The sequence below is a fragment of the Bombina bombina genome, chromosome 1 (genome assembly GCF_027579735.1).
Source record: "Bombina bombina isolate aBomBom1 chromosome 1, aBomBom1.pri, whole genome shotgun sequence".
Taxonomy (NCBI): Eukaryota; Metazoa; Chordata; class Amphibia; order Anura; family Bombinatoridae; genus Bombina; species Bombina bombina.
The window spans coordinates 622,672,169-622,816,347 of NC_069499.1; positions in this window are offsets into that span (position 1 = coordinate 622,672,169).

The window sequence follows — 144,179 nt, forward strand, 5'->3', positions numbered from 1 at the left end:
GCCCCCTACACCGCCGCAACTAAATAAATGTATTAACCCCTAAACCACCGCTCCCGGACACCGCCGCAACTATAATAAATGTATTAACCCCTAAACCGCTGCTCAAGGACCCCGCCGCCACCTATATTAAACTTATTAACCCCTATCCTGCCCCCCCTACACCGCCGCAACCTTTAATAAATTTATTAACCCCTATCCTGCCCCCCCTACACCGCCGCAACCTATAATAAATTTATTAACCCCTATCCTGCCCCCCCTACACCGCCGCAACCTATAATAAATTTATAAACCCCTATCCTGCCCCCCTACACCACCGCAACTATAATAAATGTATTAACCCCTATCCTACCCCCCCTACACCGCTGCAACTATAATAAAATTATTAACCCCTAAACCTAAGTCTAACCCTAACACCCCCTAACTTAAATATTAATTAAATAAATCTAAATTTTTTAACTCTTATTAAGTAAATTAATCCTATTTAAAGCTAAATACTTACCTTTAAAATAAACCCTAATATAGCTACAATATAAATAATAATTATATTGTAGCTATCTTAGGATTTATTTTTATTTTACAGGTAACTTTGTATTTATTTTAGCTAGTTAGAATAGTTATTAAATAGTTATTAACTATTTAATAACTACCTAGCTAAAAGAAATACAAAATTACCTGTAAAATAAATCCTAACCTTAGTTACAATTAAACCTAACACTACACTATCATTAAATTAATTAAATAAATTAGCTACAAATAACTACCATTAAATACAATTAAATAAACTAAATAAAGTACAAAAAATAAAAAAAACTAAGTTACAAAAAATAAAAAAAATAAGTTACAAACATTTAAAAAATATTACAACAATTTTAAGCTACTTACACCTAATCTAAGCCCCCTAATAAAATAACAAATCCCCCCAAAATAAAAAATGCCCTACCCTATTCTACATTAAAAAGTTAACAGCTCAATTACCTTACCAGCCCTTAAAAGGGCCTTTTTGCGGGGCATGCCCCAAAGAAAACAGCTCTATTGCCTGTAAAATAAAAATACAACCCCCAACATTAAAACCCACCACCCACATACCCCTTCTCTAACCCATACCCCCCTTAAATAAACCTAACACTACCCCCCTGAAGATCATCCTACCTTTAGCCGTCTTCAGCCAGCCGACCACTGATGGAACCGAAGAGGAGATCCGGAGCGGCAGAAGTCATCATCCAAGGGGCGCTGAAGAAGTCTTCCATCCGATTGAAGTCATCATCCAGATGGCATCTTCAATCTTCATCCATCCGGAGCGGAGCGGAGCCATGTTCAGACGAGCCTATGCGGAGCCATCTTCTTCCACCGACGACTTAACGATGAATGACGGTTCATATAAGTGACGTCATCCAAGATGGCGTCCCTCGAATTCCGATTGGCTGATAGGATTCTATCAGCCAATCAGAATAAAGGTAGGAAAAATCTGATTGGCTGATCCAATCAGCCAATCAGATTGAATTTCAATCCGATTGGCTGATACAATCAGCCAATCAGATTGAGCTCGCATTCTATTGGCTGTCGCGATCAGCCAATAGAATGCAAGCTCAATCTGATTGGATCAGCCAATCAGATTTTTCCTACCTTTATTCTGATTGGCTGATAGAATCCTATCAGCCAATTGGAATTCGAGGGACGCCATCTTGGATGACGTCACTTAAAGGAACCGTCATTCATCGTTCAGTTGTCGGTGGAAGAAGATGACTCTGCGTAGGCTCGTCTGAACATGGCTCCGCTCCGGATGGATGAAGATTGAAGACGCCGCCTGGATGATGACTTCAATCGGATGGAAGACTTCTTCAGCGTCCCTTGGATGATGACTTCTGCTGCTCCGGATCTCTTCTTCGGTTCCATCGGTGGTCGGCTGGCTGAAGACGGCTAAAGGTAGGATGATCTTCAGGGGGGTAGTGTTAGGTTTATTTAAGGGGGTTTGGGTTAGAGTAGGGGTATGTAGGTGGTGGGTTTTAATGTTGGGGGGGTTTGTATTTTTATTTTACAGGCAAAAGAGCTGTTTTCTTTGGGGCATGCCCCGCAAAACGCCCTTTTAAGGGCTGGTAAGGTAATTGAGCTGTTAACTTTTTAATGTAGAATAGGGTAGGGCATTTTTTTATTTTGGGTGGATTTGTTATTTTGTTAGGGGGCTTAGATTAGGTGTAAGTAGCTTAAAATTGTTGTAATATTTTTGAAATGTTTGTAACTTATTTTTTTTATTTTTTGTAACTTAGCTTTTTTATTTTTTGTACTTTAGTTCGTTTATTTAATTGTATTTAATTGTAGTTATTTGTAGGTAATTTATTTAATTAATTTAATGATAGTGTAGTGTTAGGTTTAATTTTTACTTAGGTTAGGATTTATTTTACAGGTAATTTTGTATTTCTTTTAGCTAGGTAGTTATTAAATAGTTAATAACTATTTAATAACTATTCTAACTAGCTAAAATAAATACAAAGTTACCTGTAAAATAAATATAAATCCTAAAATAGCTACAATGTAATTATTAATAACATTGTAGCTATCTTAGGGTTTATTTTACAGGTAAGTATTTAGTTTTAAATAGGAATAATTAAGTATAAGTGTAGTGTTAGGTGTAATTGTAACTTAGATTAGTTTTTATTTTACAGGTTAATTTCTCTTTATTTTAACTAGGTAGCTATTAAATAGTAAATAACTATGTGTGGGGGAATAGGGGTTAATAACTTTATTATAGTGGCGGCTATGTTGGGAGCAGCAGATAAGGGGTTTATAACTTTATTTACTTTATTTAGGTGTTGGCGATGTCAGGACGGCAGATTAGGGTGTTTAGACTAGGGGTTTATATTAGGGTATTAGGTTTAAATGTAACTTTTGATCCCCATAGACATCAATGTGGTTATGTTACAGAGCTTTTCATTCCGCGCTTCAGGTGTTTTGTTTTTTAACACCTCCCTATTAATGTCTATGGGGAAAGCGCTCACCAGCATGTATTCTCAGCCCTTGGATTTTTTACAGTATGAAGCTTATCGTCACCATATCGCACGCACAAGGAGGCTTTTTAGAAACTTGAAATGGCAGCGCTATGGGGGTGAAATAACGCAACTTTTGTTGCATTCATTTTGCACCCTCTATAGCGAAAAACTTGTAATCTAGGTGATAGTTTTCCATAGAAAACACTGCAGTATTCATATTTTCATTTTAGGTGGTGGTTTCAACAGGCAAAAACAGCTATATCAATCAAATAATAATAATGACAATAGATTAAATTTAAATAGTGCAGATGAAGATGTGTGGGGGAAGCATTGTAGTTTAGTGATTATGACAACACCAAGGAATATGTCAATTGGAATGTCCCTGCCTCAATGGTAAGGACAACAGAACACAAGGGCATCTATTTATCAAGCCGTCAACCGCAAATACGCTGGAATTCTGCAGTGTATTTGTGGCGAGCCTGATTCCCCTTAGTTATCAAACCCTACAGACCTGCAAAAGTAGAATTTTGTGACGTAACATACGATCCATCGGACTCCGACACAGATCGATGCTTAACTCATTACAGATGTTCCAAACGCAAATTCGGCACAATCTGACTACTTTTGCTAGTTATCAATTTTCTACCAAAAACACTCACCACAAAACAGGCTCAGCGTACCTGGTTTTCAATCCGCCACCGCGGATGCCATAGGAATCAATGGGAGTCTGAAAGCAGCGAAAGCTCATGTTCGCTGCTGCCCGATATTCCATTGATTCCTATGGGAACGTTTACACCTAACACTCTAACATGTACCCCAAGTCTAAACACCCCTAATCTGCCGCCCCCTACACCATCGCCACCTACATTATGTTTATTAACCCCTAATCTGCCCCCCCTACACCACCGCCACCTGCATTATAATACCTACTATTATACTAATAGTTACATTGTAGCTATCTTAGGGTTTATTTTTATTTTACAGGCAACATTGTATTTACTTTAACTAGGTACACTAGTTATTAAATAGTTATTAAATATTTAATAACTTCCTAGTTAAAATAAATACAAATATACCTGTAAAATAAAACCTAACCTAAGTTACAATTAACCTAACACTACACTATAATTAAATAAATTCCCTAAACTAAATACAATTAAATAAAATTATCTAAAGTACAAAAAAACAAACAAACACTAAATTACAGAAAATAATAAACAAATTACAAGATTTTTAAACTAATTACACCTAATCTAATCCCCCTAACAAAATAAAAAAGCCAGCCCAAAATAAAAAAGCCCTACCCTACACTAAATTACATATAGCCCTTAAAAGGGTATTTTGCGGGGCATTGCCCCAAAGTAATCAGCTCTTTTACCTGTAAAAAAAAATGACAAAACCCCCCAACATTAAAACTCACCACCCACACAACCAACCCTACTCTAAAACCCACCCAATCCCCCCTTAAAAAAACCTAACACTAATCCCTTGCAGATCACCCTACCTTGAGAAGTCTTCACCCAACCTGGCCGAAGTCCTCAAAGAAGCTGGCAGAAGTGGTCATCCAGACATTCAGAAGTCTTCATCCGGACGGCATCTTCTATCTTCATCCATCCGGTGCGGAGAGGCTCCATCTTCAAGACATTCAACGCGGAGCATCCTCTTCTGACGACGTCTTCTTCAACAATGACGGTTCCTTTAAGTGACGTCATCCAAGATGGCGTCCTTTCAATTCGGATTGGCTTATAGAATTCTTTCAGCCAATCGGAATTAAGGTAGGAAAAATCCTATTGGCTGATTGAACTTCAATCCTATTGGCTGATTGCAACAGCCAATAGGATTTTTCCTACCTTAATTCCGATTGGCTGATAGAATTCTATCAGCCAATCGGAATTGAAGGGACGCCATCTTGGATGACATCATTTAAAGGAACCGTCATTGTTGAAGAAGAAGTCGTCAGAAGAGGATGCTCCACGTCGGATGTCTTGAAGATGGAGCCGCTCTTCGCCAGATGGATGAAGATAGAAGATGCCGTCCGGAGGAAGACTTCTGCTCATCTGTAGGACCACTTCTGCCCGTCTGGAGGACCACTTCTGGGGAATGGGTGGGTTTTAGAGTAGGTTTGGTTGTGTGGGTGGTGAGTTTTAATGTTGGAGGGGTTTGTAATTTGTTTTTACAGGTAAAATAGCTGATTCATTTGGGGTAATGCCCCGCAAAAGGACCTTTTAAGGGCTATTTGTAATTTAGTGTAGCTATTTGTAATTTAGTGTAGGGTAGGGCTTTTTTTATTTTAGGGGGCTTTTTTATTTTATTAGGGGGATTAGATTAGGTGTAATTAGTTTAAAAATCTTGTAATTTGTTTATTATTTTCTGTAATTTAGTGTTTTTTTTGTACTATTAGTTATATTGTAGCTATCTTAGGGTTCATTTTACAGGTAAGTATTTAGTTTTAAATAGGAATAATTTATTTAATGATAGTAATATTTATTTAGATGTATTTAAATTATATTTAAGTTAGGGGCTGTTAGGGTTAGACTTAGGTTTAGAGGTTAATAAATTTAATATAGTGGTGGCGACGTTGGGAGCAGCAGATTAGGGGTTAATAAATGTAGGTAGGTGCCGGCGGTGTAGGGGGGGCAGATTAGGGGTTAATAACTTTAAGTATAATATAGGTGGCAGCGGTGTAAGGGGGCAGATTAGGGGTTAATAAGTATAATGTAGGTGGCGGCGGTGTAGGGGGGGCAGATTAGGGGTTAATAAGTATAATGTAGTGGGCTTGGGGAGCGGCGGTTTAGGGGTTAAACACTTTATTTAGTTGCGGCATGGTCTGTGAGCAACAGATTAGGGGTTAATACATTTATTAGAGTTGCGTTGGGCTCCGGAAGCAGTGGTGTAGGGGGTAAACAGCATAGTATAGCATGGGTGTTTAGTGACAGGGTAACAATAAAGCTGTAAAAAGCCGAAGAGCAGCGAGATCGATGACTGTTAGTTAACAACAGTCCGCTGATCATCGCACCGTACTTGGTGCGTGGCTTTTTGACAGCTTTTTTTATAATTTTGGAGAACGTATTCAGGTCCACGGCAGCGATGTTAGGCGAGCGTATTGGTGCCGTTGAATGCAAGTAAGTTGACAGCTTGATAAATAGATGCAAGGTGTCTACAGTAGCTGCAGGTTCTTGTTTCTTAAAGATTAAAGAAGATAGATGTTTATGTCAGCATTGGATTAATGTGCCACATGATAACATCATCAGGACAATCCTTAAATCCTAACCAAATGCTGGATGTATTTATGGCGACACAGTTTGCCTTTATGTTAACACCAATCCTAAAACCCTCTTTGGGTGAAATAAATGTCTCTTTATTGTGACACCAAGTCAATGCTACATCCATGTCACTGCTAATGTGTGGATGAAAAAGGGTGTCTCAATGGCAGTGATGTCAGGAAAATAGAACAAATGTAACAGAGTGATAACGACATAAGCATAACACTAAATACTGCCAGTGCTGGCATGTGAAGTGGAGCAGTGTGTTTCAGTTTTGATGACACTAGAGCATCTTAACAGTGTCCAAGTCACTTCTACAAAGCACAGAAGTGAAATTAGAGTATATAATTGGATGCCAGAATGGAATCACTTGTCTAAAATAATCTACAAAATATTTCCCATCTGCTTTAATGTTTCTGTTAGACAATAACTTGAATTTATTGGTCAGCAGCATAACTTTCTAAGTAATCATTCATTTTGTTCTTTTTTTTTTTTTCTCTGAAACTGTTCAAACGGTCAAGTGTCTGTGTTTTTTCTGCTACTTTATCATCAAATCACCAGTACATATTTCAAAAGCAGTACGATATCTATAAAAATCATAATACTTCTATTGCATTGATGTCAAAAGATGAGTGTTTCCAGATTTGATTACGTATTTTTTGCACTATTCCAAAATCCTAATCTTGCCAGAAGCTTTTACTAGTTCTCTTTTGTTGCAAGTGATGCACTACAGACTATTGCTTATAGTGCAGTTTTTTTTAGCTTGCAGCTTTTAAGTAGCATTACTGAACAAAGAAGTTTGATGAAAAGGTTAATATATATCACTATGTACTTTTGTGGAGCTGCAATGTCTGCTCTGCAGCTCATTACCTTTAACAAATGAGAAAGAAAGTCTAAGGTGAGACAGATAGACTCCCAACAGGAGACAGAGAGACTCCCACCATGACATAGCAGTATGCCAAACTGCCGACACCCACAACATGAAACAGACAGACTCCAAAGAACATCAAAAAAAACATTCCTTATTTTAGATTGAAAATGATGCATATATTGATATATAATTATTATGAAATGCAATCATTCTAATTCAGAGATAAGATATTTCAAGTGGACAAGAATAGTAGCTAGGGTTTAAAGGGACAAGAATAGTAGCTAGAGTTTAAAGGGACAAGAATAGTAGCTAGAGTTTAAAGGGACAAGAATAGTAGCTAGAGTAGAATAGTAGCTAGAGTTTAAAGGGGCAAGAATAGTAGCTAGAGTTTAAAGGGACAAGAATAGTAGCTAGGGTTTAAAGGGACAAGAATAGTAGCTAGAGTTTAAAGGGACAAGAATAGTAGCTAGGGTTTAAAGGGACAAGAATAGTAGCTAGAGTTTAAAGGGACAAGAATAGTAGCTAGAGTTTAAAGGGACAATAATAGTAGCTAGAGTTTAAAGGGATATTCAACTCAAAAACTATCTTTTGTAATTCAAACAGAGCATACGATTTTTATTTAAAAATAAAGTTTCCAGTTGACTTCTATTATGACATTTGCTTCATTTCCATGGTATTCTGTTTTGAAGAGATACCTAGGAAGATGTCTGGAGCACTACATGGTAGGAAAATGTGCTCCAAACATGTTCACTCTCATGAGCTTACAACAATGCTTTTCAACAAAAGTTACCAAACAACTTTTTCATTGCAGGCTCTATCTAAATCATGAAAGCAAATGTTTGGTGTTTTGTTGCTCTTTAAGCTATAATCCACAGAACTTTATTCAATGCTTTAAAACTCTGCTTTCTTTGAAATGGGTAACTTAGGAGTCAAGGTAATTTCAAAGTGACACATCCCCCAAGCAAAGACATACAAGGAGTAAATATTTCAGCCAGCCAGGACACATTGCAACATCAGACTTTACAGTATGTTCTGTTATCATACGAGGGATCACACATGTCATCTCCTCATTCATCTAAAACACAAATTATTCCTGTCATATTACAATATCATGAATATTGCTGCTCTGTAAACATAGAGCTAGATTATGAGTGGTGCACTATAGCCTTTCAGTTGTGCGTAAGCAATAAGCGGTTTATCACGGGTGTTTGTGCTCGTCAGAAGTAGCGCGCATATTACAAGTTGAAACAAAGTGCTTTTGCTTAAGCGCAATTGATATTAGAGTACGTCAGGATAGCGCAGCATCAGAGCTCTGGTTAAAAGTTACACTCAAATAAAAAGTTGCACTAGATACATCAAAAATACATTAAAAACTACAGTTAACCTCTTAATAACACTAACTAATAAAAAATATTGAAAAAAAATATTGCATAACATTTTTTAGAGTGCTCAAACGGGTCTCATGTGTTAGGGGGAAAAAAAGGGCTACAAAGTGCTTTAACATAAAGATTCATATATATATATATGTCTAAATATATGTGTGTATGTATATATATATATATATATATATATATATATATATATATATATATATGTGTGTGTGTGTGTGTGTGTGTGTGTGAACATATGTATTTATGTATTTATATGTGTATATATGTATATATGTATTTACAGACACATATAAACATATAAATACATATGTATATATATATATATATATATATATATATATATATATATATATATATATATATATATATATATATATATATATATATATATATATATATATATATATATATATATATATATATATATAAAAGTGCATTGGAGTCCTTTGCAAGCAAGTGGCTGAAAACATGTAAAATAATATTATGCATATTTATTCATATTTAATAAAGTGTTTAACAATGTATTTACTGTAAATATTTTACATTCCAATGTTCTTCACATAGGGGAATTTGTTCTAACTATATAAATAGATATTTCTATACTTATCTGTATATAGCTATACCTATATATAATCATATATTTATATATCTATCTATATATTTAGAATAAATAAGAAAGGCACTCTCCGTATAATAGTAATATAACTTTACTTAGATGAACGTTTTCGGGGTTGCCCCCATCCTCAGACCTGAGGACGGGGGCAACCCCGAAAACATTTATCTAAGTAAAGTTATATTACTATTATACAGAGAGTGCCTTTCTTATTTATTCTGCATATCAATGGTTTAAATGCTCCCCGGAAGCTGAGGTGAAGCAGTGAGTGTGGGATCCCTTTGGAAGTTTATATATATATTTATATATATATTTACATTTATATATATATATATATATATATATATATATATATATATATATATATATATATATATATATATATATATATGTATATATAAAACAAAAAAAGTATCATATAATGCCAACATCCGAGACCTGTTGGTCAAAACCGATCCTGTTCTAGCATATCAAACTTTGCATTCAATCAATATCCGAGGCTGCTACAAGTGCCCTAATTGTACCACCTGCAATGGCTTAATAGCCCCGAAAAAATGTAATCACCCTCACAACAATAAGAAATACAGTATCCTACATTCTATCACATGCACTACGGAATTTGTAGTCTATATTCTGCTTTGCCCATGTGGGAAACATTATATCAGAAAGACACAGGGTACACTACGTGAATGTATGGCTAATCATAGATCGGCCATGCGGCAAGTCCTGGACAAGGGACACTCTGACCAACCTGTGGCTCGCCACTGGCTTGAAGCTAAACATCTTGTGGCGGCGGTGAAGGTGATACTAATTAACCACATCCCCAAGCCACTCAGAGGCGGGGATAGAAACAAGCTACTACTCAAACGGGAGGCGGAATGGATCCTGAGACTGGACACTGTTGTCCCAAAGGGACTGAACTCTATGCCCGATTTGGGAATTTTCTTTTGAGCTGTTTTGAGGCTAGAGTGGTATATAGGTAGCTGGAATTATACCCTGGGGTATTGTGGATGTTTGGCATCTGTAGATGTGGGACATGTGCATATATGCCCTGGATCCAGGGGCTGATTTGGATTTTATCGAACCAAGTGTGGCACCCCGGTTGGAGGATATATCCATTCCTTGCCATAATCCCTTATTATTACCTGGTAGCCTTCAATTATCACTTGATTCCCTAGTGGCGATGTTGTATATGATAAGAATGCATTGTGGTTTTTGATCCATTAAGTGCCCCTATAGTGGTCTTATTCAGGCTGGCTACATAACAGCTGTAAACGCCTTGCTCTTCACTATCTAAACAGGTTACCTTATTCTCATTTTATGCTAGAACTTGTTGACAATACATTCACATGTCTTTTTTCCATACTGACATGTGATTATGTATATTAGCAACAGTACCTCTTGTTTTGTTTCATAGTCTGTGGTTCAGTATATTTTTGTACATTAGTATGTTTCACTTTATATAACATAATCTAAATAGGTAATTGTCTGTCACATTCACAGCATTACAATACAGTTGTGCACATTAACAACTGACATTGTCTGTTACATTCACAGTATTACAATACAGTTGTGCATTTTAACAACTGACACTTTTTTTTCTATGTTCTTAAGTTTCATGTTCATATTCCTAGCATTAATCTGTTTTTACTATGTTTGATTAGGTAGGCTTTAGGCATTTTGGATTACACATTTTTTTATGCCTAGCCCCATTTTTTCACTTTTTTCTATTCATTCTTATTAGTTTCACTTGCATTTGTAAATATTCCTTTTTAACATACCACTGAGTACTATATTTTATTTTGCATTTTTTTCACTGCCTATAACTAGCTGTGTGACTAACATATACTGTATGCCCCACTTCGTTTTTGGCATCATGAGTTTGTTTTACATAGGGCTATGTTTCTTGCCCCACTACCTGTTTACACACAGTGATGCCACTTCCTGTTTCACAGATCAACAGTGACCCATTTTTTTGCTATATTACACTAGAGATGACAGGCACACTAACTCCAGAGGTATTCTAGTTATTCACATTACTGATTTGATGTCCTTATGTTTTGTACAAGTTAAAATAAGTTGTAACGCTGGACCAGAAGTGGGGAATCTTTCTACTTCCGGTTTGACGATTTTGAGCTGTGTATGTGTTTAATTGTTTGGTGCTTTTTTCACCAAGTTTAAAGGGCCAGTAAACCTAAAAAATAATGTTATATAATTCTGCACATAGTGCAGAATTATATAACATTATATTAGCAGCAGCTCAGACCCGCTCAGAAGAGCACAGAGAGCGGGTCTGAAAAATGGTCTTTTTTTATAAAATTTCACAGGGAATATTAGGTTTTATAAAGCTGCTGCTAATATAATGTTTTATAATTCTGCACTATGTGCAAAATTATATAACATTATTTTGTAGGTTTACTGGCCCTTTAAGGTATTGTGGGTTGTTTTGTAACACTATTTAAATGTGGTTTGTACACTTTAATGTCATTTTGAAGAAGGGGAAAATCTATCCCCGAAACGTCAATTATATGTGCTGTGTCTTCACTGTTTGTGTTGTGGATGTATTACTGGAGTGTAAGCACAGGTGGTTGACCCAGGAGGGCGGATTCAGCATATGCATCTATATATATATATATATATATATATATATATATATATATATATAATTATATATATATATATATATATATATATATCGTCTGGGGTTGCTGTGTTCCTTGTTCAGAGAGGAATTGCCTGGTATTTTGGCGCTAGACTGATCGTAATAGGCGGGATCAGACTGATAAACTACAGGAAAGTTCTTCTCTGTGAAAAGCATTATTGGGCTAAAAAGCTGCACCCAGGTGGTAAATCGCCATAGAACAGGCTAACAATGGTATTGAGCCAGCTGTTCGTTTCTTTGAGTGCACTTCTCTCTGTATGTATTTAGTCTCCCTATGGGAAAAAGGGGCAACCAGACTGGGACTCCTTGCTCAGTGTGCTTAGAGGAACATGGCTACACCTCAAAGACGAGGCCCAATGAAGGCCGAAACGATCGTCTGGGGTTGCTGTGTTCCTTGTTCAGAGAGGAATTGCCTGGTATTTCGGCGCTGGACTGACCGTAATAGGCGGGATCAGACTGATATACTACAGGAAAGTTCTTCTCTGTGAAAAGCATTATTGGGTTAAAAAGCTGCACCCAGGTGGTAAATCGCCATAGAACAGGCTAACAATGGTATTGAGCCAGTTGTTCGTTCCTGTGAGTGCACTTCTCTCTGTATGTATTTAGTCTCCCTATGGGAAAAAGGGGCAACCAGATGTGGACTCCTTGCTCAGTGTGCTTAGAGGAATATGGCTACACCTCACTGACGAGGCCCAATGAAGGCCGAAACGATCGTCTGGGGTTGCTGTGTTCCTTGTTCAGAGAGGAATCGCCTGGTATTTCGGCGCTGGACTGACCGTAATAGGCGGGATCAGACTGATATACTACAGGAAAGTTCTTCTCTGTGAAAAGCATTATTGGGCTAAAAAGCTGCACCCAGGTGGTAAATCGCCATAGAACAAGCTAACAATGGTATTGAGCCAGTTGTTCATTCCTGTGAGTGCACTTCTCTCTGTATGTATATATATATATACAGGTGGCCCTCGGTTTCAATTTGCGCCGTTTCAGAATAACGCCCTTTTTTTTTGCTATTGAAAAGCATTGACTGCTATTGAAAGCATTAGCACATGCATACATTAAAATAGCCAGTAGGTCGAGCTGTCCGCTTGTGTTGCAGCAAACACATGCAAAGAAAAGCAAGCCAGACATGATCAATGGATCAGCTTTCAAAGGAACAAGATCTAGCGGGCACTTTCCTTAGCTGCAGACTCAATGCAGAGAACTGTTTGCAGAAAAAGGCAAGTAAAAAAACATTTTTTGTTCATTAAACTTAGTTTGATGATGATACAGTCTGTTGTGTGATTAAACACAGGCAGGCTGAAATCAGTGTATAACCAGACCTGAGCAATGGAGCCATTTTTAAAGGAACAAGATCTAGCAGCCACTTTCATTATCTGCAGAAAAATGCAAGTAAAAAAACGTTTTTCTTCATTAAACTTAGTTTGATGATGATACAGTCTGTTGTGTGATTATTTTGTTTGTGTTAATTAAGCTTAGATTCATGATGATACAATCTGTGTTTGTGTGAATATTTTATTAGGTGCGGTTTAGCAAATGTGTTTGTTCATTAAACTTAGTTTGATGATGATACAATCTATTTTATTAGGTTAATAATGCTGTTTCACATTTAAAGTCTTCATTACAAAGCTTTAAAAATAATGTATTAGGTGTTACTTATGTCAATTTTGAGAGGGGCCTGGAACCGAACTCCCTCACTTCCCATTGACTTACATTATAAACTTGGTTTCAATTTACAATGGTTTCAATTTACAACTATTCCTTCTGGAACCTAACCCCGGCGTAAACTGAGGGCTACCTGTATATATATATATATATATATATATATATATATATAAATATATTTTTAAAACTATGTATTTATGAATAATTAAAACATATTCTTCTATGTGAAGAACATTTCGTATTGGATTAGCGTACTTGGGTTTTTTTGTTCTACTTTTCCCATTCCATTAAAGTTTATGGGAAATATGTTAATGAGGTCACAATATTCTTACATTGGATTTTTGCTGGCGTTAGCTTGTAATAAGCTCAGTACCCGACGCAAGCAAACAGCTGAAGTCCCTTTTAGCTTTTATAATGGATTTATAAGAAAATATAACTCCCTTTATTTTTAAGGTAACATGGATGTTTTAGAGAATGTTTTAAGAGTATTGACAATTTGGTCTATTCCACTGGTTTTTAAACCTGTCCTCAGGCTTCCCCAACAGGCCAGATATTCAGGGTTACCTTTGATGAGAGCTGGTAAAATAACCATCGGCTAGATTACGAGTCTTGAGTTATGAGCTGTGCGGTGCTAACGTGCAGTTTTCTCTCACCGCTCACTTACCTGCAGCGCTGGTATTACAGGTTTTTACAAACCCAGCGTTAAAAGGCAAGAAGTAAGCATAGAGCAAAATTGCGCTCCACACTGCACTCCAATACTAGCTGGTTGTACGTGCTCGTGCACGATTTCCCCATAGACATCAATGGGGAGAGCCGGCTGAGAAAAAGTCTAACACCTGCAAAAAAGCAGCGTAAATCTCAGTAACGCAGCCCCATTGATTCCTATGGGGAAACACATTTATGTTTACACCTAATACCCTAACATGAACCCCGAGTCTAAACACCCCTAATCTTACACTTATTAACCCCTAATCTGCCGCCCCCTACATCGTCGACACCTACATTATACTTATTAACCTCTAATCTGCCGCTCCGGACATCGTTGCCACCTACATTATATTTATTAACCCCTAATCTGCTGCCCCCAACATCGTCGACACCTACATTATATTTATTAACCCCTAATCTACTGCCCCTAACATCGCCGCAACCTACCTACATTTATTAACCCCTAATTTGCCGCCCCCAACATTACTGCCACTATTCTAAATATATTAACCCCCTAAACCTAAGTCTAACCCTAACACCCCCTAACTTAAATATATTTTAAATACATATAAATAAAATTCCTATCATTAACTAAATTATTCCTATTAAAAACTAAATACCTATAAAATATACCATAAGCTAGCTACAATATAACTAATAGTTACATTGTATCTAGCTTAGGGTTTATTTTTATTTTACAGGCAAGTTTGTATTTATTTTAACTAGGTAGAATAGTTACTAAATAGTTATTAACTATTTAATAACTACCTAGCTAAAATAAATACAAATTTACCTTTAAAATAAAACCTTACCTAAGTTACACTAACACCTAACATTGCACTACAATTAAATAACTTACCTAAATTAAATACAATTAAATAAATTAAATACAATTAGCTAAATTACAAAAACAAACAAACACTAAATTACAGAAAATAAAAAACAAATTACAATATATTTAAACTAATTACATCTAATCTAAGAGCCCTATCAAAATAAAAAAGCCCCCCAAAATAATAAAACCCCCTAGCCTAAATTAAACTATCAATAAAACTTAAAAGTGCCTTTTGCAGGGCATTGCCCCAAAGAAATCAGCTCTTTTACCTGTAAATAAAAAATACAAATACCCCCCAACAGTAAAACCCACCAAACACGCAACCAACCCCCCAAATAAAAGATTAACTAAAAAAAACCTAAGCTCCCCATTGCCCTGAAAAGGGCATTTGGATGGGCATTGCCCTTAAAAGGGCATTTTGCTATATTGCTGCCCAAAGCCCTAACCTAAAAATAAAACCCACCCAATATACCCTTAAAAAAATCCTAACACTAACCCCCGAAGATTCACTTACCGGGAGAAGTCTTCATCCAAGCGGCAAGATGGCCTCAACGAAGCCGTCAGAAGTGGTCCTCCAGACAGGCAGAAGTGGTCCTCCAGAAGGGCAGAAGTCTTCATCCAGACAGCCTCTTCTATCTTCATCCATCCGGAGCAGAGCGGCTCCATCTTCAAGACATCCTTCCGTACTACTTTGGGCAGATGGTTCCCGCACCCTTGGACTTTGCACCTTGCCGAGATTGAGTTCTGGCGGCTTGAGCGTACTACATTCCCCTTGCGGATAACGTCACCTTTCCAGGACGCAACATCGTTAGAGAGTCCGTCAGCTGCTGCGGCTGTGATTTCACTCCACCAGGCAATTCTCCTCTGAACAAGGAACATAACAACCCCAGATGATCATTTAGCCTTTTTTGGGCCTCATCAGTAAGGTGCAACCATATTCCTCTAAACACATTGGGCAAGGAGTCTATGTCTGGTTTCCCCCATCACCCTTAGGGAGACTTTCCCCAGGGTAATAATAAAAATTCAAACAGAAAGAAAACTATAAAAAAGGGAGAAGGCACCAACATAGCGTGATTCTGCAAATGTATGCTAGATATACAATTTTGAATCAGATACACTCACATGTATTCAAGCACTGTGATGTAATACAAACTAGGCAGACCGGATCCTCAGGTATTTATATCAGGACCAACTGCAAGGAGTTTGTTTCACTCCAAAGTATGCTCTATAAATATAAGAGACAATCCCTACATAGCATAATACTGTATAGATAAAAATATTTTGCTGATAGGTGTATTTAAAGTAGCAAGTAATCTATATTTGTATCAGCCTGAGGAAACAGTAACGTTACTGAGAAACGCGTCACTGTATTTTATCTATGTGTTTAATAAACACTTGTTTTTTAAGTATTCTAAAGTTACTTGCTATTTTTGATCCAACTTTTTTACTCACAACAACAATCCTATGTTGTGGTTGTTAATCACACCCTGAACTCTACGAGCAAGCTGAAAGATACACCATACACCTGGTTATACACCTGGTTCCACTTGATCATGGAGGAGAGTTTGCCGGACAGCTCAGAGGCTCTGGCCTGCCTAGTCTGCACTACATTACAGTGCTAGACCACAAGTGAGTATAATTTATCCACCTATCAGCAAAATATTTTTATCTATACAGTATTATGCTATGTGGGGATTGTCTCTTATATTTATAGAGCATACATCCGAGTAAAACACACTCCTTTGCAGTTGGTCCTGATATAAATACCCGAGGAGAGTTGACCGGACAACTCAGAGGATCCGGTCTGCCTAGTTTGCACTACATCACAGTGCTTGAATACCTGTGAGTGTATCATAATCTGATTCACAATTGTATATCTAGCATACATTTGCAGAATCACACTATGTTGATGCCTTCTCTCTTCTTTATAGATCTGTTTTGAAGTGGATGGCCATCACCCTGAGGAGAGCAGCCTATTAACACTGTGTGTTCTCTAACACACATTTCTATTGGACTTTTATGTAACAAATAATATATTTCTTTTTTAATTGTTTGCATTTGGAAGTATATCTATTTACGTATCTATATAGGTTCTATTTTATTTATGCATTTTTGTAATTTGTAGTTACACATTACATATCTACATATCATTTATTGCAATTCTGAGTAACAATCTATACCAAATATTTGTATCCCCAGTCATTGCAGATTGGCTAATCTTAAAGTGATAGCGCCCATATTTACACTTTACTGTGTTTAATTCTTCTCAAACAGAAAGTGAAGCAGTCTGCCAGGAATGAACAACCGCTCAGTGACTTGTTCTATGGTCTGGTTACCACCATGGAGTAGTTTCTTTTTGCACATTTGTGCTTTTCACAAAGGAAAACTTTCCTAAAGTACATCAGTCTGATCCCGCCTAACAAGGTCTGTCGAGCTCCGAAATATCAGTCAATTCTCCTCCTAAAATAAACTAATTAAAGCTGGATACCATAAAGAATATTTACAAAGGGAAAATGATATATCTATATGACACACAGTGTAACCTGCAAACAAAAAACACTGGTAGCTTTCTTTATTATTTTGTGGTTTGCAATATCTTTTTTTAAACCTGCACTGAGCAGTACCCCCAACTAACGCCAACATATTCAGCTATCGGCCAGAAATAAAGGGGGTGCTGCTAACAGTGAATTTTGTTTGCAGGCTCCACTGGCTGTCATATAGATATATATTTTTTCCTTTGAAAAATATTCTTTATGCAATGTTGCTTTAATTTGTTTATTTTAATAATAATAATTCCTTAAAGGACCATTAAACTTGACATGTAGCGATGTCGCGAACATAAAACTTTCGCAAATGTTCGAGAACGGGCGAACCGCCATAGACTTCAATAGGCAGGCGAATTTTAAAACCCATAGGGACTCTTTCTGGCCACAATAGTGATGGAAAAGTTGTTTCAAGGGGACTAACACCTGGACTGTGGCATGCCGGAGGGGGATCCATAGCAAAACTCCCATGGAAAATTACATAGTTGATGCAGAGTCTGATTTTAATCCATAAAGGGCATAAATCACCTAACATTCCTAAATTGTTTGGAACAACGTGCTTTAAAACATCAGGTATGATGTTGTATCGATCAGGTAGTGTAAGGGTTACGCCCGCTTCACAGTGACAGACCAAACTCCCCGTTTAACGCACCGCAAACAACCGCAAACAGTCAATTTGCACAACCGCAAACTCCCCATTTGCACAAGGTTGGATACCAAGCTAGCCATGTCCCGTTCCTTGTCCTCACTGATGTCATTGAAGGTCTCTTCCTCCACCCAGCCACGTACAACACCAAGGGTCCCCAAAAGGTGACAACAAGCCCCCTGGGACGCCTGCTGTGTTTCATCTTCCACCTCCTCAAAGCCACCTTCCTCCTCTGACTCCTCTTCTTCAGACTCCTCTCTCTGCATTGCCTCTCTCTGCATTATTATAAGGTGTGTTAAGTAGAACTATTCCTATCAGTTTAATCCCTGTTACGTCCCCTATCAGGAGACGTGTATATGGCATCGATTTTAGGAACCGGGAGATGGAAAAAGATGCTTGGTCGGATCTCCTACTTCAAATTTGGGGCACTGCGCTTGCAATCTAACGTTCCACCAGATAGGAGTGGTGTGTTAAGTAGTACTATTGCTATCAGTTTAATCCCTGTTATGTGCCTTTTTTTTGGTTTGGTTTTTGAAGCCACAGTGCAGCACCAGAGGACAGAAATATTAGGCATGTACACATGCCTGAAAAATTAGGTATTGTTGCAGCCGCTGCTGTAGCAGGGCCAGAAAAATTGATGTTTGTTTCCCAGGCAGAAAGTGCCCTAAAACATTGCGGCTTGAACCCTAGTTGGTGGCGGATAAGTCACGCAAGTGGGGTGGCCTGCCTCTGCCTGTCATTTTTTTTCTGATTAGTGGTACTATGCATGCAAGCTACTGTGACAACAGATATGAGTGGCATTGTGCACTGACAGGCCCTGAAACGCACACGTGTGAAGGAAACTGACTGCTATTATTTCACCGTCAAATTTCTAGGTTTTTTTTAATGTACACTACTGTTACACCAGATATGAGTTGCACTGGTGTGACACTGTGCCCTGGCAGGCCCTGAAACGCACACGCATGAAGGAAACTGACTGCTATTATTTCACAGTCAAATTTCTAGTTTTTTTTAACCAAGGCCATTTTTCAATTTCTTTCCCTTAAGGACCAGGGCTATTTTTACATTTCTGCTGTGTTTGTGTTTAGCTGTAATTTTCCTCTTACTCATTTACTGTACCCGCACATATTATATACCGTTTTTCTCGCCACTAAATGGACTGAAATCTAAAGATACCATTATTTTCATCATATCTTATCATTTATTATTAAAAATATTATAAAATATGAGGAAAAAATGGAAAAAAAACACACTTTCTAACTTTGACCCCCAAAATCTGTTACACATCTACAACCACCAAAAAATAACCATGCTAAACAGTTTCTAAATTTTGTCCTGAGTTTAGAAATACCCAATGTTAACATGTTCTTTGCTTTTTTTGCAAGTTATAGGGAAATAAATACAAGAAACACTTTGCTATTTCAAAACCACTTTTTTTCAAAATGAGCGCTAGTTACATTGGAACCCTGATATCTGTCAGGAATACCTGAATATCCCTTGACATGTATATATTTTTTTTTAGAAGACATCCCAAAGTATTGATCTAGGCCCATTTTGATATATATCACGCCACCATTTTCACCGCCAAATGCGATCAAATAAAAAAAAAAATTGTTCACTTTTTCACAAACTTTAGGTTTCTCACAGAAATTATTTACAAACAACTTATGCAATTATGGCATAAATGGTTGTAAATGCTTCTCTGGGATCCCCTTTGTTCAGAAATAGCAGACTTATATGGCTTTGGCATTGCTTAGAAGGCTGCTAAATGCCACTGCGCACCACACGTGTTTTATGCCCAGCAGTGAAGGGGTTAATTAGGAAGCATGTAGGGAGCTTGTAGAGTTAATTTTAGCTTAAGTGTAGTGTAGTAGACAACCCAAAGTATTGATCTAAGCCCATTTTGGTATATTTAATGCCACCATTTCACCGCCAAATGCGATCAAATTTTAAAAAAAACTTACATTTTTCGCAATTTTAGGTTTCTCACTGAAATTATTTACAAACAGCTTGTGCAATTATGGCACAAATGGTTGTAAATGCTTCTCTGGGATCCCCTTTGTTCAGAAATAGCAGACATATATGACTTTGGCGTTGCTTTCTGGTAATTAGAAGGCCGCTAAATGCTGCTGCGCATCACATGTGTATTATGGCTAGCAGTGAAGGGGTTAATTAGGTAGTTTGTAGGGAGCTTGCAGGGTTAATTTTAGCTTTAGTGCCTCCCACCTGACACATCAGACCCCCTGATCCCTCCGAAACAGCTCCCTTCCCTCCCCCACCCCACAATTGTCCCCGCCATCTTAAGTACTGGCAGAAAGTCTGCCAGTACTAAAATAAAAGGTTTTTAAATTTTTTAAATTTTTTTTAGCATCCCCCTTAGCCCCCAACCTCCCTGATCCCCCCCAAAACAGCTCTCTAACCCTCCCCATCTGCCTTATTGGCGGCCATCTTGGGTACTGGTAGCTGTCTGCCAGTACCCAGTTTGCAAAAAAAAGTAGTTTTTTCTGTTTTTATTTTTTTTTTCTGTAGTGTAGCTTCCCCACCCACAGACCAACACCCACCACCTGCCTGATCTTTTTTTTTTTTTTTATTCCTTTTTTTTAAAATTTTACACCAACTTTTTCTGTAGTGTAGCAGTTCCCACCCGCTCCCTCCCCGTGCACGCACCCGCCCTCCCGTGCACGCGCGCGTGTCCGTGCGTGCCCCCGGACATCCCCGCCCATGATCCCGCCCCCTCCACATAACTGATGGCCGCCACCCGCCTCCCACACAGGCTCCCACCCACCAACGATACCGACCATCGATGTCCGGTGCAGAGAGGGCCACAGAGTGGCTCTCTCTGCATTTGATGGCCAAGGGGTGTTATTGCAGGATGCCTCGATATCGAGGCATCACTGCAATAACCGGAAAGCCGCTGGAAGCGAGCAGGATCGCTTCCAGCCGCTTTAAACCCCTAATGTCGTACAGGGTACGTTGCTGGTCTTTTAAGACACGCGTGGTTAAGGGGTTAATGTACACTACTGTTACACCAGATATGAGTTGCACTGGTGTGACACTGTGCCCTGGCAGGCCCTGAAACGCACACATGTGAAGGAAACTGACTGCTATTATTTCACTGTCAAAAAAGTGTTGTTTTTTTTAAAATGTACACTACTGTTACACCAGATATGAGTTGCACTGGTGTGACACTGTGCCCTGGCAGGCACTGAAATGCACACGTGTGAAGGAAACTGACTGCTATTATTTCACAGTCAAAAAAGTGTTGTTTTTTTAAATGTACACTACTGTTACAACAGATATGAGTGGTGGCACTGGGCAAGTGGGCACAGTATACGCTGTTAGCCTGACACACACTCTGGCAGGCAGGCAACTGCAATTAGATTACACAGGAAAAAAAAAAAAAGCAGACTGATGTTCTAGCCCTAAAAAGGGCTTTTTTGGGTACTGTCCTTACAGCAGAGATCAGATGAGTCCTTCAGTACTGTAGTGGACACTGAATACACTAGACTAGCTATCGATTTCCCTATTAAATCAGCAGCAGCTACACTGTCCCTCCTCTCACTAAGAATGCAGCTTCCGAATGAATCTAAAATGGATGCTGTCCAGGAGGTGGGAGGGTCTGGGATGGAGGGTCTGCTGCTGTTTGGCTGGAATGTGTCTGCTGACTGTGAGGTACAGGGTCAAAGTTTACTCAATGATGACGAATAGGGGGCGGACCGAACATCGCATATGTTTGCCCGCCACGGCGAACGCGAACAAGCTATGTTCACCGCGAACTATTCGGGACATCACTATTGACATGTCAACAACATATAAAATGTTTCATTATTGCAAGTGAAACATTATTGCAATATACATTCATGATTTATTTTGCTGCCTTTTGCTGTAAAATACATCTAAAAATTGTACTTCTTTTACTTTTTCCCACATAGGTTTGGGTTAATACTTTTAGGCAATTTATGTGAGCTTTAGTTTACTTCACCCCCCCCCCCCCAAGATTCTCAGCAGTCATATGTTTGCAAAAGGTAGATTATAAGTTTTACATCAACAATCATGATAGGAGAATCATTATTTGCAATAGTAACAGAAGTAAATAAGGAGGTGTTCAAGATGGTATTTTTTATATCTGAATCATTAAAGAAACATGGTGTGTTGTATGTCCCTTTAATAAATGGAGCCCAATAAATGTAAAGCAATGCAGTATATCAGATAATGATTCTATAGCAAGACAACAAAACTCTTGTAATTAGGAGCTCCTAGGGTACAAGTGGAGCACAATCAATAATGCTCTATTGTGTATTACAAGTTGCTTGTTAAAATGTTTCATAAAAGCATTATAATACACCTGACACAAATGTAGGGTGCACTATACTTTCAATAGACCACACAATGCAGTAGCAGCATGCTCAGTGTGCTTGTACAAGTCGTTGGATACGTTTGCACTCAAGCATTATCCTTACTTATTTGACACGTTTGAATACCTGCATTTACTTTTATTGCTTGCTATTGTGCATAAAATGCTACAGAATTGACAGAAAAAGTCCCTACCTCATGGAATTTATGTTCTCAGCTTTAGTCATTCATGTTAAAAACCTCAATCCTGGGGGGGGCGGAGCTAGCTGGGAAAGAAAATGGACGCAACACTGCAGAGCTCCTAAATATCATATAATATAAGAGCTGGAATATAGCTATTAAAGAAGCAGATGGGTTAAATAATTGTTACTAGACCATCAGCAGATCCAAGATGAACTAGAACTTGCTTTATTACAACTTCCCCAGCATCCTACTAACGCCAGATTAATCCCTGAAAAGAAGGCAGCTCAAAGATGCCGGAAAACTAATCCTATGGCTCTAACCTGATCTCCATCTTCCTCAAGGTTTCTATTAGCCGCTAAATAATTACTCTTAAATCTCAAAGAAGGAGCACCATAGGCTGGAGCCGTGAACACATAGGAGCCTTAATTAAGAGCAGTAGTAATAAACGGCGCGAAAAACTACGCTGTTGTAAGTGACACCGTAAGCCCCAAGGAGGACAGAGGCCTATCCTAACGTGCTTGATTGCATTGAGGGACAGCACATAGATGGCACTTATCATTTCGCTATTAAGAGACCTGTCTGCCCGTTTAGACCAGCATCATGTGGGCTGTATTGATGCGCTACACGTTGGAGCCGACGCAGCAGTGGAGACTCTCTCTACAATGGCTTCACTCTATCCCAACTCTATTGCCTTAGCTGTCTGGGAAGGTGAAGCGGAGCCCCAGTATTATCCCCCAGCGGGAGGCACTTTATACTCTTGGAGCGCACAACGGAGGGAGTCTGTACCTGACGATGCACATATAGTGGAGATGGCGGTAGCCATTGAGAGTCCTCCCCTTGTCAGATTACTGAAATCATCAGCGCATACCGAAGCAGCTCTAGTGTTGGGGGATACAATGCCAACGAAGTATTTATGCAGTTCACTAAGCCGGGTTAATTTGTCCTCTGGCTCTTTATCACAGATCAAAGGAGCTCTCAGTCCCGGATGGTTCTGGTCATCTGCAGCCCTTCCTTTTTTGGCATGGGACCTGAAGGAGACCTGCCTCAAGCTCTTTGTGCGGTTATCCACATTTATAATCAGAACTGGTGTGGGGTAACTAGACTCTACCATTAAAGTAATATCTGCTCTATTCTAGGATATTGACTGCTTGTTAATAGCTCTCTTGAATGATGATCTTAAGATCGGATATACTGAGACTAACCTCCTTCATTACATTGTAGAATTTGTTTATCTTTGTGAGACTGTAACATAGCAAGATTAAATTAATCAGCATAGATTTATGCTGCAGAAATGTATTTTCTTGTTATCCAAGTTGCTCCTTGATAGATATATTTTCCTAGTTGCTATGGAACTGTTCCTTCCTACTTTACCCCTAGCACACTAATTGTGGGCCTATTGTTGGCTCCTTACTAAGAGTTCCCTCAGATTTACATGTCATGGGAGTGAAGTGGAGGGCCAATTTTATAGTATTTACATTAGTTATTGATAGTCCTGTAGAAGGTATACATGGCAGCTCACGTCCTCATCACTGTTTATAATTGATCTTAACATATTTCTCCTGAACTGGTTATAGTATTGCTTAATTTAGATCACACACATTGAAATTATATACTTAGCGGAGGGAACCACCCTTTGTTGTTTATTTATTTGGAGTTAGCTTTCATTCAGTCTAAAAGTTATTTCTTAGTGCATTATTTGACCTAACTTAATTTCCTGATAGATTCCCATACATATACTAGTTCAGTCTTATGCTTTTTTTTTTTTTTTTTTTAGTTCTGTCTTATGTAACCCCCTAACTTATACAATATAGGTCTCTAACTTTAACATGGCTACTGAATAGGGTTATTTCTATTTGCTTCACAGGTTAGATGTTTATTGCGTACCCCTAATTTATGGTTTCACTTATTATGCCTTGAAGAACAGATTCCTCTTATTGTCCACCTATGTACACATCTTAAACTAACCATCATAAGCATTTAGTCTCAAAGTTCTCAATTATAGTGCTGTTGTGTTGTGGAAGAATCGTACCTATTAAGTTGTAATGTATACCATGCTCTTATATTGCTGTGACATGCACTACATGACTGTTTAGCTTTATTTATTCACACTTTTAGATGCCAACTCTCAAAAATACCTAACATATACCCAAAACATATAATATATTGTATATGGTGTTCCCTTTACCCCAGGGGTCGCAGCATTTCATGCAGCGAATAGGGGGCTAATATTTTGTGCTGTATAAGACTATACATTTATACCATGTTTCATGAGGTATAGTACTTAAATAGAAATCCATAGTTTCCTTTTTCAAGCCGGTTCAATAAGCTTTCACCACAGTACTGTATTTAGTAGACTGCAGCACTTACGGGAGCATGTTACTGCCCTACTGGTATGGGTGTGGTGTCATGCTCCTCATCTCAGTGTTTATATGAAGAACAAGGTATGCCTACAAACATCACCCTCACATCTATTTGCAGCTCTTTAATATTTTTGTGACCAGTGGCCGAGGTAGCACAATATCTAATGAGTGAGGATGGAAGGAGTCAGGTTAGTTTATAAGTGTCATATACAGGACCAGCAAATACTAGTACACCACTTATCATCCTACAGACCAGTGACCTTTTTTTAGAGCTCCTACCTTAGTTGTTTTGTAATGCTTTTTACACTGACTAATACTGAACAATTTTTTTTTTTTCTCCGAAGGATAGATGTTACACCGGGGTTATTATTATATCTCCATTATTGTCTATGGGTCCTGTGTGCCCCTTTATTTGCACATAGTTGACTACTATATTTCAACTCAAACGTTCAGAGACCCAAAAGTGTTTCACAGCCTGGCACCCTGGCTGGCTCCGCTCTCCTCCCCCTCCCCCCCTTCATCTTATTTCAAGCGGCTCTCGCCCGCTGCATTCCCCTTCCCCCTAATCCTAAACAGCCAACCCCCCTTGCCTCTATATCTCTTAAATGAATATCCTAATATATGTTTTTCTACCGCAAGGCGGGTTCACTTTTCATTTTCATATTATGCAAAAATATAAAACCGAAGTCCCAATTTTGATAGTCCAAACTCCTGCTAATAATTTAAATGAATGGTCTTTATGTGCCCCTTCTGTTTTCCTTTACTGCCTAGTCGACCTCTTTACTTCTCCATGTTTCTAGCCAATTATGGCCTCCTCACTTGGTTAATTACCCTCATCATTTACCACTTTTTTAACTCCTAAAGGTATTTTGGGTTGACATAATTTGTATTGTTGACTTAGCAGTATTTTTTGTATTAGCTCTGTATGCTTTTTATTTGTCTTTATTTTTGGATGCATCCCCACTGTTATATTTGGTTACGACTTCAATAAAAATTGTCAAAAAAAAACAAAACTTCAATCCTATTAGTTGGTAATCCACACTCTTGGGTATCCAGGGGGGGGGGGGTGGCAAAGGGGGCATTGCAACCCCACTACTGGAATTTTTGTAAAAGTCAGGCACAGTTTTGCAAAAATAGAGCTAGATTAAAACTTAACCTTCAAATGTGCATCCAGGCTGGTCTAGGGTTGATTGCCTGATTTGCTGAGAGCTGCAAAGGTGTTTGTGAGTGCTGGCGAGTCCCCAGGGTGAGTTTTACAGTGACATAGGAGGTACACCCGAACCGATTTGAGAGGGCAGTCCATTTCCGTATGTTTTGTATGTGTCTATGGAAATTACAAAAGGCCTGTGTCACCTTATTGGTACCTCAGTGGGTTTGCTTGAATGCATGCATTGCGCTCCATTTATGAAGCTCTGATATAATATGTTCCTGTCTTTGGTGCTCAAGTGGGCACTCCTGTCATTGGCCCTCAAGTGGGCCCTCCAGTCTCGGCCTTAGAGAGGGTACAACTTCTGACCCAGCTATGGTGTGGGCATTACTGCTGGCTAATACTGTTTCCTGAGTCAGACTCTCCAGTTTCCTGTACAATAAACTTGCCTTGTGTCTGTTTTTTCAGTCATGCCTAAAAAGGGTAGTTCCACAAGGAATCATATTCTACTGTCTCCTTTAAGTGCACAAGATGGGACTAAGGGGTCAATTTATCAAAGTGTCAATCTCAGTGCATTCTCCGGCGTCAATACGCTCGCCAGACATTGCTGACGCGGATCTGAATATGATACCCTTATTTATCAAAAAATTGTCAAAACCGCGCGTGTCAAGTACAGTGCAAAGGGCATCGGACTGTTGTTAATTAACAGTCATCGATGTTGCAGTTATTCAGGTTTTTCCCAACTTTATTTATACCATTTCATTACTGTCCATGAACAAGCACATTTCTCTAAAGCTAATCTTTTATTTTTCAACGGTTAATGTCCAAGAAATAGCTACATTTATACCTCAACAAACAATATCTCATAGAAAGTTATTTTTATATTTATTTGTTATACAAAAAAATCTGTTATATGATACTTTCCACATAAATTAATGTGTATTTGTATTTTTAGAAGTCATGATATGATTTTATCTCATATTTTGTATTTTATAAATGATTTATTAATGTTAGAATTTGTACATATATCTATGTGTGTGTGTGTGTGATTTGTCAGAAATCTTTGCAAACATATTTACATGTCCATAAATTCCTTTGTTTTGTTCTAAACAATGTTGTCTTTCATATCTCTGTGTTTATTTATACCACTATAAGTCTATAGTGTAAATGTATTATTTTTCTGAGCAGGAAAAATTGCAAATATAACATGTAATCAGAGTATCATATGTATTTATTTGCAATCAATGGATATTTTAAGAGCTGGGCCAGTTTTCGCTCTGTACCTGCGTAACCCCTCCTGATTGCAATCTAGTTTTAAAAACCACCCTTTCACAGGTGTTATAAAATGGGCTGGCATATAAGATGACATTTCTTACTGAAAAAGAAATGTAAGAGAAGGAAGAAATATACTGAAAATAGCATGACAGTAAAGAGGTGATTTTAATTGCTGCTGTATCTGAATCATGATAGTTTAATGTTAAGTGGGCTATCCCTTTGAACTATCATTTTAAGATTATATTGAATCAAACATCAATTTGAAATTTAAAATCCTAGTCTAAAATAGTGTACTGTGTATCCTAATGTCAGTATCAATGTATATCTTTAATTCTAAATTCACGTATAAATGCTTTCAAAGTATAATACACAATGTAACAAGTGTCACTTACAAGTTCTGATGAGTGATCAATGACACAAGTATTGAGCAATTTGATTCATTAGTGATAGTTTAAAATGTATATTTGAATCAGATTGGCTGATGTCATAAATCATGTGATTATGTATATTGCAATCAAAAGTGGTTGAAAAGGGGGCGTGTCCGACCACCGAATAAGATGGCTGCTGTTAAGTAGTGCTCCACCTCGTTGTGGTTATAAACAACTGATTATTCTCTCTGAGACCTGCAGATCTGACTTTTTCTAGGGGATCTGAGATTGTCGCAACTCAGGGATCAGATCAATCTAACTCTCTCTGACCCACAAGAACATGCAGACCTAATCAGGGAAGGTGCGTTACAGAGGCCTTGGAGCGGCCTATACCTTTCCCAACCCCCCCTTTCATCGATCTAGCGTATCGAACCAGTCAGCCATCTGCGCTGAAGAAATTCCTCTCTCTGTTGCAAGCTACATTTGAGGGTGGATAACATCGCCTATGAACTTACAGCATGACAATGGAAGGCATACTAAGTGTGTTGGAGCAAATCTTGACAAACTTTGAAATTAGCTTTTGCGCCATGCTGCGAGAGACAGCTGTATCGCAGCTCTCTAACATCTGTACTGCCGAACTTGGATTGGAAACTCACACTCCCGATGATGGCCTCCAGCAAAGTCCGACCGTGTCACTACAAAGCGAGGGGAGGAAATCATTTCCAGACCGAGGTCTATGTGTCACGCACAGGGTGGTAGATAATCGAGGGCAATCGGAACTTACACAACAAGAGAGAGTAGGAACCGGGCTGAGCGCACTCTTGACAGGCACGGAGCTCCTACCTACTGCCCATATATTCATTTTGTTGAAGCGTGGCCTTGCCGCCCGTGCTTACATTATACTTTGTGAAGCAGCCCCCCCTAGGGACATTCTGAGACTGGCAATGGGATGCGGAGTGAAAGCTAACCATCAGATGCGATCCTGGAGATCCGGAATAGGGTGATGTACACTCTTGGCGATACCGGACTGATACAGGGCCAACCATTTCTGCATGACTCTCCTAGTGTTGCAATACGCAGCAGTTTATACTATGCCATGGACACCTTCGGCTGAACTTTAATTGTATTATATTTAATACCGGATCATATGACAGCCATTGTTAGGATATATATTGTTACACTTAACTAATGTTTCTGCCTATTCTCACTAATAAGTCCCTTGTCCCCTTGCACCCTAGTCTGTTTGTACAAAATTATGATAATCTATGGTTAGTTTATATACTATTGCTCTCTTGGTTTGATATATGGCTGATAGGGTTGGTAAATATAACATAATTGTTCATACAGAGCCGCACATAAGGTACACCTAAAAAAATGAGGTTTCATTGTTATAATATATTACAATTTAACATGCTGCTTATGCCTCTCCGAGCCATTATTGACTAGATATTAAACCCCTTAGAGTTAATTATAGGCTAAAGTGTATTTCCATACCAAATAATACTTGCTGGTCTCATTGTCTACATAGCTTTCACTATTTACAACCCTGTGCATTGCTTAGCCCTCATGACAGTTTCACAGTGCCCTTTTCAGAGCTTCCCATAATCTATGCTCACATCAGTATTCTCCATGTATTTGTACATGTTCATCACTCAGGTCCAAAAGTGACCACTGTAAATATTAATTACCCTCCTCTAATTTATGTGAATCTTTTTAGGCCCAAAAGAGGCTTATTGGACTAAGAGAGGAACTTGTTGTAGAAATATATAAAATGGAGGTTTTTGTTTTTCCCTTTTTTTCTTAATACTCAATATCTATAACACTGTATGGAGGATTACATTATGCTATGGATTAATGTCAACTTGTTATCTCTGACTTTGTTTCTTGCCAACTTTATGTATTATTCTTTACATATATTGTTTACAATTTATAACCTCAATAAAAATTTATTTATAAAAAAAAAAAAAAGTGGTTGAAAAATTCACTAGTGTGTGGGTTGTTTAGGAGTTTGCGTCATAATTGGTGCAAAAAGTGTTGAGTCAAAATTAGTGTGAAGTGGAGAGTGGGACTTGTATTACATGGCTTAAACATGGTGCACATAGATTTTTCACAAAAAATAAAAAGGAAGTTAGCTATATTATGTTGTGTATTTTATTTTGTCTCTATATCTATTAGTGTGACAAGTTTGGGGCAAAACTTTTCAACAAATTTGTAGAAATGTTGTCCATTTGCTTTGTAATGAGAGACAAATTTGTAGCATAATCCATAAGTAGTAATGTATTTTTAATTTTTATCCCTATATCTACTAGTGCACCAAATGGTATACAATTTTAATAGAGTTTCTAATTTACTTTTATTACGTAACATACTTCATTTTCTTGCAGCATCGAACATAAGCTTTCTGTGTTTTCGGATTCCCATTGAGTTCTATGGCATCCGCGATCTCAAGGGTGGCGGATTGAAAACTAGGTACGCTGTGTTGGAATACATGCAAGCGTACCTGTTAAATGTTCGATAAATTGGGAAAAGTGTCAAATAGAGTTGAATGTAAATTCAAAACATCTGTAATGACGCAAGCATCGATCTGCGCCAGATTAAACTTAACCTTCAAATTTGCATCCAGGCTGGTCTAGGGTTGATTGCCTGATTTGCTGAGAGCTGCAAAGGTGTTTGTGAGTGCTGGTGAGTCCCCAGGGTGAGTTTTACAGTGACATAGGAGGTACACCCGAACCGATTTGAGAGGGCAGTCCATTTCCGTATGTTTTGTATGTGTCTATGGAAATTACAAAAGGCCTGTGTCACCTTATTGGTACCTCAGTGGGTTTGCTTGAATGCATGCATTGCGCTCAATTTATGAAGCTCTGATATAATATGTTCCTGTCTTTGGTGCTCAAGTGGGCACTCCTGTCATTGGCCCTCGAGTGGGCCCTCCAGTCTCGGCCTTAGAGAGGGTACAACTTCTGACCCAGCTATGGTGTGGGCATTACTGCTGGCTAATACTGTTTCCTGAGTCCGACTCTCCAGTTTCCTGTACAATAAACTTGCCTTGTGTCTGTTTTTTCAGTCATGCCTAAAAAGGGTAGTTCCACAAGGAATCATATTCTACTGTCTCCTTTAAGTGCACAAGATGGGACTAAGGGGTCAATTTATCAAAATGTCAATCTCAGTGCATTCTCCGGCGTCAATACGCTCGCCAGACATTGCTGACGCGGATCTGAATATGATACCCTTATTTATCAAAAAATTGTCAAAACCGCACGTGTCAAGTACAGTGCAAAGGGCATCGGACTGTTGTTAACTAACAGTCATCGATGTTGCAGTTATTCAGGTTTTTCCCAACTTTATTTATACCATTTCATTACTGTTCATGAACAAGCACATTTCTCTAAAGCTAATCTTTTATTTTTCAACGGTTAATGTCCAAGAAATAGCTACATTTATACCTCAACAAACAATGTCTCATAGAAAGTTATTTTTATATTTATTTGTTATACAAAAAAATCTGTTATATGATACTTTCCACATAAATTAATGTGTATTTGTATTTCTAGAAGTCATGATATGCTTTTATCTCATATTTTGTATTTTATAAATGATTTATTAATGTTAGAATTTGTACATATATCTATGTGTGTGTGTGTGTGTGATTTGTCAGAAATCTTTTGCAAACATATTTACATGTCCATAAATTCCTTTGTTTTGTTCTAAACAATGTTGTCTTTCATATCTCTATGTTTATTTATACCACTATAAGTCTATAGTGTGAATGTATTATTTTTCTGAGCAGGAATAATTGCAAATATAACATGTAATCAGAGTATCATATGTATTTATTTGCAATCAATGGATATTTTAAGAGCTGGGCCAGTTTTCTCTCTGTACCTGCGTAACCCCTCCTGATTGCAATCTAGTTTTAAAAACCACCCTTTCACAGGTGTTATAAAATGGGCTGGCATATAAGATGACATTTCTTACTGAAAAAGAAATTTAAGAGAAGGAAGAAATACACTGAAAATAGCATGACAGTAAAGAGGTGATTTTAATTTCTGCTGTATCTGAATCATGATAGTTTAATGTTATGTGGGCTATCCCTTTGAGCTATCATTTTAAGATTATATTTAATCAAACATCAATTTGAAATTTAAAATCCTAGTATAAAATAGTGTACTGTGTATCCTAATGTCAGTATCAATGTATATCTTTAATTCTAAATTCACATATAAATGCTTTCAAAGTATAATACACAATGTAACAAGTGTCACTTACAAGTTCTGATGAGTGATCAATGACACAAGTATTGAGCAATTTGATTCATTAGTGATAGTTTAAAATGTATATTTGAATCAGATTGGCTGATGTCATAAATCATGTGATTATGTATATTCCAATCAAAAGGGGTTGAAAAATTCACTAGTGTGTGGGTTGTTTAGGAGTTTGTGTCATAATTGGTGCAAAAAGTGTTGAGTCAAAATTAGTGCGAAGTGGAGAGTGGGACTTGCATTACATGGCTTACACATGGTGCACATTGATTTTTCACGAAAAATAAAAAGGAAGTTAGCTATATTATGTTGTGTATTTTATTTTTTCTCTATATCTATTAGTGCGACAAGTTTGGGGCAAAACTTTTCAACAAATTTGTAGAAATAATATTGTCCATTTGCTTTGTAATGAGAGACAAATTTGTAGCATAATCCATAAGTAGTAATTTATTTTTAATTTTTATCCCTATATCTACTAGTGCACCAAATGTGGACCAATAATATTGTTTGATTTAGAAAGGGTATACAATTTTAATAGAGTTTCTAATTTACTTTTATTATGTAACATACTTCATTTTCTTGCAGCATCGAACATAAGCTTTCTGTGTTTTCGGATTCCCATTGAGTTCTATGGCATCTGCGACCTCAAGGGTGGCAGATTGAAAACTAAGTATGCTGTGTTGGAATACATGCAAGCGTACCTGTTAAATGTTTGATAAATTGGGAAAAGTGTCAAATAGAGTCAAATGTGAATTCCAAACATCTGTAATGACGCAAGCATCAATCTGCGCCAGATTGAGATCGCGGGATCTTATTTTACGCCACAAATTTCAACATTTGCCGATCTTGACGCTTTGATAACTACGAAGGATCAATCTCGCGACAAATGCGACGTGGATTTCAAGTGTATTTTCAGTTAACGCTTTGATAAATAGACCCCTAAGTCTGATTCCTCTACCCATTAGCTTCAAACCCCTGAAACTGTTCTGCTGAGTGTAACACAACTCACATTTGAGGTATGTTTAGCATCTATTCTATATACAAACTCTAGCTATTAGTAGATATCCTTGTCAAAATGTCCACATAAGTTGAATACAAAGTTGCACAGTAAATATGATTCACTACTTTCAAGTTAATATTCCTTACACATTTCTATGTTAATGAATCCTTCTTCATCAGGGGATTAAAAAAAGAACACTGAAAATTCTCAAGAAATCAAACATTTCATAAATTTGTTTATATAGAAAATTTCAATTCAAGACTAAATAAAAATAAGAATATCATTGAAGCACAAATATTTTTTAGCAAGAGCTGTAACAAAAAAAAACAAACAAGAGAAACAAAGCAACCAGAATACAGAGAGACAACTCTGATATTAGCTGCACAATGGGCAAGGAGGGGGCAAAAAGACACATAGAAAGTAATAGAGAGGATATTGAGGGGGAAAATGACTCCACTGTAAAAAGAAAAAGAGAAAAGTTGATTACAAACCAGAAGCAAGTATGAATTGTTCAATTCATCATCCAGACCACTTAAAGATGAAGATAATACAGTTTTGAATAAGGGACTTTTGCACCCAATAAGAGACTTTGGAGAAAAAAAAAAGATAGATTTAAATTAAATCAGGACGTGGTTATAAATAATCTGATAGATAAAGATTTGGAAACACTAAAAGAACTAGAGGCTTCCATAAAACATATGGGGGCCGAATTATCAAGCTCCAAATGGAGCTTGATGCCTCTTGTTTCCGGCGAGCCTTCAGGTTCGCCAGAAACAAAAGTTATGAAGTAGCGGTCTAAAGACCGTTGCTCCATAATTTGTCCACCTGCTCTGAGGAGATGGACAGAAATCAACCCGCTTAAATACGATTGGGTTAATTGACACCACCTGCTAGCGGCCGAGTGGCCACAAATCTGCAGGGGGCGGTATTGCACAAGCATTTCTGGTGAACTGCTTGTGCAATGATAAATGCTAACAGCGTATGCTGTCGGCATTGATTGATGTGCAGCGGACATGATACGCTACATTGTATCATATCCGCTCGCACTTTGATAAATATGCCCCATGGTCTTAATGATAAAGGTGAGGAGATAATTCAATCAAATGATACAGATTTTACTTTTGAACCCCTCTCAACCTTTTTTTTTCTATACAATCTAAGGGAAATTTCATCACAGTTTTTGGTAATATAGTATACGATTAAAATTAATAATTTTCTAGAAATAACAAAATTAAAAAGACAATCGAAAAGAAAAGATTGTATAAGATAGTGTTAAGAAAGATCAAACCATCATAATAGAGATTCCGAAGCGATTGGAGGGATTCCAGTTCAAAATAGCAATCAATACGTCAGTGAGGCTTATAGAGAAAAAATAACATATATAAAACTCCAGAGAAACCCAGCTGAACCATCTGTCAGAGATTATAAAAATTTGTTGGACAATGTTAAACATATACAAAAAATATCTTGGCATCAATACTCCAACTGTAGATATTTTTACCACATCCCGAAAATCAACAAAAACCTTACCAATCCTCCAGGTAGACCCAGGGGCAGAATTATTAAGGACTGAATGGCCCTGAATGTGCCTGTTTCCGCACGAGCCTTTAGGCTCGCTGGAAACAGGAGTTAAGAAGCAGCGGTCTTAAGACCGTTGCTCCTTAACTTCTAAAAAACTTTTTAAAAAACATAAACATTTTTTAATTGATAAATTAGGTAATCCATATCTAAATCCTGAAGATTTACAACATCCTCGTTCCACACAATAGCGTCCCTCTAAAAGGCTTGCACAATTTTTAGATTTTTATATTGGAGAACCTTTAGATAAACAATCTAGAAACAATTTATGTTTAGAATGTCCTTGTCCTGAACTCCCTCATAAATCATCAATCACCCCTGACATTGATGCCAATTTATTTAAATTTATTTCTTCTCCAAAAATGTAACATACGCCATGGTCCTGACAGATTCCTTAAATCATGTCAGGACAAACTCTTAGATTCCCTTGGTCCCATAGCAAAAAATTTTGAATTAGCTGAAGAAGCTATTACTGTTAATTCCTTGGTGGACCCTCTGGTCCTTAGAGAATGGATTCAAAGAACCATTTATTTAATTGGTAATGCCAACTCAATCTTGGCCACACAGAGACGCAGAATTAGATCCTAAACTAGCAGATTTTGCTCCCACTGAAATGGCTGAAGGATTATTATTTGGAGAATTGGGTCTTAAAGAATTGGGTAATTATGTGAACACCTTTAATAGCCCTAATAAAGTTGACTTCAACAAAGAAAATCTTTTATCCTCAAAACCGGGTTTTCGACACAGCCGGGAAAGGTAGAGGCCGTTTTCCCGGCCGAATGCCTTCCATCAACAGGTCTCACTAACACAACAGACCACAATTCTCAAACCCTGCACTCACTACTCAATGGCAATACAGACTCTACAGATCAAGACCTCGCTCAAAACCTTTCTCAGGTATTTATACTCAATCCACATTTCATTCTTTCTTTCCTACAAAAGATAGGTGGCAGACTTTCTCTTTTCTTATTATGACAGACCCATGGGTTCTTCAGACCATTGCAGGTATTCATATATCATTCATATACACTCCTGTCCAATCTCAAATTACTACTCCTATCCATTTTTCTAAATCAGACCTTCTTCTTCTAAACACAGAACTCCAAAATCTCTTAAACAAATCTGCCATAGAACCAGTCAATCCTTCCTCAATTTTTTTTTATCAGCAACATGTTTCTAGTAAAAATGAAGAACGGCCTTTTATGTCCTGTTATAAATTTAAGAAATCTAAATTTTGTTGTTTCCTACAATTATCTCAAACTAGAAGGAATTCACCTTCTAAGAGATTGTTTAAGAGACAACAATTGGTTGGTTGGTTCGATTGGATCTTACAGATGCTTATCTCACTATTCCCATTCATCACACTTTCAGGAAATTCCTTTGTTTCTTTTGGCAAAACCATTTATGGCATTTTTCTTGTTTACCCTTTGGCTCATCGTCTGCTCCCTTTGGCTCATCGTCTGCTCCCTGCGTATTTGCAAAAGTCTTAAAACCAGTAGCTACGTGGTTAAGATTAAGAGGGGTTATTATTAATTATTTATCTAGACAATATTTTAATTATGCATCAGAATCCTCAAATTTTAGCCAATCATCTTTCTACTTCTATTCTTCTTCTAAAGAACCTTGGTTTTGTTATAAACAAAGATAAATCCATCCTTTCTCCTACTCAAAATTTAACTTTTCTATGTTTTTCCATAGATACAATTTCTTCCACTCTCAGCCTTCCGAAAGACAAATTAAAGAATATAAAAAAGGAAATTTCTTATCTTCTAAAATTAAATTATTTTCCTATCAAGAATTTGGCTCGGATTGTTGGGCTACTTTTGTCCTTGATATTTCCTGCCCCTCTTCACTATCGTGTTCTTCAACGTCTAAAAATTTTCAGTTTAAACAAAGGCCTCAGTTATTCTCTCAAAATATCTCTATCTTCAGAAGCGAAGGAGGAACTCCTCTGGTGGTTATCCAACATAGATGCTTGGAATGGCAAGTAGTGATGTCGCGAACATAAAATTTTGCGTTTGCGAACCGCGAACACGAACTTCCGCAAAAGTTCGCGAACGGGCGAACCGGGCGAACCGCCATTGACTTCAATAGGCAGGCGAATTTTAAAACCCACAGGGACTCTTTCTGGCCACAATAGTGATGGAAAAGTTGTTTCAAGGGGACTAACACCTGGACTGTGGCATGCCAGAGGGGGATCCATGGCAAAACTATTAAACAAGATATGAGTGGTGGCACTGGGCAAGGGGGCACAGTATACGCTGTGAGCCTGACACAAAAAAGCAGACTGATGTTTAACAGTCCAAAAAGTTTTTTTTTTTTAAATGTACACTTACACTACTATTAAACAAGATATGAGTGGTGGCACTGGGCAAGTGGGCACAGTATACGCTGTGAGCCTGACACAAAAAAGCAGACTGAAGTTTCACAGTCAAAAAAAGTTTTTTTTTTTTTTAAATGTACACTTTCACTACTATTAAACAAGATATGAGTGGTGGCACTGGGCAAGTGGGCACAGTATACGCTGTGAGCCTGACACAAAAAAGCAGACTGATGTTTCACAGTCAAAAAAGTTTTTTGTTTTTTTTAATGTACACTTACACTACTATTAAACAAGATATGAGTGGTGCCATTGGGCAAGTGGGCACAGTATACGCTGTGAGCCTGACACAAAAAATCAGACTGATGTTTCACAGTCAAAAAAGTTTTTTTTTTTAAATGTACACTACTATTAAACAAGATATGAGTGGTGGCACTGGGCAAGTGGGCACAGTATACGCTGTGAGCCTGACACACACGCTGGCAGGCAGGCAACTGCAATTAGATTACACAAGCAGACTGATGTTTCACAGTCAAAAAAGTTTTTTGTTTTTTTTAATTTACACTACTGTTACACCAGATATGAGTGGTGGCACTGGGCAAGTGGGCACAGTATACACTGTGAGCCTGACACACACGCTCGCAGACAGGCAACTGCAATTAGATTAAACAAGCAGACTGATGTTTCACAGTCAAAAGTTTTTGTTTTTTAAATTTACACTACTGTTACACCAGATATGAGTGGTGGCACTGGGTAAGTGGGCACAGTATACGCCGTGAGCCTGGTACACACGCTGGAAGGCAGGCAACTGCAATTAGATTACACAAGCAGACTGATGTTTCACAGTCAAAAAAGTTGTTTTTTTTAAATTTACACTACTGTTACACCAGATATGAGTGGTGGCACTGGGCAAGTGGCCACAGTATACGCTGTGAGTCTGGCACACACGCTGGCAGGCAGACAACTGCAATTAGATTACACAGGAAAAAAAAATCAGCCCTAAAAAGGGCTTTTTGGGGTGCTGTCCGTACAGCAGAGATCAGATGAGTCCTTCAGGACTGTAGTGGACACTGAATACACTAGCCTAGCTATCGATTTCCCTATTAATCAGCAGCAGCTACACTGTCCCTCCTCTCCCTAAGTATGCAGCTTCCGAATGAATTTAAAATGGATGCTGTCCAGGAGGTAGGAGGGTCTGGGAGGGAGGGTCTACTGCTGATTGGCTGGAATGTGCCTGCTGACTGTGAGGTACAGGGTCAAAGTATTACTCAATGATGATGAATAGGGGGTGGATCAAACATCGCATATGTTCGCCCGCCGCGGCGAACGCGAACATACTATGTTCGCCGGGAACTATTCGCCGGCGAACTATTCGCGACATCACTAATGTCAAGGTGATTTTTGGAAATTCACCAGATCTGATAATAGAATCAGATGCCAGGAAGACTGGTTGGGGAGCCCGCTGTGAAAATTCTATAACCGGAGGGAATTGGTCCCCTTCAGAACAAAATTTCCACATCAATTGTCTGGAACTCATAGCAGGATCCTTTGCTATAAAACGTTAAAAAAATGTGCTATAAAATTCTTCTCCTATTACCATTCTTTTAAAAATGGACATCTCCACAGTCCGTTAAATCAATCGCTTAGGAGGTACCAAATCAAAACAACTTTCAGATTTAACCTCTTCAATTATTCATCAATGTCTCAATCTCAGTATTTCTATCCTCGCAAAATACATTCCCGGTTCATCAAATACCGCGCAGATAGGGGTTCTCGTTATCTCAGAGATTCAAGCGATTGGAAACTCCTCGGGAAGTTTTTTCTTCAGATTCAATCCTTAAGAGGTCCATTTCTTATAGACCTGTTTGCATCTCGCTTGAATTTCAAGATAAAACCATTTTTCAGTTGGTGTCCAGATCTTAGATGCCTTAGCTATAGATGCTTTTCTCCAAACTTTGCCCCTTCTAGGAGCTTATGCTTTTCCTCCTTTTTCCATGATTTTCAGGACCATAACTTATGTTCGCAAACATGTCAACTCTATCCAACTCCTCTTTGGCCATCCCAACCTTGGTACCCGTCCCTCGTAGAGATGTCTTCTTTATCTCCCCTCCTTCTCCCTCCCCATCCTCTCCTTCTCTCAGATCATCTAGGGAACCCTCATCCTCTGATTTACTAGAACTCCCTTCGACTAGTTGCTTGGACAATTTCCGGGGATCTTGGTCTTGCAAAGGCCTTTCTTCTAGAGCTAGTTTTCTCCTCAGAGATTCTTGGGCCCCAGGTACCAGAAAAAATTATGTTTTCGCATGGTCCAGATGGGATGGCTGGTGCTCTCAAAGGAATTTGGATCCCTTTTCAGCTCTTTTGACTTTGAATTATTTATCTTTTCTTTTTGATCAAGGATTAGCCTATCGATCCATTAATATTGGTAGTAGATCAGCCATTTCTGCAGGTCATTTTTCAATTTCTGATATCCCTATTGGACGTCATTTTCAAATTTGTAGACTTTTAAAAGCTTTCCGTCTTAATAGACCTCCCATCCCTAAACATCTCGAATTCTGGGATGTTAATCTTATTTTTTCCCTTTTTAATTTTTGGCCTTCTAATGAATCGCTTTCCTTAAAACAACTTTCTTTTAAACGTACTACTCTTCTTTGTCGCCTCTCTTGTAAAAGAATCTCTGACGTCAAAGCGATTGATTTCAATTCTAAAATCTTTTCTCCTCAAGGTATTGTGTTTAACATTATTCATAGAACAAAAACTACTATTTCTACTATTTTATACCCTTACTTTTACGAGCAACCTAAGTTATGTGTGGTTCTTTGTTTCAAAGACTATGAGTTAAGAACTTCTCATTTTAGATCTTCTTCTAATCAACTTTTATTATCTTTCATTCCACCTCATAAACATATTTCTTCCATAACTATAGCTAGATGGGTTAGATGTACTATGTCTGAAGCTGGAGTAGATAATAGTTTTACTTCTCATTCTATTAGAGGAGCATCTGCCTCTAAAGCTTTCTTTAAATCATGTTCCTTACAAGATATTTTAAATGCAGCTGATTGGTCTTCAGATTCTACTTTCAGACAATTTTATTTTAAACCTATTTATTCTATTCCTCATAGTCTTATTAATTCATTTTCTTTTGCTTTAAACTAGCGAAATATGAGTCTCTGGTCTTGTAATAAAATTCTGATTATCCTAACTTTAGTGTAGATATAATCAAATTGGTTTCTTTGTTTTACCTACATGTTTCTTTGTTTGGTGAACTTTATGTTTATTTTTCGCATCAATTCAGAAAGAGGACAGTTTGGGTCATACTAGTCATTATTTGGATATGTTAATGACTCTGATTGGTCTTTTTTGTCACTGTCCACTCAAAATGTTATCTCATTGGTCTCCATTTTTCTGGCAGTTTGTTCTCTGTTTTATTTTTAAATGTTTTATGATGTTTTAACTTTACTTTTAAATTCTGTCCTGAGCAGTAAATTGAAGGATTATGCAAACTATTAGTCTCTGTGTCTTTAAAAAAATCTAGATTATATCTACACTAAAGTTAGGATAATCGGAATTACTGTAGAACTTCATATTCAGCTTATGTGGGTGTTTTCACAAGAATACCTACTAGCAGTGAGAATTTGTCTATTGAATATATATTAAAAATACCTTATATTTTTTAGGATTGTTAAACTAGTTGTATGCATGATTCTGTACAATTAAAAAGTATCACACAATCGCATTCTTTCTTTTTGTCTGTCACCTTCTCTGAATCTTAAGGGAACAGTTGAAGACTACCAAAATACAAGACAAGAATGTTTGGAGTGTTAATAATCAGGATTGCACATGACTCTTACCTCATAGGATTGATGAATTTAACAGTAAGTAAGAAACCTGAGGTTAGGAAGGATAGGACTGTGATGTATGCAGTGTGCACTTCTGATCCTCAGAACTGGAAACCCCACAATTGTTCAGAGTTAAATTGCAAGCAAAGGCATCAAAATAAGTAAGCATTTTATATTTCAAATCTCAAATTCTTTTATGTCCCTTTTCTGCCAGACTTCAAACTTGCCAAAAAAGACTCAATACCCCAATAGGGTCTTTTTCAAACAATAGTGAGACCCCAAAATATAAACTCTGAATTTTTAAATTATGCAACTTACATAGACTGTACATACTTTTTATTCTTAAACAGTGGTTAGAGGTGAATATAGATAGATACAAATATATACATATATACATATACACACAAACAAATTAATGGGGTGATTATGTCTTCTATATTAAGGCCCCCTTGTCATGGTGTAAAGTCCTTGGGGTCTAATTATCAAGCTCAGAATGGAGCTTGATGCCCCTGTTTCTGCGCGAGCCTTCAGGCTGCGGTCTTCAATCCTACACCATCGGGCTGATTGACACCCCCTGCTAGCGGCCGATTGGACGCGAATCTGCAGGGGGTGGCATTGGACAAGCAGTTCACCAGATCTGCTTGTGCAATGATAAAGGCAGACAACGTATGCTGTTGGCATTTAACGTTGTGTGGCGGACATGATACGCTACATCGTATCATGTCCGTCCGCACTTTAGTAAATCGGCCCCCTTGCACCAACATCAATACAGCCTAAGGGGCATATATATTAAGCTCAGTAAGGAGCTTGATGCCCCTTGTTTCCGGCGAGCCAGAAACAGAAGTTATGAAGCAGCGGTTCAAATGCTGTCAGCATTTATTGATGTGCAGAGGACATGATACGCTACTTTGTATCATGTCCGCCCGCACATTGATAAATATGCCCCTTCAACTCAATATGGATGGAAAAAAAAAAATCAGCCATATTGTTTAAGTTCTCCATCAAAACACCCAATTTCCCCCTCTCCATTTCAGTGGAACTTTCTGAATACCCATATATTTAAAACTATTGCCATTACTTTCATGATATCCCTTAACATGCTTATATAATGGGAATCTTCATTTTTCCACTTAATCTAGAATAAGTGGTCTCTTATCGAATTGTTTAACATGAGAGAAGTTTGAACTGTATACTATAGTCCACAACCACATTCAATTAAGTAAATTATACCCTTTTCCCCTGGGCATCTTATTATGGCCTCCATCAAAATCTATCAAGAGCTATGTTTTGGGCAGTTTTCGTCCATAAAAGGCTCGATTCAGCGCAATCACAATTTCGTCTGATTCTCACACTAGCAAATAGGTTTCCACGGCTCAAAAAAAAGCCCTATTTGCACTATGGTGCCAAAAACCTATATTTTTAGCTTACTTTCAACTACTTTTGGAGCCAAGTTTTGGCTTATTAAATTCTGCACCTTGAGGCTCTTGATAAGGTCTTTGAAAGGGCTTTGTAAGGGCTTTTCAAGCACCTGTTAGAATGTTTCACTGTTATTTCCAAACAGTCTTTTACTGAAATTGCCACTGGAGACATTCTACAGGTTTGTTAACACACCTGGTATCAATTTATTAAAGCTCCAATCACCCCTATTGGAGAGAATGTATACAGTCAACAGGGTACACATTTGCATATGTATAGGGACATATACATATGTAAATGTGATGACAATGGGGCTGATTTAACAATGTCTGGGGGACATAATATGCTGCAGCGTATCATGTCCACCAGACATCGCTGAATGTGGTGAACTGCTTGTGCAATGCCGCCCCCTGCAGATTTGTGGCCAATCGGTCACTAGCAGTTGGTGTCAATACGATCGGGTTTAGAGTCAGGCAGGAAAGGGTCTAATGCTCACTTTCAAGCCGCGATTTTTCCATACCGCAGATCCTCTTACGCCAATTGCACATCCTATCTTTTCAATGGGATCTTCCGAACGCCGGTATTTAGAGTCTTGGCTGAAGTGAGCATTAGACCCTCTACCGACAAGACTCCAGCCGCAGAAAAAAGTCAGTAGTTAAGAGCTTTCTGGGCTAACGCCGGTTTATAAAGCTCTTAACTACTGTGCTTAACGTCGCCGCTACCTAACTACACTTATTAACCCCTAATCTGTCGACCGGACCTCGCCGCTACTCTAATAAATGTATTAACCCCTAAACCGCTGCACTCCCGCCTCACAAACACTATAATAAATATTATTAACCCCTAATCTGCCCTCCCTAACATCGCCGCTACTATAATAAATGTATTAACCCCTAAAGCTAAGTCTAACCCTAACACCCCCCTAAGTTAAATATAATTTTATTCTAACGAAATAAATTAAATATTATTAACTAAAGTCTTCCTATTTAAAACTAAATACTTACCTGTAAAATAAACCCTAATATAGCTACAATATAACGAATAATTATATTGTAGCTATTTTAGGATTTATATTTATTTTACAGGCAACTTTGTATTTATGTTAACTAGGTACAATAGCTATTAAATAGTTATTAACTATTTAATAGCTAAAATAGTTAAAATAATTACAAAATTACCTGTAAAATAAATCCTAACCTAAGTTACAATTAAACCTAACACTACACTATCAATAAATTAATTAAATAAATTAACTACAAGTACCTACAATTACTTACAATTAAATCAACTAAACTAAATTACTAAAAAAAAAAAACACTAATTTACAAAAAATAAAAAAAGATTACAAGAATTTTAAGCTAATTACACCTACTCTAAGCCCCCTAATAAAATAACAAAGCCCCCCAAAATAAAAAAATTCCCTACCCTAATCTAAATTAAAAAAGTTAACAGCTCTAAAGGGCTTTTTGCGTGGGCATGCCCCAAAGAAATCAGCTCTTTTGACTGTAAAAAAACCCACAATACCACCCCGAACATTACAACCCACCACCCACATACCCCTACTCTAACCTAAACCCCCTTAAATAAACCTAACACTACCCCCCTGAAGATCTCCCTACCTTGAGTCGTGTTCACCCAGCCGGGCACCGATGGACCAAAAGAGGACATCCGGAGCGGCAGAAGTCTTCATCCTATCCGGGCAGAAGAGGACATCCGGACCGGTAGACATCTTCATCCAAGCGGCATCTTCTATCTTCATCCATCCGACGAGGAGCGGCTCCATCTTCAAGACCTCTGGCGCGGAACATCCTCTTCCTTCCGACGACTACCGACGAATGAAGGTTCCTTTAAGTGACGTCATCCAAGATGGCATCCCTCGAATTCCGATTGGCAGATTGAGCTCGCATTCTATTGGCTGTTCCGATCAGCCAATAGAATGCAAGCTCAATCTGATTGGCTGATTGGATCAGCCAATCCGATTGAACTTGAATCTGATTGACTGATTCAATCAGCCAATCAGATTTTTCCTACCTTAATTCCGATTGGCTGATAGAATCCTATCAGCCAATCGGAATTCGAGGGACGTCATCTTGGATGACGTCACTTAAAGGAACCTTCATTCGTCGGTAGTCGTCGGAAGGAAGAGGATGTTCCGTGCCGGAGGTCTTGAAGATGGAGCCGCTCCTCGTCGGATGGATGAAGATAGAAGATGCCGCTTGGATGAAGATGTCTGCCGGTCCGGATGTCCTCTTCTGCCCGGATAGGATGAAGACTTCTGCCGCTCCGGATGTCCTCTTTTGGTGAATCGGTGCCCAGCTGGGTGAACACGACTCAAGGTAGGGAGATCTTCAGGGGGGTAGTGTTAGGTTTATTTAAGGGGGGTTTGGATTAGAGTAGGGGTATGTGGGTGGTGGGTTGTAATGTTGGGGGTGGTATTGTGTTTTTTTTTACAGGCAAAAGAGCTGATTTCTTTGGGGCATGCCCCGCAAAAAGCCCTTTTGAGGGCTGGTAATAGAGCTGTTAACTTTTTAAATTTAGATTAGGGTAGGGAAATTTTTTTATTTTGGGGGGCTTTGTAATTTTATTAGGGGGCTTAGAGTAGGTGTAATTAGCTTAAAATTCTTGCAATCTTTTTTTATTTTTTGTAATTTAGTGTTTTTTTTTTTTTGGTAATTAATTTAGTTGATTTAATTGTAGGTACTTGTAGTTAATTTATTTAATTTATTTATTGATAGTGTAGTGTTAGGTTTAATTGTAACTTAGGTTAGGATTTATTTTACAGGTAATTTAGTCATTATTTTAACTAGGTAGCTATTAAATAGTTAATAACTATATAATAGCTATTGTACCTAGTTAAAATAAATACAAAGTTGCCTGTAAAATAAATATAAATCCTAAATTAGATACAATATAATTATTCGTTATATTGTAGCTATATTAGGGTTTATTTTACAGGTAAGTATTTAGTTTTAAATAGGAAGACTTTAGTTAATAAGAGTTATTTCATTAGATTAAAATTATATTTAACTTAGGGGGTGTTAGGGTTAGGGTTAGACTTAGCTTTAGGGGTTAATACATTTATTATAGTAACGACGAGGTCCAGTCGGCAGATTAGGGGTTAATACTTGAAGTTAGGTGGCAGCGATATTAGGGAGGGCAGATTAGGAGTTACAATTTATTATAGGGTTTGCGAGGTGGGAGTGCGGCGGTTTAGGGGTTAATACATTTATTAGAGTAGCGGCGAGGTCCGGTCGGCAGAATAGGGGTTAATAAGTGTAGGTAAGGTAGCGGCGACGTGGGGGGGGGCAGATTAGGTGTTAATAAATATAATATAGGGGTCGGTGGTGTTAGGGGCAGCAGATTAGGGGTTCATAGGGATAATGTAGGTTGCGGTGGAAGATTAGGAGTTAATAATATAATGCAGGTGTCAGCGATAGCGGGGGCGGCAGATTAAAGGTTAATAAGTGTAAGGTTAGGGGTGTTTAGACTCGGGGTTCATGTTAGGGTGTTCGGTGCAGACTTAGAAAGTGTTTCCCCATAGGAAACAATGGGGCTGCGTTAGGAGCTGAACGCTGCATTTTTGCAGGTGTTAGGTTTTTTTTCAGCCCAAACTGCCCCATTGTTTCCTATGGGGGAATCGTGCACAAGCACGTTTTTCCAGCTAGCTACTACCGTAAGCAACGCTGGTATTGAGAGTTGAAGTGGCGGTAAATATGCCTGTATGCTCCCTTTTTGGAGCCTAATGCAGCCCTTCAGAGAACTCTCAATACCAGCGTTGTTTAGAAGCAGCGCTAGAAAAAAAAGACGAGTAACTAACGCACCCCTTTGGCCGCAAAACTCTAAATCTAGGTGTAAGTGTTTTACCCATTTGTTGTGGTTAAACACATATACCTAGATTACGAGTTTTGCGTTGCGGCTTTTAACGCTGAAAAATGGCAATTTCAGCGTAAAAACAGAAACGCACTATTGGGAGTTGTGTCAGTATAGCTATACCGCAAGCATTTTAGCCTGTAACGCAACGTCAATCCTGCACTCAAAAAAATGACGTTTTTGCGTGGGATTTCCATAGCGCCGGTATTACAGGTTGTGCGGTGAGGCTAAAATGCTTGCATTACAGCCTATACTGACACGATCCATACTGCCATCTGAGAACAGTAATTATAAATTTTGTGTAACAAAAATTTTTCACAAAACTCATAACTAAACTGTTACAGAATACACTAACATCCAAATATTGACAGAAAAGGAAGGCAGCAATAAAGTGGAGTTCAATTATTTATTGAGCACGCCAAAAAAGCAACGTTTCGGGAGTCAACCTCCATTAATACTTGCATGATTATAAGAGAGGTTGACTCCCGAAACATTGGTTTTTTGGCGTGCTCAATAAATAATTGAACTCCACTTTATTGCTGCCTTCCTTTTCTGTCAATATTTGAATATTCGTGAGTCCTTGTGATGACCTAGGTTGGCGTGCAGTGGCCTGCTGTGCTGGACTGTTATCACTTTTACAAAGTACACTAACACCCATAAACTACCTATTAACCCCTAAACTGCCACCCTCCTGCATCGCAAACACTATATTAAACCTATTAACCCCTAATCTGCCGTCCACCCACATTGTCAACACTATTTAAATATATTAATCCCTATTCCCCCGCACCCTGACATCGCCGCCACTATATAAAGTTATTTACTCCTAAACCTCCGGACTCCCACATCTCCGCCACTAAATAAACCTATTAACCCCTAAACCCCTGAAGCGCAGAATGAAAAGCTCTGTAACGCAACCCCATTGATGTCTATGGGGAAAAAAGTTACGTTTAAACCTAACACCCTAACATAAACCCCAAGTCTAAACACCCTAATCTGCCGCCCGCACATCGCCAACACCTAAATAAAGTTATTAACCCCTAATCTGCCATTCCCGACATTGCTGTCACTAATAAAAGTTATTAACCCCTATTCCGCCGCTCCCCGACATTGCAACCACTAAATAAAGTTATTAACCCCTAAACCTCCGGCCTCCCACATCTCTACCACTAAATAAACCTATTACCCCTAAACCGCCGCCCCCCACATCTCAAAATACTAAATAAAAAAATTAACCCCTAAACCTAACACCTCCCTAATTTTAAATTAAAATTACAATATAACTCTATTTAAATAAATAAAAACGTACCTGTGAAATAAAAATAAACCTAACAATAAACTATAAATTAACCTAACATAACTAATCTAATAAAATAAAAAAATACTACTAATTTAAATATCTCCAGACAAAAAAAGAAATCCAGCGAACTCGGGCTTCAAACCAAGGGTGAGTTTATTGAAAACATAGACTCGATAAATTCCAACATAGTAAGAACCAAAAAAGTACATTTAAATGAGTGGGGTAAAAATAATAATAATGAGCTAGGTAAATGCGCTGTGACCTTCGGCTACCAGTCGGTCTTACGCGTTTCGGCTGAAAGATGTAGCCTTAATCATAGACCTTAAAGTGTAGCCTGTGTTATGCCTTATAAACCCATTATGGTAATAGCTAAGGAAAAACAGCTGGGGTCAAAGCGCAATTAATCAATTAGTGTTATCTACAGACTGATCGGAGGACACTTCCCTTCATTTGAATATGTTATACCTAATTTCTGTTTTATATTATATATATAGATAAACTTACTGCAAAAAATACATATAAACCTAATTGAATAGCAGTACTCTTTTTCTTGTGAAGTTCATCAAACAGAAGAACATATAATTCTCAAATGTTAGAGTTACTACTGGCAAATGGGCACTCTCCACGATAGCTCAGATGACAAAGTATTTTAAACATAGTGGTGTTCATAACATGAATATGTATATATGCAAACATATATATATATAAGCACTTTAGACTATAGTGCTCATTAATCAATGACTGCTTTCTTCATGTAAATGAGCTCGCCCTGGAATGGTTTAAAGGGCAAAATATTTTGAACCTTGCCACAATAATAACTTAAATTAAATTTAGTTCTACATCACTATATCAACAATTAGTTATGAGATTGTTATTTGTTCAGAAGCAACATGATATCAGTAACTAAGTCTAAACGTTATTCAACACCATTATATATAGACCTTAGAATGACATTACTCGTTTTCCATACATGAATATATGTGTTAATCCCAACTATTCACTATCCTTTACTGCCACTTTATGTGTCACTGTACCCTACTTCCAGAAGTTAATGATGTCTCCTGCTATATTAAATCCTTTTGGACGTCTGGTCTGGAGTGTAAAGATCCAGAATGCCTCTCTGTAGAGAACTCGTTGCATTCTATCACCTCCTCTAGGTTTAGGGGGGATTGTTTCTATTATTTGCCATTTAAAACTATTTACTGACTTATTGTGTTCATATATAAAATGATGCACTAAATCTGAAACGTCTCTTTCCTTGTCAATATTGTTTAAATGTTCCCTAATGCGTGTACGTGCCTCTCTAGAGGAGCACCCTACATATTGTTTCTTACATGCTATACACTCCACCAGATAAATTACATGGCAAGTTCGACAATTAGTGCAAGAGTCCATTAGGTATACTCTTTGTGTACTTCGAGATTGAAATTTGTCAGTTATTGTTGTGTGACTACAAGCTATACAATTGGAAAAGTGGCATTTATAATGCCCTTTTACCTGTAACCAGCTGCTTGCTGTCGATGATGGTTTCTTTATCATACTTGGGGCTACCAAATTTCCAATTGTACGTCCCTTCTTAGAGATATAATTGAGACCTTCCCTAGTAACGTCTCTAAGACTGTCCTCCCCTGTCAGAACAGGGAGGTGTTTGCCAATTATGTCACAGATTGCCTTAAATTGAGGGCTATAGGTAGTAATAAAATTGGGTTTATTGCTATTAAACCTATTTAGTGATTCATAACGATTTTTTTGAAATATTTCCCTTCTATCTAGTCTATCTACTTCTAAGAAGGCCCTTTTTATTACTCTCATTTTGTAGCCTCTTTCTAAGAGTTGCTGTTTCAAAATATCTGACTCTACATGAAAATCATGGTCTGTGGTACAGTTGCGTTTTAGTCTTATAAACTGTCCTTTAGCCACCCCAAACCCTGTATGTTTGGGGTGGCACGAACGTGCATGCAATATAGTATTCGAAGTAATTGGTTTCCTGTATAGTGTTGTTGTTATTTTTTGTGTAGATGCATCTCCCATAAGATAAACATCAAGGTAGGCTATCTTATCTGTGTCTGACATATGAGTGAATTTTAAATTAACCTCATTGTTATTTAGGTATTGGACAAATCCCTTCATTTCCTCTGTGGATCCTAACCACACAAACAAAAGATCATCTATATATCGCTTGTATGATCTAATAAGATGCTTGTATGGATTAGTATCTCCAAAGACGTGGGACCGCTCCCACCAGCCCATATATAGATTGGCATAGGCTGGGGCAAATTTAGCACCCATGGCGGTCCCACGTCTTTGGAGATAATAAGAATTGTCAAATTTAAAGTAGTTATGGACCAATAAAAAATCCAAACAAATTAAAATATATTCTTTTAAACCAGTATCATAATTACTATAATGATCAAGGGAAAATCTAATTGCTTTCAAACCTAGGTGATGAGGTATGCAGGAATATAATCCTACAACATCAACTGTTAGCCACGAGCATTCATTGCTCCATGTGAGCTTGTCTAGTCCTGTCAACAGGTGTGTTGTATCCTTGAGGTAGGAGGGCAGCTGCTGGACGATGGGCTGCAAAAGAGATTCCAACCAGCCTGACATACTCTCAAAAAGAGATCCTATCCCAGATATAATGGGTCTTCCTTTCACCTCCTCCAAGGACTTATGTACCTTGGGGAGGTGATGGAAGATAGGTATAACTGGTGTTTTTACGTTTAGATAGTCAAATGTATTTTGATCAATGATACCCCCATGCAGTCCATCGTCCAGTAACTCCAGGAATTGTAATTTAAAGGCATTAGTGGGATCACCAGAGAGAGGTAAGTATACTTCTGGATCTTTTATCTGTCTTTCAGCTTCCTTTATATAGTCTACTTTATTTAATACCACAATGCTGCCTCCCTTATCGGCAGATCTAATGACTATGTCATCTCTTTTGGTTAGTGATTCAATGGCTAATTTTTGGCCTCTTGTCAAATTAGGGGTGGTCGCATTGTGGCATTTTGAGAGGGAAATCAAATCCTCCTCTACTCTCCTATGGAAAGCTTCCAGAAATGGACCTCTGTCCCTAGTAGGATAGAATATAGATTTTGGTTTGAAACCTGTGTGTTCCATTTTCAGAAATTCATTCTGAATATTTGATTCATAGTTAAGTTCTTGGAGGGAAAAATAGTCACATGCCTCCTTGAAATCTACTATGTTAATAATAGGCTCTATGTGATCTTTATCCCTCCAAATTTCATGATCTCCAACAGGAGATTCCTCTGGGGGTGTCTTACCCCAGAAGAATTTCCTGAGTGTGAGATCCCTAATTAAGCGGTTTACATCAGTTATTGTTTCAAACAAGTTGAACGTTGTACTAGGGACAAAGTTCAGACCCAGACTCAATACTGAGGTTTCATCTTCTGTTAATGTGGAATTAGAAAGATTAATTATTTTTAAATGCGATACTTGTTGTACCGTCCCCTGCCTCTTCGTCCTCTTTGACCTCTTCCTATGTTTTTTCCTCTTTCTCCTCCCCCCTCTGTTTCCATCCCTACCTGTCCTAAAGGGCCCTGAGCTGCTTACGTGCTATTTTTAAGACATGATTTAATCTGTACTTCTGACACTGGAATGTCACTCCTATCTACATTGAGGAATTCCCTGCGTCTACTATCCGTACTTTCATTGTTCCTGTCTCTTTGGCTCGCATTTCTAGTAATTCTAGGTTCCGTTCTAGACTGCTGTGAGTCTGTTTTATTACGAGTTAATTTGCTATTATGTGTTGGTTTTGGCATTGTTTCTTCCTCATCTGAAGGTTCACTAGAACCACTCCTACCTGAATATTCTGATGCCTCATTTTCTGAGGCTTCAGAGTCTGAAAATGTAACTCTCTTATCTGTTTCTGTTTGTTTCTTTTTGTCATGGCTGTTACCCCATCTTTTTTTATATCTCCTGGTTTTAACTACTGAGTTCCAAACATAAACTTTATTATTTATATAGTCATCATTATCTCGATTGAACTTTCTAAGTTTGAAGTTATCAAGTTCTACCCTAAATTTGTCAACACTTTCTTTTAGTAGTTTGTCAAGATCATTATATTTGGGGTGATCTATAAACTCATTAAGTTGTGTTTGGACATTAATCAAGTCCTCCCTGATTTTTATCAGTTGTTTATCTTTATGTTTGACTATTAGACCCATTAAAGTTATTGAGCAATTAGTAAGGGCTGTATTCCATTCAGAGATAAATTCACTGTCATCAACCTGAAACGTGGGAAACTTATTCAGGCGTAAGCCTCTTGGAACTAACTCCAGTAATAAATATTTTTCAAGGGCCCTTTTATCCCACCAAGTCCGATATTCCTTGATAAGTGTCCTTTCCATTAACAAAAAAATGTCACTTATATCCAGTGTCTCATATTGCCTGATAAATGTGTCTTCCAATGTGAGTCTGTTAGTATCCAAGTCATTCAATGACTGTAGTGAAAAAAAGCTCATTTTTACCCCCTCAGTCAGTGTTGGAATAATGAGAATCTATGTGTGTTGTAATTTGCTGTTTGGTTCTTGAACAACACTTCCTCTTGTCAAATGTTAATACAGCTCAGGATAGTGTGTAAAGGTCGAAACCACGCTGGGGATGAAAAAGCACAAATTTGCAAGCACAGTCCCAAGAGTATTCCCCTGCTAGTGGTCTCAAGGCCTATTAAACCGATCCAATGATTTGGTCAACACAGTCTTTTCATATTATATTTATGACTGTCTTTTTTCTTTCGAACGGTGCGTACCTTCCATATACTAAAACAACTGTAGCTGTACAATATGTAAGTTTTTATCTCTTACCAACTCGCAGTGAATCTGGATCCAGGCCAGCCTGCTTGTAAATCAGCTTAATTTCCAGTTGTAGTTTAGTCCGGATAGATACGCTTCTCCTCTCGGTGCTCAGATACTTCCCAGACCACTTCCGGGACGCCACTCCATGCGGCTCTGTGCACTCCTGTTTAGACGCCTTGACGCTTAGCCGTTCCTTGCTGCGTGTCCACTGCCTATGACGTTGACGCTGTACGGCCTCTCTCCGGCCAATCACCATCCGCCCCAGAGCTCAAGCCGGAAGATACTGACGAATACTTCCAGACAAAAAAAGAAATCCAGCGAACTCGGGCTTCAAACCAAGGGTGAGTTTATTGAAAACATAGACTCGATAAATTCCAACATAGTAAGAACCAAAAAAGTACATTTAAATGAGTGGGGTAAAAATAATAATAATGAGCTAGGTAAATGCGCTGTGACCTTCGGCTACCAGTCGGTCTTACGCGTTTCGGCTGAAAGATGTAGCCTTAATCATAGACCTTAAAGTGTAGCCTGTGTTATGCCTTATAAACCCATTATGGTAATAGCTAAGGAAAAACAGCTGGGGTCAAAGCGCAATTAATCAATTAGTGTTATCTACAGACTGATCGGAGGACACTTCCCTTCATTTGAATATGTTATACCTAATTTCTGTTTTATATTATATATATAGATAAACTTACTGCAAAAAATACATATAAACCTAATTGAATAGCAGTACTCTTTTTCTTGTGAAGTTCATCAAACAGAAGAACATATAATTCTCAAATGTTAGAGTTACTACTGGCAAATGGGCACTCTCCACGATAGCTCAGATGACAAAGTATTTTAAACATAGTGGTGTTCATAACATGAATATGTATATATGCAAACATATATATATATAAGCACTTTAGACTATAGTGCTCATTAATCAATGACTGCTTTCTTCATGTAAATGAGCTCGCCCTGGAATGGTTTAAAGGGCAAAATATTTTGAACCTTGCCACAATAATAACTTAAATTAAATTTAGTTCTACATCACTATATCAACAATTAGTTATGAGATTGTTATTTGTTCAGAAGCAACATGATATCAGTAACTAAGTCTAAACGTTATTCAACACCATTATATATAGACCTTAGAATGACATTACTCGTTTTCCATACATGAATATATGTGTTAATCCCAACTATTCACTATCCTTTACTGCCACTTTATGTGTCACTGTACCCTACTTCCAGAAGTTAATGATGTCTCCTGCTATATTAAATCCTTTTGGACGTCTGGTCTGGAGTGTAAAGATCCAGAATGCCTCTCTGTAGAGAACTCGTTGCATTCTATCACCTCCTCTAGGTTTAGGGGGGATTGTTTCTATTATTTGCCATTTAAAACTATTTACTGACTTATTGTGTTCATATATAAAATGATGCACTAAATCTGAAACGTCTCTTTCCTTGTCAATATTGTTTAAATGTTCCCTAATGCGTGTACGTGCCTCTCTAGAGGAGCACCCTACATATTGTTTCTTACATGCTATACACTCCACCAGATAAATTACATGGCAAGTTCGACAATTAGTGCAAGAGTCCATTAGGTATACTCTTTGTGTACTTCGAGATTGAAATTTGTCAGTTATTGTTGTGTGACTACAAGCTATACAATTGGAAAAGTGGCATTTATAATGCCCTTTTACCTGTAACCAGCTGCTTGCTGTCGATGATGGTTTCTTTATCATACTTGGGGCTACCAAATTTCCAATTGTACGTCCCTTCTTAGAGATATAATTGAGACCTTCCCTAGTAACGTCTCTAAGACTGTCCTCCCCTGTCAGAACAGGGAGGTGTTTGCCAATTATGTCACAGATTGCCTTAAATTGAGGGCTATAGGTAGTAATAAAATTGGGTTTATTGCTATTAAACCTATTTAGTGATTCATAACGATTTACAAATTTTAAAAAACCTAACACTAAGAAAAAAAATTAAAAATCTAAATTGCAACTAAAAAAAAAAATAAATCCTACGAAAAATTTAAAAAAATCTAACGGCTAGATTATGAGTCATGCGTTAGCCTTAAAAAGCAGCATTGAGTGGTCCCAATGCTGCTTTTTAACGTCCGCTGGTATTAAGAGTCTAGCAGGAGAGGGTCTACCGCTCACTTTTTTTCAGCGATTTTAGCTTACCGCAAAAATCCTATCTTTTTAATGGGATTTTCCTAACGCCGGTATTACTATCGCTAGAAAAAGTGAGCGGTAGACCCTCTCCTGGCAAGACTCCTACCGCATTTAAAAGTCAGTAGTTAAGAGTTTTATGGGCTAAAGCCGGAACATAAAGCTCTTAACTAAAGTGCTAAAATGTACACTAATACCCATAAACTACCTATTAACCCCTAAACCGAGGGCCCCCCCACATCGGAAACATTTAACTAAAATGTCTAACCCCTAATCTGCCAACCGGACATCGCCGCCACTTTAATAAATTTATTAACCCCTAAACCGCCGGACTCCCGCCTCGCAAACACTAGTTACATTTTATTAACCCCCTAATCTGCCGTCCCTAACATCGCTGACACCTACCTACATTTATTAACCACTAATCTGCTTCCCACAACATCGCCACTACTATAGTAAATGTATTAACCCCTAAACCTAAGTCTAACCCTAACACCCCCCTAACTTAAATATAATTTAAATAAATCTAAATAAATTTACTATTATTAAATAAATTATTTGTATTTAAAACTAAATACTTACTTATATATAAACCCTAAGATAGCTACAATATAACTAATAGTTACATTTGTATCTATCTCAGGATTTATTTTTATTTTACAGGCAAGTTTGTATTTATTTTAACTAGGTAGAATAGTTATTAAATAGTTATTAACTATTTAATAGCTACCTAGTTAAAATAAGTACAAATTTACCTGTAAAAAAACCTAACCTAAGTTACAATTACACCTAACACTACACTATAATTAAATTAATTACCTAAACTACCTACAATTACATACAATTGAATTAAATTAACTAAAGAAAAAAAAAAACACTAAATTACAGAAAATAAAAAAGAAATTACAAATTTTTAAACTAATTACACCTAATCTAATCCCCCTAATAAAATAAAAAAGCCACCCAAAATAAAAAAATTCTCTACCCTATACTAATTTACAAATAGCCCTTAAAAGGGCCTTTTGCGGGGCATTGCCCCAAAGTAATCAGCTCTTTTACCTGTAAAAAAAAATACAATACCCCCCCAACTTTAAAACCCACCACCCACACACCCAACCCTACTCTAAAACCCACCAAATCCCCCCTTAAAAAAACCTAACACTACCCCCTTAAAGATCACCCTACCTTGAGCCGTCTTCATCCAGCCGGGCACAAATGGATGTCCAGAGGGGCAGAAGTCTTCATCCGATCCGGCCAGAAGAGGACATCCAGACCGGCAGAAGGCTTTGTCCAGGCGGCATCTTCTTCCATCTGGAGCGGAGCGGGTCCATCTTGAAGACATCCGACGCGGAGCATCCTCTTCCATTCGACGGCGACTGAAGAATGAAGGTTCCTTTAAGTGACGTCATCCAAGATGGAGTCTCTTCAATTCCGATTGGCTGATAGAATCCTATCAGCCAATCAGAATTAAGGTAGGAAAAATCCTATTGGCTGATGCAATCAGCCAATAGGATTGGATTTCAATCCTATTGGCTGATCCAATCAGCCAATAGGATTGAGCTTGCATTCTATTTGGCTGATTGGAACAGCCAATAGAATGCAAGATCAATCCTATTGGCTGATTGCATCATCTTGGATGACGTCACTTAAAGGAACCTTCATTCTTCAGTCGCCATCGGATGGAAGAGGATGCTCCGCATCGGATGTCTTCAAGATGGACCCGCTCCGCTCTGGATGGAAGAAGATAGAAGATGCCGCCTATAGGGTAGGAAATTTTATTATTTTGGGGTGCTTTTTTATTGTATTAGGGGGATTAGATTAGGTGTAATTAGTTTAAAAAAAAAAATATTATTTTTTTATTTTCTGTAATTTAGTGTTTGTTTGTTTTCGTACTTTAGTTTATTTAATTTAATTGTAATTAATTGTAGTTAGTTTAGGTAATTAATTTAATGATAGTGTAGTGTTAGGTGTTATATTGTAGCTATCTTAGGGTTTATTTTACAGGTATTTAGTTTTAAATAGGATTAATTTATTTAATTGTAGTAATTTTATTTCATTTTATTTAAATTATATTTAAGTTAGGGGGGGTGTTAGACTTAGGTTTAGACTTAGGTCTAGGAGTTAATACATTTAATATAGTAGCAGTGATGTTGGGGGCCGCAGATTAGAGGTTAATAAATGTAGGTAGGTGTCGGCGATGTTAGGGACGGCAGATTAGGGGTTAATAAAATTTAACTAGTGTTTGCGAGGCATGAGTGTGGCGGTTTAGGGGTTAATATATTTATTACAGTGGCGGCGATGTCCTGTCGGCAGATTAGGGGTTAAAAACTTTAAGTGTTTCCGACGTGGCGGGGGGGGGGCTCGGTTTAGGGGTTAATAGGTAGTTTATGGGTGTTAGTGTACTTTTTAGCACTTTAGTTAAGAGTTTTATGTTACGGCATTAGCCCATAAAACTCTTAACTACTGACTTTTAAATGCGTTAGGAGTCTTGACAGGAGATGGTCTACCGCTCACTTCTTCCAAGACTTGTAATACCAGCGTTAGGAAAATCCCATTGAAAAGATAGGATACGCAATTTACGTAAGGGGATTTGCGGGAAGCTCGAGTCGCGGAAGAAAAGTGAGCGGTACACCTGTACCTGCCAGACTCGTAATACCAGCTGGCGTTAAAAAGCAGCGTTGGGACCTCTCAACGCTGCTTTTTAAGGCTAACGCAAGACTCGTAATCTAGCAGAGGGTGGGGTCTAATGTAGAGTTTTGGGAGGGGCCTATCTTTAATCCCATTACCCACCTCTGCCAAGGCACCTGCAGGTTGTCCAGTATTTGTGGAGTATAGCTGGCAACCCTATGTACCATGGATTTGTAATACTAGATTGCATGCTAATCCTAGTATGGTCTAAAGATATTGATAGCACGCCGTGCGCAATTAATACTGCTCCACATGTAATCTGGGCCTTTATGAGGCATTTGATTTAGTCTTTAATGTCCCTTTAATCTCTCCCAGAGTGTTCCAGGAAACCATTCTACATGCTTCGATGTCTGAGCATCTTGTCAGATTGATATTTTGGTGCAATTAAAATGCATCACAACTCGTACATAGCTTTATATCAAATATTTCTGCACAAAACTATTTTTTTTTTTTACTTTTGGAAACCAATCAAATTGTTTCACTTGCTTTAAATTAGAGTTTGGCAATATCCCACAGCTCCCTCCTTTATAAATATATAATAGATATGAAGTGTGTTTACTAGTGACTCATTTTACAAACAAAACAGGTCTCCAAGACCTGAATGATGAGTGTGGGGGGGGGGAGTTCTTAGCAGAGACCTATTTTTTTTTACCAGAGTTCAATGGGGACAAGTGCGTTGTTTACAGAATGATTTGACGTTAGGTATATTCAGTTTCAACAAAAGCACTTTATTTACTCAAATAAGTTTTATTTGGAGTTCTCGCTTATTTGTTCTTAGAGAAAATAGGGTTGACTTTTTTTTTCTTTGGCTTTCCAAATTCCCAAATTCATCTGTTTTAGATTTAATAGCTTGATGATAAATTGACAATTTTGGGCACATAATAAACCATAAAATGGACATCCCTATTTTTCACACAAAGAAACGTGCACTATACGTGCACGTTTTCTTTACTAATTCAGAACAGTTCAACACATTATGTTTAGCAAAGACTTTATAAAAAACAGAGGGAACGCAAGATATCAGACTATCAAAAAAAATAATAATTAAAGGGTCATTATAGTGCATGTGATATGGTTGCATTAAGCTCCATACCGCACAAAATACAAGGGCTGCTTTGACATGCTCGTGCATGCTTTCCCCCATAGACATCAATAGGGAGAGAGTGTTAGAAAAAAAACTAACACCTGCGATCGCGGAATAAAAAATTTACATTACGTTTTAACCTAAAACCCTAACATAAACCCTAAGTCTAAACACCCCTAATCTGCCGCCCCTGACATCACCAACATCTAAATAAAGTTATTAACCCCTAATCTGCCGCTCCCACCATCGCCAACACTAATAAAAGCTATTAACCCCTAATCCGCCACTCCCCGACATTGCCGCCACTATAATAAAGTTATAAACCACTAAACCTCTGGCCTCCCACATCTCTGCCACTAAATAAACCTATTAACCCCTAAACCGCCGGCCCCCACATTGCAAAACACTAAATTAACTATTAACCCCAAAACCTAACACCCCCCTAACTTTAAATTAAAATTAGAATATAACTATCTTTAAATAAATAAAAACTTACCTGTGAAATAAAAATAAACCTATCAATAAACTATAAATTAACGTAACATAACTAATCTAATAAAATAGAAAATACTACCAATTAAAATATCTAAATTACAAATTTAAAAAAACCTAACACTAAGAAAAAAATTAAAAAATCTAAATTACGACTAAAAAAACCCAAATCCTACGAAAAACTTAAAAAATCGAAGTTTACCAAAAATTATTAACACTAAAAACCCCGAAAAATAAAAAACACTAAGATTACAAAAAATAAACGGAATTATCAAAAATAAAAACAATTACACCTAATCTAACAGCCCTATAAAAAAAATAAAAAAGCCCCCCAAAATAAAAACACAATAAACCACAATAAACCACAATAAAAGGGCCTTTTGTAGGGCATTGACCTAAAGATATCAGCTCTTTTACCTGTAAAAAATACAAAGTCCCCCCAACAGTAAAACCCACCACCCAACCAACCCCCCAAAACAAAAAACCTAACTTTAAAAAAAACCTAAGCTACCCATTGCCCCTAAAGGGGCATTTGTATGGGCATTGCCCTTAAAGGGGCATTTAGCTATTTTGCATTGCCCTTAAAAGGGCATTTAGCTCTTTTTCAAAGTCCAAAGCCCTAAGCCCTAATCTAAAAAAAAAAAACACCCCAAAAAAACCCAAAAAAACCTATCACTAACCCCTGAAGATCTACTCACGGTTTCTGAAGTCCATCTCCATCCAGACGGGGAGGTCTTCATCCATCCCGGGGGCTCTTCTATCTTCATCCCGGTGGCACGGAGCGGAGCCATCCTGGAAGCCGAAGACATCCTGTGTGGAGCATCCTCTTCATACGGTCGTCACCGTACACTGAAGTTGAATGCAAGGTAGCTGTTTCAAAATCGCATACTTTGCATTCCTATTGACTGATTTGATTCTTCAAATTCAAATCAGCCAGTAGGATGAGAGCTACTAAAATCCTATTGGATGTTCAAAACAGTCAATAGGATGAGAACTACTGAAATCCTATTGGCTGATTTGAACAGCCAATAGGATTTCAGTAGCTCTCATCCTATTGGCTGTTTTGAACAGCCAATAGGATTTCAGAAGCTCTCATCCTATTGGCTGATTTGAATTTGAAGAATCAAATCAGCCAATAGGAATGCAAGGTACGCCATTTTGAAATGGCTACCTTGCATTCAACTTCAGTGTGCAGTGGCGACTGTATGAAGAGGACGCTCTGCCCAGGATGTCTTCCAGGATGGCTCTGCTCTGCACCACCGGGATTAATATAGAATACGCCCCTGGGATGTATGAAGACCTCACCGTCTGGATGAAGACCTCACTGCCTGGATGGAGATGGGTGTCCGGGCTTCAGAAACCGTGAGTAGATCTTCTGGGGTTAGTGTTAGGTTTTTTTTATTTATTTTTTTACATTAGGGCTTTGGGCTTTGAAAAAGAGTTAAATGCCCTTTTAAGGGCAATGCAAAAGATCTAAATGACCTTTTAAGGGCAATGTCCATACAAATGCACTCTTAGCCACAATGGGTAGCTTAGGTTTTTTTAGAGTTAGCTTTTTTTATTTTGGGGGTTGGTTAGTGGGTTTTACTGTTGGGGGTATTTTTTACAGGTAAAAGAGCTGATTTATTTAGGGCAATACCCTACAAAAGGCCCTTTTAAGGACTATTGGTAGTTTATTGTAGGCTAGGGGGTGTTTTTATTTTGGGGGGCTTTTATATTTTTATAGGGCTATTAGATTAGGTGTAATTATTCTTATTTTTTATAATTTCGTTTCTTTTTTTGTAATCTTAGTGTTTTTTATTTTTATGATTTTACTGCTAATTATTTTTGGTAAACTTACGGCTAGATAACGAGTTTTTGTCGGTAAGGCTGTGCAATCAGCCAATAGGATTGAGCTTGCATTCTATTGGCTGTTCCAATCAGCTAATAGAATGCAAGCTCAATTCTATTGGCTGATTGCATCAGCCAATAGGATTTTTCCTACCTTTATTCCGATTGGCTGATAGAATCCTATCAGCCAATCAGAATTCAAGGGACACCATCTTGAATGACGTCATTTAAAGGAACCTTCTTACGTCGGGAGTCGTCAGAAGAAGAGGATGCTCCGTGTCAGCTGGCTTCAAGATGGACGCGCTCCGCTCCGGATTGATGAAGATAGAAGATGCCACCTGGATGAAGCCTTCTGCCCGTTTAGAGGTCCTCTTCTGCCCGGATTGGATGAAGGCTTCTGCCCCTCTGGAGGACCACTTGTGCTCAGCTGGGTGAAGATGGCTCAAGGTAGGGTGATCTTCAAGGGGTTAGTGTTAGGTTTTATTAAGGGGGGATTGGGTGGGTTTTAGAGTAGGGTTGGGTGTGTGGGTGGTGGGTGGGTTTTAATGTTGGGGGTATTGTATTTTTTTTACAGGTAAAAGAGCTGATTACTTTGGGGCAATGCCCCGCAAAAAGCCCTTTTAAGGGCTATTTGTAATTTAGTATAGGGTAGGGAATTTTATTATTTTGGGGGGCTTTTTTATTTTATTAGGGGGATTAGATTAGGTGTAATTAGTTTAAAAAAAAATTAATTATTTTTTTTATTTTCTGTAATTTACTTTGTTTTTTTCTTGTACTTTAGTTTATTTAATTTAATTGTAATTAATTGTAGTTAGTTTAGGTAATTAATTTAATGATAGTGTAGTGTTAGGTGTAATTGTAATTTAGGTTAGGATTTATTTTACAGGTGAATTTGTACTTATTTTAACTAGGTAGTTATTAAATAGTTAATAACTATTTAATAACTATTCTACCTAGTTAAAATAAATACAAAGTTGCCTGTAAAATAAAAATAAACCCTAAGCTAGATACAATGTAATTATTAGTTATATTGTAGCTATCTTATGGTTTATTTTACAGGTATTTAGTTTTAAAAAGGATTACTGTAATTTATTTAATTGTAGTAATTTTATTTTGTTTTATTTAAATTATATTTAAGTTAGGGGGGTGTTAGACTTAGGTTTAGACTTAGGTTTAGGGGTTAATAAATGTTATATCGTAGCGGCGACGATGGGGGCGGCAGATTAGGGGTTAATAAATGTAGGTAGGTTGTGGCGACATTGGGGGGGGCAGATTAGGGGTTAATAAATAGTATGTAGGTGTCGGCGATGTTGGGGGCTGCAGATTAGGGGTTCATAGGGATAATGTAGGTGGCAACGGTGTCTGGAGCGGCAGATTAGGGGTTAAAAATATAATGCAGGTGTCGGCGATGTCGGGGGCGGCAGATTAGGGGTTAGTAAGTGTAAGATTAGGGGTGTTTAGTCTCGGGGTTCATGTTAGGGTGTTAGGTGTAGACATAAATTTTATTTCCCCATAGGAATCAATGGGGCTGCGTTAGAAGCTGAACACTGCTTTTTTGCAGGTGTTAGGGTTTTTTTTAGCTGAATCTGCCCCATTGTTTCCTATGGGGAAATCGTGCATGAGCACGTTTTACCTTCTTACCACTACCGTAAGCAACGCTGGTTATTGAGGTGAGATGTGGAGCTAAATTTTGCTCCACGCTCACCTTTTTTGCGGATAACGCCAGGTTTAAAAAAACCTGTAATACCAGCGTTGTCTTCAGTGATCGGTGAAAAAAAATGCTCGCTAGCAACGCTCCCCTGTTACCGCAAAACTTGGAATCTCGGTGACTATATTTATTTTTCACAAGTGAGCAGTGATTGTATCCCCTTAGCTGCCAGTAGCATACAAATAAAAAAATGTATCTCTTAAACTGACAATAAAATGCACCACAATAATTCAACGCACCCTAGAATGCTAATACCAGAATCAGCAGAAATCTTACCCAAGTGGCTGCACATGACACACACAGAGCACCGTTTTGACACCCTAAAACTGCCAGTAAATCAGAAGGAAAGTGATTGTTTTCACTTCTTTCTACACAATGCTTTTAATGCATATAGACCTTTAAACTTTAGCTGTCACTCAAGGTCCTTAAAAAAATAGACATAAGTGTCCAGTATTTTTGCATAGATAGTTTGCATTTTGTGATTCCCGTTAGAGGAAAATGTTATGTTTTCTTGTTTACAGAGGAGACATTTACAATAAATATGTAAGGCAATAAAAATACATATTTGTTTACTTTTTTTAATGTGCAAAAATATAATAGATACATGCTTTTATCATTTAAAACAGTGATAGACAATTGGTGGCCCATGTCGTAGTTTTTGTGGAAAAAGCCGAACTTAAAATTTCTGCTTTTGGGATACCATAATTGAAAAAACATTCTGGAGGGAATAACAGTAAACCAAGGGAACCCTGGAAAATGAAGGGAATATATTAATTGTTTGTTTAACTATGTGGCCCTTAAAGAGACAAACTTTTATTATTCAGATAGGGCATGTAATTTTACTTTTTTTTCCCAATTTACTTCTATCACCAATTTTGCTTTGTTCTCTTGGTATTCTTAGTTGAAAGCTAAATCTAGGAGGTTCATATGCTAATTTCTAAGCCCTTGAAGGCCGCCTCTTAGAGCAGGGCATTTTGACAGTTTTTCACCACTAGAGGGTGTTAGTTCATGTGTTTCATATAGATAACACTGTGATCACACACGTGGAGTTCCTATGAGCCAGCACTGATTGGCTACAATGCAAGTCTGTCAAAAGAACTGAAATAAGGGACAGTTTGCAGAGGCTTAGATACAAGATAATCACAGAGTTAAAAAGTGTATTAATATAACTGTGTTGGTTATGCAAAACTAGGGAATGGGTAATGTAAGGTGTATAATCCCACGGGGGGGTGTCAGCGCAGGCCAAAGCCTGGGGCCTAGTGTACCACCTGAGGCATATGTAGATTATCTGATAAGGGCCCCTTAGAATGACTCAGACCACGCAGCATTATGATCGAAAGCCAATTCTGTTTATTGCACAGTGCAAGCCTTTCTTATAGTGACATACAGGGTTAAGGGGATGACACGTTAGGACCGCGTCATCTTACACAGTTATACAGAGCAATTTACAAGGAAAAACTGGAACATGAGTTTCTCATAACAATATTTACAGAGTCATAACAAACTACCATCTGCAGAGACAACCGAGTGTCTGAAGCCTCTTGTTTACATTATCTTATTCTATCTTACTTCTAGGCATTAGGCCAGGGTACATTGGCAAGGCCGAATAGCTAAAGAAACTCATAACATGCATATAATTCTCACTGCATAATACCCCAGTATAATAAAGTTTATTCATTACAAAATGGCTGCGAGGAACAAGATGGCTGTGAAGAACAAGATGGCTGCCATCAGGTTCATATTACCCCTAACATACCATCCTTTTATTCTAACAGAATAACATAAAAATAGACAGGCATAGAAAATTACTAAAGCCTTATATTATGGTAACAGAACTCTATAAGAATACTAAAGAGAAAAATATTTGCATGTCGTGATATACTTTTATAGGCTAATTGTCACTGCATATAGGTACAGTCCCTCCAATACCTTCCATCTATCTTCCAGCCTTCCCAAAACTACCGGTCTACCGGCACAGAGACCCAACCAGCCCCCATCTACCCCCAAACAACGCTGCATCTTCTATCTCTCCACCTGCATTGCTAGCACCCCCAATATGTCCAATAGTTCCTTTTCCACAGTAAAGCATGACATAGCAACAGCACAACTGTCTCTAGGTGGCCTCTGATCACTTTAAGAACAGTCTTTGTCCATTTGAGAGCGCTGCACCTTGACACTTTGCTATAATACAGTTCTCCAACAGTTCATTTGCAGTAGGGGTGCTTATCCACGATTCTTCCGCAGGGAGATACTGGAAATCTGATGGTTTGTTCATGGGGTAGACAAGGCAACCAGTGGATACCCATGGCAAGCAGACACTTGAGTCACAGGGAGTCTAGGAAGCAAACAGAAACAGTACAGGATGAGTACACACCAGAATACAATCACAATTATGTCCAAATAAAATGTCACTTTCATCCTATGTCATTTAAAATCAAACAAAACATTGTTGATATATAATACATTGACATTTCTCAGAGAATAATTTACAACTTCTCTATACACTTTTAAATGATACTTCATGAATACTACGCAAGTGAAAACCTGTCAGACTTCCTCAAGGGCCTGAATGTTTATGCTAAAACTTATGCTAAGGCCTGCCCTGTAGTAAGAATGGAAAAAAGAAAACAGTCAATGAACATAAATTAATTTCTTTACAATATCACTTTGAACTTCTAAAAAATAAAAGGACCTTGTGTTGCTTTATTCTGGATGGCTGCTATCTATAATGCTTATAATTCTCCAACCATGATCCTAATATTCAACAATCTCATCTGATATAAACACTACTAGTTTACTAATTATTTTATGCAACCTAAATTCTCTCACACTCCTATATGAGGAAAGCATACAAACAGAACATCATTTAAAACTACAAGCTCTTTTAAAGGTAAACACATCTTTATGGTAAGAATTACTCTCTTTGAAAAACATCAGGAATGACCAAATTCACTTTGCAGATACCATACTAATTAATAAAAGGGAAAAATACATTTGCTTTCATAAACTATAATTATGCTATTCCCTGAACAAACATTTCTCTGTATATTTACTATAAACTTCTAGCTTAGACGTGTCCTCCTTATGTTCTAAAGGGTGAAGGGTCTAAAATATTATTCTATGTTGCAGCATTTTCCTTAAACCTATTTTCTATACTCAGTGGGCCATTCAATAGAGTACAATACTGCGAAGTTCACAGTTACACTTATCTAAAGGGTTACTTTGTTACGCACATAAACTACCATGTGCACTAATACCAATGAAGCATATGATTTCTTAGACCAAATATGATCAATAAAAATAAAACAAATACAAGAAAATACAAAACAAGCAATATAAGGAATGGAGTTAAAACAATACTCCCCTAATTTAATTGGTTGATCCTGTAACAGCATAACAGGACTTCCATATCGAGCGGTAAGGCACAGTCCAGAGAAGGATAGTCTTTATGTCCTGAAGACACACATCAGAGAAAACAGTCATGGATTACCCAGAGTCCAGTTCTGGGGCTGGTACCAGCATGCAAAGCAAAGAATGGATCCAAAGATAGTTCAGTAACTTTTTTTTTTACTGCAGTATGATGGTTAAAACAAGCTTGACAAAAGGTCTTTCATCTTTATCTTTTCTTTCTTTAAAGGTTTACTTGCTTTCAATCTTTAATCTTTTGAAGAGTGCACTTATGGAATTTTGCCTGTACAGATTTTACCTAAATATGGAAACTCAAAAATAATTCAGTTAGTGTGTTTCAATCTCTGAAGACAGCATACTCTCATCCTGCAAATACAAATATACTGTTAAGAACCACATAGAAAAATAAAACATTTTAGGCATCTGAAATTAACACAATAACATTGTACGAGGAGATTCAAAACGTTTTAGGTTCACCTCCTAAAAATAATCTCCTCCATTACATAAAGATATTCATCAATACTCATCAATACTTCCCCCATGTTTGCGTAAAACATCTCATGTGACACGCAAACACAAGATAACAAGAAACTAAACGATAAATCATGCACTCCACTCATGCAGAGACAATTCTCAATAGCAAGCAAAATGAAATACACTTCACAATTCAATATGCTGTCCACAAAAGAGAAAAACATAACAAACAATGAAAACCAATCGTTCTTGTCTTACACAAAACGAAACATTAGCTGCTGACACAAATTTCAAACAACCACAATTAACTTAGAATGCAACACATATTCTGACATTCGCTGAAATGCAACACACTCAGAACATGACAAACAATTAAAAACATCCACTATGTACAAAACTTTAATATCACACAAAGAAAGCAATCACAGCAGATGCCCAAGAAACTTAAGTTGCAGATTGCACAAATAAAATTGCTCTTATTTGGGAAAGATCAGATAACCACAGTAGCAACTGTTAAAGGGACATTCTAGGATAAATGAAAATTCATTACTCAGATAGGACTTTTAATTTTAACCAACCTTCCTAGATTAAACCAAACATAGGTAGGCTTATATGCTAATTTTTTTAAAACCTTTGAGGACTGCCTCTTATCACAGGCTGTATAAATCTCATTACAACACCAAGAGACAAAATACACGTAAGCCATATAAATAAAACCAAAACTGTGAACAGATAAATTAGCTAGTTATATAAATGCAGTAGAATCAGATAAAATGTGCATCATTTGTTTTAGGGGTGTTTAATTCTAGACACCTTATAGACCACGGCTTAACTGTTAAGCAGCAATCAAAGTCATTGCAATAATAGTGGTAGACTATTTAATAACCAAATAACTATATATATTTTAAAGTGTCACTGAAATCACTTCATTAAATAATATCTCATTTATTTATTGAACGCAGTGGGGGTTATTTTAAATAACAAAGAGTTATATCTGTGAGATACAGTTTGACAGCCACAGAAATAAAATTATCATTTTTTAAGCTATATTCTATGACAGAATATAATATAAATACTTGTTTCTTTGTAGTGAGCAATTTATAGTTATCATTTTTTATAACATAGAACACCAGTACTGCCGCTTTAAATGTACAGTGCAAATTGTTCTCTCTGTAACAAAGCCAAACACAAGAGAGAAACTTCTTTTCTTTTTTTTTTTTTTTTAAGGAAAACCAAAACATGCACAGTGTTATCAGTCTTTCTCAAGGATAGTGAGGCAAGCTCAAAGTTTCATTTTTACTTAAAGGAGAAACACTGTTTACTACTCCTTAAAATGAGAGTAAAAATTAGATTACATTTCTTGGAATTATTCTATATGCTCATGTTGTAATTTTGTGACTAAGTTTTTACTTTTATCTCATTTGAGTGCGGCCAGTGTTTGCTAAAAATGAGATTACTTAACTGTTTAATTTTTCAAATTTATCTTTAGTGAGTTAAGGAGATTTTTTCCATTATGGTATCTCATAAATATATATTTTGTCCAGAAAAGAGAAACCATTTAATCACTCTTATCAACTATAAAACTGTTGTATAACTTCCATATGCATGTCAACCTCATAACATCAAGAGGGCTGTGAGATCCCTCATTTCAATTTGGAGTTCTTTTGAGTATATATGAATTTATATTTGTTTGATAAGGAGCCTGAGTTTCAGCCCTGCCACATTTTTACAATAAATCCTCCAGATAACATAAAATGAGAAATATTATGTTGTCTTCAGTTCAATAAATTGATGTAAAAGCCCCTAATAAGCTTACACTGGATTGTAAAAATGTTTCAACGTTAATCATAAACAAGTGCTTGGAAATGGATGTTATGTTTGGTTGTGGCAAATACACCTGTGTCCCCACAACTACTGAGTAATTCATGGGAATACACTTTTGGTGAGCAATAGAAAATGCCAAGCCAGAAAATCCATGTGGTTTATTAGACTTAGCTAAACCATTTTCAAATCAGTATGCACATTTTTTTCAACATTATATAAAATTCATAAAGAGGTTGCATTTTTTTACTCATTGGCCTCTTGTAGTAAAACATTTTATTGATTATCATTATTTATTTTACTAATACATAAAACATCACTGTATATTATATGTAGTTCAATGAACTGCCAAACATACCATTGCTATATTTTGCTTTATGTACTAGCTCAGTAGTATAGATAGATTCCAAATAATTCACCACCAGAAAAGATTCAATTTATTTCTTATACAAAACCTAGTATATGAAAAAAAATGTCCATAGCTTTCAATATGATATGATTTTAGAATCATAAACATCTTTACACATGATTAATCCCAATTTTAGTAACATTGCTAGGTCCATTAAAGGTACAATCATACAAACAATGCTACTAGCATTCCAAAAAGACCTAAGGCTTGAGCTCATAAAAAAACATAATTGCCAGGTCTCATAACAGTGCCATTGACATCTCACCAGGAGCCCGATTTCAAGCTTATTTTACTGAGCATTATATTGTAAAGTAAGTGTCTTGCCTTCACATAAAGTATATTAGTGAACTTGCCTTAATGAGATACACAGATCCAAGGTAAAAGTTGCCTTTAAAGCAAATCATGAGGGACCTCGAAATACTTGCAATGCATCTTAAAGAATCTCGCCAGACAAGAGAGCTTTAGAGACTCTGGCCCCAGATGAGCTTAATTTATTTGATAATGTATAAATAATATATGCAATTTTATATGAATATAGAGATGATAGATAGATAAATAAATATATAGATAGAAGCAATATATGGCCAAATCTATGTGGACACCTGATCATCAAAAAAATATGAACTTGTTGGACATTGCATTCCAAAACCATGGGTATTAATATGGACTTGTCCCCTCCATTGCAGCTATAACAGCTGCCACTCTTTTGGAAAGACTGTCTACAATATTTTTGGGTGTGTCTGTGGGATATTGTACCCATTCAGCCAAAAGAAAATTTGTGAGGTCAGGCACTGATGTTAAATTAGAAAGTCTGTCTCCCAATTCATCCCAAAAGCTATTCAGTTGGGTTGAGGTCAGGCCTCTGTGCAAGCCACTTGAGCTCCTTCACACCAAACTTGTCAAACTTTGTCTTCATGAAACTCACTTTGTGCACAGTGGCAATGTCATGCTAGAGCATGAAAGGTGTTTCTCCAAACTGTTGCCAAAAGGTTAGAATGTCTTTGCATCCTGTAGAATTAAGATAACCACTTCACTGAAAATAAAGGACCTTGCCCAAACCCTGAAAAACAGCCCAAGACTATTAACCATCTTCTAAAAAAACTTTACTATGCATTTGTTAGGTAGCGTTCTCTTGTCAAACCCAGATTCTTCCATCAGGCTGCCAGATAGTGAAGCCAGAGAACAACTCCAGAGTACAGTAGCTGCATACTTTACACAAGTCCAGCCATGTTGAAGTGAGGCTTGAGTACAGCTTCTAGGCCATAGAAATCCATTTCATGAAGCTCCTAATACACTGATTGCTTAAAAACAATTCTGACAGTTATCCTATCCATTCATAATTCTTAATAATTCTTAATAATCAGATTAATTCTTAATCTGATTACTCATTCAGCATTGTTATTTTTATTTTACAAACAAATGAGGAGATTTCTATGAAAGTAATAAGAAGGTGATTATCAAGAGAAAAAAATAACTATTGCTGCTGGACAAGTAATTTTAAGATTCATTTAGTTTTTAGGCACTGGTGGGTTCCTGTGTGATGAGGGAAGTAGATTTAGATAAAAGTGATTTAAAAATGGGGGAAACATGAGGGTCTATATTTAGAGGGAGGTGTTTTTGAAGAGCGGGGGGGGGGTATGCATATTTCGTTTATCAATTTGGGGATTAGGTATGCCAGTTTTAGTGGGGAAAATCACATAGATGAGTTAGACATGGTGGGAAGTTATAGGTTATAGATGGAGGGAGTAGGGCAGGAAGATTGTTTAGATGGTTGTGAGTGGAGGAGATTGTGCTTAGGATAATAGTAGCTGTAGCAGTCAACAATAATCTTTATTTGTTTAGAGGGTCACATTAGGGTTAATAATAGATAAAGGACTTGGTCACTAATAGAACTAAATGGCAATGTGGCAGATTTGAAGGCAATTGAACAACAGCTAAAAGCAGTTGTATAAATACTTGTAGGAGTTGCTCCCAGCAATGAATCAGTGAGAGCATTGACACGTCAAAGAAAGTAATAAATGACACTATTATTTGGTATCTGCTTAAGTTCCTTATCTTTTGAGTTGCTCAAGTGTGATGGTTGACTCACTATTAATAATTGAAGTGCTTTGGCTCTGTTGCTATCAATAGCACGTTGCATAGAACCATGCTCAATTATTTTATCCCTTTTGTCAGTTAATAATATAGACACTGAGGATTTAACATCTTTATGCTTGTAGAACATAAGCTTGAGTATCCTCTGAAATGTTTCCAGAGTTATTGAGGCAAAATAAAAATCTTAAATCATACAAATTTTAAACATAATGCTATTAATAATCAGCCATATGATATAAAGAGGGCTGTGTGACACAGGAAAAAAGGAAGGAACTACATTACCCTTTTTGTCACAAGTTTACCAATTGGTATACCTTCAGTTGACATGGTGGTACACTCTTTTATCAAATAAATATTTTGGCACTCTGGATAATCATAAAACATCAGTCGGAATCTTCCTGAACTATTTTGTATATGCCTCAAAAGTATGATTAAGATAAGATAATGCAAATCATAAAGTGTAAGTGAAAATACATTTTTTACTAATAATAGTGCACCAATAATAAAAATCATAGGGACATGAAATCAACAGTAATAAAATAATAATCTGGAACCTATGCTACATTAGAGCAATGCAACCAGTGTGATCATTAGCAAACCTACGCCTAGATTACGAGTTTTGTCGGTAATGGTGTGCGGTGCTAACGAGCAGTTTATGATCACCGCTCACCTATAAACAACGCTGGTATTACGGGTTTTTACAAACCCGGCTTTAGCCGCAGAAAAGTGAGCGGAGAGCAAAATTTTGCTCCACATCTCACCTCAATACCAGCGCTGCTTACGGTAGCGGTGAGCTAGCAAAACGTGATCGTGCACTATTTCCCCATAGGAATCAATGGGGGAGAGCCAGCTGAAAAAAAACCTAACACCTGCAAAAAAGCAGCGTAAAGCTCCTAACGCAGCCCCATTGATTCCTAAGGGGAAACACATTTTATGTCTACACCTAACGCCCTAACATGAACCCCGAGTCTAAACACCCCTAATCTTACTCTTATTAACACCTAATCTGCCGCCCCCGACATTGCGACACCTGCATTATATTATTAACCCCTAATCTTCCGCTCCGGACACCGCCACCACCTACATTATACTTATTAACCCCTAATCTGCTGCCCGCAACATCACCGACACCTACATTATATTTATTAACCCCTAATCTGCCACCCCAATGTCGCCGCAACCTTCCTACACTTATTAACCCCTAATCTGCCGTCCCCAACGTCGCTGCCACTATATTAAAGTTATTAACCCCTAAATCTAAGTCTAACCCTAACCCTAACACCCCCCTAACTTAAATATAATTTAAATAAATCTAAATAAAATAACTACAATTAACTAAATTATTCCTATTTAAAACTAAATACTTAACTATAAAATAAACCCTAAGCTAGCTACAATATAACTACAGTAATAGTTACATTGTAGGTAGCTTAGGATTTATTTTTATTTTACAGGCAACTTTGTATTTATTTTAACTAGGTAGAATAGTTATTAAATAGTTATCAACTATTTAATAACTACCTAGTTAAAATAAAGACAATTTTACCTGTAAAATAAAACCTAAAACAAGTTACAATTACATCTAACACTACACTATAATTAAATTAATTCCCTAAATTAATTACAATTAAATACAATTAAATACAATTATCTAAAGTACGAAAAAAACCCCACTAAATTACAGAAAATAATAAAATAATTACAAGTTTTTTAAACTAATTACACCTAATCTAATCCCCCTAATAAAATAAAAAAGCCCCCCAAAATAATAAAAATCCCTACCCTATACTAAATTACAAATTGTCCTTAAAAGGGCCTTTTGTGTGGCATTGCCCCAAAGTAATCAGCTCTTTTACCTGTAAAAAAAAGTACAATACCCCCTACATTAAAACCCACCCAATCCCCCCTTAATAAAACATAACACTAACCCGTTGAAGTTCACCCTACCTTGAGAAGTCTTCACCCAACCGGGCTGAAGTCCTCAAAGAAGCCAGCAGAAGTGGTCCTCCAGACGGGCAAAAGTCTTCATCTAAGCCGGGCAGAAGAGGTCCTCCAGACGGGCAGAAGTCACATTCCATTGGCTGTTCCAATCAGCCAATAGGATTGAAGTTCAATCCTATTGGCTGATTGCATCAGCCAATAGGATTTTTTCTACTTTAATTCCGATTGGCTGATAGAATTCTATCAGCCAATCGGAATTGAAGGGACGCCATCTTAGATGATGTCATTTAAAGGAACTTTCATTCAGTCATCGGATGAAGAATGAAGAGGATGCTCCGTGTCGGATGTCTTGAAAATGGAGCCACTCCACGCCGGATGGATGAAGATAGAAGATGCCGCCTGGATGAAGACTTTTGCCCGTCTGGAGGACCTCTTCTGGCTGGCTTTGATGAAGACTTCTGCCCATCTGGAGGACCACTTCGCCCAGCTTCGTTGAGGACTTCGGCCCGGTTGGGTGAAAACTTCTCAAGGTAGGGTGATCTTCAAGGGGTTAGTGTTAGGTTTTATTAAGGGGGGATTGGGTGGGTTTTAGAGTAGGGTTGGGTGTGTGGGTGGTGGGTTTTAATGTTGGGGGGTATTGTATTTTTTTTTACAGGTAAAAGAGCTGATTACTTTGGGGCAATGCCCCGCAAAAGGCCCTTTTAAGGGCTATTTGTAATTTAGTATAGGGTAGGGATTTTTATTATTGTGGGGGGGCTTTTTTATTTTATTAGGGGGACTAGATTAGGTGTAATTAGTTTAAAAAACTTGTAATTATTTTTATTATTTTCTGTAATTTAGTGTTTGTTTTTAGATAATTGTATTTAATTGTATTTAATTGTAGTTAATTTAGGGAATTAATTTAATTATAGTGTAGTGTTAGATGTAATTGTAACTTAGGTTAGGTTTTATTTTACAGGTAAATTTGTCTTTATTTTAACTAGGTAGCTATTAAATAGTTAATAACTATTTAATAACTATTCTACCTAGTTAAAATAAATACAAAGTTGCCTGTAAAATAAAAATAAATCCTAAACTAGCTACAATGTAACTATTAGTTATATTGTAGCTAGCTTAGGGTTTATTTTACAGGTAAGTATTTAGTTTTAAATAGGAATCATTTAGTTAATTGTAGTTATTTTATTTAGATTTATTTAAATTATATTTAAGTTAGGGGGTGTTAGGGTTAGGGTTAGACTTAGATTTAGGGGTTAATAACTTTAATATAGTGGTGGCAAAATTTGGGGCGGCAGATTAGGGGTTAATAAATGTAGGTAGGTGTTGGCGATTTTAGGGATGGCAGATTAGGGGTTAATACAATTTAACTAGTGTTTGCGATGCGGGAGTGCAGCGGTTTAGGGGTCAATATATTTATTATAGTGGCGGCGATTTCCGGTTCGGCAGATTAGCAGTTAATTATTTTTTTTAGTATTTGCGATGTGGGGGGGCCTCGGTTTAGGGGTTAATAGGTAATTTATTGGTGTTAGTGAACTTTTTAGCACTTTAGTTAAGAGTCTTATGCTATGGCGTTAGCCCATAAAACTCTTAACTACTGACTTTAAAATGCGGTACCAGGCTTGACAGGAGAGGGTGTACCACTCACTTTTTGGAAGACTTGTAATCCCTGCGTTATGCAAATCTCATTGAAAAAATAGGATACGCAATTGACGTAAGTGGATTTGCGGTATTTTGGCCGAAAAAGTGAGCGGTACACCTGTACCTGCAAGATTCGTTATACCAGCGGGCTTTAAAAAGCAGGCCTCTCAACGCTGCTTTTTAAGACTAACGCAAGACTCATAATCTAGCAGCTATTTTCTAATAAAAGGTAATACAACAATAGTTACCAGTCTCATATATTCATATTATGCAAAGCCAACTATTGATAAAGTATTTGCTACATTTTCATAAAAATAGTAGTTTGAAGAAACAAAATGTTAGAATTAAACCCTTGGTTTAAAATAAATGTATATAGAATTCTATATTATGTGTACCTGCACTATAAATTTTTTTTTGCAGTAATCAGAATAAATTCCAATATGAGATTTGAATAGCTATTATACATTTTAGCTATACCAAATAAAGTACTAGATTACAAGTGGAGTGCAATATTGAGCTTACGCGAGCTCGATATTTGACCTTCACTCAGTAATAGCAGTGCATGTAAATTTGCACTTGTATTTCAAGTGCTGTGCAATGTGAACACAACCTCGGATTCGCATTGCCAGGAAGCCAAGCGCTCATGAAAGCACTCTTCCATAGGCTACAATGGAGCTTCAATTTCATGCCGTCAAACACGGCAAACCTCCTGGCACAGCACAGGGGGCAAATCATGCAGAGTTGGGCAACAATAAATAAATATATATGTATATGCTTATATACATATATATTTATGTGTTTATATGTGTACTAGTCCTAAAGTCTGTGTAAACGGTTTAAAATACCCATCCACTTGGATCCCCTCCCTCCTTCCCCTTCCTTGTCACTACCAACCTTTTTTCTGCAGTGCAGCAGTCCCCGCGGTACTCTCTGGCCCCGCTCCGGCCCCTGCCCGCTATCGAACCCCCCCTCCCTCTATGCTGTCTGATCCTCACAGCCTTTTGAAGTCTTGCACAGTCTCGTGCACAGTCACTAACTGATCCTTCCTTAAGGACTGGTATGTTTGTCTCATGCTGAAGTCTTTACTGGTCATGACTGCATCGGCCAAACATACCTTGCCTTATATTATATAGGATATACATGTATTAACATATAAATATATATGTATATAAGCATATACATATATATTTATAGAGAAAACACAGTTCCCCATTGACATCCAAATTTGATTTAAATGTGTTTAGCAACAATATTTCTATCAGTGTCAGGTGCTCCCTGTCACATTTAATCTCACCCCACCAGACAGTTTCATTATATTTTATGGAAGTCCTATAGCAACTCACTAAGACTTCCAGATTCACCCACTTTTCTTATAGAATTAAGAAAGGGATGCCGATTTGAGAGCTGGCATTCACATTTTTTGCCGTGCTGATGAGGCCCTAGATACAGCTCTCCTAGAACACTTTATTTTGTCCTATAAACAATAGGTTGTATTTTTTTTTAGGGGAAATGAACTGGTGCATAAGCAGTTAACAATTTTCACATAATAAATTGAATAGTTAATATGATACAGCCTTTGCACTTGTATTTCAAGTGCTGTGCAATGTGAACACAACCTCGGATTCGCATTGCCAGGAAGCCAAGCGCTCATGAAAGCACTCTTCCATAGGCTACAATGGAGCCTCAATTTCATGCCGTCAAACACGGCAAACCTCCTGGCACAGCACAGGGGGCAAATCATGCAGAGTTGGGCAACAATAAATAAATATATATGTATATGCTTATATACATATATATTTATGTGTTTATATGTGTACTAGTCCTAAAGTCTGTGTAAACGGTTTAAAATACCCATCCACTTGGATCCCCTCCCTCCTTCCCCTTCCTTGTCACTACCAACCTTTTTTTCTGCAGTGCAGCAGTCCCCGCGGTACTCTCTGGCCCCGCTCCGGCCCCTGCCCGCTATCGAACCCCCCCTCCCTCTATGCTGTCTGATCCTCACAGCCTTTTGAAGTCTTGCACAGTCTCGTGCACAGTCACTAACTGATCCTTCCTTAAGGACTGGTATGTTTGTCTCATGCTGAAGTCTTTACTGGTCATGACTGCATCGGCCAAACATACCTTGCCTTATATTATATAGGATATACATGTATTAACATATAAATATATATGTATATAAGCATATACATATATATTTATAGAGAAAACACAGTTCCCCATTGACATCCAAATTTGATTTAAATGTGTTTAGCAACAATATTTCTATCAGTGTCAGGTGCTCCCTGTCACATTTAATCTCACCCCACCAGACAGTTTCATTATATTTTATGGAAGTCCTATAGCAACTCACTAAGACTTCCAGATTCACCCACTTTTCTTATAGAATTAAGAAAGGGATGCCGATTTGAGAGCTGGCATTCACATTTTTTGCCGTGCTGATGAGGCCCTAGATACAGCTCTCCTAGAACACTTTATTTTGTCCTATAAACAATAGGTTGTATTTTTTTTTAGGGGAAATGAACTGGTGCATAAGCAGTTAACAATTTTCACATAATAAATTGAATAGTTAATATGATACAGCCAAGGATGTCTTTTGGCCTAGGAGAACTAGGCTTCAGCCTAGGGTTTTAGAATTTATGGGAGGCAGCACCTTTGGAGGGGCACTTCAATGACATGATGCCTTATCACTTAAAATTCTCTCTAAATGTATAACTTATTTAATTATAAATAAAAAAACATAGGGGGATATTTTTTAAAGGTCTGGCAGACCTTATCTGACAGCGCGGATCAGGTCAGCCAGACATCGCTGAATGCGGAGAGTAATACGCTCTCTGTATTCAGCATTGCACCAGCAGGGAGGTGTCAATCAACCCGATCGTGCTCGATCGGGTTGATTTTCGGCAATGTGTGTCCGCCTGCTCAGAGCAGGCGTACAGGGTTATGGAGCAGCGGTCATTAGACCGCTGTTTCATAACTGCTGTTTATGGCGAGCCTGCAGGCTCGACAGAAACACGGGCCCTCAAGCACCATCCGAGGCTTGATAAATGGGCCCCATAGTATAAGTCTCCCCTCAGTTTTTGGTGCATCTTTTTAAACACAAAGGGGTAGATTTACTAAATGTAGAGCAGACATGATTTGTATAGAGAATCATGTCCACTCTACATCGCTAAATGCAGACAATATATGCTGTCCGCATTTATCATTGCACAAGCATTTCTAGTGAAATGCTTGTGCAATGCCACCCCTGTTCACTGGCGGCCAATTGCCCGCTAGCAGGGACTGTCAATCATCTGATCCTATCAGATTGGGATGATTTCAATCAGCCACCTAAATGGTGTCAACCCGCGGTTTGGATAAACTAAGAGACCCATGGGTGCCCCCTAGTAACCCTAGCCATCAGCCACCAGCCGGACCTAAAATTTAACCTTGTGCAGCTGTATTCTTTCTAGGCCAATGGCTGTATTCTTTCTAGGGTAAGTGGGAGTTGGGATTCAGTGGGTGGACCAATGCTTACTGTCTCACATCACACTACAAAGTGGGGTAGGTCAAAAAGCAGTGATACTGCCAGTTGACAGAATGGCATATGTTGACATACAGCACTACATTGAACCCTACTGTCCCATTCCATCTCACTGTTGCACTTTCTTCACTTCCTTTTCCCACAGTCTGCACCATCACATTCAACACTGGTGTCCTCGTATTTACTGCTGAAGGGCGGTAGGGATCAGTGCTCCCTCTAAGGCCAGATTTTGTGAGAGGCCCAGCAGTGAAACAATTAATAAGGAAACTATTCCCTGCTTTGTGCATTGTAAAGTTTTTGCTAACTGCAGGGTGTGGTTCACTAATTAACTCTTTCACTGCTGGGCCACTGACAAAAATTTGGCCTTAGAGAGAACACTGGTAGGGATTCTGGAGGCTTTACTGCAGCCCCTGTTGTGGACTGCCTGTGCAGTCCCTTCATAAGTCGTTTAACAGCTTGGTGAATGGCTTGTGCCGTCAATGAGTATAATAACATAATTTATGCTTACCTAATAAATTCTGTTCTTTCTTGATGGTAAGAGTCCACAAAGTTTACTTCCTGGCCACCAGGAGGCAAAAGATATCCCACAACAAAACTTTAAGTATCCCTCCTACTTCCCTCTATCTCTGAGCATTGCTAATAGATTAGGTGTAATTTGTTTTTATTTTTGATACTGTGTTTTTTTTTTGTAACTTAGTGTTTGTTTGTTTTTGTAACTTAGTGGGTTTTTATTTGCAATTTAGTCATTTTTAAAAGTAGATTTAAATAATTTGAGTAGGGTTAGGGTTTCTTAATATGTAATATAGTTAATTTAATTGCTAGTTTAATGTAATTTTAGTATAATAGTTAGGGTAGGTTAATTAATAGTTTAATATAGTTTATTTTAATTCTAAAGGTAAGTTTTAATTTATTATAAAATAGGGATGTTGTAATTTTAAAGTAAAGTTAGCGGGTTGTTAGGTTTAGGGGTTAATTGCTTAATTTAGTTTATGACGATGTGGGGGGCTGGCGGTTTAGGGGTTAATAGGTTTAGTTAATGGTAGTGATGTGCGAGGCCAGAGGATTTAGGGGTTAATACGTTTATTTAGGTGGCGGCGGGGTCTGGGAGCAGCGGAATAGGGGTTAATACATTTATTTAGTGGTGGCTGGTCCAGGAGGCTTTGATAAATATCCCCCCCAAAACTGGATCAAAATCATATAATTTCAGTTTCTGGGGCCCTTAGAAACAGATGTAAAACATATCGGACTAGATTACAAGTGACGCTGTATTTGGTTGGGTTTTTTTGGCGTTAGGGAAAAGACGACTAGCATTAAGCTTTTTGCACTTGTCGGGTTCCGCTCGTATTACAAGTTGCAAAAAAAATTATTTTGCGCTAGCAATAACCCAAAAAGAGCAAAAATCCTAACCTGAGTTTTCACGTGCGCCTACATGTATTTCCCTATAGAAACTAATGGAGACAAAAAAAATTGAAAGAAAACTTTTGCTCCTCACTTGTAATCTAGCCCTTTGTACATTACTTCTTCCTTACAACCGAGAACAAAGAACACATGCTTTTATGTTATATTGTAGTAATAGTTAGCCACATCTTCTGACACATGTGTTTTACTGATTAATTACTTGTAATCACTTAATTATAATGTAATGAATAATGATAAAGTGCAGCATAATATTTTTTTGGTAACATAAACTATCATTTAAGTTGAAGCTAGTATTTCTTTTTACGAAATATATACCAAAATGATAATAATACATTCTTCTTATTGGTGTTCTTATGTGAGCACAACCTAGGATTAAATGTCTTTTTTTCTACCTATTTTCAGGATCAGACTCTTGACATGTACCCAAGCCTAGCACAGCATTTGCCAACTTTGCGTGCTTTGGTTAGGGTTCACTTATGGGGAATATTCTTGGGTAGTCTTGATAATGGTTAACTGTCAGTGTGGGGTTTTTGGTAATTGTGGCTAGTTTGAACACAGGGTGAGGTCTTTAGATGTTTACAATTAGAGCTGGAGTTAGTATGGGAGCAATGTTAGGTTCAAATTAATGTGGATATTGCTGTTAATATTGTCATGTGGCAGCTCTTGGCTATTGTAAACTTAGGAGGCAGAATGAGGACAGCTTGGATTCTTTTGAGAGCAATAGGGCAGGTTGCAGGTTTATTTGCAGTGTAGGGGACACATATTTCATAGGCTATAACACTGGTATCTATTTAATATAGTTAATAATTAAAGGACATGAAATTCAAAATTAAATTCTCATGATATATAAAAAACATGACGTTTTAAAAAACATATGAGTATATGATTATGTAATTGATGGCTGTGACATGATACAGGGAAACAGTTAAATGAACGTTGAAATTTGTCACAAAACCCTCCAAAACTAATGCTCTTTTAAAACTTAAAGTAAGTGTTATTGCATAGTCTTTTTGTTGTTGACTATGCAATTCTGTTGTTTTTAATATTCCTTCAACGTAACAAATGAGGTCAATAACTCTATGTTGACTGTTCTTGGCGGCAAGGCATCATGTAGTCATTAATATTTAGTGACCCGCAAACAGAAGTTTGATTACGATCCAGTCACTAAAGTGAAGTAACTACAAAAAACAGTACCACTACTATTTTTGTGAAGAAGTTCCATTTTGTTTATTTGCATGGCCCCAGGCATACTCACATTTATCCACGTGTTATTTTCTCTGTTATCTTTCTTTTGTGATTTCTTTCCTTCTCTTGCAATTTCATCACTCTGATATTTCAGTCATCCACAGTGGCTGTCTATACGGTTTTACTTCGTTCACACTTAAAATGATTTTGGGTCATAGGTTTAGAAAGGAATCTATTGAAATAATTAATATAGTATTTATTCCAATCATTGAAGCTCTGCTGCATTATATGTTTAAGCCCATTAATCATGCATCTATGCACAAATTAAGATCTGTATACAAGTCTTATAGAATTGATAAACACAACACATTTCTCAGACTTTAAAAATGCAGTCATTTTAAGTGATTTGTTTGTTTTTGAGAGATCTGAGCATTTACAAGAAAAAAATGTCATGTCTCTTGAGTATCATTGAATGTTCTTTTTAAAACCAACTATTTTATCCTCCCAACAACATAAGCTTCCAAATTTTACTTTTGTGTCCTAGAAAACCTTAAATATTTATATTTTTTTGGTTGAGTAATACGTCACCACTAATGATTGATTGAATGATATTATTTTTCTAAAATAAAGGAAAAGATTTTATACTATTGCATTCATCCTGAATAATTCAATGGATAGTAGACAACCTTTTATGCCATCATTAAGTGTAAATATCCAATGAGGAGCATGATGTCCCTAATATAAAGACTATGGGGCATATTTATCAAGCTTCGTATGGAAGGCTTGCCGGAAACAGATGTTATGAAGCAGTGGGCTAAAGACTGCTGCTCCATAACTTGCCCGCCTGTTCTGAGGCGGCGAATAGAAATCAACCCTGCTAGCGGACGATTGGCCGAGAATCTGCAGGGGGCGGAATTGCACCAGCAGTTCTTGTAAACTGCTGGTGCAATTCCGCCCCCTGCAGATTCGCGGCAGCGTATGCTGTCTGCATTTATCGATGTGCGGCCATGTCTGCTCGCATCATAGTAAATTGGCCCCTATATGGCTGCACTCTTAATCAGGCACAGTCCTGGAGGGCATACATATTGGATACCAAAATACTTTATTTTAAAAATAAAATTATTTTGTTAGAATTAGTTTATTAAATGCTGAATATGAAGTAAGATAATCAAGTAACTCTGAAAAACCCTGTATTTGAAGATGAGTAGACTTAAAGGGACAGTCTAGTCCAAAATAAACTGTCATGATTCAGATAGGGCATCACCAATTATGCTTTGTTCTCTTAGTTAAAAGCTAAACCTATGAGGTTCATATGCTAATTTCTTAGAACTTGAAGGCCACCTCTTATATGAATACATTTTGACAGTTTTTCACCACTAGAGAGTTTTAGTTCATGTGTGTCATATAGATAACATTGTGCTCACACATGTGGAGTTACCTAGGAGCAGTGTTCCCTCTAAGGCCAGTTTTGTGTGCAGCCCAGCAGTGAAACAGTTAACAAGAGAACCATACCTTGCCATCTGCATTGTGTAGTGTTTGCTAATTGCAGGGTGTGGTTACCTAATTAACTGTTTCACTGCTGGGCCGCACACAAAACTGGCCTTAGAGGGAACACTGCCTAGGAGTCAGCACTGATTGGATAAAATGCAAGTCTGTCAAAAAAAACTCAAATAAGGGGGCAGTCTGCAAAGGCTTAGATACAAATTAACCACAGAGGTAAAAAGGGTATTAATATAACTGTGTTGGTTATGCAAAACTGGGAAATGGGTAATAAAGGGATTATCTACAGTATTTTTTAAAACAGTAAAAATTCTGGTATAGACTGTCCCTTTAAGCTGACTTGTAATAACAGCCACAGTAGTTGATTCAGAAAAATGTGTGGTGCAGGTATTGTATGAATTAGCTATGATACATATAGGGCTAGATTACAAGTGAGGCACAAATGGTTTTACGCTAGCGTAATTGTGTTTTTGCAAGCCATTTTCATTATATATTTCTCTTTCAGACCACTACATGTGATGATCTGCACCTTATAACAATTGCTTGGGACTTTCTTTCAAAAGAGTTTGTTTGTATACCAAATTGTTTTAAATTTATTTAAAAAGGTTTATATAGTATACAACTCTTCAAATACAGCCCTCCTCGCTGATAGTGCCGGTGAGTGGCGATGTTGGTGGACTTTTGCAGAAGCCGCAATTCCTATTATTTCCTATGGGAGACACAGTGCCACTTGTCGGCACTTTGCGGTTTAGCCCTCTTTTTTGGAATATAACGACAACCTGGAACACCCAAACAGGCAGTTTCTCATTTGTCTGTCAATGGTTTGAATATCGGGGTCATAGGACCAGACTTCCATTAGGTTTTAATTTAGAGGCAGATATTATTAATTTTTGCTAAGATAATTCTTAATATAAAGTGAATAACTTTAAACCAATGATGGTCTTTTGTGAGTGCACATAAAGGGCCAGATTTATCATTGAATCTGGCTGCAGGCTCGCATGAGCCAAATTGCAGACAAGAATTAAGAAGAAGCAGTCATCAGACCACTGCTTCTTAACCCACTTTGCCACATGTGCAATGATAAATGCAGGGAGGTAATGCTGGGTGGGCAGGGGCACAGATGTATGCCCCTGTCTGCCGGACTTTGATAAATCTTGCTCAAAGTGAAGAGACCCAGGTTGATGCAGCGGTTTATGATTAAGACAGTCTACCTAAGACGCATAAGACCATTACGGTCACTGGTCTACTCTGTTGATTTTACTGATGCCTGCTGCATTTTCACTTGGCAAATTAAAGAAAAGATTTAACTTTTGATCGATGCCCTATTTTAATTTGGACTGTGTTATGTATCTGAGACTAGCTGTGTCTCACATAGTATATAAAAGACAAAACAAAGGGGCGCCTCATGTGTGGTATCATCAAATAAGCACAAAGCCACAGAAAAATGCCAAATGGGTACTCACAAGGCTCTGGAGCACACCTATGTGCCTGTTGGGACAGGCTGCAGATTTTATCAGGTGTGACAGCTCACCCACAGAGGATATCAGTCATGCACTGTAGTAGAAAGATAAAACACAGGAAAAGCACCAAATTGTGCAGATCACAAAGGATATGGTGTTTGACTTAGCAGAAAGGAAAATTGGGTACTCACCTGCTAGATGAGCACACTTATGTGCTAGTAGGAGCAAGCTGGCATATTATGGTAAGGTGTGTCAGCTCACCAAGGGACTTTTTCTTAGGATGCAATATCCAAAAGTGGCAGACTTCTGTGTGTTAGGTTCCACTCCAAGCAGGTGCAGGCTTTCTAATTTACTCCTATTATCAATTTTTCTTTGTTCTCTTGCTATCTTTATTTTAAAAGCAACAATGTAAAGCTTAGAAGTCGGCCCATTTTTGGTTCAGCACCTCAGTTGGGCTTGCTGATTTGTGGCTAAATGTAGCAACCAAGCAGCAAGCACTATCCAGGGTGCTGAAGCAAAAATGGGCCAGCTCCTTAGCTTAGATTCCTGCTTTTTCAAATTAACGCCTAGATGTAGAGTTCTGCGTTAGCCGTCAAAACCAGCGTTAAGGGCTCCTAACGCTGGTTTTCGCCGCCCACTGGTATTTAGAGTCAGTCAGGAAAGGGTCTAACGCTCACTTTCCAGCCGTGACTTTTCCATACCGCAGATCCCCTTACACCAATTGCGTATCCTATCTTTTCAATGGGATCTTCCTAACGCCGGTATTTAGAGTTTTGGCTGAAGTGAGCGTTAGAACTCTAATGACAAAACTCCATCCGCAGAAAAAAGTCAGGAGTTAAGAGCTTTATGGGCTAATGCCGGTTCATAAAGCTCTTAACTACTGTGCTCTAAAGTACACTAACACCCATAAACTACCTATGTACCCCTAAACCGAGGTCCCCCCACATCGCCACCACTCTAATAAAATTTTTTAACCCCTAACCTGCCGACCACACACTGCCGCCACCTACATTATCCCTATGTACCCCAATTCTTCTGCCCCTAATATCGCCGACACCTACATAATATTTATTAACCCCTAATCTGCCCCTCCCAACATCGCCGCTACCTACCTACACTTATTAACCCCTAATCTGCTGACCGGACCTCGCCGCCACTATAATAAATGGACCTCACCGCCACTATAATAAATTGGCTGTTCCGATCAGCCAATAGAATGCAAGCTCAATCTGATTGGCTGATTGGATCAGCCAATCGGATTGAACTTGAATCTGATTGGCTGATTCAATCAGCCAATCAGATTTTTCCTCCCTTAATTCTGATTGGCTGATAGAATCCTATCAGCCAATCGGAATTCGAGGGACGCCATCTTGGGTGACTTCATTTAAAGGAACCTTCATTCGTCGAAGATGCCGCCTGGATGAAGATGTCAGCCGGTCCGGATGTCCTCTTCTGCCCGGATAGGATGAAGACTTCGGACCCTCTGGAGGAGCTCTTCTGCCCACATAGGATGAAGACTTTGGACCCTCTTCTGGACGGATCGGTGATACCCGGCTGGGTGAAGATAAGGTAGGAAGATCTTCAGGGGCTTAGTGTTAGGTTTTTTAAGGGGGGTTTGGGTGGGTTAGATTAGGGGTATGTGGGTGGTGGGTTGTAATGTTGGAGGGGGGTATTGTATATTTTTTTTACAGGCAAAAGAGCTGTTTTCTTTGGGGCATGCCCCGCAAAAGGCCTTTTTAAGGGCTGGTAAGGTAATAGAGCTGTTAACTTTTTATTTTAGAATAGGGTAGGGCATTTTTTTATTTTGGGGGCTTTGTTATTTTTTTAGGGGGCTTAGAGTAGGTGTAATTAGTTTAAAATTCTTGTAATCTTTTTTTATTTTTTGTAATTTAGTGTTTGTTTGTTTTTTAATTTAGTTTAGTTGATTTAATTGTAGGTAATTTTAGGTAGTTTAGTTAATTTATTTATTGATAGTGTAGTGTTAAGTTTAATTTTAACTTAGGTTAGTATTTATTTTACAGGTAATTTTGTAATTATTTTAACTAGGTAGCTATGAAATAGTTAATAACTATTTAATAGCTATTGTAGCTAGTTAAAATAAATACAAAGTTGCCTGTAAAATAAATATAAATCCTAAAATAGCTACAATATAATTATTTGTTATATTGTAGCTATATTAGGGTTTATTTTACAGGTATTTAGCTTTAAATAGGAATAATTTATTTAATAAGAGTTAATTTATTTCGATAAAAATTATATTTAACTTTGGGGGGGTGTTAGTGTTAGACTTAGCTTTAGGGGTTAATACATTTATTAGAGTAGCGGCGAGGTCCAGTCGGCAGATTAGGGGTTAATACTTGAAGTTAGGTGTGAAAGATGTTAGGGAGGGCAGATTAGGGGTTAATACTATTTATTATAGGGTTTGCGAGGTGGGAGTGCGGCGGTTTAGGGGTTAATACATTTATTATAGTGGCGGCGAGGTCCGGACGGCAGATTAGGGGTTAATAAGTGTAGGTAAGGTAGCGGCAACGTTGGGGGGGGCAGATTAGGGGTTAATAATTATAATGTAGGTGTCAGCGACGTTGGGGGCAGCAGATTAGGGGTTCATAGGGATAACGTAGGTTGCGGCGGTGTCCAGAGCGGCAGATTAGGGGTTAATAATATAATGCAGGGGTCAGCGATAGTGGGGGCAGCAGATTAGGGGTTAATAAGTGTAAGGTTAGGGGTGTTTAGACTCGGGGTTCATGTTAGGGTGTTAGGTGCATACTTAGAAACTGATTCCCCATAGGAAACAATGGGGCTGCGTTAGGAGCTGAATGCTGTTTTTTTTTTCAGCTCAAACTGCCCCATTGTTTCCTATGGAGAAATCATGCACAAGCACGTTTTTCAAGCTGGCCGCTACCGTAAGCAACGCTGGTATTTAGAGTGTAAGTGGCGGTAAATTATGCTCTACGCTCCCTTTTTGGAGCCTAACGCAGCCCTTCAGAGAACTCTATATACCAGCAGTTTTTAAAAGGTGCGGGGGAAAAAAAACACGTGTAGCTAACGCACCCCTTTGGCCGCAAAACTCTAAATCTAGCCGTAAGATAGCAAAAGAACAAATAAAAATTGATAAGAGGAATAAATTAGAAAGTTGCTTAAAATTGCATGCTCTATCCGAATCATGAAATAAAATATTTGGGCTTACTATCCCTTTAAGTCTGTTTAAAATGATACATCTAAATATATCAAGGTAGGAGAGCTACAAAAAATAGGCAAAGGTGTTCAGGGTATAGAAAATATATTGGTATCTGAAAAATTATATGTAAACAAAAAAACATAAAATAATGACAATGACAATATATGCTCATATATCAGTACATAATTATCACAGTGAGTGATCAAAAACACTGCATTAGTATATAAACAGCAACACATTATAGTGTGATTAAGTAAAAAATAAATTAATTTGTTTTAAAATCTGGTTGATGTCCATCTAAGTTACATTAATCAACAAACACAATCCATTTTAACTAATAACACACAAATTATTGTATTCTTATTATAAAAAACTTAATATATAATTCAAATATTTACAGTATAGGTTGGAAAAAGTATGTGAAACCCTTGGCTAGTGACTTAAACAAAAGCTAATAAGATTTGGAAGTTGGCAAACCTGATGCCCAATTAATAAAACAAGATTGTAGATGTGGGTTAGAGCTTCTTTGACTTATAAAAAGCACTCAAACATTTTGAGTTTGCTATTCACAAAATGTATCTGTTAATGTGAACCATGCTTACCAAAAAAAGAGCTCTCAGAAGACCTGCGATCAATAATTGTTGCATTGCATAAAGCTAGAAAGGGTTACAAAGTTAACTCAAAGAGCTTTGACTACTAGACAAATAATCTATAAATGGAGATGATTTAGTAATGTGGCTATTCTCCCAAAAAGTGGTCTTCCAGTCAAGATGACTGAATGAGCACATCGCACAATTCTCAATGAAGTAAAAAGAACCATAGAGTGACAGCTAGAGAACTTAAAGAAATCATTGGAACAGGTTAACATTTCTATTCATGAGTCTACTACATGGAAAACATTAAACAGGCATGGTGTAGGTGGCAGGACACAACAAAGAAAGATGCTGCTTTTCCAAAAAAAGCTGCACACCTGAAGTTTACCATGACCACCTTGACACCCTACAACACTACTGAGAAAATGTTTTGTGTACTGTTAAGTACGGTAGAGGGAGCTGTTTTGCTGCTTCTGGCCCGGACCACCTGCCATCATTGAGGGAAAAATGAATTCCCAAATTTATAAAGATACTCTACAGGATATTATCAGGGTTGCTGTGCACCAGCTGAAGCTCAGTAGAAGTTGGATGATGCAGCAGGAAAATGATCCTAAACATCAAAGTAAATCCACTAAAGAATGGCTTAAAAATGAAAATTCACCTTTTGTTCACAAATAGGCACATGTTTTTCACAATTTTACTCGTAATTATATAATATAGAAAAGACTATAGGACATACATCAGCTACCTCCTCAGACATTTGAGCGTTCTTAGACATCCTGAAAGTGCCAACTCTCCTAGATAACACCAGGTGACTACTTAATATCCTTACCGAATCTACCAGACTTAACAAACCTTACTCCGTCATCTCACTAGACGCTGAGAAAACGTTCAATCGAGTCCGCTGGAGTTACCTATGGGAAGTCCTTAAAACCTTTGGATTCCCAGGGGAAACTCTAATAGCGATTCAAGCATTATACTCTACTCCCACAGTGACAGTCAAAGGTTTAAGGTATCATTCACCCCCATTCTCAATCTCCAATGGAACTAGACAAGGCTGTCCCCTCTCACCCCTGTTGTTTGCTTTAGCAATTGAATCCCAGCAGACAAAATTAGATCGGACAAACAAATAGATGGAATTTCTCTACATGGTACAAATCATAAAATAGCACTTTTTGCTGACGATGTCACAATTTTCTCGTCAGACCAAATGTCCTCATTTCTCAGACTTAAGGATAATATTAACTCCTTTGGTAATATGTCCTTCTATAAATTTAATTTATCCAAAACTGAAATTTTAACATAGGGGAAACCCCCAAAAGATAGTCCTGCTCCTAAAATCACAACATAAAATAAGTTTGGTTAATTACTTTGTCACGCACCTAGGAGTTAAGATCTCATATATACATAACATATCACAGATAATCAAAGACAACTTCCTCCCCCTGTTGTCCAAGTTACGTACCCTAAAGGAGAGGTGGGACTACACACACATTTCCTGGATAGGGAGACTAACAGCCCTCAAAATGTATTTCTTAACTAAAATAACATACTTTTTCAGATGCCTCCTAATTAGGATCCCCAGCCATCTGCTCCACCAATTACAAAGTGAATTTACTAAATACATATGGCAACAAAAATCGCCCAGAGTTGCTCATAAAATCCTGCAGAGCCCTCTTCACTGAGGAGGGATAGCCTCCCCCTCTATTTTCCGTTATTATGAAGTTATTTAGCAGGCCTCTTTACCGCACCATACCCACCAACCAGACCTAATTTGGATTCCCCCCACTCTCGACAAACCCTAAACATTACTAACCCCATAATTTGTGAATGCCTCATGATCTGGGATAAAATTAGACATTACCCTCACATAGCCCCACACCCCTCCCTGATCACCTCTCTTGCAGGCCTACCAATGGGTCTCCCTGAGTCTCACCCCCAAAAATGGGTGCAATTGGGGGTAAAGTCGGTATCAGACCTCTGGACCTCCCCTGAACAACCACGTTTCTGCACACTGGTGGGAATAAAAGATGACACCCCATTTTCTCAATATATGAAATTTGAATACACTAGACTGAAAAGTCTTCTCACCAGTTGGGGCTTCAAACCCAAACTGTCCTGTCTGCACACACTATGGGAAACCATATGGCAACAGGGCAATATGGCGGCAGTGTAGGGGGGACAGATTAGGGGTGTTTAGACTCGGGGTACATGTTAGGGTGTTAGGTGTAAACAGCTCCCATAGGAATCAATGGGATGTCGGGCAGCAGCGAACATGAACTTTCGCTATGGTCAGACTCCCATTGATTCCGATGGGATCCGCCACCTCCAGGGTGGCGGATTGAAAACCAGGTACGCTGGGCCGGATAAGTGCCGAGCGTACCTGCTAGTTTTTTGATAACTAGCAAAAGTAGTCAGATTGTGCCGAACTTGTGTTCGGAACATCTGGAGTGACGTAAGAATCGATCTTTGTCAGACTGAGTCCGGCGGATCGAAGCTTACCTCACTAAATTCTACTTTTGCCAGTGTGTAGGGCTTGATAACTAAGGCGAATCAGCCTCGCCACAAATATGTTGCGGAATTCCAGCGTATTTGAGGTTGACGGCTTGATAACTAGAGGCCTTAGTCTTGTCCAGACAAAGTATTTCTGTGAAATTTATTGAGACTATGATTCAGGCTCGTAAGCCTGTTACTTGCAAGATTTATTATAAGGTATGGCATAAATACATTCATTGGTGCGGATCTAGGGATTTTTCTTGGAGTCAGGTGAGAATTCCCTGTATTCTGTCCATTCTTCAGGAGGGCCTGGAGAAGGATTTATCAGTCAGTACCCTAAAGGGTCAGATTTCGGTTCTGTCGATTCTTCTGCAGAAGCGTCTGGCAATTTTCCCAGATGTTCAATCTTTTGTCCAGGCTTTGGTTAGAATCAGGTCTGTGTTTAGGTCAATTGCTCCTTTTTGGAGTCTTAATCTGGTTCTTAAAGTTCTGCAGCAGGCTCCATTTGAGCCTATGCACCCTTATTTTTAAGACAGCTTTTTTTCATTTTTATAAACCTCTCGCACCTCTATACCCTTTGTGTCTTCTTCTCTTTCTTCGGCCAAATGACTGGGGATTGTGGGTAATGGGAGGATACTTGAAGCTTTGCTGGGGTGTTCTTTGCCTCAACCTGGTGGAATTCTCACTAGTAAATGAATTGATTCATGGACTCTCCATGCCAGGAAAGAGTTTATCAGAGGAAAGAATTTATCAGGTAAGTATAAATTATGTCCATACTGATAAATCCAATAATAAAAAAAATGGATAAATAATCTGCCATATCTTTCTGTCTTATTTAATTTTTGAAAGCAAATCTCTACTATCAATTTTTGTAACCTCTTTAAAGGTCTGTTATATCACATTAACCGGTATTTTATTAACCATTTTTTTTTTTTTTAAATCTGCATATGATTTTAAAAAGATTTTTAGGTTTCATTTTAAACTAAAAAATACCACTTTCAATATACCAAAACGTGTATGTCTGGAATGAAAACTCTTACTAGGTAATGCTATTATCTGCTATTGGTTTTCAATAGAGATTAGTCTGTACTTTACCTTCACTCCCACTTAGTTACACATACAAATATTAAATCAGTTTATAATCAGTACATATGTGAAGCTTAAGCCAATATCATTCAAATTAAAAAAAAAAAACAACCATAAATCTGACACATTCTTCACACATGCTAAGCCCTTCCAAATAAAATTCAGATTGTCTATGTATCTCTTGTACATGACAACTATATCTGAAAAAAGGTTTTTCTGTCCAAAAATGTGGGACAGCTCCCACCAACTCATGAAAAGGATGGCACAGGAAGGGTCAAAAACTGCCCCCACTGCTGATCCCCGTCTTTGAAAGTAGAAACATTCATAATTAAGGATAATTAAAAATTGTAGCAATCTTAAGACAAAACTTATGCAGTAATGTGTGCTTGTTATAATTACTGAGAACTTATTGAATTATGGTTATTCTTTTACTGTGTGGAATACTTGAGTATAATGTAACTACATCAATTGTTAGGCACTTACAAATTCTCCCTCCAATGAACTAGGTCCAATTCAGAGAGAAGTTGTTTTGCATCTCACGCTTACTTAACTCGATTTTGGCTTTTTGCACTCTTCAGATACTGCAGTATTACAAGTTAAGAGTATGCGGCTAGATTACTGGTTGTGTGTTAGGGTTAAAAAGCAGCGTTGAGAGGTCCCAACGCTGCTTTTTAATGCCCGCTGGTATTACGAGTCTTGAAATGATAGGCTCACCGCTCACTTTTTGGCCAGACTCGGAAATACCACAAATCCACTTACGTCAATTGCGTATCCCATATTTTCAATGGGACTTGCATAACGCCGGTATTACGAGTCTGACAAAAAGTGAGCGGTACACCCTCTCCTGTCAAGACTGGTACCGCATTTTAAAGTCAGTAGTTAAGAGTTTTACACTACAACATCGTAGCATAAAACTCTTAACTAAAGTGCTAAAAAGTACACTAACACCCATAAACTACCTATTAACCCCTAAACCGAGCACCCCCCACATCGCAAACACTAAAATAAAAATTTTAACCCCTAATCTGTTGAACCGGACATTGCCGCCAACATAATAAATATATTAACCCCTAAACCGCCGTACTCCCGTATCGCAAACACTAGTTAAATATTATTAACCCCTAATCTGCCAGCCCTAACATCGCCGACACCTACCTACATTTATTAACCCCTAATCTGCCGACCTGCCACTATATTAAATGTATTAACCCCTAAATCTAAGTCTAACCCTAACCCTCATTAACTTAAATATAATTTAAATAAATCTAAATAAAATTACTATAATTAGCTAAATTTGTATTTAAAACTAAATACCTATAAAATAAACCCTAAAATAGCTACAATATAACTAATAGTTACATTGTAGCTATCTTATGGTTTATTTTTATTTTACAGGCAAGTTTGTATTTATTTTAACTAGGTACAATAGTTATTAAATAGTTATTAACTATTTAATAACTACCTAGTTAAAATAAAGACAAATTTACCTGTAAAATAAAATCTAACCTAAGTTACAATTACACCTAACACTACACTATAATTAAATTAATTACCTAAACTAAATACAATTAATTACAAAAAATATCTAAAGTACGAAAAAAAACCCACTAAATTACAGAAAATAATAAAATAATCACAAGAATTTTAAACTAATTACACCTACTCTAATCCCCCTAACAAAATAAAAAAGCCCCCCAAAATAAAAAAAGCCCTACCATACTAAATTACAAATAGCCCTTAAAAGGGCCTTTTGCGGGGCATTTCCCCAAAGTAATCAGCTCTTTTACCTGTAAAAAAAAAAGTACAATCCCCCCCAACATTAAAACCCACCACCCACACAACCAACCCTACTCTAAAACCCACCCAATCCCCCCTTGAAAAAACCTAACACTAACCCCTTGAAGATCACCCTACCGTGATCGGCGATGTTAGGGCTGGCAGATTAGGGGTTAATAATATTTAACTAGTATTTGCAATGCAGGAGTGTGGCGGTTTAGGGGTTAATATATTTATTATAGTGGCGGCGATGTCTGGTTCGGCAGATTAGGGGTTAAAAAATTTATTTTAATGTTTGCGATGTGGGGGGGGGCCCGGTTTAGGGGTTAATAGCTAGTTTATGGGTGTTAGTGTACTTTTTAGCAATTTAGTTAAGAGTTTTATACTACGCGTTGTAGTGTAAAACTCTTAACTACTGACTTTTAAATGCGGTACCAGGCTTGACAGGAGAGGTTCTACCGCTCACTTTCGGTCAGACTCATAATACCGGCACTATGCATGTCTCATTGAAAATATAGGATACGCAATTGACGTTGATTTGCGGTATTTCCGAGTCTGGCCAAAAAAGTGAGCGGTACACCTGTACCTGCAAGACTTGTAATACCAGCGGGCATTAAAAAGCAGCGTTGGGACCGGCCAACGCTGCTTTTTACCCTAAAGCAAAACTCGTAATCTAGGCCTATGTGTTTTGTGCAACTTTATAGTTTCGCAAAACAGTTAACCAGAGCTCTGAAGTTGTGGTAATGATTGCAGCGCAAATTATTATTGAGCTCACGGGATCACGTTTACTTTCAACTTGTAATAAGAGCGGTAAGCCAGATGAGCGCAAAACTTTGCGATATACCACATATCACTCTGGCACAAATGTTTGTGTTTCACTCGTAATCTAGCCCTAAGTGTCGTACACTGCTCTGTAAGGGTGACTCTACGGCTTGTGCACTCACAGCTGTGCTCTGCCAAAACAAATGCAGAACATTGCATCTTCTATCTAAGGATCTTGCTTGAGTTTGAGCAGGAAAACTCAAGCAGAACAAAGAATGAGTCAATGGCAATTTTAAAAGATGGTGCTTTGCAGGTTTTATCTTTTAAGGTGCAATGTTAAATTAATATGCTAATCTCTAATTGTTCCAATTGTTTTATATCCCTTTAATGCCAGAATCTTAGAACACCTCAAGAAACAAGGGTGATCTTCTTTAACAAAGGGAGCTAGTTCACTAAGACAACTTTTTGTGGATGGTGAATTAAAACAGGGGGATTAGGGTTGTCAACTTTTTTGAACTAACTAAGGGAGAATTAACCAATTCAGGGTCAGATTACAAGTTGAGCAATATTTAACGTCCCAGCTTGCACGCTAACTCCTGTAGAAGAAAGCTGTTTGCATGCATTGAAAGTAAACTTTTTGCATGAACACTAACCTGACGCGTGCAAAAAGCCAAGCTTAGAATATTGCGTGTTAAGCATTCCTCGATAGAGGTCAATGGAGCAAGAAAAGTGTGAAAAAACAAACCCCCTATTCGTGTGCAAACCTGATCGCATATTCTCAAGTTTGTTAACCCAACATGAAAATAAGAATATTTCACATTTAAATGTTTTTCACGTAGCAGAATATGTTCTATTTATTTGTAAATACATACTTCTACATATATCTGATGGTATTTTGGTTCAATACATATCTATACCTATATATCTATTAGAGATGTGCACTACATTTTGAACAAATGCACATTTGTAACAAAGGTATAGATAAATTAAGATATATGAAGAAATATATATTTATTAATATTTAGAACATATTCTGCTATGGTCAGAACATTGGAATGTAAAATGTTTACAGTAGCTACAGTTAAACACTTTATTAAAAATTAATATAGCATAAATATGCTTTTTCATGTTTTCATCTATTTGACTGCAAAGGGCTCCAATGTACTTATACAGTATATATGTCTATATATGTGTACATATGTATTTATGTGTTTATATGTTTATGTATGTGTGTAATACTCATATAAATACATAAATAGTGATGTCGCAAACTTAAAATTTTCCGTTCGCGAACAGCGAACGCAAACTTTCGCAAATGTTCACGAACGGGCGAACCGGGCGAACCGCCACAGACTTTAATAGGCAGGCGAATTTTAAAACCCACAGGGACTCTTTCTGGCCACAATAGTGATGGAAAAGTTGTTTCAAGGGTACTAACACCTGGACTGTGGCATGCCAGAATGGGATCCATGGCAAAACTCCCACATAAAATTACATAGTTGATGCAGAGTCTGGTTTTAATCCATAAAGGGCATAAATCACCTAACATTCCTAAATTGTTTGGAATAACGTGCTTTAAAACATCAGGTATGATGTTGTATCGATCAGGTAGTGTAAGAGTTACGCCCGCTTCACAGTGACAGACCAAACTCCCTGTTTAACGCACCACAAACAACCGCAAACAGTCCATTTGCACAACAGCAAACTCCCCATTTGCACAAGGTTGGATACCAAGCTAGCCATGTCCCGTTCCTTGTCCTCACTGATGTCATTGAAGGTCTCTTCCTCCACCCAGCCACGTACAACACCAAGGGTCCCCGAACGGTGACAACATGCCCACTGGGACACCTGCTGTGTTTGGTCTTCCACCTCCTCAAAGCATCCTTCCTCCTCTGACTCGTCTTCTTCAGACTCCTCTCTCTGGGTTGCCTCTCTCTGCATTATTATAAGGTGTGTTAAGTAGTACTATTCCTATCAGTTTAATCCCTGCGGTGTCCCCTATCAGGGGTCGTGTATATGGCATGGATTTTAGGAACCGGGAGATGGAAAAAGATGCTTGGTCGGTCCTCTTACTTCAAATTTGGGGCACTGCACGTGCAATCTACTGTGCCACCAGATATGAGTGGTGTGTTAAGTAGTACTATTCTTATCAGTTTAATTCCTGTTACGTCCTCTATCAGGGGACGTGTATATGGCATAGATTTTAGGAACCGGGAGATGGAAAAAGATGCTTGGTCGGTCTGGCCACGAGATAGATAAATTTGATAGATAGATAGATAGATAGATACATAGGTTAGATAGATAGATAGATCAATAGATGCAATAGATACATTTGATAGATACGATAAATAGATAGATAGATTTGATAGATAAATAGATAGATTTGATAGATAGATAATTTCCCAGACAGAGAATTACAAGACGTGCGGTCTGAGACCCATGGTAAGGTTACTTCCTTTTGCGCAATCGAGTACAGGTTGGGGTTTGCCTTTTGTGCAAAGAAATTTCGGCCAGGTACCTTCCACTGCGGTGTCCCCTATCAGGGGACGTGTATATTGCATGGATTTTAGGAACCTGGAGATGGAAAAAGATGCTTGGTCGGTCCTCCTACTTCAAATTTAGGGCACTGCGCTTGCAATCGTGGCCGGACTTTTAGCCGATGGACATTTGGCAGACGGACATTTGGCCAACGGACATTTGGCCGAAACACAAGTGGCTGTCAGATAACAGTCCAGCCACAAGATAGATAGATTTGATCGATAGATAGATACATAGATTAGAAAGATAGATCAATAGATGCAATAGATACATTTGATAGATACGATAGATAGATTTGATAGATAAATAGATAGATTTGATAGATAGATAATTTCCCAGACAGAGAATTACAAGACGTGCGGTCTGTGACCCATGGTAAGATTCCCTGAGGCAGTTGCGGCGCCAGGGAACGTGTATATGGCATGGATTTTAGGAACCGGGAGATGGAAAAAGATGCTTGGTCGGTCCTCCTACTTCAAATTTGGGGCACTGCGCGTGAAATCTAATGTGCCACCAGATAGGAGTGGTGTGTTAAGTAATACTATTCCTATCACTTTAATCCCTGTTACGTGCCTTTTTTTTGGTTTGGTTTTTGAAGCCACAGTGCAGCACCAGAGGCCAGAAAAATTTGGCATGTACACATGCCTGAAAAATTAGGTATTGTTGCAGGCGCTGCTGTAGCAGCGGCCAGAAAAATTGATGTTTGTTTCCCAGGCAGAAAGTGCCCTAAAACATTGCGGCTTGAACCCTAGTTGGTGGCAGATAAGTCACGCAAGTCATCCGGCAATCGAAGATAAAATACAGGACCGTGTGGACCATTTTTAGCCCAAGGCAGCTCATCTCATCAGGCCTTTTGTACTTGAATGTATCGCCCAATGTCAGTCCCTTCAGGATCCATCCCTCATTCATCTTAATAAAGGTGAGGTAATCTAGACTTTTTTGACCTAGGTGACTTCTCTTCTCAGTGACAATACCTCCTGCCGCACTGAAGGTCCTTTCTGACAGGACCTTCAGTGCGGCAGGCCACTGAAGCGGGGCAGGCCAGAAGTTCTATCGCAAATTGGGATAGCTCAGGCCACAGATCAAGCCTGCACACCCAGTAGTCAAGGGGTTCATCGCTCCTCAGAGTGTCAAGATCTGCAGTTAAGACGATGTAGTCTGCTACCTGTCGGTCGAGTCGTTCTCTGAGGGTGGACCCCAAAGGGCTGTGGCGATGCATAGGAGTTAAAAAGCTCTGCATGTCCTCCATCAACAACACGTCTGTAAAGCGTGCTGTCCTTGCTGGCGTGGGCGTGGGAGTCAGAGGATTACTTTCACCTCTTCCCCTGTTAGATTCCTGTTGTGCTGTGACATCGCCCTTATACGCTGTGTAAAGCATACTTTTTAATTTATTTTGGAACTGCTGCATCCTTTCCGACTTGTGTTAATTCGGTAACATTTCAGGCACTTTATGCTTATACCGGGGGTCTAGTAGCGTGGACACCCAGTACAGGTGATTCTCCTTCAGCTTTTTTATACAAGGGTCACTCAAAAGGCACGACAGCATGAAAGACCCCATTTGTACAAGGTTGGATGCTGAGCTACTCATGTCCCGTTCCTTGTCCTCAGTGATCTCACTGAAGGTATCGTCTTCCCCCCAGCCATGTACAACACCACGGGTACCAGATAGGTGACAACGAGCACCCTGGGGTGCCTGTTGTGGTTGGTCTTCCTCCTCCTCCTCAAAGCCACATTCCTCCTCTGACTCCTCTTCCTCACAATCCTCTTCCAGCGTTGCCGCTGGTCCAGCAAGCGATGCTGATTAGGCTGTTTCTGGTGGTGATGGTGACCACAACTCTTCCTCTTCACGCTCATCTACGGCCTGATCCAGCACTCTTCGCAGGGCACGCTCCAGGAAGAAAACAAATGGTATGATGTCGCTGATGGTGCCTTCGGTGCGACTGACTAGGTTTGTCACCTCCTCAAAAGGACGCATGAGCCTACAGGCATTGCGCATGAGCGTCCAGTAACGTGGCAAAAAAAATTCCCAGCTCCGCAAAAGCTGTCCTAGCACCCCGGTCATACAAATACTCGTTAACAGCTTTTTCTTGTTGGAGCAGGCGGTTGAACATTAGGAGTGTTGAATTCCAACGTGTCGGGCTGTCGCAAATCAAGCGCTTCACTGGCATGCTGGATATCGGAAAAGTGTGCCATGGCAGTGTAGGAACGCCTCAAATGGCCACACACCTTCCTGGCCTGCTTCAGGACATCCTGTAAGCCGGGTACTTATGCACTAAGTGTTGTACGATCAGATTACACACATGTGCCATGCACAGCACATGTGTCAACTTGCCAAATTTCAATGCCACCACCAAATTACTTCCCTTGTCAGAAACCACTTTGCCGATCTCCAGTTGGTGCGGAGTCAGCCACTGATCCACCTGTGCGTTCAGGGCAGACAGGAGTGCTGGTCCGGTGTGACTCTCTGCTTTCAGGCAAGTCAACCCCAAGACGGCGTGACACTGCCGTATCCGGGATGTGGAATAGTACCTGCGGAGCTGGGGGGGTGCCGTTGATGTGGAGCAAGACGCAGCAGCAGAAGAGGACTCAGCCGAGGAGGTTATGGAAGAGGATGGAGTAGGAGGAGTAGAGGAGGTGGCAGCAGGCCTGCCTGCAAGTCGTGGCGGTGTCACCAACTCCTCCTCTTCAGAGCCACGCATTCCATTCTTGGTAGCCGTCAGCAGGTTTACCCAATGCACAGTGTAGGTGATATAACTGCCCTTACCATGCTTTGCAGACCAGCTATCAGTGGTCATATGGACCCTTGCCCCAAAACTGTGTGCCAGACATGCCATTACTTCCTTTCACACAATCGAGTACAGGTTGGGGATTGCCTTTTGTGCAAAGAAATTTTGGCCGGATACCTTCCACTGTGGTGTCCCAATAGCTACAAATTTTTTGAACGCCTCAGACTCCACCAGCTTGTATGGTAAAAGCTGGCGGGCTAAGAGTTCAGACAAGCCAGCTGTCAGACGCCGGGCAAGGGGGTGACTTTGTGACATTGGCTTCTTACGCTCAAACATGTCCTTGACAGACACCTGACTGTGGGCAGATGAGCAGGAACTGCTCCGGAAGAGAGACGGAGTGGCGGATGTTTGAGAGGGGGCAAGGAGGACAGCAGTGGTTGACGTGGCTGAAGATGCTGGACCAGGAGGAAGATGGCGGCTTTGAGTTTGTGTTCTGCTTCTACTCATGTGTTGATCCCATAGGTGTTTGTGATGTGCGATCATGTGCCTTCGCAAAGCAGTTGTACCTAGGTGGGTGTTGGACTTCCCACGACTCAGTTTCTTTTGGCACAGGTTGCAAATGGCATCGCTGTTGTCAGAGGCAGACACACAAAAAGAATTACACACTGCTGAGCTCTGCGAGGACGGCATTCTGGTGGTGGCAATAGCATGCGTTGATTGGCGTGCTGTCTGGCTGACCCCGGGTGCCGATGCATGCTGTCTGACTGTGCCACTAGCTCCTTGCGACAACCTCCCCCTGCTTCCAACTCGTCTCCTCCTCCTCCTCTCTGTCTCCCCATCTGAACTTTCCCCCTGTTCTTCTTCTCTTCTAGCGGGCACCCACGTGACATCCACGGATGCATCGTCATCATCAACTGCTTCACTTATATCTGACAAATCAACAAAGGAAGCAGCAGCGGGTACAACATGATCATCATCACACCGTACGTCCATGTCTGTAATGCTGCCTGACTGAAACATATCACTGTTATCTACATCCTCTGTCAATGATGGTTGCGCATCACTCATTTCTTCCAACTGTGTAAAAAACTCCTCTGACAGATCAAGTAAAGCGGCTGTGGTGCGAGTGGTAACTTGAGAGGTGCCCGAAGATAAGCTGGAGGAGGATGGTGCGTCAAGGTTCGGAGCGGAAGCTATAGAAGAATGGTTGTCATGTGTTAAAAAGACCACTATTTCCGTAGAATTTTTCAAGTTCATGGGACGTGGCCTCTGAACACTGGGCATTATTCTAGGGCCAAAGGGAATCACAGCACCACGACCACGATGGCACCTGTGGGGCGGCCTTCCTCTGCCTGTCATTTTTTTTTAAAGGTACACTTACACTACTTTTAAACAAGATATGAGTGGTGGCACTGGACAAGTGGGCCCAGGATAAGTTGTGAGCCTGAAACAAGAAATCAAACTGATGTTTCACAGTCCAAAAAGTTTTTGTTTTTAAATGTACACTTACACTACTATTAAACAAGATATGAGTGGTGGCACTGGGCAAGTGGGAACAGTATACGCTGTGAGCCTGACACAAAAAAGCAGGCTGATGTTTCACAGTCCAAAAAGTTTTTTTTTTGTTTTTAAATGTACACTTACACTACTATTAAACAAGATATGAGTGGTGGCACTGGGCAAGTGGGCACAGTATACGCTGTGAGCCTGACACAAAAAAGCAGACTGATGTTTCACAGTCCAAAAAGTTTTTTTTTTTTTTAAATGTACACTTACACTACTATTAAACAAGATATGAGTGGTGGCACTGGGCAAGTGGACACAGTATACGCTGTGAGTCTGACACAAAAAAGCAGACTGATGTTTCACAGTCCAAAAAGTTTTTATTTTTTTAAATGTACACTTACACTACTATTAAACAAGATATGAGTGGTGGCACTGGGCAAGTGGGCACTGTATACGCTGTGAGCCTGACACAAAAAAGCAGACTGATGTTTCACAGTCCAAAAAGTTTTTATTTTTTTAAATGTACACTTACACTACTATTAAACAAGATATGAGTGGTGGCACTGGGCAAGTGGGCCCAGTATAAGCTGTGAGCCTGACACAAAAAAGCAAACTGATGTTTCACAGTCCAAAAAGTTTTTATTTTTTTAAATGTACACTTACACTACTATTAAACAAGATATGAGTGGTGGCACTGGGCAAGTGGGTACAGTATACGCTGTGAGCCTGACACAAAAAAGCAGACTGATGTTTCACAGTCCAAAAAGTTTTAATTTTTTTAAATGTACACTTACACTACTATTAAACAAGATATGAGTGGTGGCACTGGGCAAGTGGGCCCAGTATAAGCTGTGAGCCTGACACAAAAAAGCAGACTGATGTTTCACAGTCCAAAAAGTTTTTATTTTTTTAAATGTACACTTACACTACTATTAAACAAGATATGAGTGGTGGCATTGGGCAAGTGGGCACAGTATACGCTGTGAGTCTGACACAAAAAAAGCAGACTGATGCTTCACAGTCCAAAAAGTTTTTATTTTTTTAAATGTACACTTACACTACTATTAAACAAGATATGAGTGGTGGCACTGGGCAAGTGGGCCCAGTATAAGCTGTGAGCCTGACACAAAAAATCAGACTGATGTTTCACAGTCCAAAAAGTTTTTTTTGTTTTTAAATGTACACTTACACTACTATTAAACAAGATATGAGTGATGGCACTGCACAAGTGGGCCCAATATAAGCTGTGAGCCTGACACAAAAAAGCAGACTGATGTTTCACAATCCAAACAGTTTTTATTTTTTTAAATGTACACTTACACTACTATTAAACAAGATATGAGTGGTGGCACTGGGCAAGTGGGCACAGTATACGCTGTGAGCCTGACACAAAAAGCAGACTGATGTTTCACAGTCCAAAAAGATTTATTTTTTTAAATGTACACTTACACTACTATTAAACAAGATATGAGTGGTGGCACTGGGCAAGTGGGCCAAGTATAAGCTGTGAGCTTGAAACAAAAAAGCAGACTGATGTTTCACAGTCCAAAAAGTTTTTGTTTTTTTTAAATGTACACTTACACTACTATTAAACATGATATGAGTGGTGGCACTGGGCAAGTGGGCACAGTATACGCTGTGAGCCTGACACAAAAAAGCAGACTGATGTTTCACAGTCCAAAAGTTTTTTGTTTTTAAATTTACACTACTGTTGCACCAGATATGAGTGGTGGCACTTGGCAAGTGGGCACAGTATACGCTGTGAGCCTGGCACACACGCTGGCAGGCAGGCAAATGCAATTAGATTACACAAGCAGACTGATGTTTCACAGTCAAAAAAGTTTTTTTTTTTATTTACACTACTGTTACACCAGATATGAGTGGGGGCACTGGGCAAGTGGGAACAGTATACGCTGAGAGCCTGGCACACACGCTGGCAGACAGGCAACTGTAATTAGATTACACTAGCTGACTGATGTTTCACAGTCGAAAAAGTTTTTTTTTTTTTAATTTACACTACTGTTACACCAGATCTCAGTGGTGGCACTGGGCAAGTGGGCCTGACACACCCGCTGGCAGGCAGGCAACTGCAATTAGATTACACTAGCAGACTGATGTTTCACAGTCAAAAAAGTTTTTTTTTTAAATTTACACTACTGTTACACCAGATATGAGTTGTGGCTTTGGGCAAGTAGGCCTGGCACACATGCTGGCAGGCAGGCAACTGCAATTAGATTACACAAGCAGACTGATGTTTCAAAGGCAATTTTTTTTTTTTTTTTAAATTTACACTGCTGTTACACCAGATATGAGTGGTGGCACTGGGCAAGTGGGCACAGTATAGGCTTTGAGTCTGGCACAAAAAAGCAGACTGATGTTTCACAGTCCAAAAAGTTTTTATTTTTTTAAATGTACACTTACACTACTATTAAACAAGATATGAGTGGTGGCACTGAGCAAGTGGGCCCAGTATAAGCTGTGAGCCTGAAACAAAAAAGCAGACTGATGTTTCACTGTCCAAAAAGTTTTTTTTGTTTTTAAATGTTCACTTACACTACTATAAATACTAAATTTACACTACTGTTACACCAGATATAAGTGGTGGCACTGGGCAAGTGGGACTGGCACACACGCTGGCAGGCAGGAAACTGCAATTAGATTACACAAGCAGACTGATGTTTCACAGTCAATTTTTTTTTTTTAAATTTACACTACTGTTACACCAGATATGAGTGGTGGCACTGGGCAATTGGGCCTGGCACACATGCTGACAGGCAACTGCAATACTAGCCGACTGATGTTTCACAGTCCAAAAATTTTTTTGTTTTTAAATTTACACTACTGTTACACCAGATATGAGTGGTGGCACTGGTCAAGTGGGCATAGTATACGCTGTGAGCCTGGCACACACGCTGGCAGGCAGGCAAATGCAATTAGATTACACTAGCTGACTGATGTTTCACAGTCGAAAAAGTTTTTTTTTTTAATTTGCACTACTGTTACACCAGAAATGAGTGGTGGCACTGGGAAAGTGGGCCTGGCACACACGCTGGCAGGCAGGCAACTGCAATTAGATTACACTAGCAGACTGATGTTTCACAGTCAAAAAAGTTTTTTTTCTTAAATTTACACTACTGTAACACGAGATATGAGTGGTGGCACTGGGCAAGTGGGTCTGGCACACACGCTGGCAGGCAGGCAGGCAACTGCAATTAGATTACACAAGCAGACTGATGTTTCACAGTCAAAAAAGCTTTTTTTTTAATTTACACTACTGTTACACCAGATATGAGTTGTGGCACTGGGCAAGTGGGCACAGTATACGATGAGAGCCTGACACAAAAAAGCAGACTGATGTTTCACAGTGCAAAAAGTTTTTTTTTTTTTAAATGTACACTTACACTACTATTAAACAAGATATGAGTGGTGGCACTGGGCAAGTGGGCCCAGTATAAGCTGTGAGCCTGAAACAAAAAAGCAGACTGATGTTTCACAGTCAAAAAAGTTTTTTTTGTTTTTAAATGTACACTTACACTACTATTAAACAAGATATGAGTGGTGGCACTGGGCAAGTGGGCCCATTATAAGCTGTGAGCCTGACACCAAAAAGCAGACTGATGTTTCACAGTCCAAAAAGTTTTTTGTGTTTTTAAATGTACACTTACACTACTATTAAACAAGATATGAGTGGTGGCACTGGACAAGTGGGCACAGTATACGCTGTGAGGCTGACACAAAAAAGCAGACTGATGTTTCACAGTCCAAAAAGTTTTATTTTTTTTTAAATGTACACTTACACTACTATTAAACAAGATATGAGTGGTGGCACTGGGCAAGTGGGCACAGTATATGCTGTGAGCCTGATACAAAGCACACTGATGTTTCACAGTCCAAAAAGGTTTTTTTTGTTTTTAAATGTACACTTACACTACTATAAATACTAAATTTACACTACTGTTACACCAAATATGAGTGGTGGCACTGGGCAAGTGGGTCTGGCACACACACTGGCAGGCAGGCAACTGCAATTAGATTATACAAGCAAACTGATGTTTCACAGTCAAAAAAGTTTTTTTTTTTTTAATTTACACTACTGTTACACCAGATATGAGTGGTGTGGCACTGGGCAAGTGGGCCTGGCACACAATCTGGCAGGCAGGCAACTGCAATTAGATTACAGAAGCAGACTGATGTTTCAAAGTCAAAAAAGTTTTTTTTTTTAAATTTACACTGCTGTTACACCAGATATGAGTGTTGGCACTGGGCAAGTGGGCACAGTATAGGCTTTGAGCCTGGCACAAAAAAAGCAGACTGATGTTTCACAGTCCAAATTTTTTTTATTTTTTTAAATGTACACTTACACTACTATTAAACAAGATATGAGTGGTGGCACTGGGCAAGTGGGCACAGTATAAGCTGTGAGCCTGAAACAAAAAAGCAGACTGATGTTTCACAGTCCAAAATTTTTTTTTTTGTTTTTAAATGTTCACTTACACTACTATAAATACTAAATTTACACTACTGTTACACCAGATATGAGTGGTGGCACTGGGCAAGTGGGACTGGCACACACGCTGGCAGGCAGGAAACTGCAATTAGATTACACAAGCAGACTGATGTTTCACAGTAAAAAAAGTTTTTTTTTTTAAATTTACACTACTGTTACACCAGATATGAGTGGTGGCACTGGGCAAGTGGGCCCAGCACACATGCTGGCAAACAGGCAGGCAACTGCAATTAGATTACACTAGCCGATTGATGTTTCACAGTCAAAAAAGTTTTTGTTTTTTTTAATTTACTCTACTGTTACACAAGATATGAGTGGTGTGGCACTGGGCAAGTGGGCCTGGCACACAAGCTGGCAGGCAGGCAACTGCTATTAGATTACACCTGCAGACTGATGTTTCACAGTCAAAAAAGTTTTATTTTTTTTAAATTTACACTACTGTTACACCAGATATGTGTGGCACTGGGCAAGTGGCTTGGCAGGCAGGCAACTGCAATTAGATTACACAGGAAAAAAATGATGTTCTAGCCCTAAAAAGGGCTTTTTGGGGTGCAGTCCAGCAGAGATCAGATGAGTCCTTCAGGACTGTAGTGGACACTGAATACACTAGCCTAGCTATCAATTTCCCTATTAAATCACCAGCAGCTACACTGTCCCTCCTCTCACTAACAATGCAGCTTCCGAATTAATCTAAAATGGCTGCTGTCCAGGAGCTGGGAGGGTCTGGGAGGGAGGGTCTGCTGCTGATTGGCTGGAATGTCTGCAGACTGTGAGATACAGGGTCAAAGTTTACTCAATGATGACGAATAGGGGGTGGATCGAACATCGCATATGTTCGCCCGCCACGGCAAACGCGAACATGCTATGTTCACCGGGAACTATTCGCCGGCGAATTATTCGCGACATCACTATACATAAATACATCTGTACACACATATATGTTAAAGCATTTTGCATGCCTTTTTTGTGCAATAACTTTTTCATACATTTTATTAGTTTAATCATGAGTGTAAATGTACATTGTAATGTATTTTTGATGTTTTTTGTGAAACTGTGACACTTTTTTGTTTCGCGAAACAAATAACCAGAGCTCTGAGGATGCAGTAATCATTCTAGCGTTTACTTTCAACTTGTCATATTAGTTTACTTGAACATGTTTATTGTTTAAAAAGATAAATAATTCCTTTATTACCTATTCCCCACTTTTGCATAACCAACACTGTTAATATACTTTTTACCTCTGTGATTAATTTGTATCTAAGCCTCTGCAGGTTGCCTCCTTATCTCTGTTCCTTTGTCAGACTTGCATTTTATCCAATCAATGCTGACTCACAAATAGCTTTATGGGAGTGAGCACAATGTTATCTATGTGGCACATGTGAACTAGCAGTGTCTAACTGATACAAACAGTCAAAATGCACTGAGATAAGAGATAGCCTTCTGTTTGAGCCTACCTAGGTTTAGCTTTCAACAAAGAATACCAAGAGAAAAAAAAACAAATTTGATGATAAAAGTAAATTGGAAAGTTGCATGACCTATCTGAATCATGAATTTTATTGTGACTGGACTGTCCCTTAAAGCTCCTACACTATTGAATTATTGAGCTTGTACCGGAACGACATGCATAAGAAGACATTCTAGAAGTTTATTAACATACTTAGGGGCACATTTATCAAGCTCCATATCGAGCTTGAGGCCGACTGACCACAAATTTCATTTATTTTGAGTATCTTTCATTTTAGCAAATAAGTGCTTAAAGGGACAGTCAACAACAGAATATTTGTTGTTTAAAAGGCAACTTAGATAAAAAAAATATGCATGTAAATTTAACCAAATTTCCAATTTACTTCTATCACCAATTTTGCTTTGTACTCTTGGTATTTTTGGTTGAAAGCAAAACCTTTGAGGTTTATATGCTAATGTTTTATACCTTGAAGACTGCCTCTAAGCTGAATTTTTTTTGACATTTTTTTCAAAACTAGAGGGTGTTATTTCATGTGAGTCATATAGATAACACTGTGCTCACGCACTGGGAGTTACCTAGGAGTAAGCACTGGTTGGCTAAAGTGCAAGTCTGTCCAAAGAACTGAAATAAGGGGGCATTCTGCAGAGGCTTAGATACAAGGTAATCCCAGAGGTAACTTTGATTTTGAAAACAACAAAAATCCTGTTGTAGACTGTCCCTTTAAAGTCATATCAAATTAGCATGTGAGCAGACCAAGGTTTAGCTTTTATCTAATAATAATAAGAGAACAAATCAAAATAGGTGATAAAAGTAAAATTTAAAGTTGTTTAAAATTACTTTTATAATTTTAATTGTGAACGTTTATTTTGTACTTAAATGTCCCTTTAAACAAACATACTTCAAATCGTTATTTGTCAAACATGAGCTACCAGTGTCTAGCTTTTCAATAATTTATGAATGTATGGAAATAAAAGGCTATAGATTAAGGGTTTACATATTTCCATATAATTTACATTTTAATTATATTAAATATATATTTTAAAATCGCTTGTCCTCTATCTGTGACGTGTAGGTGTAGCGATGACACAGCTACATCATGATCGTCAACATCATCATCCATGTTGATGCCAACTAGTGCAGTACGATTGTTTTGGTAGCATGCAGAAGTAACACATTGATTATCTGATGGAGCATGTCTAAAAGCAAATAATCTGATGTGAAATACAATGTGTGTGTTTCTGATGCTAAACACTGAAAAATATTACCAAATATTTTTAAGCAATTATTTTTAAAAATGTTATGCAACATATTTTTACTTAATTAGACATTTCAATATATGGACAGATCTCAACATGTTTTATGGCCTGGTTTCTCAACAGCCAGGCCGTGGCCCAGTACAGGGCCGTGATAGCCCTGATGGTGGGCCCCGACCTGTCATGCCCCCACTGCACACTCTTACCCCACTGCACACCAGGGGCAGACTGATCCCAATCAAGGCCACAGGAACACTGTCTCACACTGACCAAAATGTATTCAATTTTATGCAAATGAACATGGTAGCCTCCCTGCCCTGCCCCCAACAGGCCCCTCAACCTCCAGAGCCAGGACCTCCAACATTAAGGACCAGAGAAAGGGCACCCAACCCCCCGGGCCAGACCCCACACTCCATGGCCCTCACAGCGACAGACCCCCGCCAGGGCCCCCACTAAACACACACTTTTTTGCTTAGTTACTGATAGGGCAACTGAAAACTCCAGCTTAAGGAATGCACCAGGATCCGTGGAGATGCCATTTGTGGGCCCCCCTACTTGCCTGTCCCTCGGCCCAGGTTCTATTTGCCTGGCTGATCAGCCTGCCCCTGCTGCTCTCTCTCTCTCTCTCTCTCTCTCTCTATATATATATATATATATATATATATATATATATAACAAACGGGCCCTGGACATGTCTAGCTAAAATTTACCGGGCCTTGAGGTCACTTTGGTTGAGAACCACTGTTTTATGGCACTGTAAATTATTTCCTGATTTGTAAAGTATATCCTTTAAAATCAATAAGATTCAGCCAATGGATGTTTCATTTTAGTTCAAGTCAATCTTTATCATATGGGACATTTCAAACAATCAGAAATCAATCAATTGATAGACAATTAATTCAGAATCAGACAAATTACAAGTTTGAAATATAAGTGAATAATCAAAAAAATCTATTCTAATATTTATATATTAATATAATGATAATTAACTAAATCTAAATGATTTATGTTAATGACTCATCATTGCTTATTCACAGGTGATCTTGGACAGCTTTTTTGGAGAGTCACAGGTGATCTTGGACTGATTTGTTTGATGGTAAGTATGTCTTCAAGGGAGAGTACACACCAATTTTCATATATATATGCATTTAATAGATAATACTATAAAGAAGAATATGCACATATACTGATTTAAAAATTAAGCATAAAACCTTTTAAAAACTAATTTAGAAGCTCCAAGTTTATCATTGTTGATTAGGATAGCAGGAACACCCAGGGAAAGTGGTTAAATTGCAGACACTCACTCCCTTCCCCCCCATCCCTGCATATGAAAAGACAGATTATACAAACAGAAGACAGCAGTAGAATGGAAAAGTAAGTCTATTTCTGACACTGTGGGGCTTGGTTAGGAGTCTGAAAATATGCACAATGTTATTAAAAAATAAGCAAAAAGAAACATTGTTACAAAAACACGCCCAGATGGGCTAAGGTGCAGGTGAATATAATAAAATGTAAAAAGTTCACATTCAGTTTCCATCAATTGTGTACAGTATATTGTATTTGTACAAAACAAATGAAAATTATGTTTCTGGTACCAAACCCCTTTAGTCTTAAATTGAGATTGAGATCACCAAAAATGTACTGTATTATTATTTCTTATAATCTTATATTAATGTATCGATATATATGTCAATATGTTTATGGAGACATATGTATGACCTCTGATGAAGCGCATGTGCGCATGCGCGAAACGCGTCAGGTGTATTCTAGGTCACACACCTTACTATGAGCAACATTGCTGAATAAAAAACTTTTTTTGCACAAATTCCACGAGTCTGGAGTTCCTGTTTCTTCCTCCTTTGGATGTATCGAGTCTTGCATATGTATGTATATACATATTTTTATATATATATATATATATATATATATATATATATATATATATATATATATGTATAGGGAGTGCAGAATTATTAGGTAAGTTGTATTTTTGAGGATTAATTTTATTATTGAACAACAACCATGTTCTCAATGAACCCAAAAAACTCATTAATATCAAAGCTGAATAGTTTTGGAAGTAGTTTTTAGTTTGTTTTTAGTTATAGCTATTTTAGGGGGATATCTGTGTGTGCAGGTGACTATTACTGAGCATAATTATTAGGCAACTTAACAAAAAACAAATATATACCCATTTCAATTATTTATTTTTACCAGTGAAACCAATATAACATCTCAACATTCACAAATATACATTTCTGACATTCAAAAACAAAACAAAAACAAATCAGTGACCAATATAGCCACCTTTCTTTGCAAGGACACTCAAAAGCCTGCCATCCATGGATTCTGTCAGTGTTTTGATCTGTTCACCATCAACATTGCGTGCAGCAGCAACCACAGCCTCCCAGACACTGTTCAGAGAGGTGTACTGTTTTCCCTCCTTGTAAATCTCACATTTGATGATGGACCACAGGTTCTCAATGGGGTTCAGATCAGGTGAACAAGGAGGCCACGTCATTAGATTTTCTTATTTTATACCCTTTCTTGCCAGCCACGCTGTGGAGTACTTGGACGCGTGTGATGGAGCATTGTCCTGCATGAAAATCATGTTTTTCTTGAAGGATGCAGACTTCTTCCTGTACCACTGCTTGAAGAAGGTGTCTTCCAGAAATTGGCAGTAGGACTGGGAGTTGAGCTTGACTCCATCCTCAACTCGAAAAGGCCCCACAAGCTCATCTTTGATGATACCAGCCCAAACCAGTACTCCACCTCCACCTTGCTGGCATCTGAGTCAGACTGGAGCTCTCTGCCCTTTACCAATCCAGCCACGGGCCCATCCATCTGGCCCATCAAGACTCACTCTCATTTAATCAGTCCATAAAACCTTAGAAAAATCAGTCTTGAGATATTTCTTGGCCCAGTCTTGACGTTTCAGCTTGTGTGTCTTGTTCAGTGGTGGTCGTCTTTCAGCCTTTTTTACCTTGGCCCTGTCTCTGAGTATTGCACACCTTGTGCTTTTGGGCACTTCAGTGATGTTGCAGCTCTGAAATATGGTCAAACTGGTGGCAAGTGGCATCTTGGCAGTTGCACGCTTGACTTTTCTCAGTTCATGGGCAGTTATTTTGCGCCTTGGTTTTTCCACACGCTTCTTGTGAGCCTGTTGACTATTTTGAATGAAACACTTGATTGTTCGATGATCACGCTTCAGAAGATTTGCAATTTTAAGAGTGCTGCATCCCTCTGCAAGATATCTCACTATTTTTTACTTTTCTGAGCCTGTCAAGTCCTTCTTTTGACCCATTTTGCCAAAGGAAAGGAAGTTGCCTAATAATTATGCACACCTGATATAGGGTGTTGATGTCATTAGACCACACCCCTTCTCATTACAGAGATGCACATCACCTAATATGCTTAATTGGTAGTAGGCTTTTGAGCCTATACAGCTTGGAGTAAGACAACATGCATATAGAGGATGATGTGGTCAAAATACTAATTTGCCTAATAATTTTGCACTCCCTATATATATATATATATATATATATATATATATATATATATATATATATATATATATGTATATATATATATTAATCCTATGCAAATATTTACATTGATTTAATTTCAGTTTTTTATCTCCCCCCATAATTTTAATGAATTTTGTTTTGTTTTTATATATATATATTTATTTTTAATTTAAAGTTTTGTCATGCAAGCTCACTTATTTTTCATTTTAATAGGTATAATGAAAGTATTTATATTACAAATCCAAATTGTAATTTGGTTTTTAAAGTACATATTGTGCTTGTCAGACAAAACACAGAATTCAATGGTTGAATGAGTAATTCACAATCAGCTAGATTACGAGTTTTGCGTTATTACTCAAATAGCATCGTTATGGGCCTTAACGCCTCATTTTCCCTAACGCTGATATTACAAGTTTCTGTAGCGCCACAAAAATCACCATCTACGCTCAAATCCAGAATGCTCTCCCAGACCAGTAGTTATTGATAGATCATTACCAAAAACATTCCCGAATCGCTTCAAAAATATTATACAAAGTACACTTACACTCATACAAACACTCTACAATTTTAATTTTTTTCATAATGTATTTTGAAAAAGAAATATAACGGATAAAAGATATGAGATCTCGGGTGTTAGAAAAAAAGGCACAAAAAACTATTTTACATTGACTTACATACACTCATCTAGCTACATCTACATACAAATATTATCACATACAAACAGAATTAGATACATACAAACAATATACAGCACATTACGTACACAAAACATTTTTTTATTTTGAAATTAACACGATTTAGCTACTTTTTCACAGAAGGACATGATGTCACTCACTTTACACTCAACACAAGTGTTGGAAGTTTTTTTTCTTGCAATTTCTCTCCTCAATTGACTTCTATGGGGAATATGTGCTTGTGCACACGACCTGCAGATTTCCGTAACGCACAATATCATTTTCTCGTTAGTCTTGTGTCTTTAGACCGCTGCTCCATAACTTGTGTTTCTGGCGAGTCTGAAGACTCACCAGATACACGGGCCCTCTAGCTCCGTTCGGAGCTTGATAAATGGGCCTCTATGCATTTCATCTGCTCTTTTGCAGACTTTCTCAAGGGCTGTAGTAATCTCCTTAGATTACTTAGATTTAGATTAATACAACCCTTGAGAAAGTCTGCAAAAGAGCAGACAAAACAGGTATGGTTTTGGGCTTTGCTTGCTATGGACTTTTTAGTTATTTTAGACAAGCTCCTTCCTGTTTATTGAGCACAGCCAGAACTCCCACTACTGGGGACTGTCATCTCATAGATCCTGTGTCTTTTGTGTAGGATTGGACCTAATCGATTTATACATCTGGGAATACCGCACCTCAGGTTATTGTTGTAAACACTGGACCTTAGGTGACAGGAAGAACAGGTAGAAGTGCAAAGCAACTAACAAATGTGCTCTAAATGCCTTAAAGTTTTTGTATCTTGTAAGTGCAATTTTTATTATGCAGTTTTTAAATAATAAGGTCTAGATTAGCGATGGCCCACCTATGTCACGCGTGCCAAAGCTGGCATGCAAAGGCATTTCCATTGGCACGCTAGCCAAAATATTCACAAGCATTACGCACTTTGTTTACTAACAGACTTAGAAACGTTTCCAAGAGTACAGCAAGGCTAGCGCACAAATTCCGTTTTAGGGCAGGCAGTGCATGACAGGGGGTTTAGTGCATGACGGGGGCAGGGGAGTATAAACTGTGCACACTGCATTGGTAATGTTTGTCACACCCAGAATGATAGCACCAGTGGTGGGAAGCTACTGTGGCAGTAACTGATGAAGTGACCTCTGAACGTAGTAAGTAAGTCATTGGGCAGGAGCAGACTGACCATTTGGGAATTCTGCCCTTTCTATTTGCTGGAGGACTTTTCAGGCAGGAAATATTTCCCAGGATGAAGGTAACATGCTGAACCAATTCCTTTGTAATTTCAGAGCAGAGATGTGGTTATAAAGTTAGTAATATAATTGTACGATCAGGGAGGTACTGGCTGACATCATTTATTATTTCATAATAATAATTGATTTGTGGGTAAACTATCATAATTGACTGGACAATACGAATGATATCATCTCTGTGTTTATTTTCATAAAAACACTTTCTTTTTCTCTCTCTTTCCCTCTATCTTTCCCTCTCTCCCTCCCTCTCTCTCTCCCTCTCTCTCTCCTTCTCAATTTCTCCCTCTAAATCTCTCCTTCTCTATCTCTCTCTCTCTTTCCCTCTCTATCTCTGTCTCTCTCCCCCTATCTCTGTTTCCCTCTCTCTCTCCCTCTCTCTCCATCCCTCTCTCCCCCTCTTTCTCCCTCACTCTCCCTCTCTCTCTCTCTCTCTCTCTCTCTCTCCCCCTCTCCCTCTCTCTCCGCCTCTCCCCCCCTCTCTCCCCTCAATTTCTCCCTATAAATCTCTCCTTCTCTATCTCTCTCTCTCTTTCCCTCTCTATCTCTGTCTCTCTCCCCCTATTTCTTTCTTCCTCTCTCTCTCCCTCTCTCTCCCTCCCTCTCTCCACCTCTTTCTCCCTCACTCTCCCTCTCTCTCTCTCTCTCTCTCTCTCTCCCCCCCCTCTCCCTCTCTCTCCCCCTCTCCCCCCCTCTCTCCCCTGTTTACATCATTAAAACATGTTTTATTGTGTTTTATTTTGATACAGAAGCATTTAATTAGCTCAGGCAGTTGTATTTAGTGTTTGTATAATAGAAAAAACATAGTGTCCAGGTTTAATTAAAGTGTTGGCACTTTGAGATAAAGACATTGCTTTTGTGGACTTGAATATGATCCCTAGAGGTCTAAGGGTTAGAAAGTTCCCTAATTTTGATGTGGGTAATAATGAAAGTTTTATATGTGAATGGAATTATATCCTTTCTGATTGATCAATGAGATTAATGGGTGTTTTGGTTAAATATAAGACAGAGCAACTGCACACTGTAAGACAAGAAATTACTACACTACAAATTGAGCTTAACAAATATAAAGAAGCAAGTGAGTATAGTGAGTTTGACAAAATGTTGGTGGATGTGGTAGAATCATCTAGAAAGGAGTTAATTAACACTAAACACACCAAATTTCTGCGAGATCAGAGAGACTACCATGAAAATAAGGTTTTTATCTGGCATAAGCCCAGGAGATCTAGAAATAGATCTAATAGAAACAAGAACAATAACAAAATTACCTCTGGGTCAGAAAATGAAACCAGAGAAGTAACAGGTGGTCTCTCTCATAAACACAGAAAAGGTAAGCAAAAGAAAAAGGTCACTTTTGTTGAAAATGATACCACTGATGATGACCAGTCTTCTCTAGTTGCTTCTACATCTGGAGAAGACAACTCAGGGTCAGAGAGTGAAAATGCTTTATCATTACCTACACCAGAAACTCTAACAAAAGTGAGTATGATGAAGGCAAGTGAAGGTCCAGGGGGGTAGTAAATAAGGGTACTAAACCTAAGTCTATTAATTCAGCAACATATAGACCATCACCCATTACTGCTCAAACAGGCACTACCTACACCAGGGAACACACCAACATTGGACAAACTAGTGAAGACAATACTCAGGTTTTTCGGCCGGTACTGAAACAAACAGCAGGGGGGGGGGGGAGGAACCCCACACATACAACACAGGTACTCTCTCAGGGAGAACAAAACTGGCAATCGCCCACAATAAGCAGTGTGGTGAATTTGTCCTCACATGTACTTACAAAGGTGGAATATGATGTATTAAATCATGGTTTGGGGTTTTGCCCCAATAATAGTTTTAATCTGTTTAGAACCATAATTGACATCAATAAATTCATTAGGAAGTTGACTTTAGACAAACATTTCTCATTGAACACAGATAACACTGAGAATACTGTTATGGAGGTTGGACAGGCTGCTGGTTCAACCACCAATGACACTAGACTCCTCCTTTACTAAGTTCAAACGACAGTCAATGTTCTACCCTATACAGAGCCATGGTAAGACTTTAGAGCTATTTCACAAGCGAGTAGTAGAGGACCTTACTTCTTTACATCAGTCAAATAGAGTAAAGAAACACAACTTTACAGTGAATCAAAAACTAGCACTTAATAGTCTTAAAAACAACCAATCCATTGTCATAAAAAGCTCTGATAAGGGGGGAAGTGTTGTCCTTATGGACAAAACAGCCTACATTTTGGAGGCTAAAAGACAATTAGAGGATACTGATACTTACACAGTATTATCAGGTAAAACCCAGTTATTAGATTTCAGAAAGAGCTGTATAGCTTGTTGGATGACAGTGCACAGCTCGGTATTTTGGATATTGAAACACTCAAATTTTTAAATGTGGCTAATCCTATCACTCCAGTGTTTCACCACTTACCGAAAGTGCACAAAAGCTTGAAAAACGTGAAGGGGCGTCCAATCGTCTCAGGAATTGGCTCTTTATTAGAGCCACTTTCTGAGTGGTTGGATGCAATATTACAACCTATCGTTTTGACCTTACACAGTTATGTTAAAGATACCACACATGTTTTACAGCTCTTTGACGATTTCACATGGACCACTGACCATAGCTGGCTAATGATAGACATAATTTCACTGTATTCAAGTATCCCCCAGGATCAGGGTGTTAAGGCAATTAACTATTTTCTGGAGTTACATTACAATTTGGAGAGAGACACCACTGAATACATACTTAGAGTTGTTACTTTCCTGCTGCAGCATAACTATTTCCTCTTTGAGGGCACTTACTACCTGCAGAGACAAGGCACAGCCATGGGGGCAAAGTTTGCCCCCTCTTATACCAACATATTTATGGGCTGGCTTGAAAGGTGCTTTGTCTATGCAGGTAGTAATCCCTATAGGGGGCACATCTGCCTTTATAAGCGCTTCATTGATGATCTGCTTATAGTCTGGAAATCTAGCGATCAAGAGGCTGAGCTCTTTGTGCGCTACCTGAATGAGAGTGACAATGGTGTTAATTTTACCTTTGAGTGGAATAAGTATACCATTAATTATTTGGATATCACTCTAGAGGGAAATGCTGCAACAGGTAAAGTTGACACATAGCAAGAGCACACACCCTAGGCATGTATTCCGTGGAATAGCTAAGGGACAGCTTTTAAGGACCAGACGAATTTGCAGCACAGATGCACAATTTAAGAAGGAAAGCACCGATATGGTGAATAGGTTGGTCGAGAGAGGGTACCAGCCCAGCATGGTTAGAAATGTGGCTAAGGAAGTGGGGGATGTGGAGAGACAGGACACTCTTACCCATAAACCTAGGAGAGCAAATGACAATAGGACACTATTCATCACACAGTATTCATCTGAGTATAATGAAATCTGTAACATTATAAAGAAATATTTTCCCCTATTACATGGAGATAGGGCACTAAAAAGCACCGTGGAGAAAGGGTTCAAATGTGTTTACTCAAGGGGTTTAACCTTGGGTAATATTTTATCCCCATCCCTTCTACCACATAGAGAATGTTCAACTACTTGGCTAGCTGTAAACGGCACATATAAATGTGGAGATGGAAGGTGCAAGGCGTGTGAATTTATAGTAGAGGGAAGAAATTTCTACTCATATGTCACTGATCAAACCTTTGATACTAAAGGGTGTGTTAGATGCTCTACCCAATATGTCGTGTACCTCATTGAATGTACTCAGCATCGCAGGCAATATGTGGGTATGACCACTAGAGATGTCCGTACAAGAAGACGAGAAAACCTGGGATACATCAAAAATGAGAAAGCTTGCTCTGCTTTGTCGAGACATTTCATTGAGGTACGAGGGGGAGATGTTAGATCGTTCAACTGGAGAGCAATAGAGTTAATCAAACGACCACCTAGAGGAGGAAACGAGGATGAGCTCCTAGCCAGATAAGAAGCCTTCTGGATTTTAAACTTCAAACTCAAGTGCCGGAAGGCTTTAACTCTGAATTCGATCTGATTAACCATTGGCACTGACCTCCAATAGTCATTATTTCATTGTCGTCCCTTCATATAGACAAGTACCCCTGTAGGAGGGTTTACATGTTTCTCTATAATAAAATTAAGTAACATAACAAAATAAAACACAACAAAATGGAAGGGGTCTGGGTTTGTGCTCTGTCTACTCTAACCTTGCCACACTGTTGCCCTTTACATATTTCTCCTTTGCTGGGCTGGTACCTTATGTGAGTATTTTCTATATAATTATATACACATTAATATAGACAATTGCTTATGGCTCTCTACATTTGTCATCTGTGCTGTTTTGTCTGATACTTGATTTCATCGAGTACACACACGTTTGGAGGTCAATATACCACACACGCACTGACACTTTAGCTTATATCAAGGTGTATGTTTACAGTGGCTCAACATAGCTTTTGATACAGGAGTATTTATTGTTATAATTATAATTAATCCTCTTGTATATAGCCTTATGTATAGTATTGCCATAGATGTAATATAATCCCTTGTTCTAGGACCTTAATATTCTATCACAAATATGTGGTCCCTTGGATTTCTGTGGTGCCATGGTATTTAAAAGCGCACTGTTTCTGTACACACATGTTTTTGTGCTTTGAGCTACATAAGTTTTTGACACCTTTATGGGTGTGTATCAGATTACATCATATAATATAATGTGTGCATTCCTATTCTGAAATTATCAAACAGGACCTGTGACCCTTTTTGTGTTCATTGAAATGAAACCAACATTATATGGTTTCTTTTACATGAGTATGTTTTTGTTCTGGTCCTAACATCCTGGGATTTAAATGCCTGCCAGTATTTAGAATTATTTATTATCTTGCTTGTGTGTCTGGTGTTAGCATACATAGCTCTACCACGATATTTTGACTATCCATACCGGATTATTACTACCCTTGTTTATACTTAACTAACACATTTATAGCCAGTTTGTTGATTAAACATGCATTTCTCTATAGTGTATTTTACATACTAGGTACTGAGTGCCATCCTATATATATGTTTGTTCTACAACCTTTTTCAAATGCCTTCTAATGTAAATACAGAGTTTAAGTACAATTATCTAACTAAGTGTATTAATCAAATATTTTTTGATAGTAAGGGGTTAATATGTGGGAAGGAGTTAGTATCCTCCCCCAGCATTGACCAATCACTGTGTTTTTTAGCTTATTTAAAGTTGTTGCTTTGTTAGACCAAGCAGGTCTATGATTACGGCATTGCCGAAACTAATCAAACTACCTGCATTTTTTATCCTGAGCTGAGATGTTTTTAAATTGTGGACAATAAAGATTTGAACTTTTATGCTATTGAAGGAAAGTTTGCTGCCTCATCTTTTGAACTTTTTACGTGGCTTTTCTGTTAGACTTTGGACACTCAGCCTCATAAAGGTTCGCCATTACTGGCCTACATTATGAGTATAGCGCAAAATTGCACTTTTGAAAGTTCAATATTTGCGCTCCACTCAGTGCACGTAAATGTGTGCTGGTATTACAAGTTAGGCGCAATGTGAACGTGACCTTGCATTTGCATTGCCTCGAAGCCTTGTGCTCACGAGAGCTCACTTCTATAGGCTCCAATGGGAGCCTCGTCCTCATGCCGTGAGACATGGCAAAGCACCATAGTGAATATATATGTGTATGAATATATACATATATATTTTATTTTAAATATCTTTTTACTAGTTTGTCTTGTATTACATCACATTAACTTTGAAAAAGCAACAGAAATAACATACATAGCAAAGTGAAAACAATAGGACTATTAGATTCTATTCATGTTCTTCTCATTTCTTTTTTCCAGAAGGCTTGCTTATAGTCTTTACTATCCTTATGTTTTGGGTGTCTTTGAATAGGATTTTTTGGTGTAGCATTCTGGCGGCTTAATTTTGAGTTATGTTACAGAGTCACTATGTTATGGTATCCATCTGATATTTAGTCCTCATCTTTTGTTTAGCTCTATGAGTTTACTTCACAAATTACGGTAACAAGGCACTACAATCACATTTTCCATTTTTCCAAATTAAATTAACAAATTAAATAATAAAAACCAAATAATACATAGAAATTAATAGGAAGATTAAATATTCCTAATATGCAATCAGTTGTTATCTTAGCTGCGTTTACTCTCCTTAAGTTTTGTCCATTCCGATCCCCTGGGTGTTCCTTTTGGTTTTGTTGTTTTTTTCAACTAAGGTCAATCTGGAGTTTATCGCTAGCTTGTTTAAGCGGTGGTTTAGTCCCATAATTGCCATTCCCCCCCTAATGTGTGCATTTAGAATGTATTCTGTGTTTTTGAGAGGAGATATTATGGGGCATATGTATCAAGCTCCGTATTTCTGTCATCAGACTCGCCAGAAACAACAGTTATGAAGCAGCGGTCACAAAGACCGCTGCTCCATAACCTGTCTGCCTGCTCTGAGCAGGTGGACAGACATCGCAACAATACAACCCGATTGAGTATTGGCCGCGAGTCTGCAGGGGGCGGCGTTGCACCAGCAGCTCTTGTGAGCTGCTGGTGCAATGATGAATACGGCGAGTGTATTGCTCGCCGTATTCTGCAAAGTCTGGCAGACCTGATCTGCACTGGCGGATCAGGTTCGCCAGACTTTCATAACTAGAGGCCTATTTTTCTTTGTGTTGAGACTGGCAGTGTGAGTATATAAGGCTCCCATTTCTTAATAAAGTTAGATGTTCGTTGATCTATGTCCCCTAAAGAGTTTGTTTGTTCACAAAATACTTGACGTGTAATTGTATTTTTTAATGAGGTTAGTGTTGGGGGTTTCTTGTCCAACCAGTGTTTGAGTATAAGATACCTTGCCAATAGAATGATGTTGCTTATTAATCAAATATGTTTGTTGGTTGGACTTTCTAGATCTAGGAATATCACCTTTTCTATTGTGAGGGTAGTCGGGATTTTACAAGTGGCGCTCAGCCAGTGTTATGTCATGTGCCAGAATTTCAGTATGAATTGACATTTCCACATCATGTGTATAAGGTCAGGCCCTGGGTGTTGACATTTGCCACAGGTTTGTTCTTCATTGGTTCTCCATTTTTGGTAGTCTTTAGGAGTAATGTATGTGTTATTTAGGAGTATGGTGTGGGATTTTCTCAGTTCCATCGAGAGGGTAGTTTTTTTTAATAATGTCAATGCTTTTCATTATTTGTGAGTCTGTAATAATCAATCCTAGTCTGTTAGTCTAGTCTGTTGCTAGCTGCATCAGACTTGTGTTACCTGTTTTCTCTTTTAATAAGTGATAGATGGGTGTTATGGATCTGATACCCTGTTTGGCCCAGTTGACTATATTATCTACCTTTGTTGTGTTAGGTCCAATTAATTGTGTGTCTAAAAGGCCTTGTATGCAATGTTTAGCCTGTAAATAGGCAAAGTAATGTTGACGTGGTATGTCGTATTTGTTTACTAGTTTTCTAAATGGGGTTATTGTTGTAATTTCCAGCATCAGTAAGTGTTGTATTATTTTGTTTCCTTTTTGGTCCCATATTTTAAAGGGTTGGTTGGTAATCCTGGTATAAAGTTGCGGTTACCCCTTAGTGGTAGAAATTTGGTGGTGTGCGGTGATATCTTTGGGCGTTTGCACAATTTCTGCAATGCCCTAATTGGGCCTGTTAATGGGAGACATCTTTTTATTTTCAGCTCAATTTTTTTCATTGATAGGTGAGGGAGGAGGACTAATGACCAAGGCTTAATCATCTATTTTTCTAGATCTAGGTCAGTCCCTATATCTAACCACCAGTCCATTAAAAATTTACTTTGTGCTGCCCAATTGTATAGTTGAAAATTAGGGAGGCCAAAGCCACCTTTCATGGGTGATGTGGTCAGTTTATGTAATCCCATTCTATGTTATTCCCCTTCCATACAAAATTTGTTATATTGGAGTTCAGGGTCTGTGGGGCTGATTTATTAACTGGCGAGCAGGCGGACATGAGTCGCTGTAGCTAATTATGTCCACCTGACGTTGATAAATGCAGACAGCATATGCGTCTTAAGACCGCTGCTTCTTAACTCCTGATTCCAGCGAGCCTTCCGGCGAGCACAGAATGAGTAGCTTCCGCTGCTTAGTAAATCGGCCCCTGTATATCTTGTTTTGTTAGTGGTTCTGGTATCATCTGAAACAGATAAAGCAGTTTGGGGAATATTATCATGAAGTGGGTTCCAGGTCTTAAGTAATGAGTTGATCTCCTTTATTAGTGGTTTGTAGTTTGAGTCATACCATGAATAAGTGTTGTTTGAAAGTTTTATTCCCAGATATGTTAAGGTATGTACTAGTATCTTGAATTCAAAGTCTCCAATTTTTTTTGCGTGTTGTGGGGTAAGCTAGAGAAGTTCAGACTTGCTTTTATTTATCTGATATCCTGACATGGTACCAAATTCTTCTATTAAGTACATAATTTTAGGGGTGTTATTATGAGGTTGGTTAATGTATCATGTCGTCTGTGAATAGTGAGAGGTGTAATGATGATTTCCCCATTTGTAGGCTATCAATCTGATTTCTGATCCAGATAGCTAGGGGTTCTATGGCCAGATCAAATAGGAGTGGGGATAAGGGACATCCTTGGCGTGTACCGCATTTGAGTGAGAAAGAAGAGGATGTGTTTCAGTTTATGAGAATGGATGATGTGGGGTTTGTGTATATGGCTTTGATAGCTGTGATATATTGACCCTGAAACCAGCATTTTTCCAGTACCGTGTATAAGTGATCCCATAGGACTTTATTAAAAGCCTTTTCTGCATCTAATAAGAGCAGACATGCCTCCAGTAGGTCTCTTAGGTTACCTTTTTTACGCATTTTCTCATAGTACAAGTGAACTAATTGGAGTTTGCGCATGTTGCGTACTGATGACCTGTGTTGAACAAATCCTGTTTGATCTGGGTGTATGGGGGATGGCAGTATAGGGGCTAGTCTATTTGCTAATAATTTGGTAAGGATCTTGTAGTCAGTCTCTATCTTATTTTGGTATAATGGTTATGGTAGCTTTGATGAATCTCTGGGAGAGTGAGCTGTCCCCTTGCAGAATGTGGTTGTATAGATTCACTAGTGTGCCTCCTATTTATCCCTGAAGGATTTTGTATAATTCACTTGGCATACCATCAGGACTGGGAGCTTTTTCTGTCGGTGTATTTTTAATGACAGTGAGGACTTCTTGTAAGGTTATGCGTGCATTTAAAGTGTTAATCTGATCCTCAGTTAATTTGGGCATATGTAACACTTCCTAGAAATTATGTTTCCATGTCTCGTCAATAGGGTGGCCGTTGTAAAGTTCCCTATAGTTATTGCAGAATGCCTTTTGGATATCACTTTCGCTCGTCACTGTTTTGTCGTCGTCTCTAACAGCTAGGATTGTAGTTTGTTTCCGTGAGAGGTTGGTGACATTAGCCGGGTGTTTACCCATGTGGTTTCCATATCTGTGTCAGGGAGTACATTGATTTCTGTTTCTGTCTCTATTTGTTTTGGCTTCTTTATATTTGAGTCTGTTAGGGTTGGTGGGGTGCCTGAGATATTTGTTGTATGCGTTTTTAATTTGTTTTAAGAGTAAGTCTTCATTGAGTCTATTTTTTTTTATTAATTCCTGCTGCATAAGTGAAATAAAATTAAATAAAACAAAAATAAAGTGTATACAATAAAAAACAATATGAATCACATACACTCCAGAATGCACAATGGGTTAAAATAACACAATAGAGCAAATAGAGTTTATATCCATGAAAAGGACAAATCCCACAAAAGGAGGCTTGAGTGCAGTGAGTGGACTCCAAATGATAGGAAGACGCTAAAATTGGAAAAGATCCCAATCAAAATTGAAAGAAAAAACAAATCTAAGGTGCTTTAAAGTACTTACACCGGAAGGATTTGGCTTCGGTTCACAAAGAGTAGTCCTTTAGATCAATCGGCAAGGATCCAAAAGCATCTGTTATGCTATTTCATATAGCGTGGTCTTGTAGCCGGTTGCTCTAAATTTGGTCTTGTAACAATCGTTTGGCTATTGCTGAGTAATTTTGGAAAAAGTAGATACGTTTACCCTTTGTATTCTAGGGCTGGTGTTTGTCGTATGCTCTGAGGAGTTGGATCTTATCTTTGAAGTTCAGATACTTCACCATTATTTGTCTTGGAAGTCCACTGATGTTGGTTTGGCATCCTGATTGACCCACTCTGTGTGCCCTTTCTACTTCATAAGGCGTATCATCCTCTGGTATCTTTAACAGTCTAGGAAGTATTTTTTCCGCAAAGTTCATAAATGCGGTATTAGGTATAGATTCAGACAGACCCACGATTCTCAGATTGTTCCGGTGTGACCAGTTTTTCAGGTCATCTACTTTGCCTTTGTTAATTTGGCACACTAATTGTGGTTTCATGTTGGCTATCTTTCCCGTCCGCCACTCTTTGTTCAGCCTGAGCTAATATTGTGTTAAATTCTTTGAATTCTGAGTTGAGAGAGTCCATTCCTAACTGGAATCTTTCAATTTTTGGCAGGAAGAGAGCTGATAGTTGTGACACAATTGGGTGGGTTTCCAGAAGTGTTTGGTTGTCATTGTCTTGAGGAACCTGCTCTGACCCTGTTGCTTCAGTGTGGTGTTTGGATTTCCTTTCTGTATTTTTCTGTCTATGCAACATTCTGTCAGTCTGTTTGTTATACTGTAGGTGTCATAGTATTGGAACATACAGGACAGTGGATTTTTAAGTCCTTTACATAGAAGGGTAGGGTAAATGCGTGTGTTGTATAATAGGTAACTGCATCTCAGCAGAATTCATAAGTCAACAGACACCAGCAATTTTCAATCATTCAAGTGTCAGCAGCCATGAGTTCAGCTATTTTAGCTGTGTATTTACAGCATGAGGGTAAGCCCTGTTATGGAGAGTGGTTGTATTTCAGGTCCTCACATGTTTCTTGCAATATTTAGGTTTGAGGTAGGTCATCTCTGCTTCCAGAGCTTGTTTTTAGTGTGTGGGTTTCTGAGGGTGAATGTGCCTCCTCAGTGTGTCCTGAGAATGCTGTAATGTGACAGTCTGTTGTGCAGGGTAGTGAGGGGATCAAATCGCCTGTTGGAGCTGATTATAGGTTTTGGGAGATTGTAGACCTCAGATCTGCCAGGTAAGTTTATGGCAGATCATCACCATCCAATCCTCTACCTTTTGTAGGCTTCTTTCCCCGCTTGTCCACAGGTGTCAGAGGGTTCTGGGTGTCGGATGTACTCTGATTGTGGGAATCAAGTATGCAGAGTAGCACCGGTTATCCTGCTGCTGTGGCCTAGTCGCGGCCTGTCTATTTGTTTTTTTCCAGAGGCGTAGTAGCTTGCCTCCAGCTATGCGGTTTGGGTCATCTCTGCTGCCCTTGTACAAGCCTGTACCTAGGGGGGTCTGCTGGGCAAATTTGCGGCTATCTGGCGATTTTGGGAGCCTTAGAACGGAGCTCCATTTTTGTGCTGTTGCCTCCTAAACCTGCCCACTGGAAGTCAATATATACATAAATAGTTATGTTTTTCTATGTGTATATACTGTATACATATTAACTCATAAATATATATGTTTATAAGCATATACATATATATTTACACTTAAAACACAGTCTTTAACTCCTCATATTTGCCTTATGCGTTTTTTAATTAAAAAATAAAGATGCTAATATTTTATTTAATTTTTAACTAATATCCACTTTATTTGGGTGGCAATTAGGGGCACATTTATTTATTTAACCAGAGGTCTGATCTCAGGTTAATTGCGCTAAACTCAAAGTGCTCTGCCAAGGTGAAGGAATTAAGATCACAGCAGTTCGTCAAGAATACAGTCTAGCAAAGGAAGCTGTTTTTACGGTGAATCACTCATTGCAACATTTAATCTTTTATCTTGTACGTGCTTTTAATATAGCGCTAAATTAAATTGTGTTTAAACTTTTACCCTTAGAGGTCCGTTGTGGGCGCTTGTGTTTTTTCTTTCCTATTTTCTTGGGGGTTTCTAATGTTAGGGAGTGTTTGTTTTTATTTTTTAGAAAAAGAGCTGATTTCTTTAGGGCAATGCCCTACAAAAGGCCCTTTTAAGGGCTATTGGTAGTTTATTATAGATTAGGGTTCTTTTATTTTGGGGTGTTTTTTTTTTTTTAAATGTGGTATTAGAATAGGAATGATTGTTATTTTGTGTAATGTTTTTTTTTTTTCTTTTTGGGGTGTTTTTTTTTAGATTAGCATTTTTTTTATTTTTATAAATTCCAGTACTTGCCCACAGTTAGCTTAGCATTTTAGTGATATTCAACATAAATTTTATTACATGCCCTATATAAATCTGTTATGTGAAGGATTTTGCCCACTGTCAGGCATGCAGATGTAAGTGCGCCTTAGACCAGTGATTTTTAACCTTTTTTTTTGCCGTGGCACACTTTTTTACATTAAAAAATCCTGTGGCACATCACCATCCCAAAATTTAAAAAAAATCACACATTGTAGCCTAATACAGCATATATATATATACACATACACACAAACACACACATACTGTATGTATTGTGCTGTTATGCCATGCCTCCTACAAACTACCCCTGCACTGGGAGTAAAAAACAAGCAAAGTTTAAAAAATATGTCACACTGTTGTCAGTCTGCCATGGCACACCTGAGGATCTCTCACGGCACACTAGTGTGCCACGGCACACTGGTTTTAAAACACTGCCCTAGACTATAACTAGCAAGCTAAAAAAAGACTTTGGACTTGTTATATGTGCGCCAAAATAGAAGCATTATTGATTTCACTCAAGTGATGTTAATGCACAATGGCACTAATATTTTTGAGTTCCGCTTGTATTCTAGGGGGCCTATTTATCAAAGGTCTTGCGGACCTGATCCGACAGTACGGATCAGGTCCGCAAGACCTCGCTGAATGCGGAGAGCAATACGCTCTCTGCATTTAACATTGCACCAGCAGCTCACAAGAGCTGCTGGTGCAACGCCACCCCCTGCAGACTCGCGGCCAATCCAGCAGGGTCGTGTAAATCAACCCGATCGTACTCGATCGGGTTGAATTCCGGTGATTCCTGTCCGCCTGCTAAGAGCAGGCGGACAGGGTTATGGAGCTGCGGTAACTGCTGTTTCTGAAGACTCGCCAGAAACACGGGCCCACAAGCTCCTTGATAAATGGGCCCCTAGGCCTTTATATATAAAGCAAATATGATTTATTTTTAAAACTTAAAGATTAAAAGTATTGTTCAACATACAGGATATATAAAGAGTAAACTTTAAAGGGGTTGGCCTTCCTATAAGGGAGAAAGGGTTATACTGGAGATCTGGATGAAAGGAACAGCTTAGATTTAATTTACTTTATTAACAATTTCAAAACAAGTTAAACAAGGATACAAATTATACAAATTATATGATTAATTCCAAAGAAACTAAATACTGCTTAAGAGATTAATCTTTTTTTCTTTTTTTTAACAGTGCAATGAAGTCAACCTATTAACCATCTGAGACTTTGATCAAACATTTCTTTTTTTTTTTATGGAGAGAGTTTCTGAAATCAAAGCCTTTTTAGGGGCATATATTTGTAAAAATCTTGAAAGAACATGTTTCCCCCTTTAACCTAATACAGCTAGTTTATTAAACAGAAACAAAATGTACAAACAGTTTTTTCTTTTTACATTTTCAGTTTCCAAGATACTCCTCAACATATCAGCTTCATGTCTCAATATATATTTTAAGAATATTTTACAATTATGTTGGCATACAAAAAAATAAATAAATAAATAATAAATCAAATAATCACATAAAAATGCTATAAAATAAGAGAAATCACAAAGACAACATTGGAAAGTAAATGAGGAAGACATTCTTTACTATTTAATAAAAAGGTTACCTTATATTCAAAGTAATTTTCTTTTATCTGTGCTGAACATGATGACATATTGCTTTCTCTGAATATGGCACGCTTAGCTGTACAAAGCTTTAAAGGCAAGCGGATATAAATCTCTCTACGTGCTAGTATTTATTAGTTTTTACTTTGCCTCGAAGTTTCTTAGTATATTTAAGAACATGAGGTTTCACTTCCAAATATGTGTTGAGATTTATATTGCTTGGGATTGAGCTGAATGTTTAAAGTGGCTTAGTTTTATTGCTAGTCAGATTTGTACGCACCAGTGGTCTTTTTGTTCATATTTGAATTCAATTTAATTTTTCTGCTATAGAAGACTCTCTTGCGTGTAAAACTTCTACATATTATCATTGTAATACATCACAGCTTTTTAACATGTCACAAAAATAAAATTGTATGTTTTAGTGTCTATAAGCTTGATAAGCAAACCCTATAAGGAGATAAAAAATAGTTTTTTCCCCTCAAATATGGATTAAGAATTGTTTTGAGACAAATTGAACTTTTTTAGTTATCCGAGAACTTCAAAACTCTTAAAAACTCTAAATTACTTGGAAACATTTGAAAGAAAACATAAATGACTTGCCTGCATCTTTGGTTTCATAAGGAGTTTGTGTTTTATAGTCAGACAGCTGCCTTAATTTATATAGTGTTAATCCACATTAACACGCTTTTATTATCTGCCAGTATAAATATCTGGCACAGGGGGGCAAGATTAACAGCTCATACAAAAACTAAGCTACCTTATTTACGGGAGCATTTTATCTGTCATTATAATCAAGGAAGATTTATCATAGTGAAGGACTTGCAGTGATGTGCGCCTGAGAAACAGAACTGTAATTTCTATGTAAGATATGGTTACTTTTTCTCTTATGCATTTGAGTAAAATATTTACATAATTTATCTCAGTATTTTTGTCATCCTTAAAAGTAGGATTACATTTCTTGTGTTTATATAAGTCATTAGAGCATGCATTTGTTTTTATTACTGAACCTATAGAACTGTTTGAAAGAGCGGACAATTGTCTTTCAAATGATGGGTCTTAAAGGTCTCTAGGGCTTAAGGGAGCTGAGATTTAGCGGTTTGAATATTTACCCTTTCATGCTGCTTCCTTAAAGGGACATTAAACACTTTGAGATGGTAATATAAAATGATAAATTGTATATAATAAAACAACTCTGCAATATAATTTCATTATTTATTTTGTCCCCTTTTCCTGTAATTCCATTCTGAAATTGTGAGCTTTTCAGTTCCTGTTAGAAATGGAAGTGCAGAACACTGTTAAATCCAGCACAACCATTGGCTGCACACTCTAGTGACCTATTTATAACTGACCCTAATTGGCCACAGCAGAGAAGGTAACACAAGTTACAACATGGCAGCTCCCAGTGTTTTAGAGACTCTAAAACTTTGCACTTATTTTGTCACTTTTTAAACAACTAATGAAACTTTAAAAAATACATCTACATGTTAGTCATGGACTAATCTTTTCTTTGAATGCATCATTCTATCTAGCATGCATTTAGTGTTTAATGTCCCTTTAAGCGCCTTCTTGCAACCTGCACTTCTAGGTCTCTATGCCTATCTAGTTGATCACACCTCATATGTAGGGGTAAGTTTGAGGGGGAGGCAAAAATTGCTCTGAAAGTGCTTGCTCGCAGATAACAACACATGGTTGTCACTAAAGGCATTAGTGCTGTAACATCAAATGTATCATTGTAAAAACACAGTGAGAATAACTAGTGACCTAAGGATATCTGCCCAAAACAGCACACGATTGTGGTTAATCCAAAAGTGTTGTCCCCAAAATATGTTCCATTTCTTCCTGGAGACTCATTGATACTGGACTCAAAAATTCTCCCCTCACACCCTTTTTGACATTATAGCAATAATAATTGCACTGTTTAAAAAAACAACTCTATTGAATAAGTGTACAATTAACAATGTATCATTTTGTAAATATATATTCAAGAGCCAATTTAGAATATTTAAACAGCATATGAAAAAAACACTCCACCCATTTAGATTTCTTTCTGTTATCATTCCCCTCCATATTTACTCATAAATGAATGCTTTATTGTTCACACAGTTCCATACCTTTTTTTATATATTTTTGAATAATACTGTATTTTTACTGTGTTGTTCTTTTTTTTTCTTTATCACTCTTCATACTCATAAAACAAGCACCACTTCTCGTTTGCCCAACAGGACACTGAATGAATTCCTGCTGGCTTGTGTCTTCTGTTCCTTTGATTTTCACTAGTGTCGTTCTAAGAAATTATATATGTATTCCTTTGGTCACATAAGGAGCTGGGGTCTACTGTCCCAGCCATGGGAGATGCTCACCACTCCCTTTTCCCTGCTGCAGTGGAGGATACCTTACAAAGATATTCCGGTTCCTTCTCTTTCCTTAATGCTCTGCCTGGCTCCTCTTTCCAATTCAGTGATGGGGGCAGAGTGAATTACCTCATAGTGTTCACTTCATAGTTCAGATATATCGAGGCCTATCTATCAAAGTCTCAACCACAAATACACCGGAATTCCGCATCGTAATTGTTGCGATATTGATCCGTCCTAGTTATCAAAGCCTCAAGACTGGCAAATGTTGAAATTTGTGGCGCAATATACAATCCGCCGGTCTCAATCCGACGCAGATTGATGCTTATGTCATTACAGATGTTCCAAATACACCTTCTGCTCTATTTTACACTTTTTCCCATTCAGTAAACTTTTAACAGGTACGCTCGCGGCTATTCGGATGCATCGTACCTGGTTTTCAATCTGCCACCCTTGAGGCCGCGGATGCCATAGAAATCAATGGGAGTATAAAAGCACCAAAAGCTTATGTTCGATGCTGCAAGAGAATGAAGCATACCCCATTGATTTCTATGGTAGAAAAATAGTTATTTTTAAACCTAACACCCTAACATAAACCCCAAGTCTAAAAACCCCTAATCTGCCGCCCCCGACATCGCTGCCACCTACATAATGTTATTAACCCCTATTCTACCACTCCCCGACCCCGCTGCAACATAAATAAAGTTATTAACCCTTATTCCACCACTCCCCAACCCCCGCCGCAACCTAAATAAATGCATTAACCCCTAAACCTCTGGCTTCCCACATCACCACCACTAACTAAACCTATTAACCCCTAAACCATCAGCCCCCCACCTTGCAAAAATTCTAAATTAAGCTATTAACCCCTAAACCTAACAACCCCTTAACTTTAAATTAAATTACAACATCCCTATCTTAATATAAATTAAAACTTACCTGTAGAATTGAAAGAAACTAATTTTAAACTATTAATTAACCTACCCTAACTATTATACTACAACTACATTAAAATAAACAATTAAATTAAATAAATTACATATTAAAAAAACCTAACCCTACTAAAATTATTTAAATCTACAATTAAATATTATTACAAAGTCCTAAAGTACAAAAAAAACACTGTTACTAAAAAACCCCCACTAAATTACGAAAAATAACAAACCAAATTCTCAAAAATAAAAATGTTTACACCTAATCTTATAGCCCTATCAAAATAAAAAAAGCCCCCCAAAATAAAAAAAAACCTAGCCAACAATAAACTGCCAATGGCCCTTACAATAGGATTTGAGCTCTCATTCTATTGGCTGTTCCAATCAGCCAATAGAATGAGAGCTGCTCAAATCCTATTGGCTGATTGGAACAGCCAATAGAATGAGAGCTGCTCAAATCCTATTGGCTGATTTGAACAGCCAATAGGATTTTAGCAGCTCTAATTCCTATTGGCTGATTGAAATCTTTCAGTCAATAGGAATGCAAGGGACGCCATCTTTGATGGTGTCACTTGCATTGAAGTTCCAGTGTACGGCGGCGACTGTATGAAGAGGATGCTCCGTGCCAGATATCTTCAGGATGGACCCGCTCCGCGCCGGATGGATGAAGATAGAAGATGCCGTCTGGATGAAGACTTCTTGCCGCATGGATGAAGACTTTGCTGGCTGGATGAAGACTTCGCCGGCTGGATGAAGACTTCTTGCCGCCTGGATGAGGACTTTGTCGGCTGGATGGATCCTTCAGGCAGGACTTCAATAGCTGTAAGTGGATCGTCGGGGTTAGTGTTAGGTTTTTTTAAGGGTTTTTAGGGTGGGTTTTATTTTTAGATTAGGGTCTGTGCAGTAAAAGAGCTAAATGCCCTTTTAAGGGCAATGCCCATACAAATGCCCTTTTCAGGGCAATGGGTAGCTTAGGTTATTTTAGATAGTTATTTTATTTGGGGGGATTTACTGTTGGGGGGTTGATTGTATTTTTTTTTACAGGTAAAAGAGCTGATATCTTTGGGGCAATGCCCCCAAAAAGGCCCTTTTAAGGGCCATTGGTAGTTAATTGTAGGTTAGGGTTTTTTTATTTTTGGGGGGCTTTTTTATTTTGATAGGGCTATTAGATAAGGTGTAAACATTTTTATTTTTGATAATTTGGTTTGTTATTTTTCGTAATTTAGTGTTTGTTTTTTTTGTACATTAGGACTTTGTAATAATGTTTATGTAGATTTAAATAATTTTAGTAGGGTAAAGATTTTTAATATGTCATTTTTTTTAATTGGTAGTTTAATGTAATTGTAGTATAATAGTTAGGGTAGGTTAATGAATAGTTTTAAATTAGTTTCTTTTAATTCTACAGGTAAGTTTTAATTTATATTAAGATAGGGATGTTGTAATTTTGATTTAAAGTGAAGTGGTTGTTAGGTTTAGGGGTTAATGGCTTAATTTAGTTTTTTGCGATGTGGGGGGCTGATGGTTTAGGGGGTAATAGGTTTAGTTAGTGGTGGTGATGTGGGAGGCCAGAGGTTTAGGGGTTAATATGTTTATTTAGGTTGCAGCAGGGTCAGGGAGTGGCGGGATAGGTTTTAATAACTTTATTTATGTTGCAGCATGGTCAGGGAGTGGCGGGATAGGGGTTAATAACTTTATTTATGTTGAGGCAGGGTCAGGGAGCGGCGGGATAGGGGTTAAACATTTTAGTATAGTGGTGGCGTTTAGTGAAATGGTATAAATAAAGTTGGGAAAACCACAAATAGATGCGAGATCAATGACAGTTAGTTAACAAAAGTCCGATGCTCATCATCCCGTACTTGGTGCTCATGTTTTTGACAGCTTTTTTTATAAATAAGGAGAGCATATTGAGATCCGCGGCCGCAATGTTTGGCAATGTTAGGCGAGCGTATTGATGCCGGCGAATGCAACATAGTTGACAGCTTGATACATATCCCCCTTGGCCTCTAAAAAAGAATTGCAGCATATTTGGAGGTGGTCCTCATACAAATCCACGTCCATTCACCCGATATCTCTGCATACTTTCTAGCTTATTCAAAGAGGAATGCAAATAAAATATGCAATGTATAATTAGGGTGTATGGATGCACATTTACTCATAATTCTTTTCCCACACCTAAAAATGTACTCAGACAGTAAGAAAATTTTATTATAACTTGCATGAAATTTTGGACGTGAATTCTTATAATTTTAATGCCGTGTAAATTTTTTTTGAATTATCATTAAAGTTATGTTTTAAAAAAAAGGTTAAAATATGATGAAAATGGCTCCCTCTCTATGTTTTAGCCGTAGGGAGCTTCTGATCCTCGTAGGCTTCATGGATGCCGATTTCCCACAAGGTTTTGATAGTTTTTAGACTTATTTGTTAATTATGTTTGCTTGAAAAAAAATGTGGCCTAAATGAAAAGTATTTTTTTCAAGTTCTAACAAGTTTGCGGCTTTCAAAGGAAACCAAATTAAAATGGCAGCTTTTTTTTCAAGCTACAGCAATGTCTTTTTGCAGTATTTTTTTACAATTGTATGCCTTACCAGTATTTAAAGTTAAAATACTTTTGATTGCTTTAAAAAAGTTGCCCATTTAATTTTGTTTTCAATGTAAGGCACATAATTGTACAAAAAATATTGCAAAAATTACTGTGCTTTAACTGTTTTACAAATAAGGACACAAGCATTTCAAGCAAGCATACTTTTGATCTCTGAGGAAGTTTGCCTGTTGCCACAGGAAATGCATCAGATCTCTTCAGTTGATATGACATGGCAATGAATAAGACGTTAATACTTTGTCTACAATAAATTACAGACTTTTTTTACCTGTACCAAATTGATGTCTGTATCTCTTTTCATATTTGCATTGAAACATACTTTTACATTTTGCAAAGCTGCAAAAAGTGCTTTTTTTTAAACTTTCTTCCAAATAAAGCCACAGGTATTTTTATGCAAACACACTTTTACTTTTTTGCAAAGGCACAAACTTGAAAGAAAACTGGCAATTAAAGGTACAGGCTAGTCAAAATAAAACTTTCATGATTCAGATAGGGCATGAGATTTTAAACAACTTTCCATTTACTTTTATCATTAAATTTGATTTGTCCTCTTGGTATTCTTAGTTATAAGCTAAACCTAGGTAGGCTCATAATTTCTAAGCCCTTGAAGACCGCCTCTTATCTGAATGCATTTGACAGTTTTTCACACCTAGAGGGTGTTAGTTCATGTGTGAAATATAGATAACATTGTCCTCCCGCCTGTGGAGTTACTTATGAGAGGGCACTGGTTGGCTAAAATACAACCCTGTCAAAAGAACTGAAATAAGGAGGCAGTCTGCAGAGGCTTAAATACAAGGTAATCACAAAGGTAAAAAGTATATTAATATAACCTTGTTTGTTATGCAAAACTTGGGAATGGGTAATAAAAAGGATTATCTATCTTTTTAAACATTACAAATTCTGGAGTAGACTGTCCCTGTAACTTTTGTTTTCAAATTAAAGAACAAAAATATAAAATACATTAATTAAAAAAAAGCTTCAAAATACACTTTTCTTTAACTGTTTTCCAAGTAAGGACATGTATTTCAAACAAACATACGTTTACCTTTTGCAAAGGCAAAAGGTTGTTTCTGCTAAAATCAACGGCCACTACTCTATACTTATCATACGTGACATCTTTGCTGCCTTTTACAATGTTGACCATCACCTACCTCTACAGACTCTCAGCTCTGTGGGGCTCTGTGACACTGTCCTCTCCTGGATCCACTCTTATCTCTCTAACAGGTCCTTTTCTGGTTCATTTACTGGCAGCAGTTCCTCTACATTGTTTCTGTCTGTTGGAGTACCTCAAGGCTCTGTTCTGGGTCCTCTACTCTTCTCTATATATACCTCTTCACTGGATAAACAAATATACCTATCAACTCCTGCTCTCCTTCTGTCCTTTCTCACATCAGCGACTGCTTATCTGGCATTTCTTCCTGGATGGCTTCTCACCACCTTATAATCAACATGTCCAAGACTGAGCTCCTTCTAATCCCCCCTCTAATTCTACTCCAGTTTCTAACTTTTCTGTCACTGTTGACAACACAACTATCTCCCCATCACCCCAAGTCTGCTGCCTTGGAGTTACACTTGACTCCAATCTGTCCTTTATACCCCACATCCAATTGCTCTCTTCATCCTGCCGCAACCACCTTTGCAATATCTCCAGAATTTGTTTGTTTCAGAGCACTGAAACTTCTAAACAGTTAATCCATTCCCTGGTAATTTCCCGACTTGACTACCATAATAACCTACAAACTGGCCTTCCTCCCTCCCACCACTCCCCAATTCAATCCATCCTAAATACCTCTGCTAGGCTAATACAGCTCTCCCGATGCTCTGTATTTGCTGCACCTCTCTGTGAGTCCCTTCACTGGCTCCCCATTCACAACAGAATTAAATAAAAAATCATCACCCTAACCTACAAAGCCCTTACCAATGCTGCCTCCCCCACCTGTCCTAACTCATCAACAAATATTATTATTATTTTATTATTATCGGTTATTTATAAATATACCTCAGCCCGCCCCCTAAGATCCAACAATGACCTGCTCCTTGCATCTTCTACCATCACCTCCTCCCATGCTAAACTGCAGAATGTCTCTCATGCGGGACCAACCAGGAACGCACTTCCTCGCGCTGTCAGAATTTCCCCTAACGTTTCCTCCTTTAAACACTCCCTAAAGAACTTTTTTGTTCAGGGAAGCCTATCAACCAAATCAGTAACTGTGATATACCTTTAAGGCATATCCCTCCCACCTTCCTCTCTCCCTATTTAATCACCTTCACGCCTTCTATTCACTGCCTGATAATTGATGTTACCTCTAAGGAGTATCATCCTTCCTTTTTGCTCTCCTAGCTACTTTTTACTTATTTCACAGGTTCACCTGTCATTTTGGGAAACCTCCTGGAATTACCAATATATCGCTATACAGATTCATCTGACAACCTGCATTACCTTTTCTTTTTGCTATTCAATAGGTAATTCGCACGCTGTCACTAATCTTCCTTGCAGCCTTCCAGCTGCCTGCTCGCCGATACCGGAAGTGAGTCACACTCGCTCAGTCGGAGCTACCGCTCAGACGCCACAACGCTCTGCCACTCTGATTTAATAGGGTTATTTTTCATTAAAGATACAACCCAGACTCTCACCACATTACAGTAATTGCTCACAGATACTCTGCCTTAAGTTTAAGCACCAACTTATAGACAGAATTATCAAAGGAGCAACATTTCAACTATTTACTTGTTAGAAATAAAACATTTATATATTCAATATAACAGTATTATCAGGCCTTAAAAAACAAAATTGCCATATTATGGATCCCACAGAGATTCAAAAGGCATTTAACAATATCCATCAAAAATTGGATTATCTGGCTTGTGGCCTAACTGAAGTACAGGCAGAAACCACAACATTAAAAGCTTTAGTAAAAGACTGTTTATCACCTGAAACCCCTGAAATCCCAGAACCCCAAGTACAACCCCAAATCCTTTTTCAGGCAAGAGATCTGCTTTTAGGGATTTCAAAAATTCCTGTCTTCTATTATTTACTTTAAAACCTCGCACATATCACACTGAAAGATTGAAAGTGTGCACTACCATCTCCTACCTCACAGGGGAGCCCCGCACATGGGCAAATAGATTTTTTGAATCAAACAATCCTATACTTGATTCCTTACAGGAATTCTTTGCTGCTATGTCTGAGTTATATGAGGATGCCCACACACAGCTAATAGCAGAGACTAAGCTTCGTTCCCTTAAGCAGGGAAAGCGTACTGTGGAGGAGTACACCACGGATTTTCAGCTATGGGCGACTGACTCTCAGTGGAATGAGGTCAGTCTCCGAAATCAATTCAGATTGGGTTTATCAGAAGTCCTAAAGGACGAGCTATCTCGCCTTGACATGCCAGAAACTCTCTCTGCTTTGATTAAACTTAGTACTACTCTGGACAGACGAATTAGAGAACGTAAGGCTGAAAGAGGAGGATTTGAGACCTCTCCTAGACAAAATTACCCAAATACCTCTCATCATGATAAAACAACACCTATGGAAATAGGCCCAATAAGGGGTCACTTGACCCTTGAGGAAAAGACTAGAAGGAGACTTTCCAACCTTTGCATGTACTGTGCAAAGAAAGACCATGCTGTCTCAGATTGCCCTTTACTGGACATACAAAAGAGGGGTAAGAATGTTACCTTAGAACATATTAAAACTGATCTTACAAATCAACTAACTATCTCTCTCTCTCTACAGTGGGACCAAAACAATCTTCAGAATAAAGCATTTATTGACTCTGGGGCTTCAGGGATATATATCAACACTGATTATGTATTAGTTAATAAAATACCCACGGTGTGCAAGCAAATCCCTGTGTTTGTTAAATTAATTGATGGTTCCTCTATACAACATGGTCCTATAACACACCATACTATACCTTTATTGATCACAACCACAAATGGACACACTGAATATTTATCATTTGATATCCTCCCAATTGCTGTGCATACCATAGTATTAGGTTATAAATGGTTAAAAACCCATAACCCTCAAATAGATTGGTCACTCCATCAAATAAAATTCCAATCAGATTATTGCTTAAAAACATGTTTTCCACAAACACACATAGCAAATATACAGAGTATTCCAGAAGTTTATCAGGATTTGGCGGATGTCTTTAACCTTAAAGAGGCAGAGATTCTTCCTCCGCATAGAATTTTTGATTGCCCCATTGAATTAATCCCTGGCTCTCAAATACCTCATGGTAGAATTTATCCCATGTCTCAAAAAGAGCTTAAGGATTTACGTTTATATTTAGATGAAAATCTAAAAAAGGGGTTTATCTCACATTCAACATCACCGGCAGCTGCAGGCATGTTTTTTGTTAAAAACAAAGATGGCACTCAAAGACCAATCATAGACTATAGGGCTCTAAACAATATCACAGTAAAGAATCGCTATCCTCTACCTTTGATTCCTGAGTTATTAGAAAGGCTTACTGATGCCACAATATTTACCAAACTTGATCTGAAGGGTACATATAACTTAATTCGCATAAAAGAAGGAGATGAGTGGAAAACTGCTTTCCGCACCAGATACGGTCTTTACCAATACAACGTCATGCCTTTCGGTTTATGCAATGCCCCGGCAACCTTTCAACATTTCATAAATGAAATATTTCATGATTTGATTGACGTATGCGTCATCATATATTTAGATGACATCTTGGTCTACTCCAGTACTTTATCAGAACACGAAAAACATGTTAGGTGGGTTCTCACAAGACTAAAAGAACACAAACTATATGCAAAACAAGAAAAGTGTATTTTTCACGTAAATCAAATAAAATTCTTAGGTTACATCATAACACCTAATACTATTAGCATGGATTCAGATAAAATTAAAGCTATTTTAGATTGGCCCACCCCCACTACCGTAAAAGCCTTACAAAGATTCTAAGGTTTTGCGAATTTTTACAGAAAATTCATTCATAACTTTTCTGTTATAGTGAAACCTCTTACTTCACTAACTAGTAGTAAGATTAGATATCTTTGGACAGAGGAGACCCAAAAGGCTTTTCACAACTTAAAGAAATCTTTTTCAACTGCTCCTGTTTTAACCCTACCAGATTATCAGCAACCTTTTGTTTTAGAGGTAGATGCCTCCAATTCTGGTATTGGCGCAGTCTTATCACAACACGATAAAACATCCACTCTTTTACATCCTATCGCTTATTACTCACGAACATACTTACCAGCTGAAAAAAATTATAGTATTGGGGACAAAGAGTTGTTAGCCATTAAGAATTCTTTGGAACATTGGAGACACTTGTTAGAGGGCACTGAAGTACCATTTACGATTTATACTGATCATAAAAATAGTACTTAAAGAAAAATAAGACTCTCTCTTCCCGACAAGTTCGTTGGTCTCTTTTTCTAGATCGTTTCAATTTCAAACTAACATATAAACCAGGGGTTCTTAACATAAAAGCTGATGCTTTATCCAGACAACATGATAACCCAAATGATAAGATTTTAGCTTCCCCAATTATCCCACAACAAAAGATAATAGGATGCATCACCACATTCGAAAATGAAGTGCTAATTGCACTAATAAAGGATCCAAATATACCCAACTCATGTACCAAAGATACATCCACAGGTCTATATTATCACAAAAACAAACTCTTTGTACCAGATTCCTTACGCAAGACAGTTCTAACTTATACACATGACAATGTTCTATCAGGACATACAGGCATACAAAAAACTATTGAACTCACAAGAAGATTTTTTTGGTGGCCACAGATGGAACAATATATTACCAATTATGTTTCCTATTGCGATATTTGCGCAAGGAATAAACTAGACCATAAAAAGCCGATTGGGTTATTGACATCCATACCAATACCTGATAAACCCTGGTCAACAATCTCGATGGATTTCATTGTTGACTTACCACTTTCACAAACGTACAACACAATATTCGTTGTTGTAGATCATTTAACCAAACTTGCTCATTTTGTTCCATTGAAGTCCCTACCAACTGCGAGTACTACAGCTAAAGCTTTTATAGCTTCTATCGTACGCTTACATGGCTTACCCAAAGTCATAATATCTGATAGGGGAACTCAGTTCACCTCAGCCTTCTGGAGGTCTTTATGTAAAATCCTACAGATTGATGTCAGATTTTCAACTGCTTTCCATCCTCAAACAAATGGACTAACTGAGAGATTAAACCAAACCCTTGAACAATATCTCAGATGTTATATAACCCATTTACAGGATGATTGGGTCGCATACTTACCCTTAGCAGAATTCTCCTATAATAATTCAATGTCATCTTCCACTAAAATGACTCCATTCTACGCAACTTACGGTTATCACCCAATCTCTATTACTTTATCAAAGGTAACTGTTAACTCCCCAAGTGCTACCGATTACACTTCATCTCTACAACAAAGGTTGGACGTTTTGAAGTCCCATCTTCAAGATGCAAAGGAAAGACAGAAGAAATATTACGATCAAAAACACAGAGAAACCCCAAAATATAAGATTGGAGATCTTGTCCTTCTATCCACCAAACATCTCAAACTTCAACTACCGAGCAAGAAGCTCGCTAACCAATTTTTAGGTCCATTCCCTATTGAAAAAATCATAAACGAGAATGCAGTCCGTATAACCCTCCCGAAAGATTTTAGGATACATAATTCTTTTCATATTTCTTTACTAAAGCCATACAAATCGGACCCTACAAGACATCATCTAGTTCCTCCAGCCCCAATCCTTATTGATGGTCAGGAGGAATTTGAAGTGGAGAAGATTCTTGATTCCCGATTGAGACACCGACGTTTGGAGTATTTGGTCAAGTGGAGAGGCTACGGACCGGAGGAGAATTCGTGGATTTCCCATTCAGAGGTCCATGCACCTGTATTGGTACGCCGGTTTCATCTCAAGTATCCATTCAAACCCCGTCTAGGATCTTCTGGAGTGGTCCCTTGAGGGGGGGGGAGATGTGATATACCTTTAAGGCATATCCCTCCCACCTTCCTCTCTCCCTATTTAATCACCTTCACGCCTTCTATTCACTGCCTGATAATTGATGTTACCTCTAAGGAGTATCATCCTTCCTTTTTGCTCTCCTAGCTACTTTTTACTTATTTCACAGGTTCACCTGTCATTTTGGGAAACCTCCTGGAATTACCAATATATCGCTATACAGATTCATCTGACAACCTGCATTACCTTTTCTTTTTGCTATTCAATAGGTAATTCGCACGCTGTCACTAATCTTCCTTGCAGCCTTCCAGCTGCCTGCTCGCCGATACCGGAAGTGAGTCACACTCGCTCAGTCGGAGCTACCGCTCAGACGCCACAACGCTCTGCCACTCTGATCTTCAGTTTACGGTCTGTACTTTTTACTTTTCCAAACCGAAGGTATAACTTTTCCTACAAACCTTATGCTGGCTAAGTGTATATTTTGTGAACTACAAGTATCTCTCTGACATTTCTACCATAGTCTATAACAAGCTGAATTACTTATCTGAGTGAGTGTGTGAAAACGGACTTTACTTATTTTACTACTTATGCTGTTACATGCACTGATACATTCTATTTTGGCATTATTCAGAATTGCACCATTTTGAATTCACTCCACTAGTGTTTTCTGTTTTTCTCTTATCTTGTTATTTTAATAGGGTTATTTTTCATTAAAGATACAACCCAGACTCTCACCACATTACAGTAATTGCTCACAGATACTCTGCCTTAAGTTTAAGCACCAACTTATAGACAGAATTATCAAAGGAACAACATTTCAACTATTTACTTGTTAGAAATAAAACATTTATATATTCAATATAACAGTAACAAATGAATTACACTTACCTAATAATTGCCCTCATCTAACCCTGTTCTAGCATTCTCACCTTTGCAGTCCTCACCTCCTGTTTCTCACCCTCCTACCCATCTAGATTGTAAGTTCCCACGGGTATAGGGCCCTCAATCCCCCCTGTATTTCTTTGTTAAATTTTGTGCGGTATCTTATATTGTATTGTATTGTATCCCTGTTGTACTTTTAGCTTTGTACCCATGGACAGCACTGCGGAATCTGTTGGCGCTTTATAAATAAAGAATAATAATAATCTTGAAAAAAGCTGCCAATCTAATTTTCAACCTAAAGCACAAAATTGTAAAGGAAAGCTGCAAAATGTTTGTATATGTTTTTTATTGGTAAGTATTGAAATAAAATATTTTATATTATCTTTCTGTTCTGATATTCCCTGAAAGACGGTGTGTGTATCACTCTGGCACATATTTTATATACTTTGGGACAGATTATAAATGGAGCACTAATAGTTACGTTAGAGGTTAATCGCGGATGTTTGCGCGCGTCAAGTTTTCCATATTACAAGTTGAAAGTAAATGTGATTGCTTGATCACAATTGAAGTTAATGCTCGTCGGGTTAGCGCAAACTCAGAGCTCTGGTTAACTGTTTCGCAAAACAAAAAGTCTCACAAAACACATCAAAAATACATTTCAAGTACAAGTACAGCTACACTCATAATATCTCCACCTAATAACAAATATTCAAAAAATATTTCACAAAAAAATTATAAGGACTCAAAGACATGAGGTCTCAGTATTTAAAGACATATATACACTTATAAACATATAAATACGTAATTATTGATATAAAGACATATAGATAAATGCATTGGAGCCCTTTGAAGTTATGTATATGAAAACATAAAAAAACATATTTATGCAATATTCATTTATAATAAAAGTTTTAACTATGTATTTACTGTAAATATTTCACATTCCAATGTTAGCCACATAGCAGAATATGTTCTACGTATTTCTAAATAGATATTCTTTTATATATCTGTATATATCTGTAACTATTTATAATCATGTATATATATATATATATATATATATATATATATATATATATATATATAAATATATATATATATATATATATATATATTTATATATATATATATATGCATAGGTATATAATACCGAAAAACATAATATATGTAGAAATATGTATTTATGAATACATTTAACATATTATTCTACTGTATGTGAAGAACATTGGAATGTCGGGTTAGCGCACTTGAGAATATGCAATTGGATTTGCATGAATAGGGTGTTTTTTTCTGCTTTTTTTGCTCCATTGACTTCCATGGGGGAATAGGTTATCTCTCACGAAATATTGTAAGTTCAGCTTTTTATGCGTGTTGGGTTAGCACGTGAGCAATTTACATTTAACTTGTAATACGAGCCCAACCCGACGAGTGCAAAATGTTTTCTTCTAGCACAGTTAACGCTTGAACAGGAGCGTTAAATAACGCTCAACTTAAAATCTGGCTCTTTGTTAATTTTTTTTTTTTTTAAGAATTTTATTGGGTTTTTCAATTTACATGTGCAAAAATAATAACAGTGTGATGGTACTATAAGAATTACAGTTCACAGGGAAGAATAAAATGACTGTCTTTCATGCAAAGATGACAAATAAACGAGATAAATAGTTCTCCATGTTATTTCCATGCAGATATTTGGCCAGATTACAAGTGGAGTGCAAGCAAGCAATATTAGCGCTCCAGTTTGTAATACCAGCACACAATAATCTGCGCTGGTATTACAAGTAAATCGCAATGTGAACGCAAGCTCGCTTTCACATTGCTAGGAAGCATTGCATTTGCAAGAGCCTATGGGAGCCTCGTTCTGATACTGTCACAGACAGCATCAGAACCTCGCGCAGTGAAGGGGTTAAGTAGCACAGCAATGGACATTATTTTTAAATATATATATATGTATATGATTATATACTTATATATTTATGTGTTAATATGTGTATATACACATATTAACACACACACATATATATATATATCAGAATATACACATATTAACACACACACACACACATATATATATATATATATATATATATATATATATATATATATATATATATCAGAATATACATATATTTACATTGCAGTTCCCTTAGACCTCTATGTAAAGGTGCTTTTCAGTGAATCCTAGCGTTTCAAAAATGTTACGATTGACTTTCACTTTAAGGCTTTGCACTTATCCCCATTTATTTTAAAGCCAGATATTCGCCCAAATCTCTGCAGAATGGAATATAAGGGAGGAAGGGATAACAAAGGTTTTGTTAAATAAAGACAAGTCTGTATTTAATTTTTTGGTTGTGAAAACCAATTTTTACAACTTGCATTAGTGACCATCACATCAGAGCATAAGGTCAACGAAATAGCTTTTTGATCAATCTCACACCACAGTATATGCAAAAGCACGACACCCTCAGCAAAACGCACATGCCTGTTGCATCATATTGCCATCAACTGACAGCCTCAGAGCATAATGCTAGCCTTTGATATCAACCCTGGAAGGTACAAAGGTGATCCAGGAAGCAAGTTGTTGGAAAATGCTAGAGCTGACAGGTGTGTTTGTATAGCTCCTTTTGGAAAACAGCACTGACCATTCCACAAAAAAAGTACCTGTGATCTGATACATAGACCAGGGACAGCATAACTCTCCTAAACTATTTCCCCTGAAGTTAATGCATCCAACAATACATTTTTCACTCCTAGTATATGCAGTGCCTCAAAATTAATTTAGTGATGTAGACAAAGGAAGACAAAATGATACCAGTACCTTACTAATACTGGGGAAGAAGTCAAAAACCTGTTGATTGTAAAGGCAAAGCACTTGTTATCAGATCAATATACCACTGAGTGATCAGTCAACCATTCACACCATAGCTCCACTGACTATGATAATTGGAAAACTAGGAGAGCTCTAACAGTGTGGTTCTTCATAAGACCAAGGACCACCATGAGGCCAGGCACTGAACACTAGGCCTATCAATGATTGGCTTGACCCAAGCCAAGCTTTCACAACACTCTGTTTAATTAAATTAAGAGATGTACCCATATTTTCTAAAAAAAACTTCATCTCCCTTGTGACCTTAGCCTTGTGCCCTGACAAGCCCTACTTTTCAAAGGTTCATCCAGTCTTCTGTTCAATACTCTACCCATGGAGATCAACCTACATGTGAATTTAAGCAAGCCCAGTGGTGATTGTTCATTGATAACAAGCTTAGTTGTCCTAACAGCATCTAGTGTATGCTGTACCTAAGGTACTTGACACAGAAAAACTACTCTTAATCTCAATCCCCAGGAAGGTAGCCAATGTGAAAGGGCCCTACATCTTGTCTTCCATCAAGGAGACACCTACCAACAGCAAAGCATCTAGATAGTGGGCCAACTTAGCACTAAGTGCCATTGTTGTGGATTTTATATCAAGTTTCTAAAACAAAGCAAGCTGCTTGACTGTCATACACAATTCCAGCTCCTCATTAAAGATTGATAATGCTTTGAATGGACAGACAGAACAATGGCATAAATGAGGTAATTAGCAGATTGTCTCCTGGGGAAGGATAGGTGCTGAATGAGATGAAAATCCCCTGGTTACTGGATTTGGCACAGCTCTCAGGGGGAGATGACCAAATTAAAAAGGGAAATAAGGAAAACCTCTTGCAATATGACCTAATTCTACTTCCTTGCCCAATTAATCTCTAACAACCTGAAGTTACTCATGAACCCAAAGTCAAATGATGGTGCAAGGTAGACCCCATTACTTAACTATATGCAGGAATTAAATAGCCCCAGTTACTATTGAGGAGAATCTTCATGCCCTCTCTATCCAGGTTCCCTTCCAACTAAGTTTAAGAGTGGCCAGCCTCAGCAGTAAGTGTGCTGTTGTTCCCAGAAGGCCCCCTAATAGTGTCTTTGTTGCCTGCTCTTGCTTGTCTAAGCAAGCAATCATGCCCAGAGTTGGAACCACCTCAGCAATACAGATGTGGTGAATCTACACCAAGAGACCTGAGGCCCCTGCCAAAACTGTAGTCACTAGTTAGTCCCTGATAAGTTTAATTGTTGGAATTGTCCAGA